Below are 139,628 nucleotides of genomic sequence, written 5' to 3' on the forward strand. Positions count from 1 at the left end.
AGCCTGGTTTTGTCTGCATTGCTTCACACTTAAATTCATTGCCTCTGATTCTTCCAGTGCTGTGGAGAGACGCCGTATGGCTCGGCACAACGTGGAGTTCTGTGTTGTAATAAGAGCTTGTACGAGGGCAGAGACGATGGAGAGGAATGTTCAGAGATGGGTATTCCTTACAACCCGGCTAAAGGGACCATGTGTTGTTCTCAGTTTCACAGCAGCCCAGGACAACACTGCTGTGGGACAGAAATTTACCAGCCTCATGCTGAGATCTGCTGCAATGGACACAGGTGTGTGTGTGTGTGTGTGTGTTCTTTTTAATGGTTTTAAACACTTGAATTTTTTTTTAAATCACATTCATATTCACTGGTATTATATTTGCTTTTTTTGTTTACTCTTAATATCGCACCCTCTACAGACAAAATTACAACATCATTATGATAAGAGGAGCACCTCAATGTCACCTGTATATATTTCATTTTGTTTAATGTACTGGGATATTTGTAATTAGAGCTATTTGTTATATTTTTGTAACTCCTTCACTTTTTTGCTTTATTTGGTTTAGTTAGTTAGTTACTGTTCTTACTGTCATGGAACAACTGTGCCCACATAATCTCCTCTGAGATTAATAAAGTAAATCATTTACGAGACAGGCAGAAATTCCAGACATACCGAAGGTCTTTCCCACCTATTTTTCCTTTCAATGCACTGAGTTACTAAAAGAATTTCTCTGCCTCATCACTCTGAGTCTCTGTCTGGGCTTGGTGCTTTATTGTTAAAACCTGTGCATGTGAATGCTTGTCATGATTCCAGTGTTCAATGAATGTACTTTCATATTCAGTAACTGCATTTATTGCAACATTCAATGTTTTGTATTGCCATATGGGCTGGAACCAGAGTTAATGTATGAATTATCACACAACTCAGTAGCTATTCATATCCAGGTCTCAGTTGCTGTTTTATGGTAGGCTTTGTAACAGCTGAACTTGCTGAATCTTGGCGGCTCGTAAGATGCAGTAACTATCAGAGCTTGTTTTCACGAACTTTGCTGCTAGTTGTGGCGATACCTAAATACCAAAAGAAGATCATATTTATGTTTATGTCTTTCTTTATTTGTTATGTGTCATATGTCAATGAGAGGAATGTTATAACAAAAAAAATAAAATAAGTTAATGAACATTGCTCATTGCTTTTTAAAACGTAATGCATTGTTTTTCCTTTTTTAATCCCTGGAGAAAATTATCTTATCAATATTTTGCATTACTTTCTAACGTGGCATTAGACCCATGATCATATAATTACTAGTTAAGAATACAAACCTTAAACTACAGAGCCATATAGACGCAGATCCAGCAACTCTGATGATGTTCTGTTTTTTCAGTGCACAAATGAAGACATTATCTTTTATGCTAACATCTAGCAATATACATATAGACTAATGTAATTCGCCCTCTTATGAACATATTTATCACTCTTCTTATTTGATATTAATTTGTCCCTCTGTTTCCCAACCAGGCATCTCAAATCAGAAAACATTTACTGCTGTGGGGTCAAAGCCTACAACATTAAAGACCCACAGATGAAGTGCTGTGCAGGAACACTGTACAATCTGACATCGTTAGACAAGCATGGAGGGGATGCACAATGCTGTGGATCCATTCTGCAAAGGCCACAGGTAAAGTCAGTGACACAAATGACAGCAACAAATCATTTTGTATTTTCTACTATTGTTATGCGCAATTCTGACAGGCTTCATCTTGCTCTTGTGGTCATTTTAAAAATGTTGTACAAAACATGATTTAGCTACTATAAAAGCTACTTTTGGCTACTCTCTTATTCACAAGCGATTATCACAGTGACTAGTAAACCTTGGCAGATTTTTATGCCTTTTTGTGTGAAAAAATATGAAGGATAATGTTTAAAGAAAGGAAACTTATAACTGATAGAAAATGATAGGGCAGGAGAAAAACCCTGAGGAAACCAGCAGGTCCATACCACTATGCAATTGAAGTATTATTTACTGAACAGAAGCTTTGTTTGAAGCTTTGTTTAACAGCATGTTAGAATGCATTTGGTCTCTGACTGTCTGTATTGTGCAGAGCTTAAAGACATAGGGAAGGCAAGGCAAGTTTATTTATATAGCACAATTCAACAACAAGGTGATGCTTTACAGAGACATTAAAAAACAAAAACAAATAAAAAGCATGATTTAAAATTGATAGAAAAAACAGTAGATAAAATCAGTAGTTAAAATGTAAGTTTTGAAATTTAAGCTTAAAAGTGTGGATTTGGTGTTTTATTCAAATGCAGCTGAGAATAGGTGAGTCTTCAACCTGGATTTAAATAAACTGACTGTTTCAGCTGATCTGAGGCTTTCTGGGAGTTTGTTCCAGATATAAGGAGCATAAAAGCTGAATGCAGCTTCTCTGTGTCTGGTTCTGACTCTGGGAACTGATAAAAAACAGGATCCAGATGACCTGAGGAATCTGTAAGGTTCATACTGGGTCAGGAGGTCACTGATGTATTTTGGTCCTAAACCATTCAGAGCTTTATAGACCAGCATCAGGACTTTAAAGTCTATCCTCTGACGGACAGGCAGCCAGTGTAAAGACTTCAGAGCTGGACTGATGTGGTCCACTTTTTTGGTCTTAGTGAGGACTCGAGCAGCAGAGTTCTGAGTGAGCTGTAGTTGTCTGACTGATTTTTTAGGTAGACCTGTAAAGATGCTGTTACAGTAATCAAGCCTACTAAAGATGAATGCATGGACTAGTTTTTCCAGGTCCTGTTGAGACATCAGATCTTTTATCCTTGAAATATTCTTGAGGTGATAGTAAGCTGACTTTGTTATTGTCTTAATGTGTTTTTCTAAGTTTAGGTCTGCATCCATCACTACACCCAAATTTCTCGCCTGGTTTGTGGTTTTTAGGTGTATAGATTGAAGTTCTCTGGTGACCTGTAATCGTTTTTCTTTGGCACCAAAAACTATTACCTCAGTTTTGTTTTTGTTTAGCTGGAGAAAATTGTGGCACAACCAGTCATTAATTTCCTCAAAGCATTTACCAAGAGCCTGTACAGGGCCTCGGTCTCCTGGTGACATTGTGATATATATTTGTGTGTCATCTGCATAGCTGTGGTAGTTTATTTTGTTGTTCTTTATAATGTCTGTATTTAGACATATGTCATTAAACACTTTGGTCAGAGCGGTTTCAGTGCTGTGGTTCTGTCTAAAACCTGACTGGAAGGCATCATAGCAGTTATTCTGTTTTAAGAAGTAATTGAGCTGTTGAGAAACTGCTTTTTCAATGATCTTACTTAAAAATGGGAGATTTGAGATCGGCCTGTAGTTGTTCATTTGTGTCTTGTCAAGATTGTCCTTTTTCAGTATAGGTTTAATTACAGCAGTTTTTAGTGGTTCTGGAAACACACCTGACATTAAAGAAAAGGTGACGATCTGTAACAGGTCTGACTCCAAAGTCTTTGAGACCTTTTTGAAAAAACTTGTTGGCAGGACATCTAAACAGCAAGAGGAGGAGTTCAGTTAACTTAAGATGTCCTCCAGGTCTTTGCTGTTAATAGGGTGAAACCGTTTGATGGTGTTTAAACAGTTTTTCGGTGGACACAGTACATAGTCTGGATCTGCTGTTGATGTACCAATTGCTTGTCTAATCTTTTGTATTTTTTCTGTGTAGAATTTGGCAAAGTCATTGCAGGCCATGGTCGAATGAAGTTCAGCTGCCACTGACACAGGAGGGTTTGTTAGCCTGTCAACTGTAGAAAATAAGACCCGAGCATTATGACTGTTTTTGGTGATGATGTCAGAGAAGTAGGACCTCCTTCCTCAGTTGTAAATTATAATTGTGAAGTTTCTCTTTATAGATGTCATAATGAACCTGGAGGTTTGTTTTTCTCCATCTGCGCTCAGCTTTCCTACACTCTTTTTTCATTTTTCACCAGTGTGGAGTTTCTCCAGGGAGACTTTTTCCTTCCAGAGATAACCTTCACCTTAATGGGAGCAATAGTGTCCATTACATTTAACATTTTAGCATTGAAGCTATTGACAAGCTCATTGATATACACAGGTGATTTTTTTTTAAAGAAAAGAAGGATCTCTAATTTAAATACAGCTTATGTTGCACCATAACTATTATTATTAGGTTTTAAGCAGGTATATACTATAACTCAAGTAAGTCAAGGAAGTTTTTTTTACCACCATGTGTAAAAATTTAGCTGACCTGTATCAACATCTTACCATGAATGTGAGATTGTGGACTGCCTGAATTAGCACAATGACTGCAAACGGTTGTGCTTTCATTAACCATAATTGATGATATATCTTCAAATCCAGGACATTTGCTGCTCAAGTGAGGACAAAGAGGTGCTGTACTCTGCCAAGACAGGGTTTAGCTGCTGTGGTCACCTCTACTATAACACCAGCCTGTGGTCATGCTGTGCTGGGAGGCTGAGATCGATCCATGAAGCAGGACAGGATCAGAGAAAGACGATAAAAGGTCTGTTTAGATGTTACACATTCTCTCTTACAAAGTAGGACTTAATTTTATGTCAATTTATCTTGATTGCACAACCTAGAGATCTCACTTTACCAATAATATGTCTATAATGTTCTTTTTTTTCAGAATCCAGAGTTCTATCTGTGAATAATTCTAATAAAGCTAATCTTTGCAGAGGTATTATAAAAACATATTGGTAAAAAAATGATATTTATGAATTGATATGAATTTGTAGTGTAATATATTTGTGTATCTTTCTCCTTAGTGTACATTGGGGCTGTGGAAAGTGTCTCTCTGCAGAGCGTTGTGTTCAGGAATGTTTTGAAGGTCTATGGGATGCAGGCCAAAGTGAAAGCTCTGCCTTTGCCCTACGTCCTGGAAACAAATGATCGCTGTAGCTATCCTAAACTGATTCCTGGGAAGACCTACTTCTTTAACAAAGACAATATTTTCACTGGTTTCATCGATGATTCTTTTCTGCAGCCACTCCATTTCATTATTTCCAAGTGTTCACCTAGGATCACCACTCACTGAAAATCAACCAATATGCCCTTTTGCATACTGAGCACTCACACTAAAGCTGAGTGTATGCTGACACCAGCCCAGCAGCTAGACCCTGAACTTCAAAATGTAACAAAGGCAATAATGAACAGATAGGCTGGTAGCATTATAACCTTCACTTCTAAATGTACATGTTTCTAAAACAGATATATTGTGGGGATTACTTTGTCTTTGAGCTGGTTTTTAATTTTGCTCTCTGTAGCTTAAGATTCAAATCTAATTTTCAATATAAGGACTGTTTTTAATACTTTATGGAATCCTTAAAATGTCAATCCTTTCAGGACTGTGTGAACTCTTTGGGACTTGTATATTGGACAATTGATAGGCATGCAGCTTTATGGCCAAATGAAGCCTGTTTCCTCATTGTTCCAAACAAAGCAGATAAATGATCTTGAGTTTATTCTATCTGTTGAATGTGGCTTTGATAGATTTACGGTGGAGCTCTCAATGTAAATCTATCAAACAGTGAACTTTCTTTTTAATATTCTGCTTTTTAAGCAGCCTTTAATTTATACACCACAGAATAACTGTGGTGCATAAAGTAGATATTTGAAGCAATATTGATGCAACAGAGTTCAGTGGGGAGTCAATCTTTCATTGTGTGAATTTATAGATGAAAATTATATCTGTAAAATGAAAATTAAACCGGCTTCATCTCAAAGAATAAATGAATTAACTTCCTATCGTGTTCACTATCTTCTATATATGTTACTGACTGTAGTCACTTCATGATATAACCACACTTTGACTAGTTGACACAGAAGATAAAGTTAACCTTTCCCAAGACCAGACATTGGCTATATCATATGACTCATTAAGTTAGGACATTATAAAGCATAACTATTAAAGGTGCCACTAAAAGTCAAAAGATAGCCATAAACAGGAGGATATAGCGGATCAGTATATTTATATGTAAAATTTATATGTAAAATGGTCAATTTAATAGTTGCTCAGCCAGTCCACTCTGATCTAAAGTGGTGAACTGGCTACTGAAAGACCAGCATTACTCTTAGTTACTTATAGCTTGATCCTGCATAGATAGCTTCAGACTAATTTGGCCTACGTCAGGCCCCTAAATTGTACCTAGTTATATTCCAAGTCCATTGGGAGTTGCTGTAACAGGTGTGGTGATTAGATACCTGGCCTGCAAGTATGCTCAGGCCCCAGTTTTTGCCAGAGTAGGTGGACATTCTTGGAGAGAGAGGTAGGACCAGGCAAGTCCTTTCATTCACTAGCTTAATCTGAACCCTGGATCGCCTGCTGGGTAATACTTGTAGATCAGAGATTAGGGCTTTTTAAACAGAGAGCTGATTCACACTTCCTGTATTGGGGTGCTGGTTCTGACAATCCACAAGATGATCTCCTATGGCAACTACTAAAACAAAGAGGATTAGCAACTACTTTCACATTTTAGTTAGAAATGCATGAAAAGGCAAATTCATTTTTAAACTTTTTGTAATGCAGTTTTCTGGATTTTTTTATTTATTTATTTATTTTTTTGTTATTGTTGTGTCATCTCTGTCAACCTACTATTGAAACGATAGAATGATCATTTCTTTGTTAGTGGGCAAACTTTCCCTGACTGTAAGATTTTACGTTCAAAATTACACAAAACCAGACGGAGGAAAAAAAGTCAAAAACATCAACATCCAAGCAAGAAAAAAAAAAAACACAGCTTAGTCAGTCTAAATCACAGGTGTCGAACTCCAGGCCTCGAGGGCTGGTGTCCTGCAGGTTTTAGATGTAACCTTGATACAAGACAGCTGATTTAAAGGCTAAATTACCTCCTCAACATGTCTTGAAGTTCTCCAGAGGCCTGGTAATGAACTAATGAACTAGGGGTTCGAGCCCCGGCTCGGACAGTCTCGGTCGTTGTGTCCTTGGGCAAGACACTTCACCCGTTGCCTGCTGGTGGTGGTCAGAAGGCCCGGTGGCGCCAGTGTCCGGCAGCCTCGCCTCTGTCAGTGCGCCCCAGGGCAGCTGTGGCTACAATGTAGCTTGCCATCACCAGTGTGTAAATGGGTGGGTGACTGATTGTGTAAAGCGCTTTGGGGTCCTTAGGGACTAGAAAAGCGCTATACAAATACGGCCATTTACCATTTAATCATTTGATTCAGGTGTGTTGACCCAGGGTGAGATCTAAAAACTGCAGGACACCGACACCAATAAGTATAAACTCTCAATAGAGTTCATTTATGTATTTCATTTTCTCAGTGTGGGGTTTTGCAGGCCTTAGTATACAAGACATCAAAGAATTAAAGCAGCGTAGAAGGGAGAGCCTTCAGTTTTCAGGCCCCTCTTCTGTGGAACCAGCTTCCAGTTTGGATTCAGGAGACAGACACTATCTCTACTTTTAAGATTAGGCTTAAAACTTGTGGCAGAAGACATGAAGCAAAGGGCCTTAAACTGAAATGAAATCCAGGTTGCTGCATTCAGCCTTGCAGCACATGGGTATTTGCACACTGTGTAATTTTTTTTTTTTCAATTTTAAACATATTCCTTTTGAGTTTTTTAACACACAGGTCCCAGCCACAGATGGCTCCTGTAGTCGATTGTCTCTGAGATATTTCATTTGATTTTTCTCCAAATCCGAAGCTAACTTTACTTGCTGGTACGTTATTTATAAATATGTATTTTCCAAGGAGAAATACACACAGAGCTGTTGTTAAATAAGTGCCAGATTCTTTCTTATCAAAAAAGAGCAGTTTACTACCTTGTTTTGGTTACAGAGCATCTATAGAGCATAATGCTGGAAATCATATTTATTTATATTCAAACTGTGCACATATCCCGTTGTTGTATTGAGAGCCACTATCTCAGGTGCCTAATCTGGGACCATCAGGAGTGTGTGGGAGGGCCATAAAAGGAGAAGGTCCAGATTTAATCTCTTAGGTTTTAGGGGACTCCCAAACTAAAACATTATAGTTAAACTTGTGTCTGTTCTCTTTTGAAATATGAAGTTTTTTTTTAGTGTGTGCTAAAATATGTTACTTTATGGAACAACTTGAACTTATCTTCTTTTCTAAAGTGCCAGATCCTCATTCATTTTGATGATAGAAATTTCCAGCTTTTATCTTTAATAGGTTTTTAGTTATCCGCGTAAAAACGTTGCCTTAGAAAAATGGCCTGAAAGTAGGTTGATGGGCCATTAAAAAGAAAAAAAAAACTGAAATCAAGTCCTTTTCACAGATGGGTTCAAAGTGGGGGTAGTTCCTGTTTGTAGTGCAATAGACAGGCTGACAGATTCCTCCTATTAGTATATGTGAGACAAACATGTGTGTATGAATGAGAGAGAGCAGGGTGCAATGGTGAAGATGTAAGGAGCCCTTTATTTATTCCCTTTGTAAAGAGAAACACGGACAGAGCCGACGACTCCAGTAAACGACCATCTCTAAGATATTTCATTTGATCCATGTCCAAGTTAGAGTTCTCACTTAGCTGGATTGTTTTTTTTCAAAGCTGGAAAGTTATTTGTAAATATGCATCTTCTAAGGAGAAGCACAGACAGCTGTTGTCAAATAAGTGCCAGATCCTTCCTTATCACAAAAGAGCAGCACAAATGCCCATCTCTCCTTGTTGTGGTTACAGAGAAAATCAAGCATAATGTACAGGAAGTCTTTTTTTTTTTTTGTTGAAATTGCGCTCATGTCCCTGCTGTTGTTTTGACAGCCACCATCTAAACTGTTTAATCTGGGACCATCAGAGGTGTGTGGGAGGCCCAGAAAAAGAGAAAGTCCAGATACAGTTCAGTAGCTATAAGTCAAGGTAACACATCTCTTTCTTTACCACAGCAGATCAATACACCAATCAGTTTGTCAGTCTCCCATTCCACTTTTCCCCCTGACTCATGAAAACCACCAAAATACTTGAACTACATATGCTGGGGCAGCAACACATTCCCAACACATTAGTAGGCACTCCACCCTTGTCCAGCTGACAACCTTAGAGTTGTTTTTGTTGTTGAGACTTATGTTCATTTTCCAGCTACTTCATACACTGTAGCAATGCCAGTTGGAAGCAACTGAAACGCACACACTACCCTGCTTGGCCTAGAATCTGTGACAAAAAACATCCAGAGAAGTCTAACATCAAAGAGAAATGAGTATAATTTGCTGGTGAAGTGTACTAAGCACACACTCCCTATGGTTGTACAAACATCCTGTAGCCAAACACACAAATCTCTCTTTCTCTCTTTCTGTCTTTCAGTGAATTTCTTAATTTGTTATTTCTAACAAAATCAGGACATGTTTAAAACCTGCAATCTCATGTATCCAGTCAACCAGGGGCCTGTTCCAGAAATGATTGCTTAGTGATCTGAGTCTGGCCCTAAACTTGGTTAGTGTTGACTGAATTACATCTGGTCACGTTTTCTGGAACTGAAAACCGTGTTTCCCTGAGTTAGGTCTGTGGGTTGAAACCTGATGACGTTCTGCACTTTCCATAAAAGCTCCTGTTTTGGTCATTAGCCTGCCTTCAGAGTTAATTTGAAGTTGCTGCTGTTGAGTAAAATATTTATTTACTAAAAGTAACTCAAAAATGAAACAGTTATGAAATTGAAAATTGAAATTAGTGCAGTGTTAGCATATCACCCACAAAACTTTGTGCAAATTTGCCTCATTTAGTAAATCTGACCAAGGCTTTGGCTGAGAGAGTGATCCCTGCTGTGTGGATTCACCACACCTTAAAGCAGTTTTAAGGAAGTGGGTTTCTGGTCATGGTGACTGTTATGACTTTAAGGCCACTGCACAGTATCCCTGTGCGCAACACCCTTTTACAAATATCTGAATAGCTGTTATACATATTAGGGTGTTTTTGAAGTCTTGCTCTTTGCTTCTAGGTACGTAGTATGAATGGTATGATCCATCCATTCAGAGAGAATGGACACACCCATTCAATCAGGTTGTGGTTTGCCAAGATGCATTAATACATGTGTTGATACTGGATGTACTTGAATGTGTTTCATAGAAAGAAGAAGGTCATCATTGTCCTTGACTGAAGCAGCCTGTGGTATAAGAGTACAATCTTGGAGTTCTTGCAGTTTTTATATCTACTTCTGCTCATCTACATTTTTCTGTAGAGGTTTTGGGGCCGTTTAGCAAGTTCAGTATAAGATATCATAGTTTCTGTTTTCTAAATAATGTTAATGACGTCTTTCCAAAAAAAAAAAAAAAAACACATCAAAGAGGTTGCTAGCAGATGCTGTACAAGAAAATTTTATTGAAGACATCAAAGGCAAAACATATCAGACAGACACATCTCTTCAAAGCAGAACTTCAGGTTGTGAGTTGAGATAATCTTTGGCTTGGCAATCACAGCATTACAAAGGTGCAAACAAGCACTGACTCATTTGGGAACTTAGATAACTTTCCTCCCAGATAAACATGATTACCAAATTTACAACCTCCCCTGCACCACTTTGCTCTGGCCTATAGGGCTAGGCTTTAAAATCAGCAGTAAGTTAGTCTGATAAACACAGTGGCCTGGGGGCTATGTAACTGCATTTTCCTGAGATATCAGAGAACATTTCATTTATATAGCTAGTGCATATAAATGAAAATAAGGAGGTGAGTATTAGAAGGAAAGCCAGGACAGCCCCAGGCAACGGTCAGCAGGTAGGTGGCCGTTGCTGACACACAATGGTGTGGGTAATGGGGGCCATATGGGCTAACTGTGAGGCATGATAACGGTAAGAGGTGTCTTTTACAGACAAATAATTTTCATTTGCTGCCAGTTTCAAGAAAACTTCACTGAAACATGTATCAAGCTGTTTGAAAAAAATAAAAATAAAAAATGGACTTTTATCAAACTCCAACAAACTCCAATTAGCAGCTTGAGGGCAACATCAAAGGAAAAATACGGAGCAGTACTATACAAAGATAAAAGTGTTCAGCCAACAAGAAGAAAGGAAAGCAAGGTTGCATTAAAAAACAAACAAAAAAAAAACCCAAAACCCTTTTGCGTCAGCAGGATCTAACTTTTGGAAATAGTTTTGTGACTATTTCCAAACGGTTTATACTTTGAACTCTGATGATCCAGTTTTAAATTCTTTAAGTTCCACCAGAGTGGACTAGTTAAAGGTGTGCTGGAAATTTGTACCTATAAAAGCCGCTTAATTACTGTATCCTCTAACACAATGTTTCCCAGCCACTGTCCCGCAGCATATAGGTGTGACGTTGAAGATTGTCTGGTTGCACCTGATTAGTACTCAAACGGCGTGAGTGAGGAGCGGAGCAATTACATTCTCTATGACTAGAGGGCAGTACAACTACCTCCTCTAATTAAATGGGTTGCCAACTGCCAGTAAAACAGAAGACGGTGAAGAATAAATTACATAGGCCTAATAGTCATCCTGTGAGTGAGAAAACGCAGTGCATAACAGCAATAGATACATATTTGAAAAGAAAAATTAGTCAATCTGACATGGATCCTGGAGAAAATTCCAACCCAGATGAAGACCCTAGCATGAGTAGTGGTCAGAAAAAACAAAAAAGGTATCGGTAGACAAACCGAGCCAGCAACCGCGCCACGTTCCTGGATAGAGCTGAGGAGAGCCCCAGACGTGGGACCACCCAGCAGCCACGGTGCAGACGCCACAGTGGGCTGCGGTGACGAGTCCACAGGCCCTGCCAATAGCAAGTCGCCAGAGCATCCGAGCCCCGGTCCCAAAGGCTCAAGGTCCGAGGGTACCCCTATCCCCTGGAGGGGGCCCTACCGAGCCACCGGTGCCAGGCCCCGCCATCACCTGGTCCCATATTTTCAGTGTGCCTTTGCTATTCCTTTCTTCTTTTGGGGGAGTTTAGAAACTCTCCTACTAATGTTGAGATGCAGCATTTTACAGTGATAATGCTGTAAAAAAGGAAAAGGACAATCTATTTGGCAGCATAGTTATGTGTGAAAGCGACTGATACTTTCATCTGAAAAGACCCAAAATCATTCTTTTTAAATTAAACTGTGTAGAAGTGCATCAACAATCATGTATACCCTGCGTAATTACTAAATAACTCATAGATTTAAAAGCAACTGCAATTTCCTTCAGCATTTAGGAAGCCTATATCAAGCTTAGTAACTCCCACTTTGGAGCTTAACTGAGAAGGCCTGCAGTGGGAGGTAATGCAATCTCCGGAAAGGCTTGTCATCAGTGAGTCACCATGTCTTCACCCACACTGTGCATATGTGAGGGTGTAGTCTCGTAACGTTGGCGGAAAAAACCCACACATACACTTGTTGGTCCAACGTCACAAACATTCGCCTAGTCAATAGAAAGAAAAGTAGAAAGAAATAGTGTACTCGTACAGGGGTGACTCATGGAAATTGGTGAGTACTTGGTGAATATTATAGTCACAGGAAGCACATTTTTTAGAGGAGGTGCATGTACAAAAAGTAATTAGACGTTTGTGTCAGTACAGATTATGGGTGCTAATGATGCTGTTCTCACTGAGTGTTATCACACATGTCCATCAGAGGTCAGTATTGCAGAGGATGAGTGAATATTTCAACTGTAAAATGTTTATATTTAAACATGATATGTGTACTGCAAGTCTATCTTCTTGTGGAAAGGAGCCTTACAATCCTGGAACTTGTTGTAAAATACATTATGAACACAGCATCACAGGTAATGAATTATTAAACTGGCTAATGAAAGAATAACAATAATTAGAATTAGAATTTTGACTTTATGCTTTTGCAAGAAACAGAGCACCTAAATGAGGTGAACATGGAATAACTTAATAATCGGTTTAGTTAATGGTATGAAAAGCCTAAAAATGTTTAAAGCAGTAATTTCAGTGCCTGGTTGTTCAAGTGTTTGGCTATTTTTGAGGCTGCAGTCTGTGGAGCAGTCGAATTGTCCTGCTATAGACTATTTAATACTGCAAGAAATAACTGGTAGCTGTATGTATATACATAGTGTATATACTATGTATAGTATATACCTGTTACACTGGTATAAATAATGGTAGCTACATAACTGCTAACAGAATTTCTAAGTGAGTAATGATTAGAAACAGCCAAACACAGAAGATAACAACAAAATATTTATTTGCTTGCTTTTTAAAGCATTTTTAAAATATGAATCATCCATCTACTAGCACTTAAACTAAGTTAGATGTTTCCATTTATTCAAAGCTATTGCAACAGTCCTTATTTTTAGTTCTATGAACATGTGCGGACCACTCACCATGACATTGTGCGCAGTAAGCAGATTGAGGCATTTTTGGAAAAGTGCCAGTGAGGAAATCAGAGATCCGTTTCTTCCAGTCTCCCACTTGTCCCTAGAGTTTATAATGCCAGCGTTGTCTGATGAAACCCTATGAAAGACCAGAGATTTACTGACTTTTTCTTTTCCTGCAGTTTTGCCTGAACCCATAATTTGTTCCAGACCTACAAGAAGATTGTTCCCTGCTGACTCACTGCCGCTTAACTATAAGGGAAACACACCAGGATACTTTTAGATTATGCTTCAGGCTTAATTTCCTAGTAGTTATGTAATGCACATACAACAAACTTACAACTGTTACACTATGGTGTTGGTATCTGTGTCTTGATTTTACAGTCAGTGTTACACAGGGTCTGAGTGAAAAAGTGTTGAGCTGCTGTGACTTGAAGGCCTACAATCCGGTCAACATAATATGCTGCCAGTCAATAGTGACACCTGAACCAAAGGCTGAATGGTAAATGGCCTTTATTTGTATAGCGCTTTATTAGTCCCTAAGGACCCCAAAGCGCTTTACACATCCAGTCATCCACCCATTCACACACACATTCACACACTGGTGATGGCAAGCTACATTGTAGCCACAGCCACCCTGGGGCGCACTGTCAAAAAACACAACCATCACTGAGATGAGTAACCTGCCATATTAGTGTGCATGTTTTAACTTGCAGTAGATGGATTAGTTTACAATATGATTACACCACTCTCAAATAAAGGTTAGTTTTAGTATTCAGTTTTTAATTCTTATTTTTTGAGTAACATTCTTTTGGTGTTCTTATGTAAGCTTTATTTAATCATAAATGCCTTTATGTAGCTTTAAACTTGACATACCAATGTGCAATAGCGCTCTGAATCTCATTGTATCCTATTCAAAATGACTAGCCCTTCATCTATTCTAGATACCAGCTACTGCGAGTGATACCTACACCTTGACTTTGCTTCTACAGCTCAATCATGTGGAACTAATACTTTCAACAAAGAAACACATCTATGCTGTCAGTTAACTGTTACTGCCAAACCTTCACCAAAGCGCAGATGTTGTGAAAGGGTAAGTAGAGCTAATCAAAAGAAGTATTACATAATAAAGAGCGATAGTTATGGGATTTACTGTATGAAGAATGTAAGAACCCAGGATCCCGCTTTAAAAAGCTCAACTTTCACTTGGATATGATTAAAGTATAGCATATCTGTTTTAGTTTTTAGTATTTGTTTTTGCTTTTTCTACAGGACCACATGATGTGAAAAAGGAGCCGTGTTGTGGTCTGATGAATGATAAGAAGATCCTGAAGAGGAACTCCACAGATCATGTGTGCTGTCATCATAGCCAGCAGCTAGACTGAGTGCTGCTGTTGGAAGAATGATGGTGCTGAGATACAGCTGAAGAATTCATCTTGCTGTGTAGAAGAATCAGCTGTACTTGAAGGTCAGAAGTGGCCAAATCCAGTTTCATACACATCTTAGAAATGTATTTAAAAGTAAACTCTGGGTATCCTCTGCTTTGAATGATAAGCCACCATTAATAAAAGAATGACTGCTGTGGCACCGGGCAGCACCGGCCCCACTACCGCTAAACAGGTGACAATAGATTTAAAAGCGACAGGACTTAGTACTGTTGAATCTTTGATTTTGTTTATTTTTTGCTTACTTTTACTTGCATCAATTTGAAAGAGTCCATGTATATGCAAAACATTATTTTATTTTACATGCTGGAATATGCAGAAAATAGGTTTAAATGTTAAACAATTTCTTCAAGTCAAAGACAGTTGCATATAAATTAATTTTTGCTTAATGCAATGTGCATAAAATTTAAAGATTAAAACTAATAAAACAATTTTTAAAAGAGACTTTCCATTTGATTCAATTTTATATGATGGATTATGCATAAAAAATAGAATTGGGCTGAAGGGTCTATTGCTTTACTACGTATTCAGGTTGTGTATCATGCTTTAAAAATGTAACTAAGTAACTAATTACTTTTGAAAATAAGTAATCAGTAAAGTAATATGATTACTTTTTGGAGAAGTAATCAGTAACTAAGTAATTAGTTAGTTAGTTAGTTTTCAATTAACTTGACCAACACTGCTGCACAGAGTGTGAAAATCTTCTGTTGAAAAGAACATGACACCAAAAATGAAACACTAGGAAGACGTTTTATTGCTGCTTGTGCTGTGTGACTCATTTTGGCTGTAAGTTCCAAGTTCACGAATTTAGCTAACTAATTTGTTGAGCATATCTGCAGGCTTTTATCAAATAATATAACAAAAATGGAGAACTGTCTCATTCTTTTAGCATGACTGAACTTTCAAATGTATTTATTACAAAACCCGGAAAGCATTAGCAAGTGCATTGGCCTAATGAAACAATTTGGTTCAATTCCTTCAGAGTGGGAAAACAATTCTTATCAGTAAAGTGCAAAGGATGGGAAAATATGCAGGCTCTCACTGGTTGATTACACACAGGCTATGGTGTTTTGGCAAAGGAATTTTTGCAGCTTCACCCTAACTGATGTGGGTGAGTCATGTTTTCTAGACATAATTCATCCTCATATGTTTAAACTAATAAATGTCTTGCTGTAACTCCTCTCTCCCACGGATTCCTTTCCTGTTCCTGCCTGTATGGCCCTCCGGTGTCTCCGTTCCTGAGCACGATGTGGTCCCAGGTTCTATGTACTGTCTGTGTGGGTTTGGATCCTTGTGTCATTGATCTATCGACTTAGTTTATAGACTTAGCTCTTCATCTCCACACGTCCTGGCTCCTGGCGTCCTGGTTGTTCTCTCCCACAAATTCCTTTCCTATTCCTGCCTGTACACCCCTCTGGTGTCTACGTTACTCCCTCAGCGAAAGTACATTCACCGAGGCTCCTGCATGTGGATTACTCCGGCCATCCGCTTACTAAAGACCTTTTATCCTGCCTTGGTAGCTTTAGTTTTAAACAACACATAAACTTCCCTGTTCACACCAAGGGCCATACTTTGGACCTAGTCTGCTGCTCCGGCCTTCCTCATTCAAACTGCACAGCCGACGAGCTACCAATCTTTGATTATCTGCTTCTCTCCTTTAATGTCCAAATGGCCTTCTCCATAATCAAAAACCCCGCACCATGTCTTTCAGGAATATCAAGAAAACAAATCTTGATATCCTTTCTTCTGCTTTTTCTAGTTGTCTCTCTCTCAGCAACCTGTCTACTCTACATGATCTGGTCTCTTATAATAATCATAGCCTTAGTAGTATTTTGAACTCTCTCGCTCTACTAAAAACTAGACCTGTATCCTTTTCTAACTCAGCACCTTGGTACACTTCTGAACTCTGACTTTTGAAAGCTAAAAGCCGACGACTTGAGTGTCTCCATAAGAAAACCGGCCTTACTATTCATAAGGAAATGTTTAATAATCATGTTCTGTTTTATATAGATTGTATTAGCCAAACTAAATCTGCCTGTTACTCCACCATTGTCTGTTCAAGCGAGGATTCTACTAAGACACTGTTCTCACTATTCAAGTATTTTCTCAGGCCGTCTGACTTTCTACCCGCTCATCTCTACTCGTCCAACTTCTGTGACTCTCTAAAGCTATTCTTCACTTTAAAAATTTATAAAATACACCAAGACCTGGCTCCTGATGTTCCATTTAGCTCCTCCATCTCAACCCCACCCCCATTATGTTGCCTTTCTGCCTTCCAACTTCCCTCTGTCACTGCTATCTCTGATCTCTTCTGCAAATCAAAGTCCTATACCTGTCACCTTGACCCCCTTCCTACAGTCCTAGTCAAGGCCTGTCTATCCTCTCTTCCTCTTTCAACGTTGCCGCTCGCCCCAGTTCTGAAAAAAAAACAAAAAAAAAAAACAGGTCTACAGCCCAGCAACCTTAATAACGTTCGTCCTATCTCCAATCTACCATTTCTCTCAAAAATTATTGAAAAAATGGTTGCTTCACAAGTTCACCTACGCCTTACCAACAATAACCTTTACAAACAGTTCCAGTCTGGTTTCCATCTTTCTCATAGCACCAAAACTGCTCTTATAAAAATAACAAATGATCTTCTTATGGCAGCTGGTCTCCTCTCCATCCTTATTATCCTCAATCTGAGTGCACCATTTGACACCATCTCTCACACCATCCTTCTCAGCAGATTAGCTTCTATCGGCCTTTCTCATACCCCACTAGACTGGTTCAAATCATACCTGTCTGACCGCACTCAGTTCATTCGATTAAAATCCTCCACCTCTCAGCCTTTTCCTTTGTCTTCTGGGGTGCCCCAGGGATCTGTCCTTGGGCCTTCCTTTTCATTATTTACCTCCTTCCACTTGGACACATTTTCTGTAAATATAATATTCAGTTCCGCTGTTATGCCAACGACACCCAGTTTTACCTGTCTACTCTTCCTCCACCCTCCGTCACCCTCTGCTTAGCCGAACTTGATTCATGGTTTTCCTCCAACTGTCTTAAACTCAACAGCAACAAATCAGAGCATCTCCTGGTTGGCTCCAAATCATTGCTATCCAGGACTAACACTTTTTCTGTTACTATCAATCACTTGTCAGTTTCTACCTCTCCATCTGTGAAAAATTTGGGTGTCATTCTTGACAGTACATTATCGTTTAACTCTCACATCAATAATATCACTAGCTCAGCATATTTCCAATTCCGTAACATCAATCACCTCCACCCCTTCCTCACTCCACATGCCACTGTTATTCTGGTCCGTAGTCTCGTTACCTCTCGGATTGACTACTGTAATTCACTCTTATTTGGCCTGCCACAAAAATCCATCAACAAGCTTCAACATGTCCAGAACTCTGCTGCCCGTATTATTACTAGGACTCCCTCTACTCACCACATCACCCCTATCCTGAAGCAGTGTCGCTGGCTCCCAGTTCAACTCCGCATTAATTTTAAAATAGCCCTTTACACATTTAAGGCTATTCATTCTCTCTCCCCATGAGTGTACATGGGTGTCTTGGTCTAAAGGTGTTTTACTAGACAAAACAAAAAAAAAGTCTGGATTTGTACATTGTCCTAAGTGGAGATTCTTTTCATGGCCATTGTATGATACATTAACTGAAATTAATACAGATTGTAAAATTACAACAGTCAAAAATTTTAACTAATTTTTTAGTAAAAGGTTGTCGTGAATATTACAGTACGTACTGTGCATCATCTGCAGGATACATGCTACTGAAGACCATAAAATGTTTTTTTTTTTTTTATGTGAAATATGTGCCATGGCTCCAAAAGTTTGGGAAACACTGTATTAAGGTTTACATGGCAGGCCCAAGAATATAAAGGGGAAACAATTTACTATGCACTATAAAACACTAGTGATAATTAATTCATCGAAACCAAGCCATGTTGATAATGCATCTGTCTGTGAGTGACAGCTAAAAAGCTACTTTGAGTAAAGTTTTGTCCAATCCTTTGAAGAGTATTATTAAGTTTATTTATCCAAAACAATGATTGTATCGTCAGGACCCTTTAAATAAGGGCTGCAATGGTTGTGATGGGAGAGTTGAAGTGTATTTTAAAGGAGTGAGAGAATAGCTGTTTTGGTCCATGTGACTATCTTTAATGTCTTTTATTGTGTATGATTCACATTTGTGTTCACTTGTCTTAATATTATTTTGTTGTAATTTCTCCTTTTTTTCCCTTTCAAATCCTTAACATTTAGGCATAAGCAAATGATTCACATTGTTTGTTTGTTAACCCTGCCCTCACTGGTTGGATGTAAGTGAAAAAAAGACCTATGTGAGCTGAGTAATAGTTTGTTTCATAAATACAGAAAAGGTTTACACTTAACAGGGACAGTCCAGAATACTGAATGTTTTATTGTCTTGGCTATAGATTTATAGATACATAGATATAGAATTAACATGTTTGACTTCTAGTAAAAGATCATTCTTAGTATCCTTGAATGAATTTTAAACTTAACAAAGTGCATCTACATTACTACTATAGTGGACAAAGAATGCTGTCCAAGCAGATGAAGGAGAGTATAGAATGAGACGGAAACAGAAAATCTGTTGTGATCTGTGATTCCACACAGCCACTTTTTCCTTTTTTCATCAGTTGGTATGTAACACCGTTTTGCATTTTGTCAGTCAGGTCTTTCATGGAATATCTTTATATGTCTATATACAGTGGGGCAAAAAAGTATTTAGTCAGCCACCGATTGTGCAAGTTCCCCCACCTAAAATGATGACAGAGGTCAGTAATTTGCACCAGAGGTACACTTCAACTGTGAGAGACAGAATGTGAAAGAAAAATCCATGAATCCACATGGTAGGATTTGTAAAGAATTTATTCGTAAATCAGGGTGGAAAATAAGTATTTGGTCACCTCAAACAAGGAAAATCTCTGGCTCTCACAGACCTGTAACATCTTCTGTAAGAAGCTTTTCTGTCCCCCACTCGTTACCTGTATGAATGGCACCTGTTTGAACTCATCATCTGTATAAAAGACACCTGTCCACAGCCTCAAACAGTTAGACTCCAAACTCCGCCATGGCCAAGACCAAAGAGCTTTCGAAGGACACCAGGAAAAGTATTGTAGACCTGCACCAGACTGGGAAGAGTGAATCTACAATAGGCAAGCAGCTTGGTGTGAAAAAATCAACTGTGGGAGCAATCATCAGAAAATGGAAGACATACAAGACCACTGATAATCTCCCTCGATCTGGGGCTCCATGCAAGATCTCATCCCGTGGGGTCAAAATGATCATGAGAACGGTGAGCAAAGATCCCAGAACCACACGGGGGGACCTGGTGAATGACCTGCAGAGAGCTGGGACCAAAGTAACAAAGGTCACCATCAGTAACACACTACAACGGCAGGGAATCAAATCCCGCAGTGCCAGACGTGTTCCGCTGCTGAAGCCAGTGCATGTCCAGGCCCGTCTGAAGTTTGCCAGAGAGCACATGGATGATACAGCAGAGGATTGGGAGAATGTCATGTGGTCAGATGAAACCAAAGTAGAACTTTTTGGTATAAACTCAACTCGTCGTGTTTGGAGGAAGAAGAATACTGAGTTGCATCCCAAGAACACCATACCTACTGTGAAGCATGGGGGTGGAAACATCATGCTATGGGGCTGTTTTTCTGCCAAGGGGACAGGACGACTGATCCGTGTTAAGGACAGAATGAATGGGGCCATGTATCGTGAGATTTTGAGCCAAAACCTCCTTCCATCAGTGAGAACTTTGAAGATGAAACGAGGCTGGGTCTTCCAACATGACAATGATCCAAAACACACCGCCCGGGCAACAAAGGAGTGGCTCCGTAAGAAGCATTTGAAAGTCCTGGAGTGGCCTAGCCAGTCTCCAGACCTCAACCCCATAGAAAATCTGTGGCGGGAGTTGAAAGTCTGTGTTGCTCGACGACAGCCCCAAAACATCACTGCTCTCGAGAAGATCTGCATGGAGGAATGGGCCAAAATACCAGCTACTGTGTGTGCAAACCTGGTAAAGACCTATAGTAAACGTTTGACCTCTGTTATTGCCAACAAAGGTTATGTTACAAAGTATTGAGTTGTATTTTTGTTATTGACCAAATACTTATTTTCCACCCTGATTTACGAATAAATTCTTTACAAATCCTACCATGTGGATTCATGGATTTTTTTTTTCACATTCTCTCTCTCACAGTTGAAGTGTACCTCTGGTGCAAATTACTGACCTCTGTCATCATTTTAGGTGGGGGAACTTGCACAATCGGTGGCTGACTAAATACTTTTTTGCCCCACTGTATTTCATGGAATGCACACGGTCTCTGCATCATGCATATTTTCCAGCTCTTGTTTTTTCTTGACTGCTCTCGTCAACCCTATTTGTACTTAGAGTAACTGTCAAAGTGTGGGGGGCAACAGCACTTCTGGGTGTGAATGTATTTTATGTAGACAGTAATGGAGAGCTGAAGCTGCTTTGGTGTTCTGCTTTCAGTGTAAAGACTTTGAAAACAATGGACTTTCACAAAACTAGAAAAACAGCAAACCCAGGAAAATACTTTTGATAGCACTAGGAGACTGTAGGCCAATCATAACACTTTAAACAGGATCAGTTATTTGTTGAGAATTAACACTGATTATAACTAGGGATGGGTATTGATAAGATTTTCACAATTCCGATTTCATTTTCAATTCTGTTTAACTATTCGATTCTTTATCGATTCTTTTTTTTAAAAAAGAGAACACTAAGGTCGATTAGCTTAGAACTTTGTTTTATATCTTCTCTTTGAACAAGATAGAAATTTAGGAGTAACATGGCCTTACAAACCCAACAGTGAGATCTTAAGACAGACCTTCCCAAAGAGCCATGGCAGGGGGGGCGCGGGATGAAAAGGGGGAATAAAAAACAAAATGCTTGGACACTGCTAGCACTGGCGCCTACAGAAACGCAAAGCAGGAGATGAAGCATCGCTGAATATGTTTCCAAACCAACTTCATTCTAAGCCAAAGACTAGAAAATATGGTGAAGCATATCTTCCCTTTGCTTCACCTGCACAAGTGCTGAGATGGGTCTCCACTGCAGAATTGGTTTTTCTTTCGTCGGAAGCACCGCTGGGCTGTTTAAATCACGGACAAACAGTATCCCACATTTGTGATTTTTAGTTCACAAACACTTCTTGTAATGACTAACTGCTCCTGACATTTTGGAGATATACATACTATACTTTATACAGTAACGTTACAGTGGGATACAAATAACATCAGGCTGATCCTGCCACGATTTGTTCCCCCGGTTCAAATCACAGACAAACAGTATCCCACAGCTGTTTATGTTTTTAAACCTATTTTGCACAGAGAGGCATTTTTTGAAAAATGTATTGATAGCGATGTTGAATATTATTACACAGGAAAAAAAACAACTACACGTAAAATAATCACATCGTGACGCCTCTGCCTTTGTAAATGGAGGGACCTTAACTGCTTGCGTATGTAAGCTTGTAAAACCTGAAGATAGTCAGATTAACAGTATTTTGTCTCTATCTGCCATTCTGCAATTCATCTCATGTAAACGTGGCGCACAACGTGACATGAAAAAAGGCACATACCTTTGATGTTGCGTGACGACACCTCATCCACACGTAAACGCAAAAAAGGAGTTTTTAAAAAATCTGTTTTCGGCGATTCCAAACGCTGTTTACGTGTGGACGAAACAGCTGCGTTTTCAAAAATACCCGTGTAGGTGCGGACGTAGCGTAAATTAGTTAGTAGTTTATTTTCTTACTACCTGTAATTTATTGCAGATTACTTGTATTTGCTTAACTGTTTACAAAATATTTCAGGTGTGAAATAAACCGCAATGGAGCAAAATATGGGTGTGTGTGGTTGGAGGATGTGTATGTGTGTGTGTGCGCGTGCGTGCACGCGAAGGGGGGTTAGAAAACTGACAATAATGTATTAATGAATTTATTTTAATTGTTAAATTTACGTTTTTATATTTTATGATTTTTCACTTTTTTGTTAAAGACTTGAAAGCAACTGTTCAATATTTTTGTAAAGGAAGACTTGATTGTTTGCATTTCATTGTTTTATGAATCACTGTGGTCAACAAGATATATATGTCAAATACAAAGTTACATTATAACTAAGCAATGCTGCACTTTGTACTTGTTTAAAGCTTATACACCTATCATTTTGTTAATGATTCTAGATGAATGCATTAGCAGTAATGTGCATCTCAAAATGCTCAATGTTTTGGAGGAAGGTTCAGAGGAGGTTGGAGATTGTTACCATCATGGGCTCATCCGGTCAGGATGAGAATGAACAGTCAGCAATCACTTGCATGTTTTTTCTTTTATTGAATAATGAGCAAAAGGAAAGATACACATGGACTGCTATCTCTCAGCTGCCGCCCCATGTGGGAGTGGGCTGTAGGTAAGTGCAGAACTTATATAACGGGTGACAGGTGTGACATTATTATACTGCCATATGTTACATTATACCTCTAATCAAAGAATTATTAATTCATGATACTGCTGTAGGCCACATTATACCTGATTAAAGATTGTGTAATCATTATATAGTTTTAAGTTGCTTTATACTCCTGAGTCAGAAGACGGTGAAAATCATTAGATTCATTACATTGATTTGTTTTACATTATACTGCTGATTTACTGTGAATGAGTTACACTGTTTTATGACATTTCATACTGCTGATCTATGCTGATTTATAAAGAGAACACTGTTTGCAGAGAATCATGGCCTTGCTTTTCTGATTGTAGAAAGAGCAGAGGATACTGCACGAGAGCTTCTCCCCTACCTTTGTCAGAAGCAGGAAAACAGGGAGCCAAGGCCGTAACTCAGGCTCACTGAGAGATAGAACGAATGTGAATGTTTAGGTTTTTATGACTAGGTGGGGGCCACCAGAGTTTGAGTAACGGTCCGACATTTTGAGATCCGCTCTGACCCTCTTTGTGTGCATCTCCCATCCGGATGACTGTATTGCTCATTGTGTTTGTATGGAATAATAAGAGTGTATTGATTGTTGATTGAGCATTTAAACGCCGAGTGTTGTTCTTCCTTCAGCCCGAAGATCAAAGAATTGGAGTATTTAACACAGGTGAGTGCAATTAAGGGCAATCACCACACCACACCCAATCAAAGGTGCGGAAAAGAAACAAGGTGTATCTGGTGAAGTGAGTGTGCTGAAAGGTGAGCCTTTACAACACTCAAAGTGGAATACCAGTTTCAGGGCTAATGGCCACCTCTGCCTCACCAGCTGATTAAAACCTCCAGTCCTAAAATATAAAATGACCTGCATAACTAGCTGAAATAACATTACAACAGCTTTAAGAAGAGGCCATTTTCTGGGCTCTGCACAAAAATAAACAAATGAATAACTCAATGTTTTAATCTATTGAGTGATAAACAGCAATATCTGACAGATCACTTGAGAGTGAGGGACTGAGAGGGCGAGAGACATGACTGGTAAATAAACATGAAGCCAAGACTGACTTAACAGGGAGACGATGAGGGAAGGACATAGGACACAACTGGGATGTAATATCACCTCTCAGGTGCAGCCACTTCTCTGACTCTCCACCAAATCTGCTGCTGAAAGTAAAGGGAAGCAGGAAGCATAGTGGGTGGATCATAATAGTCTTTTGGCCCTGGTAAATTTTACATAACATTTTTGTTTGTTTGAGCTGTAAGTTAAATAATGTCACATCATACCAGATGAATGTATTTTGTGTTAGATGTAGGGGTTTTCTTTCTGGGGTGATACAAAATATGAGGTTCAGTTCACCTAAAGCTGAAGAGTCCTAAAAAGGCATGAAGGATTCTAGAAAGGAGAAGTGTGCGATGTATTGTGTAATAGCAGTTAAGAAGGGGACTATGAAGAATTTAAAAATGTGCATGGAAAGCAGTTTCTCAGTGACTGTACTGTTAGAAATGACATACATTTTACATTACTTTGCTTGTCTCTCCACTACATTTCATGACTATTGTGGCTACAAGGTGTCCCCTAAATTAAAAATGCAGCTATATCATTAATTTGATTTAAATATGTTTTTTGGTGCAGTGGGGATTCGGGAGTCTTTTTAAATTGTAATAGTACCTTCATGTAACTACAGAAAGATTGTCTGAAATGCAATGAAAATTAAGAACAAAGACTTTTAATTGTAGTTAACAGAATTAATTAAAGTTACCAGAGAAAATACATCTTTGCATGTGTGCTGGCCTGCTGTGTGTTGTATTGTTTAGTAAAAAAAAAAAAAGATTTTCCTTTCATGGAGCTTGAAGCGTGCAGTGTTTCACGTTTCCTTGGCAATAGCAGGCAAGGATCATATCACAGTAGTGGTCATAGGCTTTTGTTGCTAACTCCGTTTGCACTCACAAAAAGTCAAACTTGAGGTATCATGTGACTTTCTTCTACACAAAATGGATCATCTGAGCATTACCTACTCTAATCAAAGATATTGTCTGATTACCTGACTTAAGAGGCCACTCACAGTCAATTATGCGCTCACGTGGTTTACTGCAGCCCAGGACCTGCGTTTAATGTGGTATGTTTAACTCCTTGGTTTAGTTTTCCAGTTAAGTGAAATGTATGAAAATTTCTAATGTATGCTGACACATCTTATTTTAACCAAAAAAAAAAAAAACAATCAAATTTTTTTTTTAGCTCCAAGACTTCCTGACTGGTCATGGGATGTTCGCAAAATAGGATATTTTAAACCCTGCTGGTCACAAGGGATTCATTTCCTCACTAGTACAACTGTAACTCCAGTCACAGCTCTGGACAGCTTGTAATGTTTGTAATGATTTTTAAAGCCAGGCACAAACTGACGGTAGTAGAACCGTCTCACTTTCTTTTTGGTCTCGGGACATGAGAAGAATGCAATTCTCCACCTGTGGATGCACCTGCCCGCCTCCCAAGTGGTCCCCAAATACTCCACCTTCACCAGTCCAACAGCACACTCCTTTAGGTTGGCCGTGAGCCTTCTTTGCCTCAGAGACTCCAGGTGTGACTGGGGTGGTGCAATTGTCAGTTTGTAATTTTTTGTTTCTTTTTTAATATTCAGCTCTGTCTATTTGTGTATGTTACGGTACACAGAGACAGGGAACAGTTTGCTTTCTTACATGTTCTAATGTTTTTTAGTGTTTCCTGAACAAGTTTGCTCTTAAAGTCTGCATTTTGTGAGAGTGAATCTTAAGGTGCTTCAGCTCACCTCTACTGAGAATCATTAACGTGATGGTTGGCACTTTCAATCATATGTACCTATTTTTAGTGATATCAACTTCAATAGCAGGCAAAGATCGTATCACAACAGTGGTCATAAGCTTTTGTTGCTAACTCCGTTTGCACTCACAAAAAGTCAAACTTGAGGTATCATGTGACTTTCTTCTGCACAAAATGGATCATCTGAGCATTACCTACTCTAATCAAAGATATTGTCTGATTACCTGACTTAAGAGGCCACTCACAGTCAATTATGCGCTCACGTGGTTTACTGCAGCCCAGGACCTGCGTTTAATGTGGTATGTTTAACTCCTTGGTTTAGTTTTCCAGTTAAGTGAAATGTATGAAAATTTCTAATGTATGCTGACACATCTTATTTTAACCAAAAAAAAAAAAAACAATCAAATTTTTTTTTTAGCTCCAAGACTTCCTGACTGGTCATGGGATGTTCGCAAAATAGGATATTTTAAACCCTGCTGGTCACAAGGGATTCATTTCCTCACTAGTACAACTGTAACTCCAGTCACAGCTCTGGGCAGCTTGTAATGTTTGTAATGATTTTTAAAGCCAGGCACAAACTGACGGTAGTAGAACCGTCTCACTTTCTTTTTGGTCTCGGGACATGAGAAGAATGCAATTCTCCACCTGTGGATGCACCTGCCCGCCTCCCAAGTGGTCCCCAAATACTCCACCTTCACCAGTCCAACAGCACACTCCTTTAGGTTGGCCGTGAGCCTTCTTTGCCTCAGAGACTCCAGGTGTGACTGGGGTGGTGCAATTGTCAGTTTGTAATTTTTTGTTTCTTTATTAATATTCAGCTCTGTCTATTTGTGTATGTTACGGTACACAGAGACAGGGAACAGTTTGCTTTCTTACATGTTCTAATGTTTTTTAGTGTTTCCTGAACAAGTTTGCTCTTAAAGTCTGCATTTTGTGAGAGTGAATCTTAAGGTGCTTCAGCTCACCTCTACTGAGAATCATTAGCGTGATGGTTGGCACTTTCAATCAATCAATCAATCAATCAATAAATAAGTCCATTTATTATTGATTTCAAAATCTTATTTGGTTTTCATATGTACCCATTTTTAGTGATATCAACTTCAATAGCAGGAAATTAACTGGGCATATTCTTTTGTTTATCTCTTTTTTGTTGCACACTTTGTTTTGTTTTATGGATCCAAATTGCAAAAAAAAATGTTGCGTTTCCAGCACACAGACTGTGAACAGAAGGGAACAGAGTAAATGAACACAACACCTCACTTCTAAGACCCACACAGACACTGCGTGTCTAATATTAATGGAAGTGGAAGCGGTGCGGTCACACTCTCATTGAATCGACAGAAGTTTGAGGATCACAGTATTTAACTTCTTATTATGTTAAGGGTCAATTTGACCCATTCTTCTTTGTGCGTTGACCAGTACTGGTCATCCTTTCATTTTCTTCATGAAAATTCATGACTTTTCCTGCGGTAAATGTCAGTGTCACAGGGTCAGCTTCCTGTTTCTACAGAAAACTGTGTCTGGTGAAATATGTGTAACATAACATTTGAAGCATAATCGAATAAAACAATAAAAACTCCCTAACAGTGTGTAAAATATGGACACTTTGATGTGTCCTGGAATGTCTTTGCAATGTTTGTATATAAAATTATGTTGCAGGTCATTTTGACCCACATACTTATACGTAAGTAAAAACATGTTCAGATCCAAAATAAACATTTCTCTTTGATGTACTTTGTTTTGATTGCCTCTGAAAATACATTCTGACCCAGGTGTGTATGCAAGAAACTTTCTCTCCCCTGCTCTTGTCATGTCATTTCAACACACCAAAAATGAGCTCCAGAAGGTTGACGGCTGAAAAAGCTTCATCACTGCTTTATAACTGGGATAGTGATGAAGAAAAAATGTTTCAGAGACAGAAGATCTTTCAGAGGCTGAGGACACTGTTGTTGATGATCCAGACTGCCAATTTTCCAAAGGACAGGAGGATTCTGAGGTGGAGTATGCTGCCATCTCTACATCAAATGAAAACCAAGGAATGCAGCAACCATCATCCACAGAGGATACATGGAAATCTAAAGATGATGGTAATATAAAATGGTCATTATCACCACACCAAGTCAAGGCAGGCTGTCATCTTCTAACGTCATCAAAATGACTCCTGGTCAAGATTTGCCGCCATACGAGTTGATGATATTCAATCAACATTTCAGCTCTTCATATCCCCTCCAATAGAGAGGATTAAACTGGACATGACTAACTTGGAGGGGAGGCGTGCATTTCAAGAGAAATGGAAGCCACTGGATCAGACTGACTTGCAGCAGTAGTAGGTGCATGGTCTAAGGAGCTTGGAAAGAAAAGCATCTGGACTTATTTAAGTTGCTTGAAGACGTTTCACCTCTCATCCGAGAAGCTTCTTCAGTTCTAGTACTAAGGAAGCTTCTTTTCAACATAATACAAGGGTTGTTTATGCTGCTGATGTTAAGGAAATTCAGCCGGCCAGGCCTGAGGTTTTCATTCGCCAACTTCCTGTTTGGCCCGCGTCTTTTAGCGCATGCGAGAAACAAACGTCAAAACATTATGCACACATATTATCGCTCCTCCAAATAGTCACAGCTTTATTGCAGCATCTAGATTTTTGTGTTTTCGTTTCTTTCTTTTTTTTTCTTGATGAAAAAAACGGATAGTAAACAAACAGATTGTACGCTTAAAACATGATCCCTCTATGTCGGTCACTGTGTGTCTCTTTTTAGATTTTTTTTTTTTTAAACAACAACTATTATTTAATCTTTAAACAACAAACAAACCGTTTAACAACTTCTACACACGGATGCTGAAGGCATAAATTGCACTATTTTATACAAAAAGCGTTTATTGACAATCATAACATTGAGAGCAAAGAAATGTAATATAATGGAGTCTTCTAAATGTCATTCCTTTTGGAATGGTCGTTTTCCCGTGTTTGTGCTATAGTGAAGTGCACGTGACTGCAGGATGTGCACTATCTGATATCCTCGTGTTGGTGTTGTTCCCACATCATCATAATTAAGGTTGCTCCAGATTCAACATTGCAAGTGACCAATCGCATTGTGGGACAACTGGGAGTTCTTGATGTTGATGTAGTGCACCACCTGTTAAATTGCTGCTCAGTATTCTGATGCTTTGCAAAAACTGCTTTTATATGGCTACACAATCCTTAAAATCCCAAGTGCTTTATTTTGGGAAATAAATGCCTGCGATCTCCCAAAATAAAATCTTATATGCTGTTTTGCAACAACGGCAAGCTGAACAAGATATTTATATTTTCAGTCACCATTCTACTTTGAGTACATTTAAAGTTGCAGTTATTAGACGTTGGGAAGCAGAAGAAACAATATAAGAATACTGTATTGCGTTGGGAAAGAAGACAACAGCTGTTGTATCATACCACTCTAACCCGTGCAGTCAAACTGAGTAGCTGCAATAACGGAGACAGGAAGGAGATTGGCTTGAGGTCCAGTTATTGTATGAGTAATCTTGACGGTGGGACTGTGGGAAAACATCCCGAGTATGACAATTTAGGACAAAATATCCAAACATAACGTTGTTCAGCCAGTCCATAAAACCTGAACCTAACATTATGAAAGGAAACAAGGAAGGCAAGAATGAGCTTAATGTTGTTATTATTATTATTATTATTATTAGTAGTAGTAGTAGTAGTAGTAGTAGTGTTGTGCATACGCCTTTTGCACGTCCGTCTTGTGTTCACACCAGCTTCACGGTTTGTTTATAAATGCCACTGATATTCTCACAAGGGAGGTGTGGCTAACGTAGTATTTAAACTCATCCCTTTGTCAGTTTGGATCTCACTTTCAGTGGGTAATCAGAGTTTAAAATGTTCGTGCTTTGGGCGCTACGATTTGGTAAGTTATTTGACATCATTTGCCGAAATCGTTTTTGATGCGTTATATGGTTTTTGTGCGCGCGTGTGTGTTTTAATTGAATAATAATGCTTTGTGCTAATTTTTCAGCTTGGGTGATTTTTGCTTGTGGTAAGTAGGGTTAAGCTTTATTTATTTGCACAACACTGCATGATACATATTTGATATTATTATTTTTTATTATTTTATTATTTTTTTCTTGATTTCTTTATTGTTCAAAAAAGAACATTATAAATGTTCTTTTTTGAACAACCAGAAACGACCAGAAACAGACGGTTATTCCTTAGGTGCGAAAACGTGTTATGTATGTCGATTCGGCAATTTACAGTAGTGCTGGTGAGAAATCACAGCTGGTAGCGTGACTCGTGGGCGGTAGACGGATTCTCATTTCCCAGATCACCAAGGACTTTTGTTTTTACCATTATAGGCTCCATTGTCGCAGTAGTCCATGTGTAACTCTCATCATGTAGAAAAAAATGTTGACAAATGAACTTATTTTAGCCTTAACTAAGAAGCGACTCACGTGACTGTGCTTGTTGACAAACTCTGCAGGAGGAACCGGCGCAGCCTCCAGAAACAACTGTTATCGGTGAGTCCTCCTCACTCACTGTCTGTACTATTTGTGTTTTGTAGTTCAATCACTTGACCCATCTTTACAGGTTAAGCTCTGCATTAGAAGCCATGTTTCACACAAGAACAGACGGGGAGACGTAATGGTTATGTAGACTGTAGCGATGCGGTGTTTTAAAGATGACACTATTATGATTTACATATCAGAATGTACCGAAAAGTGAGAGGAAAAAACTGGAAGGGCACAATCCATTTTGTTTTTAAACTTAAATCATGGGACCAGAACTGATCCTGTGTCTGTCACAAAAGTGCAAACATTGCGGAAGCTATTAGCGCATGAACCAAACAACCTCACAAAAACTTTAAATGTAAGCACAGAACGTCGGAAGCATCTTCTAGAGTCTCACTTTGAAATATTATATGTTCTACAGCAAAAGCTGTATTTACTGTTATTTATGTTATCTTTTATTTTTAGAAAAGACTGTAATGGAACATGGTATGACATCCAAGAGGCTACTTGCTGTGAAAACAAACTTTACCCTGGTGCAAGTCTCTCTTGTTGTGGAAATGAGCCTTACAATCCGGAAACAGCCACTTGTTGTAAAGTACAGCATGAGCATGACATCACAGGTAATGCATTTGTAAACTAAAATTGTAGTGGTGACATTAACTGTGCAAGAAACTGAATGTGATGGAAAAAATAATGCTTTAATAGAAATTACAGACAGGCAGTAACATTTTACACATTACTGTTTACATGAACAGACATCACATGTTCAGCAGTTACACTGTGGTTCTGGTATCCGTGTCTTGTTTTTACAGCCAGTGTTGACCAGGGTCTGAATGAAAAGGTATCCAAGTGCTGTGACCTGAAGGCGTACAACCCAGTCAATGAAATGTGTTGTCAGTCAACCATCACAGCAAAACCTGGACCAATGGCTGAATGTTGTGGTAAAGGTGAGCAATGCTGGACAAACTAGTGAAAAACATCACACCAAACATACATCATACAATTAAAACATAACATTACATCTAAACCATCACAAGATCTCAGGTGTCTGTGAATTTTTAACAATCTGATTTTCTTGAGTGTTAAACACTGAGGCTTAGCTAGTCAGGCTCTATTCCTCTTCAGTGCTTTTGAAGAAGCTCCTTATTTCAGTAAGGTGTAACAATTTTATTTTAGATTCCTCAAAGCAGCTTATTTTGTTTTTTTGCTTTATTTTTGTGAATTCTTGAGTTTGTTTTTTTCATTGTTTTTCTAGTGTTTAAATTTTGGATTCTCTTTTAATTTTAATGTTTGTTCTAAACATTTTGAGTTGTGTCTGAGTTGTAGCCACTGTTTAGCATTTATGTAGTTTTAGATTTCTCTCTACATTTCATTTTTCTAATACTGAGTTTGATTTCTTGTATTGTGTTTCTTTGACGTACTTTGATGTACTTTCTTTAAGTACAACACATCATCCAATAGTACGATGTGTTGTACTTAGGTTAGTTGCCTTTTCTCATATGTCAAAGGCAAATGTAAAAAAAAGAATTATTTGACGTGCTTGAAACTTTCAGTTGGGTTGTGCCAAAGTAAATAGTGTTATATACAGTAAACAGTCCTTTACAGCTACTGGTACAATCCAATCCAAGAACCACTTAACTAAAGAGAAACAAAGGAAACAATAAAACTGAGATTTTTGATTCCAGATGACATGTCTTTGTGAGAAACAAAGATGTTTAACAAATGGTGATGCTGAGTACAAGCATCATTGTTTTCAGTAGGACTATCAGCAAAATAAAGACTTAGTTATGGTTGAGTATGATTTTTTTTTTAAAAAACATGTTTTTTCCCCACAGAGGTTTTTGATAAGGATAAGCAGTTGTGTTGTGGTCCAACTGATAACAGGGTAATTTTGGTGAGGAATTCTAGCCACCACCGGTGCTGTGGCCACAACCAGTATGACACCAAGACTCAGTGCTGCTGTACAAATAAGGAAAACATTCTGGAGTTACAACCTAAAGATTCAGACTGCTGCATGGAGGACTCTCCAGCAGGTAAGCTCATGTAACTGCACATCACAACTATTTACATTTCAACTCTTAACACTGCAAACCACAACACAATAAAATATAGAACAAAAAAGTGAACACCCAGACCATTTAGAAATACTAAGTGCCTCAACTTTGAGAAGCTGATCCATTTTTTTCTGTCAGTAATTATCTGTCCTGTTTTGGAGAAGATCCTCTCAGAGGGGACTGTTGCCACAATGCACAGTCTCTGTGTCCAGGTTTTGCGTGTTTTCTTGGTGTAACTCATTTTCTTTACTATACCTTTCAAATTTGACGATGTTGACTCTTGTTGTTGCCCACACCTCTCTTTTCTCTCTCCATCCTGCTCTGTTTGTGTGCTACTGCTGCTGCGAGTGCTGCAAACACAAGGCAGAAACACATATTGACCAATCACGTGTTGTGTGAAGCGAAAAAAAGTGAGAGAGGGTGAAAGAAAAAAATAGAAACATGGCTACCAATAAGGAGCCAACTTTCCTTTCTTTAAAAAACTATAATTGATAGATTGATAACACTTTAATTATTCAGAGGGAAATTGTTTTAAAGGCTGCGGCGCCATCATGTGCACCCCTTCTGACCATACATAGAGTACACAAACATAACATTGGGAAGACAGGTCAGAGAGGTATGAAAAAAACACAATACATGAGAAAAGAGGAGGAGAAAAAAGAACTTCTCCCAGACTGAGCTCCAAGGGGAGAGCAGTTTAAGAACAGAAAAAAACACCTCAGCACAGAAAGCACCTAAATCTTCAGGTCTTACGACATAAAATCACATGACTTGCAAGGGGGGTGGCGAGGTTAGGTATTAACCCATGTAGACAGCACGGTGGGAGTAGAATACTCTCTCAAGTAGAACACAAGTTCTACTTGAGAGAGAGTGTCATTTAACCTGGTTAAGCAAAAGTCAACAGTGTCCAGCTGATGCATGTGACCTTAAAGGATAGGAGCAGATAGTCAAAACACAGTTATGTCATCAATGAGGATTGTTGTTCTGGCCAGTCTTGGCCTTGGGTAGCCACATGTAGGAGATGGTTATTTGGGTTTGAACGAACAACTGCATTCCAATTTCCAAGTTGGTCTGAATGTCCATCACTGGTCATCAGGTCTCTCAATTCCCATTGCAGAGCCATGAGCTTCTCCAAGATCTTATCAATATTGCGTTCAATAAAGACAGTCTGAGTACTCACTCATCTTCAATCGTGTCGGCCAGCCTTGTGGGGTTTTGAACAACTGTAACCACTTTCTTTGTTCTATGATAAACCAGGTCCAAGCCAGCTCCAATCAGCCAGAACTCTGTTATCATTGTGCCAAACACTAGACAAGGACATAGAAGCCAAACAGGAAAGATAAGGGAGGGAGAGGGAAATAGGATGCATCCGCCTCCGCCAAGAGCAGTAATAGATGATTATCAATATGACAACAGCTAACAACAATGTTGCTTATGCTAAACAGTAACAAATTTTGTATTTTCTATTTTCCTTTGATCATCTCTTATCTTCACGAAGTCCAAAACTAATCATACAGTAGTTAAAGGAAGGTTGTGTAAATTACTGTAGCTGATGCCTGTATGTTGACTTTGTCTTTGTCTCTGCAGTTCTTCCATGTGGAAATATAACCTTCAACAAACATACGCAACTATGCTGTCAGTTAAATGTTGTTCACAAATCTCCACAGAAGTACAAATGTTGTGATAAAAGTAAGTCGAGCTAATTATAGAATAAGCATTCCACTTAAACATAAGAACAGTATTTTGAAGCTATACTGCATGATAAAAAGGTAAACCCAGTGGTAGCATAACATGAACTTAGCTACGATTACGGTACACTGCATGTGTTTCAGTTTTTAAGATCTGGATCTTTTCCACAGGGGCATATGATGTGGAAAAGGAGCTGTGTTGTGGCCCAAGTAATAACAAAATAATTCTAATGAGGAATTCCAGTAATCACCAGTGCTGTGGTCACAACCATTATGACACTGACACTCAGTGTTGCTTTTTGAATAAGGAGGGTGTTCTTGAGATTCAACCTAAGGATCCATCTGGCTGTAAGTCAGCTTTATGTGAAAGTCAGAACTTGCCAAAGACAAACTCATACAGATATTAGAAATCTATTTTTAAAAAGTGTTTACTTTTAGTAGTTTAAAAGTTTTATACCTAACTTTATATTTAATTTAATTGCAATTCAAAATCTTGTAAAAAAACAATGTCAAGATTACACTTTGTTCCATCTGGCACCATTTTATAAATCAAATCCTATTATTTGTTTTATTTATTTGTTTATTTTCAGTCAAAAACCTTTATCCTTTATGTCCACAGGTGTGAGAGAAAAGGTAAGAAATACACTCCAATAAATGTAGGGTTTTTATTCTCTTTGTATTCATTCATACAGTGATCAGTAAAGAAACATTTTGGTCCTTTATTTGCCAATATGGGTGCATTAAAACATCCTTTTTATTTCTTTTTTTTTTTGTCAGATAGTTGAGCGCCAGTCTAAGTGGTAAGTTGACTAAAGGTTTTACTCTTAATATAACTTTATTCAAATGTCACAACATTCAGATTTCGTGGAAGTCAAAGTCCAAAGTGGTCCCAGTGGTAGGAACATTAGGAACTGTAATCCAAATACTGGAAGACTGGCTCAAGCAGATTCCAGGGACAACATCTGCAGTGTCATTGTTGTGCTGTATGAAAAGCAGAGGCAGGACACAATGCAGGACTCAGAGACAAAGGAATTAACTGAAGGAGGCAGCTTAATTCACTGTAACAAAATGCTTAAAAGTACAAGTATACAAAACTCAAAAACCAAGAGCTGGGGACTAAAACTAGGAAACTAGGAACTCAAAACTAGGGATAAAAAAGGGAACACGCAGGGAAATGCAGCAAACTGGGACGACGCGGCAATGAGCAGAGGGAGACTGAGGACTTAAATGCACAGGATAACAAGGGGATGGGCAACAGGTGGAAAAAATCAGACATAACAAGACAAGGGAATTAAAACTGAACACAATGCACTTGAGACATGGACTATCAAAATAAAACAGGAAACACAACACAGAGACAGAGAGCGAGGGACAGCAAGAGAGCGAGGACAGTGAGAGAGCAAGGGAGACATGACAGGCCGGGGAGAACACAGACGAGACCAAGACAACGAGAACATGAACTAAATAACTAACTAAAACTAAATAAACAAGTAACTAAGAACTATCAATACAAATGATTAAACCAGGAAGCACAAGGAAACTAAAAATGCCAAATAAAGACAAAAAAAAACATAGATCATCACAATAATAACAAGTTGATGTGGACTGTTTGTGTTTATTTTTGTCTTTGTACATCCACAGCACTGAACCAAAAACACATCTCTGTGGGTCGTTATGTTACAATCCAAAGGAACGTCGCTGCTGTGAGAGAAATCAAGAATCTCACTGGTTCTGTGCCTCAGGTAACACCGTCTCCATGTTTGTTTGTTTTGATATGTGGTTGCCTTATCTGTTAGTTACCATCTCATGGGACTTACCCATCACTCTGTGGTGCCAACACGGCTTCCAGCAAAGCAGTTAGCTCAGTTTTTTATCTTGTGTGAAAGAGAAAAACGTCTTTCAAAGAAACACTTTCAAACTAAATATCTTAAATCTGAAGTAACACTATGGCAGAATAGCACATTAAGAAACTGAGATATTGTACTTATTTTTGATGGATTTTTGCTAATTTGGAAGTCAAAAATCTCAAATGCAATTCCTTCTGGGAAAGGAACATCTGTACCTCTGTACTTCTTTTTTTGTATTTTTGATTTTGAAGTGCACTTTGTATTTTTTGAATGTTCTCAAGTCAATTCAGTTCCCTTCTACAGAGTCATGCTGTTATAAGCAATCATTTTACATCGTCTAACTTGCAGAACTGGCAGAAGTTCCTCCAAATCCTCTATTTATGTCAAAGCATTAATAGGAATTTCATGGTACAAGTTACTCAAGTCCTGCGCACTACTGAAAAGTGAATGGCTTGATGTTTTTTTGTTGGCATGTAGTGAAATGGGTGCATTTAAGCTGTCATCTTAAGAAAAAGACTGCTATAAGCCTGCCAAGAAAGTGTCCTTCCCACCAAAATTTACCAGAGAAACATTTTTTAGGAATTACCTTTACACAAAAAGAGCAGAAACAAGTTGTGTTAAATTCTAATCTTAGGTGTGTGAATACGTTTTTTGTTTACTATACTTTCTTGGGAATAAAGAACCAAAAGGACAAAAGCTGTTTTTGTCTGACTTTAGTCCCCCAGGTTGCTGAAATACATAAAACAGTGAACAATGTTTCTTCATACAAACTGAAAGATGTAGTACTTCGCAAAATTATGTCTTATATTTAATGACAGTGAAGAATGTCACGTCATACTTGCAGACAGTGAAGTACTATCTGTCTTCCATCAGGAAAGATGGAATGATGCGTATAAGAAAAGCAATGCAATGACGTCTGAAAAAGGTTGTAAACAAGCCTGCATGTATTGAACTGTTTTTATTTTCACTCTATGGATACAGACATCTAAATGTTTAGTAGCAACCTGTTTTAATGTAACATGTCTGTAGTGCCAATGTTGTCATTATGTGCAGCATTAGTGTAGGGCTGAAATGTGTCATAAAAATCTCCTGGCATTTTGGCCCACATGACAACCGTAACTTATCACATATCTTCTTCCATCATCCTATAAATCATTAAGCTTTGTAATAAAAAATAAATAAATAAAATAAAAATGGTAGAGCAGTGTTTCCCAATCTTTTGGAACCACGGCACATATTTCACATTAGTAAAATCACACAGCACACCACCATTGATCATTTTTTCTGGCGCACCATGCATAGCAGAATTGGCTTGGTTTGTCCCCAGTATACCTTTTTTGCTTTCTTCAGACCACTACTCATGCTAGGGCATTCATCTGGGTCAGAATTTTCTCCAGGATCCAGGTCAGATTGACTACTTATTCTTTTCAATATTTATTGCTTTTACACACTGAGTTGTCTCACTCAGCATGATAATTATGTAATTTCTCCTTGGTCTTCTTCTGTTTTACTGGCAGTTGGCAACCTATTTAATTAGAGGAGGTAGTTGTACTGCCCTCTAGTGGTAGATAATGTAATTGTTCTGCCCATTACTCACACCGTTCGCTTACAATACTAATCAGGTGGAACCACATAATCTTCCACGGTACACCTGATCATTTCTCACAGCACACCTATGAGCAGCAGGTGGGTAGGAAACACTAGTTTAGCTTGTGTTTGAGCATTTTGTCCTTGGGATTAACCAGAGTGTCTGGCTGGGTTCGAAGTGCGCTGAGATGTCATGCTGGTAGGGCAAACTCCTTACGACACCAACTGACTGTAACCTACAATCCAGTTTTGAGATTCCTTCCCAGGGGCCTTGACGCCCACTCACATCTTCACTCAGTCAGTTAACCTCAATAGGTCACATGATGGTTTCACCTGAAACCTCTGCTAATAATGACTCACATCCTTTTTCACAACTTGGCCCATTTGATGAGGTATGGGATCAATAGTGGGTCAATGACTCTCTTAAGGGACAAATCCCACTACGGTTTAAATATTTGGGACTCTCAGTCTCCACCATTTGTTTTGGACTGAAGAAGCTTGTCAGATACGAGGTGAAGCAAAGAAGTCTGGTCATTTTGTTTTTCCAGGCTCCTTGGATTACCATGACCTGGATGATTGAGACCTACGCTGACATTCTTTGATAAATCCTTTAAAAACTATAATGAGATTTGAGAATAATTAAAGAATAATCATTAGAGGCACTAAAAAGACTACTGACGTAACAATAAACTTCAAACAGCAGCTTGTTTGTTTTAAAAAACTGCCTGGAGCTCTGAATGGGTTCATGAACTTTGCAGTACCCCTGTAACTTGTTATGTTTATGACATGTTGTTGAACCAGAAAGTCAGCCAACTTTTAGTTTCTGCTTACGAGATGTTTTCCACTCTCTCCACTTTCCCACTGTTTCTCTTTCACTCTGATTTTCGCACATTTGGCTTCACATGCTTCAGTTTTTTTGTGGTTGGTAATTCCTCCACATCTGTCTAATGTTTTACCTTTCGGAGTTTTTCCCAAACGTTAAGGGTTTTAAAAGTGAATATGGGTTAAGCCCACACTAGGGTCTTTCCCTTCCTCTGAGGAGATTACATCACCTCTTGCTTATGTTTCGCAAGATATAAAACATCCAACTCTTGCTGATAAAAACAAAGCATGATTTGGCATTTTAGCATTTTTAACATGTGGATAAGCAATACATGGCAGAGGAGAGGGAAGGAAGATCAGATTGTTGATTGCTTCACAGACATGACTGAGCTGAAATCTCAATTTTATCATCAGTACAGTGCAAAGGATGGGAAAATAAGCAGGCTCTTACTTGTGAATATGAAAGAGGGTATTGTATTAGAAAATGCAGCTACAAGTAAACATGCTGAATGTGACCATGTATAATTTCTTCTCTCTCAGACCCTTTGAGTCATCTTTTGTGGACATTATTCATCTCAACATGTTTACTCTGATAAGTTTTTCACTGCACTCTCTCATCTTTCCACCCTTCTGACCATCACACCTCTCTATTTAGGTAAAAGGAAGACACCACCCACTGTGTACAACCCCCATACACAAGTCTGTTGTGATGGATGTGTATCAGGAAAGAAGCCTTGGATAGATCAAGTAATGTTTTCATTGTTCATTTTTTTTTCAACCCTGATCAACTAGATGAATTTTTCATTTCAGTGCAAGTCAACAATGTCTGTGGCAAAATCAACCCACTCTTTCCTTATGAAGCCAGAAGACCAAAGCACTGTTCCTTAAAAAAGAGAGAGAAAAATGTATTAAGGCCATACTAGTGAGATTTTGACTAAGTAAATGTTAGCATATACATTACAGTATTAAATTCAGTTAAAATAACTTAAAATGTATAGAGCTAGCAACAGGGTCCCAGTCATTCCAGAAATGCAAGTTCTTTGTATGCACCTTCCACGAGAAAGCATGGAGCTCCACCCCGCTCCTTTTATAAAGTAACTGGGTGTTTTTAATGTGGTGCGTAAAAGTCATCTAAAGGCATACTTACCACTGCTGCAAAAGGATACCAAGTCTGGTAAGACTAAAACAAGACACATTATGAAATTAGATGTACTTAATGTAAAATTGTAATCCTTTTTCTTTGCTTTTAATATTACTGATTTTCAATTTTTCATCTTTTTATTTTCCAAAACTAATACATTTTTGTGTTCACCTATGTGCAATAAAATTTTAAAGTTACAGAGACAGGTTGTGTCACAACGCTGCAATGTTACTGTATTATCTCTGATTCTTCCAGTGCTGTGGAGAGACACCGTATGGCTCGGCACAACGTGGAGTTCTGTGTTGTAATAAGAGCTTGTACGAGGGCAGAGACGATGGAGAGGAATGTTCAGAGATAGGTATTCCTTACAACCCGGCTAAAGGGACCATGTGTTGTTCTCACTTTCATGGCAGCCCAGGACAACACTGCTGTGGGACAGAAATTTACCAGCCTGATGTTGAGATTTGCTGCAATGGACACAGGTGATTGTGTGTGTGTGTGTGTGCGTGCGTGTGTGCGTGCGTGTGTGCGTGTGTGCGTGTGTGTGTGTGTGTGTGTGTGTGTGTGCGTGTGTGTGTGTGTGTGTGTGCGTGTGTGTGTGTGTGTGTGTGTGTGTGTGTGTGTGTGCTTCACATGGATTATTAAAGAATTTCTTCTTTTTGAGTCTCTGACAGTATTTGGCACAATTTGAGATCAAATTTATTGTGGAAAACTTTGTGTTTGCTTGCCACAATTCCAGTAATTTATCTATTTAGAAGAACTAAAATATTTAGGAATTTAATTTATTGTACCATTCAATATTTTGCATTGATAAATGGGTTGGAAACCGTTGTAATGTTATCAGAGTTATCACCCAAATCAGCAGCTATTTATATCTGGGTTTTAGTTCTTCATTTATGTTCAGTTTTGTATCAGTTGAACTGGTTGAGTCTTGGCTGCTCTCATAAGTCCGTTTCTACTTGTAGTAGCTGTGAAAGTGTGGTTGAGAATGGCTCTGGGTATAAATGCATTCTGTGTAGATCCTGACGGAGTGCTGAAGCTGCAGCTCCAATGTTTTTCTTTCACTGTGTAAACCCTGTGCTGAAGAAATGAAGATAATACCTTTCAGGCTGAAATCTATCAATATAGATAATGACTCATATAACTCAGGCTCCAATAAGCTTACATTTTTCATCTCACTCTCCATATTTGATATTAATTGATACCTCTGTTTTCCAACCAGACATCCCAGACTGAGAAACATCCACTGCTGTGGGGTCAAAGCCTACAACATTAAAGACCCACAGATGAAGTGCTGTGCAGGAACACTGTACAATCTGACATCATTAGATGAGCATGGAGGGGATGCGCAGTGCTGTGGATCCATTCTGCAAAAGCCACAGGTAGAGTCAGTGATATTGATGGCGTCAACAAAGTATTTTGTATTTCCTACCACTGCTTCATCCCCTTTAAACAGGCTTCTGCCTGTTGTAGGCACGAAACATGATTTAAAGTTACTTTTGGCTACAGTGGTTAGCATAACTGATGCTAACTTTTAATGCTAGATTTTTTTGTGAAGGAACATGAAGCGTATTTTTTGAAGAAAATTAATTGATATAGGTCTGGGGAAAAACTTAAGAAAGCAGCAGCTCCCTCCCACTACACCATTGAAAGTACTGTTTAGTAATGAATGCTATACAACTGGAAATCTTCTAAATAGCAAAGTTGAATATTGGGGTTGCACCCATAAAAAGCTTGCCAAATTTTCTCTGCTAATGTTACAATGTTTTTGTAACAAAGAGCTGATAAAATATTACAATGTTTTTGTAACAAAGAGCTGATAACTGAGGATGTAGCAAGATTATTGGCTTAACATGTAATGTGGCCTGACTGAATTAACACAATGCCTCAGTGACTGCAAACAATTATGTTTTTATTAACAATAACACATAATATCTTTTCAAAACCAGGAGATTTGCTGCTCAGGTGAGGACAAAGAGGTGCTTTACACTGTCAAGACAGGATTTGGATGCTGTGGTCACCTCTATTACAACACCACTTTGTGGTCGTGCTGCGCTGGGAGGCTTACATTAATCAATGAATCAGAACAGGATCAGAGAAAGATGATTAATGGTCAGTCGCATACATTTAGATGTCCTCTCACAAAGTAGAACTTAATTTTGTGTCATTTTAACATGATGGCACAGCCCAGATTCTGCATTTTACCAATAATATGTCTATACACTTTTTTTCAGAATACCGACATCTATCTGTGAATAATCTGAACAAAACTTCTCTTTGCAATAAAGGTATGAAATATATACACATATTGGAAGAAATGCCATTGAAAAATAATGTGTATTTGTAATGCAATGTTCTGCATCTCTGTTTAGTGCGCATTGGGATTGTGGAAAGTGTGTCTCTGCGTAGCATTGTTTTCAAGAGCATGCTAAAAGTCCATGGGAAGAAGGCCAAAGTCAAAGCTTTGTCTTTGCCGTACACCCTGAAAATAGTTGATCACTGCAGCTCCCCTAAACTGATTCCTGGGAAGATCTATATCTTTAACAACGTTAATATTTTCACTGATTTCAATCATCAGTCTGTTCTTCAATCACTGCATTTCATTTTTTCCAAGTGTTCACCTTAGACCAGTACTCACATTCTAGTTACAACTGTGTTCTTACTTGTGTTACAAAGGTCATCTCCTTGAAGACAGATTAGAAGAAGAGAAAATCATTAAAAGTGCCATATGGGCATTTCTTTCATTTTAGTGCATTGAAGGACAAGAACATGCAAGTACAAACTACTTCGAGCTTGAAAGTGACATGCACATTGATCCCAGCCAAGCAGCTAGAGTCCTCATGCTGTTTATTTGGGACTGTAGTCTAACTAGTGTGATGGTACACCTAAGGTCATGTTAGAGTAATGCAAAAAAAGATAAGATGAATAAAAATTATTTATTTATAAAACTATTTAAAATGTAAAGTAATTAAGGAAGTAATAACTACTTCAAAATCACCAAGAAATGTCAAACTTTAATTACTTTAGTTACAATTATGTCTTTACTTGTGTTACTTTTTAAAAAAAACAATGAGCAATGTGTAATTTCTTACTGTTTATGGGAACCATCCCATCTTTATGTAACAGTACAACATTCAACCTTACAGACCCACACAACAAAAAAAGAAGATATAAACGTGATCATCTTTAGGTATATCTTTAGGTATAGCCACAATTACCAGCAAAGTTAGTGGAAAAACAGCTCAAAATTTTCAAATAGCCAGTTCAGTAGAGTTCTCTGGAATTGACACAGTCATCTTAAGCAGCGGTCCCCAACCTTTTTTGCGCCACAGACCGGTTTATGCCCGACAATATTTTCATGGACGGACCTTTAACACACGTGAAAAGACCCAAGAAAACCGAGTTAACGATCAAAACGATAACAAAATAACGCTGAAAACTGATAAAAACCCTGAAAACCATACATTTCATACCTGAGCCTCTACTCTCGCAGCCCGGTACCAAACGACTCACGGACCGGTACCGGTCCGAGGCCCGGGGGTTGGGGACCGCTGATCTTAAGCACTGCTCAGGGTCTTAGGGTCCTTTTTCAGGTTCTTGACAAGAATTGAATCCTGTTTGCAGCAATGGATAGATACTTCTCACAGTGAAATCAATGTATTGCACTAATCTCAATTGCTCAATGTTGTACACCACTGTATTTTTTGTGTTTCTGCAAGGTGAGCCCACTTAATTGTTGCATTGTTGCATACACGAAAAAGCTAAAACTGTTTTTTTTAAGTCAAACCCACACTATTGAATGTATGCATGTATTATAAATCATATGTTTTATTTTACTAGCTAAAGCTAGAGAACAATAAGCACTTACTTCTGAATGCCATAGATGTTATAAGAATTGCTATTTCTTCTTAACTACCCAATTGTGTTCACCTTTGTGTAAGCTGTAGTTACTTTTTAACGAGAATGTGATTTACGTAATGTGATTAAAGAGAGTACTGTAACTGGCAGATGCAGAGTGGGTACTATGGATGAGCCCCAGGGGTCCAGGCTCACCCAATAAAGTTATAGTGCCTCCTGAGCTGAATTGTATGCTATACTATAACTAAGTTACACTAATTCACACAATTTGGTGATTAAAAAACCGCCAAACAAACCTTGGACCTATCCAGGTCAAACTTTGGGAAGTGCCTTTCTCTTTGAAACTAAAAAAAAAAAAAAAAAAAAAAGATTTGTCAGGTTGTGAAGCTAGTTTTAAATCATGACCCTATTCAAAGGTTTCAAAATAAATGGAAATCTGTTCAAGATATTTACTTAGGTTTATTGAGCCATTTCTGCACTTCTGTCTCTTTTCCTCTGCAATATAAGACAGATGCATTTTTTAAAATTTTTCTCTGTGAATGTTTGGTGCTATGCATGTATTTTTATTTAATTTTTCAATAGAATAGTAATGTGACTTGTGTTGAATGACTCCTGTCAAAGTTGGTTGTTCTTCCAGTTCATATGGTCTGCAATTGACCCAGGGTAAAGGTTTGCCATTTTTGTACTGTATATTGCTTTATTAGAAGTTGCTGACATCTGTCATTTTTTGAGTTGATTTATTAAAGAAAACAATATTGTACTCATAAATGCACATTTATTATTGTCTAATTCTGTCTTCCAACAAACCGATGTAGTTCAAGGGCTTAAAATGAATCCATTAAAATACATAAGACTGGGGCCAGTTTTTTGCACCACCATCTTAACTACAGTAGCCAAGATGAATATTGCCAATCCATCTAACTATGATTTATGTATGTGGCTATGTACTGGTCACATATGGACAACAGAACTCACTGACATTTGCATACTATGGAGACAAATTTTAAGACTTGAATTAGGAGAAGTAAGAAAGCAGAATTAAGTTGAAGGCAATCTACTAGTAATTGGTGGAACCACAAAGAGGAACACAACATAGATTTTCCAAAGAAGGTTTGACTGTTGTACTAAATTTTGTATATATTTAAGTTTATTTGAACCACTTTCTAATGCATTGAACTATAATCTTGAAGGCAGAGTGATCAAACGGTATTAAATGTCAAAATTATTCTATACATGAAAGATTAATTCGCCCAGTTCAACTGTGATCACTCTCTTGTCTTTGACCTGTTGTTCCCATGTACAATCTTTTATACAGAAAGTATATTATGTATACAGTGGTTCCTCGTTTATCGCGGGAGTTAGGTTCTAAAAATAACGCGTGATAGGTGGAATCCGCAAAGTAGCTAGCTTTATTTTTTACAATTATTATAGTTGTTTTAAGGCTGTATAACCCCTCACTACACACTTTATACACTTTTCTCAGACAGGCATGAACATTTTCACACTTTTCTCTCTTGTTTAAACTCTCTCAAAGTTCAAACCTTTGTAGAAAAATAAGTCCAATATTATAGAATGAATCCAAACCCTGTTTTCAGTTCCAGAACATGGGAATAGTGCAGCTGTAAGAGAATTTAACACTAATGAATCAATGGTACATAAGTGGAGGAAGCAAGAAGGATGATTTGCACCTCACAATGCAGTGTGCCTTATGGTCTGAAAAATAGGTAACTTCCCCCTTCCTTTAGCATGTCCAGAAGTCCAACTTTTTGTGCGGTGGTTAGCATCTTCCTCTGCCCTTTGGGTGCTACTGCAGGTGCCTATGAGGGTGGAAAACATTTCATCGACATTGTTGTGTTTGTTGGGGAGAAAACTTATAAACATACAGTACAGCAGTTCAGAGTCACACTGCTAGCGATCAAAGATTTATGTAAATTTGACAAACTGAACACATTCTGTACTGTACAGGAGACATGGCACGAGATTGATTGACAATGGCCTACAGCCAATCAGGACACAGAACATAATGCACTGTAAAAAAAAACCCCAAAAAGCATTCAAAATTGCACAAAAAAATCTGTGCATCAGTGAGCCTGCGAAAAGTGAACCGCGTTATAGCGAGGGACCACTGTACTCTAATTCCAACTGATGCATTGAGAAAGTAGAAAGTATAGTCCCTTAAGACCCAGCTGAATGCTTAAGTCAGGGTCAGTATGAAAGTTATAAATATTTTCCAGAACATTCTTTTTTTAGCTGCCTCTTTTAGAAATCACCAAAGTAACTCATCTGCCTCGATCTCGCCCTATCCGTAGTATCCTCCTCTGTCCTCTGATTTCAAGATTTCAAACCACAGGAAAATCACTGGGTTATAAGAAGCAGAAAAGCATGCACACATAGGACAAGTATGCTATTGCTATTCATTGCAGTTTAACCTGTCAAGGACAAAAACATGAAGTGCATAGCACTGTTGCCCTCATAGAGTTTGCATGTTCTTCACGTGTTTGCATGGGTGTTCTCCAGATACCCCTGCTTCCTCCCACAGACCGCAGACATGCAGTTAGTGGGGATAGGTTAATTGATCATTCTAAATTGCCCATAGGTGTGAGGGTGAATGGTTGTCTGTTTCTCTGTGTTAGACCTGCAATAGACTGGTGATCTATTCAGGGTGTACTCCACCTCTCCTCCAATGCCCCATGACATAGGCTCCTGCCTCCCTGAAACCCTGAAAAGGACAAGTGGAAGAGGATGGATGGAGCGACAGCTACGTGAATTTTGTTTAAAACTGATCAAAGTGCAGGAACAAAAAGATTTTTTTAATGTTAACCAGACTCTAGACTTTGTTGAACACTCCGAAAAATAATGCTTTAAATGAATTTAAAATAATCATGAAAAGGATTTCCACGTTAATAAATGGCTTTCTATTAGATGCAATAATTCTGTTCGACTAACATAATTTGCGTGGGTTGGATCAGCAGGATTAAATTAAGTTGGACTCAACTGCAGCAAATAAGTTTATTCAACATTAATCGATTAAGTTGGTCCAACTCAAGTACATTAAGTTGGAATAACAGCATTGCATGATGGTAAAATAAAGCTATTTAATCATGTAAATTTATTTAAATAGTTATTTTAAATAGTTATTTTGTGGTAGGTTATTTAATGTTAGTAGTTATTTTGAGTATAGTAATCGGAGCACTTGTGGCAGTGACCTCTTAACTGGGTGAGTAGCTCCAGCAAATCCCAGGATCAACATCTATCCAGAAGAGTGCAGTTCTAATGCAGGACGAGCAACGATACTGAGCTGCTAGAGGACCCAAGCTTGAAGGATATAGACCGCCCTCAGCGCAAGTGGGGAATCTATTTATTTATTAATTATTATAGTTTTAAACACCTTTGTAACAATTTCAAGCAAACTCTGTTCACTTTGTCATTATGAAGTATTGTGTGTCAAATTCTCAGGTGAAAAATTACTTACTACTTCAGTAACTACTGAAGTGCTGTGAATACTTTTTGGATGCACTGTAGAGTTTATTTTGTTTTTGTTTTTCAGCCTAACGATGGCTCCCTAAGTTGCATTGACATCTTACTCTCTTATTGCAAGTTCACTTCTTGGTTTTCAATTTAAAATCCGCTGTGGTAGAATATATTGGTTAGTTTATATTAGTTAATATATTAGTTTGTGGTTGGCTCATCTCCACTTTGAGTCTAGGGTCTATTTACGTCTGCATTTTGACTTCTGGATTCTGTTAAATGAAAAGTGAAATGGCATAATGTGTTGTTGATCTGAGGCTGCTAATGCCCCTGTTATCTTTAGACAGACATAGCACACAAGAGCATTGTGCAACATGTGGGTATCACGTACAATTTACCAACATCTACTAGGACATCATGGTGACCTTTTAAGAATAATTAGTCTAATGAGAAAAACATCTGAGATATTTCTATTTTTAGTGAACCTTCCCACAATATCACTTGCCTGAGGAAAATCGCAAGGAAGTTACAGAGAATGGGTGTTGTATAATGAGAAAAGGAATAGAAGCAGTTCCCTTCCATCATGCTGGTTCCTGTACTGGAACCAATTCAAAAAAAATTCTAATAGTTGCCAAGTTAGTAGTGGAACTATATATTTGATTATTATTATATGTTTTTTTGAATATAGTGTAATTTTGTACAGGTTTGCAGATTTTCAGATAGAAATGTTAAAACAGTTTCCACAGAAAGCATATATACCACTGTTTCATGATTACTGTGCAAAAAAAGAGAGGTGAGCAAAGTGTGGACAACTGATGCCCTGCTGTACCCCAGTCAGAAATACATTGAACAAATGGTTATCTGCTAAGGATACCTACATTACTAAATCATTTTACAGAAAACCTTTTTAACAATGGTGTTTATATGAGAGTACTTATTTAATTTCAAAACAATCCGGTCATTAACTTCAACAACTAACTTCAAAAACAAATAAAGGAAAGGAAATAGGAAGGACCGCCTTTACTGCTGAGTGGAGGCAAACACGTCAATTTCTGACACAAAGGTTGTTGTAGGAAATATTAAACTTTTTTTTTTTTCGTTCCGTGGCCTGCCCTCCTGCCCTGTAATGTCTCCCTTGGACCTCCCCCCCTCTGGACCTCCTGGAATTGGACCATCTCCTCTCACGTGCTCAACCCCCGGTGGCCACTTTTACAGTCACCCTCTCCTGTGCTAAACCTCTACCTTGCAAGTAAGCACACCCCACTGAAATACCTACTCACCTCTAGCCATTCTCTGAGGATCTTTGGCGTGCCCTAGTCAAAGTCCTGACCTAAATCTATTGAGATGCTGTTGCATGACCTTAAAGAGGCGGTGATCGAAAACCCTTGAATGTGGCCGAATTACAACAACTCTAAGATTCAAGATGAGTGGGCCAAAAGTCATTCACTGAGCTGTAAAAGACTCATTGCCATTTATTGCAAATGCTTGATTGCAGTTGTTGCTGCTAAGAGTGGCCCAACCAGTTATTAGGTTTAGGGGCGATCGCCTTTTTACAGAGAGCCATGAAGGTTTGGATTTTTTTCCCTTCACTTCATTTAGAAACTGCATTTTGTGTTTACTTGTGTTTGTATGTTTACCATATTGACAAACATACAAATAAATGGGAAATTAAGAATGGGGAAAACACTTTTTCATACCACTGTATTACAATTCTTAAGGCTGTAATTCCTAAAGAGTCAATACAGTTCTTAAAAAAATCCATTCAATTAAATGTAATGTGGTCTTCATGATGGAAGGGAACTGCTTCTTTTCGTTTTCTCATTATACAACACCCATTCTCTGTAACTTCCTTGTGGTTTCCCTCAAGCAAGTGATCTTGTGGGAAGGTTCACTAAAAATAGAAATATCTCAGATGTTTTTCTCGTTAGACTAATTATTCTTAAAAGGTCACCATGAAGTTCAATCATCATAGCAGCTGTTTGGAAAAAAAAAAAGTGTCATTCTTCAAATACTTTTGGACCTGGGAAACCAAAGGCACCTGTTCAAACTGTATTGAAGTAGCCTATATCATATGTTCAAATATGACTAAAATATCAAGCCATCATTTAAAGTGGCACTATCATAATGTAGTAAAAATGTTACAATCCAAGGGTCCATGATTCTGTTTAAGTAAATATTTATATAATATATAATATAAATATGTAAAAGTCATTAGAAATGCACTGATGTAACTGTTTATAGAAGTAAGAAGCAAAACAATTAAGAGTAATAAAAAAAGGGAGTAGTGGCTTTTTTTCATATGAGTACTCTTGTGAGGCCAAGTTGCCATGTCTACTGGGTACAATCGGATGTCATTTCAAAGCTCAACAACCTCATTTCAAAAGCTCACAATTCTTACCTTGTTGGATGTTGAAATTTATTTTATTTTATTTATCTGTTTGGTTTCAAATATTTAAGATGTATATTACATTTTAGTTATCTCAGAGGCGTCTTGTCAACAATTTGGCTGGCAGTCGTGTTTCAGCAAATATGTCACCAGCTCCAGGATCAGTCTGTGCTGTTACACTAGTTAAAGAGTAATGCAGTGAGTTCAAAAGAACTGATAGTTTATCCTATTTTCTTTTGCCCATGTCCCAAAATGAGTTAAAAAATGAATAGATAGCTCACTCATTACTGGAATGGCTGTTTAAGCGTGCTGCTAACTGAGTAAGTGAGAGGAGGGTTGTTATTGACCATTTTCTATAGGATGATATTTTAATGACTGAGTAGGTGCCCCATGAAAAGAATTTCATGGTGCATCCCATTTTTCAAGCAGTAATTCCATTCAGGTACTGTCATTTGTTTGGTGACTTACCTTCTTGCATTGAATGGGCAGATGTAACTAAAGCAGTTACATGTGTTATGTTTACAACTTACCAGTATGACAATGTCATAATCAAACAAACAATTTCCAAAGGGTTGTTTAAGGTGATATTTTTTCTTCTTCCAACTGCAACCCAAACCATGTGTTAGTGGTTCTGTAACCTCAGCTCATTGCTGCTGTTTCCAGCCTAGCAAAAACACAGCTTCCATTCCTGAAGTGTGTGGTTGACATGTGCATATCCGGTCGTTAAGTCTGACGTCACTAGCCGTGTCTGGGCCTAAACTCCGCTGTAGGTCCATATATCAAACGATCACTATGGCATTACCGAGAGTTGAAAAACTGTCTAAAGTCCATCCATCCATCCATCCATCCATCCTCATCCGCTTTATCCGAGGCTGGGTCGCGGGGGCAGCAGCCTAAGCAAAGAGGCCCAGACCTCCCTCTCCCCAGCCACCTCCTCCAGCTTATCCGGGGGAACACCAAGGCGTTCCCAGGCTAGCCGCGAGATATAATCTCTCCAGCGTGTCCTGGGTCTGCCCCGGGGCCTCCTCCCGGTGGGACATGCCTGGAACACCTCACCCAGGAGGCGCCCAGGGGGCATCCTTGTCAGATGCCCGAACCACCTCAGCTGGCTCCTTTCGATGTGGAGCAGCAGCGGCTCTACTCTGAGCCCCTCCCGGATGGCCGAACTTCTCACCCTATCTCTAAGGGAGAGGCCAGCCACCCTTCGGAGGAAGCTCATTTCTGCCGCTTGTATCCGCGATCTCGTTCTTTCGGTCACTACCCACAGCTCGTGGCCATAGGTGAGGGTAGGGACGTAGATCGACCGGTAAATTGAGAGCTTCGCTTTTACACTCAGCTCCCTCTTCACCACGATGGACCGGTGCAGCGTCTGCATTACTGCAGCCCCAATCCGTCTGTCGATGTCCGGCTCCCTTCTCCCATCACTCGCGAACAAGACCCCGAGATACTTGAACTCCTCCACTTGGGGCAGGAACTCATCCCCGACCTGGAGTGGGCACTCCACCCTTTTCCGGCTGAGAACCATGGCCTCAGATTTGGAGGTGCTGATCCTCATTATTGCTGCTTCACACTCGGCTGCAAACCGTTCCAGTGCGAGCTGGAGGCCCTCACCCGATGAAGCCAACAGAACCACATCATCAGCAAAAATCAGAGATGAGATTCTGAGGCCACCAAAGCGAAAGCCCTCCGCCACTTGGCTGCGCCTAGAAATCCTGTCCATAAAAATTATGAACAGAACCGGAGACAAAGGGCAGCCCTTGCGGAGCCCATCACCCACCGGGAACGAGTCCGACTTATTGCAATGCGAACCAAGCTCTTGCAACGGTTGTATAGGGATCGAATGGCCCGTAGCAATGGGCCAGACACCCCATACTCCCGCAACACCTCCCACAGGACACCCCGAGGGACACGGTCGAATGCCTTCTCCAAGTCCACAAAACACATGTAGACTGGTTGGGCAAACTCCCATGCACCCTCAAGTATCCTCGAGAGGATAAAGAGCTGGTCCAGTGTTCCGCGAGGAGAGTTGTTGTTTTGAGTGTGTGCATACATCAGTTAGTGAATAAGTGTTTTCATTTGCTCCACTTTTTTTATATACTGTAAAATATAAAGCCCCTTGAGGCAACTGTTGTTGTGATTTGGCTTTGATTACCTTTGAGCTCGACCTCATCTTACTCCCGTTCTTTGAATTCTCCTATTGAGCTTCTTTCCGTCTCACTCACAGCTTTCTTTGTCCCACTTGTCTAATCACCTCCACACACTTAACAGCTCCTTAAACTGACTTCCTACATCTCTGACTTTCTCATGTTTTACTTCTTCTTGTCTAAGCCATAATCACTTTTCTATTATTTTTTAAATACAAAGGCCCAACTTTTGATTTTTTCCTTATTGCATTTTTGATCCATGTGTTTTATTTTTAATTACCAGCTTTTAGTGGAACAAAGGCTATGTCATCCCCTCCAGACCCTGCTCTCATGCATCAACCCCCTGCACGATGCACACTGCTTATTTAGGGAGCCTTGTGTTTCTTACTGGCAGCACAGATTTATCTATATTTGCTTTTTTTTTATTTTTCTTGTAAGATTAAAACAAGATCATAGGGGTTTTATTATCATACTTCTATTTATGATTATAAGATGTTTTTCTCCTCAACTGTCCTGTAAAGTGACAAGATGCAGCTGTGGGATCAACCCTGTAACCATACTCAAAACCCTGATTCCTGAAATAATTGCCCCCAGAAGAATTGCCATAATACCTATTGAACTTGACAAATTAAAAGCAATAGTAATTTTGCATATGTAAGAGTTACCATATTGCATTTGCTAAAGACAGCATTTCGCAAATTAGTCCTTAAACATATAAAGTGCTATTTTTTTATTCTTTTACTTTCTTGGCCATTAAAAATCACTCTGATGTTTTGGGTCTCTTAAAACATAAATACTTCCTGATTCGAGCCTGACACTCGAGGCATTAAAGGGTTAAGGCCCTCTTATGTCACGTGCCTCTGAAGTGAATGTTATTTCTCTTATAGCTATAGAAGAAGGATTACACAGAGTCTGACCAGCATCAAGGCAAGTGTTTTAGATACCAAAGATCCCTTTATTAATCCTTTCCCTTCATACAATATCTAATCATGCTTTTTCTTTTTTGATCAGCATTTCTAATGATCCACAGCTGCAGGTTAACCAGCCATGCATCCTACAACTTTTGTTTCTGTTATTTCTTTTCCCAGACAGATATTCTTTTTCTTTAGATTTAAACTTCTTATTTTTCCTCTTAAGTGCTCAGGTGTAATCACTTTGCATTCATTCCCACTCTTCCTCTTACTTTACTATTACAGTTAATGGCATTATTTATTACATCCTTCTAATTACTGTTTTATTATTTATTAACATTACACTCTAATCAGTTATTATTATATTTAAGCTTTTTGTTTACTCACTGAATTATATTATTCTCAATTCTTTCCACTACTTCTCTACTGTTATGTCTTATGCCTTTCTCTCATTCACTTCTGTCCTACTTCCCCAGTACTTTGTTATATTTATTTTAATTTACCTGAGAACCCGTTTACTGACCTTATCATTTTCTGCCGAGGTGTTTCTTATAATATTTTATTCTTAAATTTAGAGCTTCTTTTTTCCTGTTCCTCACTCTAATGGGCACTATTCTTTTTTTACCTTTTTTTTTTGTTGTTTTTTCGTTTTTTGGTTCATAGTACTGTTCAATTCAATTCAAATTTTTTTTATATAGTGCCAAATCACAACAAAGTCGCCTCAAGGCGCTTTATATTGTACAGTAGATACTAGGAAAAACCTGGTTCCTGTAGAGCAAGCACTTTGGCGACAGTGGGAAGGAAAAACTCCCTTTTAACAGGAAGAAACCTCCGGCAGAACCAGGCTCAGGGAGGGGCAGCCATCTGCTGCGACCGGTTGGGGTTAGAGAAGGAAAACAGGATAAAGACACGCTGTGGAAGAGAGACAGAGATTAATAACATATGATTCAATGCAGAGAGGTCTATTAACACATAGTGAGTGAGAAAGGTGACTGGAAAGGAAAAACTCAACGTGTCATGGGAACCCCCGGCAGCCTACGTCTATTGCAGCATAACTAAGGGAGGATCCAGGATCATCCGGTCCAGCTCTAACTATATGCTTTAGCAGAAGGAACGTTTTAAGCCTAATCTTGAAAATAGAGATAGTGTCTGTCTCCTGAATCCAAACTGGAAGCTGGTTCCACAGAAGAGGGGCCTGAAAACTGAAGGCTCTCCCTCCCATCCTACAGGGTGGGCCATTTATATGGATACACCGTAATAACATGGGAATGGTTGGTGATATTAAAGTCCTGTTTGTAGCACATCAGTATATGTGAGGGGGCAAACTCCTCAAGATGGGTGGTGACCATGGTGGCGATTTAGAAGTCGGCCATCTTGGATACAACTTTTGTTTTTTCAATAGGAAGAGGGCCATGTGACACATCAAACTCAATGTCACAAGAAAAACAATGGTGTGTGTGATGGACCGAGTTGAAAAACAGGAGGAGCCCAGGAATTATTAGAAAAATATAGTTTCCATTTATTTAACCCCCAAAAATTATATTTACAAGACTAATAAATGTTGAGCTCATAAAAGAGGTCAAAGAAACAAAACTGAACTCAGGCAAAGACTGCAAACTTAACAAACCAAATGACTGCCCAAACATACATAATTGACCTAAACATGAAATGACATACAAGGGTATATATAATGGCTGATCAGACCATTGTGACACATGAGGGGTAACAAACAAAACACAATCATAAATCACAAACGATGCAGTACAATCTAGTTTGTTAATAAACTCAACCCTAAAGAAGAAAATCAAAACCCCATTAAACCCTAAACTCAAATATTTGATTAAATACAAATACTTTGTTTTTAAAGTAAAGAAAACACACATTCCCCCCTTCAGCAGGAAGTGGTGGTGTGGTCCAATTATCTTCCTTCATATTTAATGGTTTCAAACCCTGGCTACCATCTTTTGTCCAGCAACTCCCAGGGATGATGGCAGGTAAGAAATAAAAAGACAAAAGTTAGTCAGAAAGCAAAGAAATTAAGTAGTATGAATACATAAGTAAACTAAATGTGCGCGCTTACAAATAGAACAAATGTATCCAAACCAATCAATAAAGTTATTGGAAACTAAAATGTATTACTATGTTCAAATGAAGAATGAAAATACAAAAGTTACCGACTTTAGAGTGTGGCCACGGATTTGGCCATCACAGTGTGCTTGGTTTCAATGTAACCTTATTCTTTAATGAGTTATTTACAAGTTACTGACCACTTATAAAATGTGTTCAATGTGCTGCCCATTGTGTTGGATTGTCAATGCAACCCTCTTCTCCCACTCTTCACACACTGATAGCAACACCGCAGGAGAAATGCCAGCACAGGCATCCAGTATCCGTAGTTTCAGGTGCTGCACATCTCGTATCTTCACACCATAGACAATTGCCTTCAGATGACCCCAAAGATAAAAGTCTAAGAGGGTCAGATCAGGAGACCTTGGGGACCATTCAACTAGCCCACGACGACCAATCCACTTTCCAGGAACCTGTTCATCTAGGAATGCTCGGACCTGGCACCCATAATGTGGTGGTGCACCATCTTACTGGAAAAACTCAGGGAACGTGCCAGCTTCAGTGCATAAAGAGCAAAACACATCATCATGTAGCAATTTCAAATATCCAGTGGCCTTGAGGTTTCCATTGACAGTGCCTAATATTGACAGTACCTAATATTTGGAAACTTGTTGTCACTGTTCCAGCTGCCAAGGGCAGTTCCCCTAACATACTGAATGATTTTAGACCTGTGGCTCTGACTTCTTTAGTGATGAAGTCCTTTGAGAAGCTAATTAAAAAGGCGATTTTAATGCATGTTGAACATCATCTTGACCCCTTCCAGTTTGCCTATAGGGCAGGAATAGGTGTGGAGGATGCTGTATAAGCATCTTGAGGGCCCTAACACTTATTATTATTTCTTGACTGTTCATCTGCCTCTCACCCCTTCTGTTCATTCCCAATTCAGGGTCTGCAGCCTTAAAGTACGCAGCCTCAATGATCCTCAAGGGCCGCGTACTTAAAGACCGCTAAGGCCGGAAATACGAGGCTTGTGAAATGGGACGGTCTAGCCTCCGTTGCGCTGCCCAGGTTGCCTAGCAACCATGATACTAACAGCTGGAAACGTTTCATACAGCTTTGTTTGACAGAAATGAAGGAGAAAATCTTTTGTTCATTTGTTTGTTTGTTTCTACATGAGCTTTGATCATTCTCTGTAAGATTAAGCTCAGCTATTGAACGGTGTCTATTTTAAAGTAAAGGCTTTAAAACCAAGTTAGTACAAACGTCACTAATTTTACATAACTTTGCCGACATGTGGCCAACAGTAATGTTTTAATGTTCTTCATTATTAAACATTTGCACATAAATAAGTGACATAATATTCAGTACTTAAAGTTTACTCTTCAGGGCGCCCCTCATCCGCCGTTTTTTTCGGCAAAATTATCCTCCGCGCTATGCATTTTGGGATATGTTGGGCCACGAAGTCTACACTGCCACGTCCTTAAAATTCAGGGAAATGAAGGACGCATTTGAGGGCCGCATTTCGAGCAGCCTTCGAATTGGGACAGCCTTCAACGCAGGCAGAAACATGAGGGAATGAGGAACAGGTGGAACTAATTAGACAAGACAAGGAAGTAAAACAAAATACACTAACATGAGACAAGACCTTCAAAGTAAAACAGGAAACCCACAGACTGAACTTACCAACACAAACTCAGGGACACAAAACAGGGCACAGAGAGAGCACACAGACAGGGATAACTAGGCCTTAAACAAAGGAGGCACAGGAAGAAAACCTAAGAACTGGAAACCCTGAGAATGAAAATTACTGATTAATAAAGATAACCAAGAAGAATTTAAACATCAAATCAGAACAAGACTCAAAACACTGGGTCACAGACCCAGCACCATGACAGTGTAGTCATAGCTTTCTGTGTCTTCATAGTTTATCATAGTATTAGTTTCCCGGTTTAGTTAGAGTTTAGTGTTCGACACTGTGCTTCTGCCTTGTTTGAACTCAATGTTCTCAGCCATAATAACCATGGTCAGCCACTGCGGACCGTGACACACTCTTGAAGATACCTCACGGACCACAACCAGCCGGATGCCTTTTCCATTTCCAAGAAAATGATAACACATTCTCAGGCATCCTTGAGGGGAAAGAGCATGGTTAGCCGTTCAGAAAATATGCTTAAATGACAGTCTGGGAAGTTGTTTCCCACTGCCAAGATGAAATAATTCACTTCCTGTGTAGTCTTGGTCCACTGATAGTGAGTTCATTTAAATTTTTTAAAATGATCAGTTCTGCTGCTCTGCATTTGTATTTTGTCAATTAAAAGTTTTCGGGAATAATTTGAGATAGGGATACTGAGTAGAATAAACAAATAAAACAAACTTCATTGAACAAATAGAAAATACAGGGAAGCCCAAAAATCCAAGCAAACAGAGCTTAAATACACCAAGTTTACAGGGATATTCATTAAAGACTTTTAAAAGTTGTTTATTTATTATTGTTTTAATAGTTTCAAGAACAGCTGAAAGACAACTACATAACCACAAAAAGCTCTTTTAAAGTCCCACTTAAGATGAGCCCAGCTGAAAACATTAAAGGGTAAATTGCATTCAACTTTGATCCTGGAATTAAGGGGATTATAAGTAGCCTTTTCAACACAAATAAATATTACAACATTTTGCTGATGGTGGCAAAATAATCATCTGGTGTGCACAACAATGTACTGTTTGGATAAGTGCAGTGTGTGGGACCTATATCCTCCCTCAAGTGGCTTGGCCATGAATGCAAAGGTGAGACATCTAATGTCTCAGTACAGTAAAAAGATGACCAAATAAAGTTTAACACTGCTTATTTTGTTCAGTGAGAGATCGCGCCATATTGCTTAGTCTTTTATTTTTCCCCTCATTGGTGCTAAAGAAACTTGCAAAAATATGCTTAGGATTTTTCTCAATTCAGTAACACTTGAGCAGTAAGTTAAAGACATTGCACCAGCTAGGACCACATCCTCATTTAGGTTCAACAAGGTTTCTACTAGAAAATAGTGGAGAGCGTGAGCATGAATTTAGGCTGCATTCTGGAGAAGGCCTCAAATTGGAGTGGCAGTGGCTCCAGAAATTCAGATAAATTATCTCCAATCTAAAGTGTGGAAAGTTGTGTTTGAGTATTGAAAACTACTGCAGGGCTCGAATAGACCTTTCCTTTTAACCAGCCTAAAGTATTGATCACTATGTAAATGTAATGTTTTAAGAAGAACGGTTTATCACATTCAGAACTCAAATATTGGACGAAAAGATGATCACAGGGGAGAACTACATGCCAGAGTCCCACAAGGATTATCAAGATTCAGATGCAAGCATAACCTTTGGGTGTAGTCAGTTAGAAAGTGGACAGTCTTAAAACCACTAGTACCTGATCTTGGATCATCTTATTGGTTGGACACAAGCCCCATTGTGCCAAGCAAAACCAGTCAACAAATTCCATAACAGGCTCATCAAAATTGAAATTGAGCTTCACAAATAAAGAAAGAAAATTGAGAAATTTCAGAAATAGTGTTTAAGTTTTGGATAGGATGGGACCAATTGAAAGTAAAGAAAAACAGAAGACTAAAAGCAGTAAACAGTTTGTTCACTGTATACACTGTCAAGGGATGTACCTAGCATGGGGCTTTTACACATGCCCTTGCAACCCAAAAATTATTTGCATAAAGAACATGGAAAAATCAAAGTACTTTCATTATCAGCATATGTCAAGCGGCGTGTAGAAGCTTATCAGTTTCAAGATTTGGTTGCCTTATTGATATGAAAGACTTATATTAATTTATGTTAGCTAAGTAGTCACATACTTGATAACTCAGAGGAAAATAACAACACTAAAACTAAAAATGTAAGGGGATAACGTCTCTGCTGCCCCTGGCTGCAACAATGAGTTTTATGTTAAGAAACTGAGGATATACTTCACTTTCACTGTCTGTCTCTTTAGTAGCAAGTGGCTGTTCACTGATTGGCTTACTGCATTCAAAATCCAGCTGTTAGCCGTAGTGTTCAGGTTTGTATAGCACCTTAGAGAGGAGAACCAGTTTGAGTCACCAGACAGATAAGCTGGTTTCCAGCTTTTCCTCACCAGGCCAGGGTGAGGTGAAAATGTGCCATCAGCAGGCAAAGCAGATGTTGGCAAGATGCGATCAGCGCTATTTTATGTAATAAAATGTTCTCTCATTTCCCAAACACAACTAAAACGTTTACAGCATCACAGGTTACTACAAGCAGATCACATCCCTATCTCTTTAAGCAGGTCTGACATGCCTGAGGGCAGAGATGGGGTCGTTGCCATGGTGATGTGTGAAGTGGTGTCGCCAAATAAGGAGATGCCCAGAAAGCATCAGAAGAAGAAATGTAAGTATTGGATTCCAATCAAATAAGGAGTGGCTTTTCTCCAACTTTTGACCAATCACCTTAGTATCCTGTTTATCACATATAATAAAAAGCGTTTACTGGCTGGGTACAGCAGCCTTTTTGTCTGAGGCAGAGAGGAGGTCCATGGTGCCATGTAAAACTCATCTGAAATTCGAACTATTTTGATAATAAATTGGGAAAACTTATAATTTGAGCATATTTGTCTTGTCTCTCTTAAAAAACCCTACACTCTTCTTCCTGCAGACTTCCTGATGGTATTCCTGAGCGTGCTTCAGTAAGAAACTTAGTTCCGTTTGTGGTGTGATGTGCATGGAGTGGGCTGTTATGTTGTCTGAATGTGCTTGTGAAGGGAAAGATTATTTTATTGATTAAAATAGTGCTGATCGCATCAGCTAATTGCACTGCTGGGTACACAGGAGGAAAAATGTTTCTGTCAGTCTTTTGAGCTACCTGTCACCTGGCTCAAACAGGCTCTCCTCCAAACAGTCCTCATTTATAATGGGCTTTACAAACTGGAACATCATATGATCACATCATATGATTGCTCAGTTTTTCTCTGTATGTATTATTGTAAGGTCCACCTTACAATATACAGCACCTTGAGGTAACTGTTGTTGTGATTAGTTGCTGTATAAACAAAATTGAATTGAACTGAATTGAATGGTCCTCTTGTCAGGACTGTGCAGGACTTAAATCAACTTTTCATCACAGCTGTAGTAGCAGCAAAATGAAGACCTGCAATATCTGTGGTACAAAGATTGCCATGCAGACACAAAGTACACACATAAGGTGCAGACAGAAGAAAAACAGAATTCAGTTATTTCCAAATGTTATAAGCTCATATTTTCTTCACAATACAACATAGAAAATATTTTAAAACAAAAAAAAAAAGATCATTTTGATTTCTTTTGGGAGAGAAATGTTGAAGCATTCTTTTATGAAGACAGAAAAGGATCCAGGAGAACCAGACCATCTGCAACTCCTAAGGGTGCACATAACCACACATCTTGGTGACATCTGCCCAGAGGGTAGAGTCCCAGAGGACCAGTGGTGACAAGCAGCCAACCTCGCTAGAGGCCAGCCATGGAATGTCCTTGACTGAATTTAATGTAGGGCTTTGTATGGAGGGCTTGTTTTTTTCTACTGTGCTGCCACATGTCATGTTGGCTGATATATATTTTTATGGACAATGCTGGGCATCCTCTGCACACGGCCATAAACAACCAGAGGAGTCTGTTCAGTGACAGGTTGCTTCTCCCAAAGACAAGAACTAACAGACTTAAAAACTCCTTTGTCCCACACGCCATCAAACTGTTTAACTCCTCTCTGGAGGAGAGAGGGAGGGGAAACAGGAGGACAAAGGAGGGGGGAACAACTAAGCTGTAGTGCCTTTTCACTGTGCAATACTTGTTGTTAATAACCAACGGTGCAATAGACTTCAATACTTGAAATGTGCAATTCCCTTGTATTCTTATTCCTATTTATTCTATTTATCCCTTTTGTATACGCTTTATTTATATATGTCTCTGTATTTTTATATGTGTATATATGGTATTCTGCTCACATTCTGTAACTTCTATTGGTTCTGTGCTATTTGGAAACCGAATTTCCCAGAGGAACCCACCCGAGGGATTAATAAAGTTCTATCTTATCTTATCTTCTTATCTCTTTTTTTAAAATGCACATATTAATGTGATGATGTTATTATTTTCGGTGGTACCCAATCATCTTTAGTAACACGAGAACTCTTCAGGATATGGAATAAAGAGTGTTGTGTGTTCTTCAAAGCCAAAAAGCCCAGAGTAATTCATAATTACTAATTGCTAATATTACCATATATATAGCTGCTTTGGGAGGAAAATTTGGTAGGTTGATGGTTGCTCATGTCTGCCTGTTCAAGGGCCAGTGTCCTTGGAATCTGTGTGGCTTTTCTATCCTGTTGCTCTATGCACTATGCAGTCTTAATGCATGCTTCACTTCTGTACATGCTCTGTGACTCTTCTCCCTCTGACTGCCCTCACCTCCCATCTTTTATGTGTGAGTGTGTGAGCAATTGTGGAGAGTTGCTTTGATCAAGGTGTGGGAAGGAAGTAAAAAAAAAACAATAACTTCAAAATAAAAGCATGCAAACTATATACAAAGATCCATAAAACCAAACCAATGAAAGACAGCATAAAGCATTAAAACAAGTTATACCCTGTAACACATAAAGTAGCGCATTGTTTGTAGATCAACTGAATAACTTTACCCTCCCATTTAGCATTTTTGTGATTGCTGCCTCATGCAAATGTATCTAACTTACTACCACTTGGTAAATCTGGCTGTGAGAGCCGTACCTGCAGCTTGAATTCTCCGTGGTTCTGAATGTGTTTGCTGGTCAATGTGACAGATCATAACACGCCAAAACGACCCGCAAGCCACCGGGAAATTTCGGCGTACCCCCCCATGCCCAGTTTATCTCTGCAGACATCATTTCTGCTTATCCAGCTCGGATAATCATCATGAAAAATCGTTGTAACTCTTTAAATTTTATTTTACGCTATTGATAATGATATTGGGCGTTTTGAAGCCTCGTTCTTCATTGTGATAGATAGATAGATAGATAGATAGATAGATAGATAGATAGATAAAAAGTGCAAGAAACTCTATCTATGTGTTCTTCCACTTGTTTGCAATTTGCTATAGAGGTTTTTGAGGCTCTTTAACTAAGCACCCACGAAATAAGATATGGTAGTTTGATTTCTAAATGGTGTTAACGATGACGATATCTTCACCAGAAAACCACTTCAAAGTCCCATAAGTACTAGAAAATTTGCTTCACTAAAATTTTTAACAAACTAATTTTCAATTGTGCCCTGAGGACGAGCAAAACGAGAAAAGCACCAATCTGTCGACAAAGATATTAACTGAAACTGGACAATGTGGAATGGAGATTCTGTTTCTTTTAACGATTTGTTTATGCTGTTCGTTTGTTTTTAAGCTATTTAATATATTCTCTTAGGAGAGGCAGAGCGGTCGGAGGACTGCAGGTGGGAACAAGCTCTTGTCGGCAAAATATGGACCATATTTGTATGGCATGTTAACTATAAGAGATGTCCTTCACAAACACTTTCCAAAAAATGTCAAGCTAACTCCCACGGGTGTCTTAAGGGCAACATCAAGAATAATATATAAATAAATAACATATATCGGGGTGGCTGTAGCTCAGGTGGCAGAGCAGGTCAGCCACTAATCAGAGTCTGTGAAAAACATTGTCAACTATTTCAGGTAAGGGAAAAGTCAGTGCTGGAACCAGTTTTGAAATCTGGTGATCCAGTTTTAAATTCTTTTTAAGTTTCACCTGAGCAAAAATATTAAAGTCACGATGGCGTGTCTGTACACCTCTTGCTGACGAAGCGCTTGTTGGGTCTAAACGTGTTGGGCAAGCACGCTGATTGTGTCTTTATACATGTCATATTTTTAGACTATATCACGTGGGGGTGTGGCTTTAAAACAGCTTAAATTCTTCAGTTTTTTCCCTGCTTGAATTTCATTCTCATATTCAGGCACTCAGATTCTACTAAAAGGCTTCCAAATGTTTCCTCTTTGGGGTCTAGGATTTGGTAGGTTGAAATCGTTTACAAAATGACTTTAGGATTATTTGAGATAAAATCTTAATTTATTTGATTCTCTACTTACATATATATATATATATACTTTTAATAATGCTTATATGTCCATTTCAGCCTGGCTGATTTTTGGCTTAACCACTAATTCTGGTGAGTTTTTCTTTCTTTTTTTCTTGTTTTTCGTGTGTGTGTGTGTGTGTGTGTGTGTGTGTGTGTGTGTGTGTGTGTGTGTGAGAGAGAGAGAGAGAGAGAGAGAGTTTGATTGAAGGGTCACTTGATCACTATTTCCACACAGCTGATATAGATTCTTTTTTCTTTTTTTTTCAATTTCCGCGACTGCTTTGTTGTACGTCTGTGCATATATATGTTTGTGTTTAAGAGGCAGACGGTAGATGGAGTTATATAAGTACTGTATACGAGTTATAAGTTCTAAGGCTGCATGTATTTATACATAATGCGCCATGTCAATTTGGCATCATTGTTTTTAAGAGCAGATAAGTGGTTTTAAGTCTCATGTGCGTGATGACGCAATAAGCACTGTCACGTGCATGATACTTTTATCTACTAATTTATTGAAGAGCAACTCCAAGTTCGTGGAAACTGTGCCTTTGGTATTATTTTCTTCTCTTGCCTGAAACCCTCCTCCTAATGTCTCTGGTGTGCATTTTGCCCTGACGTAGAATTTTACAGTGATGATGCTTTGGGAAAGAAAAAGGGCAATCCGTTTGTTAGGGTGACATGTGGGTGGAGGCGCTTGGCTAATGCTCGCATTTGAAGAAACCCCAGCTCACTCTTGTGCTGTTCATTAAAGCACAGTGAATCATCTGTAACCAATGTAATTATTGAATGATTGATAGCTTTAGAAGCAACTGAACTATACAATATTTAAGCAATCCCAGTGTTACTTTCAGATTAACAAAATTACTATCAATCTAGATGATTGTTGAAATATGAAATATGATTGTTGAAATGTGAACAGAGTTTACTCTAATTATATTTACCAGTGACTCACACTTTTGATCTTGTGCTTGCTGACAGAGCCTGCAGTGGGAGCTAATGCAATCTCCAGAAGGGACTGTAATCGGTAGGTCACTCCCTCTTCACTCACTGTGTGTATTTGCAGAGGTGTTCTCCTTTTATAATGGGGAAAAAATGCCTGAGCCCCAAAGAAAAAAGGAACTTCCCATTGAAAGTGTTTTGGGATTTCCTGCCTTTTTGGAAATCCACCCAGACACACGGTATATCAATGGAAAGCCCAGGATGTCCTCTATTTAGTACAACAGGACTTAGTAGGGTAGCTCAAATAAGTCAAAAGACATTGACTAAAAACAAATGTCCATTACATAGGACATAAATGTATAGGCTGGTTCTCAATAAGATATTTTTTTCTTTTTTGGAATGCTCAATTCAGTTTCACTAGCCACACACAACCTGTTTAATGTCAGGCTTAAAGAAACTCAAGAACAGAGGCAAAATAAAGCAACTGAGTAGTCTATCAGTCTGGAGAGGGTTAAAAAGCAATTTCTCAGGTTTTGGGACTCCACCAAACTATGGTGAGAGCCATTATGAACAAAAGGATAAAACAGTGGTGTACCTTCCCAGGAGTGGATGGCCTACCAAAATGATATAGAGCATATCTGGTGGTCACAACAAATAAAAGACAACATTTAAAGACCCACAGGATTCACTTGACTCGCTTAAGTTTGGTGCTCATGATCCAACAATAAAAAAGAAATTGGGTGAAAAAGTGGCATCCATGGTGGAGCTCCAAAGACAAAACCGCTGCTCCAAATAAACCTGTAGTGGCAAATTTGTCTCCCAAGATTTGAAAAAATATTTCTTCCACTTGTTAATGTGATCTGTCCAGGTTTATTTCTGACTTGTACATACAACAAAGCTATCATATCGCAATGTCACGTGATTGCAAACTGTTTGCTGCTACAGTGCACATTTCCAATGATACAAATAGGTCCATATATATTTGGACATTGAAACAATTTTTTTTTTTTTTTTGCAAATATTTCTATTGAAAAATGAAAACAAGTACTGTACACAGTACTTGCAGTTACCGAAATACAATTGACCTTTCCTTGGCTGTGCAACCTCTCAACGTATATTTAATTTTTTCAAGTTTAAAAAAAAAACATGACATCTTTAAGCCACCGGGAAATAGTAGGATACTTAACAGACTTCCAATGCAACAATATTAGACGGCTATAATATCCTTTTGTGTAGAATCAAGTGTAAGTGAGCAATCAGGAATCCCGAATACAGCAATCAGAGGACAAGGATGAAGAGTTACCCCAAGAACAGTTGACATAATAGCAAAATACCCTGTCCAGAAACCTTCTAGCTCAGGACACAGAAAGAACATGTGGCTAAGGTGACAAGGAGAGCTGTGGCATTTATCACATTTATTTTCCACTTCTGGATACAATTCAGAAAGTCTAGACTTAGAGAAATGCACCCTGTGTATGACCTTAAATTGAATAAATCCAAGACGAGCACAGGAGGTGGAAGATCGTACCCTCGCTATAGCCTGTTCCCAAGACTCCTCATGTATTTGAATTCCTAGTTCTCCTTCCCATGTACACTTAAGCTTAACATTAGAGTGGTTACTAAAAGACAGGATAGTATCATAGAGTTTCGAAATGGTTCCTCTGTGATGAGGACCAAATGATAATGTAGTTTCCCACTGCTGTTCTGGAGGTAAAGAGGGGAAATTTGGGAAACACTTGGCAACAAAATTTCGAATTTGAAAATAGCGAAACAAATGGGTAATAGGGAAATCATAACGAGAAGACAAATTGGGAAAACTATCAAAAACACCATCCACATATAAATGTTTGAACTGTTTTATACCATTGTCACACCACACTGAGAATGTTGAGTCAAAAAGTGAAGGGGGAAACAAATGGTTGTCCCTTATAGGACCCGAGGAAGATGGCATTACAAAATTAAAGTGACGTCTAAACTGAAACCAGATTTTGAGTGTGTTAAGAACCACCTGATTATCAGTATACAGAGAGGGTTTTACGGGTAAAGAGGAATAGAGCAAAGCTGGTAAAGAAGAGCCCTTACATGATGATAGCTCCAATTTACACCACGAGGAACCAGAAGATTTTAGCCAGTAGCAAAGTTTATGGATGTGAGCGGCCCAGTAGTAGGCTAGAAAATTAGGTAATGCAAGTCCTCCACTAAATCTGCATCGCTGCAGCAAAGTTTTAGAAACCCTAGGTGGCTTCCCTCCCCAAATGAAAGAACAAATAATGTTTGTAACAAAAAATATAACAAAAAATGTTTTGGCAAAAATAAGGGAATTGACTGAAATAAAAAGAAACATTTTGGTAAGACGTTCATTTTAACAACATCTTAACATGCGTGTGTACAATCGCCAGTTACTCTTAGAAATCAAAGCATCGTATGACCTGGCTCTTAAGCAAACTGAGACAGGAGATGATTATGGGCCTCCTCCACCACTTTTTGAGCCCTGTATCCTGGTTTATCTGTGCCAACACTCCTACACCACTTCCTGGAAGAAGCGCCCGAGGAAACGAGGAAAGCGGGCTGGTACACTCATCAAAGTCCGATCTCTTCTCCGTGCTTCTCGTGGAACTACTGGACCAGCAGAGTACATCTTTAGATGGATCCTGCCTGTTGTCCCTGGAGCTCCCACGACACTTGATCCCCCGCTCTCAGCATTTTATTTCCCTAAGCGGCCTCGGACCGTGGATGTGGCGTGGACCACGGAAATCTTCGCACACTTAACCGAGCTGGAACATCTGATGTTAGGATCTACACACTCCAAATGGCTTTACTAAATGTAAGATCATTAGCAAACAAGATGTTTGTATTAAATGACTTCCTAAAGTCACAACAGTTGGACTTTCTGTTTCTGACAGAAACATGGCTTCAACCCGGTGAGTCTGTAGCTTTTTCGGAACTGGTCCCTCCTAATTTCTCATTCTTCAGCCTCCCTCGGTCCTCTGGTAGGGGGGGGGAGGCTTAGCCACCGTGTTCAACATTCGATTTCATTGCCATCAAACATTACAGCACGACTCATTTTCTATAGTTTTGAACTCCAGCTGTTTGAGTTACACCTGAATTCTGCTGCGCCTTTGCTGTGTGCCATCATACAGTGGGGCAAAAAAGTATTTAGTCAGCCACCGATTGTGCAAGTCCCCCCACTTAAAATGATGACAGAGGTCAGTAATTTGCACCAGAGGTACACTTCAACTGTGAGAGACAGAATGTGAAAAAAATATCCATGAATTCACATGGTAGGATTTGTAAAGAATTTATTCGTAAATTAGGGTAGAAAATAAGTATTTGGTCACCTCAAACAAGGAAAATCTCTGGCTCTCACAGACCTGTAACGTCTTCTGTAAGAAGCTTTTCTGTTCCCCACTCATTACCTGTATGAATGGCACCTGTTTGAACTCATCATCTGTATAAAAGACACCTGTCCACAGCCTCAAACAGTCAGACTCCAAACTCCGCCATGGCCAAGACCAAAGAGCTTTCGAAGGACACCAAGAAAAGTATTGTAGACCTGCACCAGACTGGGAAGAGTGAATCTACAATAGGCAAGCAGCTTGGTGTGAAAAAATCAACTGTGGGAGCAATCATCAGAAAATGGAAGACATACAAGACCACTGATAATCTCCCTCGATCTGGGGCTCCACGCAAGATCTCATCCCGTGGGGTCAAAATGATCATGAGAACGGTGAGCAAAGATCCCAGAACCACACGGGGGGACCTGGTGAATGACCTGCAGAGAGCTGGGACCAAAGTAACAAAGGTCACCATCAGTAACACACTACAACGGCAGGGAATCAAATCCCGCAGTGCCAGACGTGTTCCGCTGCTGAAGCCAGTGCATGTCCAGGCCCGTCTGAAGTTTGCCAGAGAGCACATGGATGATACAGCAGAGGATTGGGAGAATGTCATGTGGTCAGATGAAACCAAAGTAGAACTTTTTGGTATAAACTCAACTCGTCGTGTTTGGAGGAAGAAGAATACTGAGTTGCATCCCAAGAACACCATACCTACTGTGAAGCATGGGGGTGGAAACATCATGCTATGGGGCTGTTTTTCTGCCAAGGGGACAGGACGACTGATCCGTGTTAAGGACAGAATGAATGGGGCCATGTATCGTGAGATTTTGAGCCAAAACCTCCTTCCATCAGTGAGAACTTTGAAGATGAAACGAGGCTGGGTCTTCCAACATGACAATGATCCAAAACACACCGCCCGGGCAACAAAGGAGTGGCTCCGTAAGAAGCATTTGAAAGTCCTGGAGTGGCCTAGCCAGTCTCCAGACCTCAACCCCATAGAAAATCTGTGGCGGGAGTTGAAAGTCCGTGTTGCTCGGCGACAGCCCCAAAACATCACTGCTCTCGAGAAGATCTGCATGGAGGAATGGGCCAAAATACCAGCTACTGTGTGTGCAAACCTGGTAAAGACCTATAGTAAACGTTTGACCTCTGTTATTGCCAACAAAGGTTATGTTACAAAGTATTGAGTTGTATTTTTGTTATTGACCAAATACTTATTTTCCACCCTGATTTACGAATAAATTCTTTACAAATCCTACCATGTGGATTCATGGATTTTTTTTTTTCACATTCTGTCTCTCACAGTTGAAGTGTACCTCTGGTGCAAATTACTGACCTCTGTCATCATTTTAGGTGGGGGAACTTGCACAATCGGTGGCTGACTAAATACTTTTTTGCCCCACTGTATATCGCCCTCCCAAGTTTAACAAGGATTTTATCAAAGAGTTTTCAGGTTTTATGGCTGGAATCGTTCTTAAATTTGACAGTTTTTTAATCCTTGGTGATTTTAACATCCATGTCTGCTGTGACTCTAAACTTTTGGTCAAGGACTTTTTAAATATTATTGACTCTTTTAACTTGACCCAGTGGGTTACTGGTCCCACGCATGAAAAAGGTCACACACTGGACTTGGTGCTCTCCCACGGGTTGGAGGTGTGCATCACGGAAATATCCGAGTTGCGCATCTCATCATCTTCCTGTGTTGTTCACTCTAATCCTGCGCTGCTCGGTGGATAAGCCATACGTCCCAGCGCGCAAAAAGCAAGCGCTTAATGCACTAACAGCGCCCGCTTTTTCTGCTGCCTTTATGGACTCTGGAATAATGAACTCCAACTGTAAAAGTGTTGAGGACCTTTCGGACATTCTTCATTCTACCTGCACTGATATCTTGGACTCTATTGCTCCGCTCAGGACTGTGCGCGCTAAGCATTTATCAGAGCCGTGGTTGAATGAACATACGCGCTCCCTCAGACGTGACTACAGACGCGCAGAAAGGAGATGGAAAAAGGACAGATTGCATGTTTCCCTACAGATTTTAAGGACTCGTCTTTCTGCTTACCAAGAAGCTGTAAAAATTGCAAAGACACAGTTTGTCTCAAACTTAGTGTCAGTAAACAGTCACAGGCCTCAGGTACTTTTTAATGTTCTTAATCGCTTTCTTAGTTTATGTGATAATTCTGGAGTCACTTCTTCACCAAGTATGTGCGATGATTTTTTAGCATTTTTTAATGACAAGATCCTATAGATTAGGGCCCTTGTCTCGTTGTCTGCTGCCTCAGATCAGAGTCCTTCTCCTGTGTGCTCAGCTGTCTTAGAGCAGTTTGATCCCGTCTCCCTTAAGGACTTGACCGCGGTAGTTAGTAACCTAAGATCATCACACTGCCCCTCTGATTGTCTCCCCCCGAGCTTGCTTAAAAGCACTTTTAATACTGTTGGGCCTTTTATCCTGAGATTAATTAATACGTCCCTTGCTACAGGCTGCGTCCCATCATGCTTTAAACAAGCTGTAGTTCAGACTCTTCTTAAAAAACAAAACCTGGACCCAACTGTTCTGTCCAACTACAGTGTTTTCATATCAGTCCATCAGAGATCAGTATTGCATGGGACTATGAAGGAACGCATAGGTCTAGCTGTAAAATGTTTTTCATATTTATACGTAATTTCTGTACTTTTATGTCAGATGAATACAAATGAGTGTCAGGGATAATGTCCTGGATTTTGTCTTCTATGCTTTTCAGAAGAGACTGCAATGGAATACAGTATGACATCCAAGAGGCTGTTTGCTGTGAAAATAAGCTTCACCCTGGTGTAAGTCTATTTTGCTGTGGAAAGGAGCCTTACAATCCTGGAACAGCCACTTGTTGTAAAATACAACATGGACACAGCACCACAGGTAATCAACTTGTAAAACAACTAACAAAAGAATAATTAAAATTCAAAGTGGAAATTTGACTTTGTGATCTTGCAAGAAATTGGGCACCTTAACAAGGTGAAAATGAGAATTTAATAATGTAAGTATTAGTTAATGGTGTGATGAGCATAAAAAGGTTTAAAGCAGCAGCTTCACTTATGGGGCGATGTGGCTCAAGAGTTGGGAGTTCGCCTTGTAATCGGAAGGTTGCCAGTTGGAGCCCCGGCTTGGACAGTCTCAGTCGTTGTGTCCTTGTGTCCTTGAGCAAGACACTTCACCCGTTGCCTACTGGTGGTGGTCAGAGGGCCCGGTGGCGCCAGTGTCTGGCAGCCTCACCTCTGTCAGTGCACCCCCGGGCAGCTGTGGCTACAATGTAGCTTGCCATCACCAGTGTGTGAATGGGTGGATGACTGGGGTCTTTAGGGACTAGTAAAGCACTATACAAATACAGGCCATTTACCATTTATGGAACAAGATATTACTCCAATGTTGGAACTGCAGTTTGTGGAACATTTGAACTGTATTGGACTAGAAAACTTAATACTTAACTGAATAAACTGGAAACTTAAAAATTATTGCAGCTACTCTCCTTCTAACATAAATAAACCATGTGCAATGATCATGCTTTGAATTTCCTTGGGGTTACAAAGTGCCTCATGGAGATTAGAAACAGCCACATACAAAAGATTAAAACAAAACTTTAAAAAAGAACTTTTAAAAAGACCATGCTAATAAATATGATTCGTCCATGGATTCATCTGTTAGCACTTAAACTAAGTTAGGTATTTTCATTTATTCAAAGCTGCTGCAACAGTCCTTTTTTACTGCTCTGTGTACGTCACTCACAGAGACATTCTGCGCAGTAAGCAGATGACGGGCTTTTAAAAAATGTCAGTGAGGAAATTTTCTCTGAGTCATTCACTTCTCCCAAGAGTTAATGGCTCCAGTGCATGACTAAACACTGCGAAAAACACTGGTGCAAAACCACCACAGTCTTCATCAAAAACATGTTTTAAACCCTCAAGAGTTGTGGTTGTGTTTGTTGTGCTTGGTTTACGTAAAAGTGAAACACCCCTAGTTATTTTTAGATTGAGCTTTGGGACTCGTGGAACTTGTGAACCTTCTAGTACTGAGTTAATGCACTTACCATGACACACTTCCAGCTGTTACACAGGGTCTAAGTGAAAAGGTGTCCAAGTGCTGTGACCTGAAGGCGTACAACCCAGTCAATGAAATATGCTGTCAATCAACCATCGTAGCAAAACCTGGACCAATGGCTGAATGCTGTGGTAAAGGTGAGCAGAACTGAACACATTGATGAAAAACATCACATTATAACCCTATACCAAGGAAAGTTAACTGTCCAGTTAAAAGAAACCTATGAAAATATACAAATTGTTTTGGAGAAGCTTAAATATAATATATACTAAATGTGGTTTTATCACAGAATTTTCTGGAAAACAGCAGAAAATTTTTCTTTTAATGTAGTGCAATTGCTTATTCAGTAGAATAATTCAGTAGTACAACATTTGTAGGAGGTAGAAATATAATGAATCACCATGGTCTTTTCCACAGAGGCTTATGATAAGGACAAGCAGTTGTGCTGTGGTCCGAATGAGAGCAAGATGATTCTGATGAGGAATTCCAGTCACCACCAGTGCTGTGGTCACAACCAGTATGACACAGAGACTCAGTGCTGCTGTTCAAATGAGGAAAGCGTGGAGATACAATCGAAAGATTCATCGTGTTGTTTCAAGGACTTTGGTGTATCTGCAGGTCAGTTCAGGACTTAACTGCATGTAACACTGTGTGGGACCAATCTAATGAAAGTTGATGCAGTTTGAGTCACTGTACAAATCAGTCTTAAGGGGGGCAGTCTTTTGGGGGGGGGGGGTCCAGTGTTAATTTTGACAGCAAATCTTGACTTTGTTTTAATCAGTCTGTTGTCTTGTCATTTACATTTAGTTATAAGTTAGACTAAAAGTAAAAGAATTTGGAAGCCTATTTTTAGTCAACTAAACATCACGAGATTGTAGTAAACTATGACTAAAATACAAAGTGTAAAAGTTCGCTGTCACAATCCTGGGTCTTATGACCCAGTGTTTTGAGTTTTAGTTCTTTTGATGTTTATAGTGTATGTTTAAGCTTATTAGGTTTCCTATGTTCATTTGCTTATTAGTTCCCCCTTGTGTTTTCAACCCCTGTGAAGTCTCCCTTGCCCTTCGTGTGTTTCATGTCTGTGTGTCTTATGTTGTCATGTCTGCGTCTCATTATATTTCCTGTTTTATTTTGAAGGGGTCCTGTGTTCCTATATTCAATGTTTTTAGTGTTACTCTCTCCTTGTGACGTCGTTATGTTCATGTGTGTCAGCTGTTTGTCCATGTGTTCCCACTTCCCTCATTATCCTCCTGTGTGTATTTAAGTCCTCTGTTTTCAGTGTGTCATTGTCAGGTCGTCTGTTGTCCACGCCATGTTTCCTATGCCATGCCTTGCCTCCAAGTTTCTTGTCTAGGTTTTTCTTATTGTTTGTTTAGATTTCCCAGTTTAGGTTTGTGTTAATTTTGCTTCAGTTTGCCTTGCCCTTTGTTTGTACCTTTTTTACCAGCCACATTAAACGGCTCGCTTTTTGTTAACATTTCAAGTTCTGTTCCCTGTTCCTTGGAGTCTGCGTTTCGGGTCCTTTTGTCAACCCCTACAGTCTGCCCTCGCCAGACTGTGACATTCGCTGTGATTTTAACAGTGTTTAAAAAGTGTCCTTTGTTCTTTGTCATTAAATGCCAAATATGCATGTACTTACTCATCTCTCCCTCCAAAGCATTGACATTTCTTTCATGAGAAACAGGGAGCATGGGAGCAAATTATGGTATTTATTCCCTCAAATAAGTTGTACAGTTTCTTGGAGACAGATCAAATATGCACATTCCTCACATTCCACAGAAGAAATTTGTTTAAGTTTGGGGACTGAAATAGCTGTCTGAACTGAAATAGCATTTGTACAAGGAAATGGCTGATGACATCAGACTTAAGAGGCAGATAACAGCACAACAAAAGAATTCAGGTCACCTGACCCAGCCCTAATTATATGCTTCATTTAAAAGAAAAGTTTTTAACCAAATTTTTAGAGGGTCTGTGTTTTATTCTATTCGGACTCATTCGATTTAATTTTCAATTACGTTTTAAGGTGCTTAAATTGTTAGGTGAAACCCTAAAATAATTAAAAGAAAACAGAGAGAACCCTAACAGTCATATAACCCCCTATGAGCAAGTGCTTTGGCAACAGTGGGAAGGAAAAACTTTGCTTTAACAGGAAGAAACGTCCATCAGAGCCAGGTTCAGGGGAGGGTGGCCATCTGGCGTGACCATATGGGGTGAGGAGAGGAAGACAGGACAAAACACATGATGTGGAAAAGAGCCAAAGATTAATAATAACGAAAGCAGAGTAGAATATAAATACATTAGTGGAAAATGTGACTGAAGAAGAACTACTCAAGGCAAGATTCAAGGTCAACTGATCCAGCCCTAACTATATGCTTTATCAAAGAGGAAGTTTTCAACCTAATCTTTGAAAGCAGGGAGGGTGTCTGTCTCCCGAATCTGTCCCCCACATATGAGGGTCCTGAAAGCTGAAGGCTCTGCCTCCTATTGTTCTTCTTCTAAAGGAAATTTATGCTGGTTACTATGAATGATGTGTGTATTTTGACCTGGTCTTTGCCTCTACAGCTCCTTTATGTGGAAATACAACCTTCAACATACATACGCATTTATGTTGTCAGTCAACTGTTGTTGCCAAATCTTCACCACAACACAGATGTTGTGATAAAGGTAAGCAGAGCTAATCAAAATACAAGTATTTCACTATAAAAAAAAAACTATTTAAATGATCTGTTATATGAGGAACATATAAAACCCGTTTCCTTAAAAAAGTTTAACATTAACTTAATTATGCATAAAGTACACTATATGCATTTCATTTTCTAGTATCTGGTTCTTTTTCCACAGGGACATATGATGTGGAAAAGCAGCTGTGTTGTGGTCCAATTAATGATAAGAAGATCCTTGAAAGGAACTCTACAGATCACCAGTGCTGTTATCATGACCAGTTCAACACAAAGACCGAGTGCTGCTGTTGGAAAAAGGAAAGTGCTGAAGTACAATTGAAGAATTCATCTTGCTGTTCAGAGGAGTCAGCTGTGCTTGAAGGTCAGAACTTGTCTAATACAATTTCATGCACATCTTAGACATTACATTTGATATTCAACTGAATTTCAGTTGGCATTTTGTATCTTTGCAAAATTCTAGTTGGTGGAAAAAGGCTACATTTACTCCATGATATGGAGCTGTTGTTGTGATTTTGGGATGGCAGCATGGACTGCTAAATCCAATAATCAGAATCACAATACTTTATGACGGCTCGAGGAAATGATGTGGTCACAGTTGATCCAAGTCATTAACTAGTAACCAGAACAATAAAAAATCCTGAGCATTGTTCAGCAATTATTAACAGACTTCAGCCACCTCTGTCTCTTCCTGAAGAGTGCAGTGGTGTTTAGCCCAGTCTAGTTTATTGTCAATGTGTACTCTAAGGTATTTATACATACTATGTCCACATGGAGTCCCTGGATTGAAACAGGGGTCACAGGTTTCATAATCCTCCTAAAGTCCACAATCAATTCATTGGTCTTTGTAATGTTGAGCTCCAGATAATTCTGCTTGCACCACATAACAAAGGAGTCCATGTGTGGTCGAGTACCTGGTACTCTACGTCAATGTATCACCTTCACTGATGCATTCAACCACCGGAGACTCATCAGAAAACTTCTAAAGGTCTCTGTGCAGTGTCTCCCATCAGTGGTGTAGAGGGTGAATAGCCCCAGTGTTGTTGATCATCTCGTCAGACACAGTTTTGAAGACACACATGAACCTTCAGCCAGGTAATCAGCAATCCAGGACACAAGAGAGGCATCTACCTGCATTGCTGTCAGCTTCTCACACAGGATGGTCAGCCTGATGGTACTGAATGCACTGAGGAAGTAAAAAAAACATGACCTTCACAGTCCTTGCTGGCTGATTCAGATGGGCATAGACATGGTTGAGCAGGTAGATGACGGCGTTATCAGCTCCAAGACGGGGCTGGTAAGCGAATTGAAAAGAGGTTCAGATATGGAGCTGATCAAGGATGAGTCTTTCCAGGTTCTTGATGTGGTCACTGCCACCAGTCTACAATGACCAGAAAAATGGTTTGGTCATCAATTCAATTCAGTTTTCTATATAGCATCAATTCATATAAACCTTTGTTTCAAGGCATGTTATGTTTAACCCACCATCATGGCAAAATGTGACGTTGGGTCCACCATGTCCACTCGCGGTTTGCCTGTCCAATTGGTTGGGGTTATCAGGTTGCTATATTGCAAGGTAAAGAACCTATAATATTAGAAAGAAACCCCAACAATTACACATTATCCTATAAGCAAGCACTTGGCAACAGTGGTACTTTTACCAGGAAGAGCTCTCTAGCAGAGCCAGACTCATGAGAGGCACCCATCCGCCACAACTGGTTGGGGTGAGGGGATAGAGAAGAGAGAAAGCCAGAGTTTAATAATTATTAATGATTAAATGGTAGTAGTGTATTAAGGATTAAAATGGAAAATGAGAGATAAAGATGAATGGAGGGCAGTTAGTGAACCAGGGAATGCAGACTGGTAAGGAGGAAGTGAAGATAGCTATGAAGAGGATGAAGAAGGGGAGCTCAGGTAAAACAAAGGATGACAAGCAGATAGTCTGAAAAGGAACTGAAGGAAGCACACCCTAAATATACACACAAGGTAATGAGGGAAATGCACAACAGATAGGAGACACAGCTGAACCTAATTAGACGTGGTGAGACAGGGAGACTTAAGGAACTAGAAACACAGAAACTGAGAGACTAGCAATGATAAATCATGAGGAAATCAAAGATTAACAAGAATAATACAAAACACAGAACACTGGGCCATCATCCCAGAGCCATAACTCCTTTAGATGTATGGAGGTGTCTAGGGTAGAGGGCAGCGTTTTTTTTTTTTTTTAAACAGACTGACAGTATGATCCTAGAGAGTGATTGGAGGCCTGAGGAAAGGATAAGAAGTGGATAGGCACTAATTTTCAAGAACAAAGGTAAACCACAACCATTAAATAGCAACTACAGAAGGATAAAGTTGATGAGCTATATCATCTAGCTGTGGAAAAGAGGTTAAGAGGAGAGGTGATGATCAGTGAGCTGCAGTTATTGCTTCGTGCCAAAAAAAAGCAGGGATCCGCTCTTAGCTCCTTCTTGCTGGCCATGGTTATAGACAGGACAACAGGTCAGCCTGAGTTCAGGCAGTGCTGTGAAATATGTGCTCTGTAGTGAGAGAGTGAGGAAAAGAGGCTGGAGACTTGGAGTTATGTCCTGGAAAACAGATGTTAGGCAGGATGGAGTGGGTGTCATGTCAATGAAAGACATTCCTCACTTCATTTAAAACAAAAGTTGCATTCAGGAGAAAACAAAAAAATGTTACAAACCAGATGAGAAGGCATTTTACAAAGTTAAATCTTTGAAATCTGTTTTAGACCTAAAGCTAAATGGGCCTTGCATTTTAAAAACTTAAAAATTAGTTCTGTCAAAAAATTGTGCTTACTCAACTTTTTAGTAGCAAATGTAATGTTTGAAAAAACTGTTTGTTTTTTTTAATACATTCCTACCACCAGAGTGAATAAGGCTGAAGTCACTTAATGGTCCAAATACATTATCTCAGAAAATCTTATAGATCAATAGTCAAGATGGGAGTTAGAGTTGAAAAATTCAGCTTTATTTGTTTTCTTCTTGATAGCACAGGTGTTTTTTATATCGAGATAAGTTAATGAATTTACTGTGTAGTGCACCTCTTTCTTTTTCTGTTTATGAGAGTCAATATTGCTCATCCAAGAGTCTTTCTCTTTCCTTGTCATCTATGTGACAGTAATCATCCAAATAACAGCATTTATGTGATTTATTTGATTGTTTTATAGTCTTTATTACTATAGGCTTTACTGGGCCTCACAAACCACATAACAATAATATGGCATATACTGTTTTCTTAATTTATAAATGTGCATGTAGCCACTTAAATAGAAGCAGTAGCATTCCAACATTAACTTACAAGGCCCAGTCAAAATTTCTGGTACCCATCCAAAGGGTGTATAGTGTAAACTAGGGATGGGAAGTCACAGTGTTTTCTTGCTGGGTTTGGTTTCAGATTCATTTATACTGAATTCCTACATGCAGTGCACAAGAATGGCAAAGATGGATGTGTTTATTATGTTATTTTGGCAAAAACAAATTTAAAAACAGAACAAAAGACCGCAAATCCTCTGAGTCATCTTTTCCATAGATAATTCATCCCCAAATGTTCTCATCTACCCTTTCCACCCTCACACCCCTCCTTAGGTCAAAGCAATTCCAAGGTGGGAAACCAAGTCTGCTGTGATGGCTGTTCATCTGTGCAGAAGCCTTGGATCAGTCAAGTAATGCACTCAATACATTGTTTGCTTTTCCCAGGCCTGCCCAGCTGGCTGACTTTTTTCTATTAATGCAAGTCAAAATGCTTAATCTCTAGAAAAATCTAATTGTTTCCAGTGAAGGCTATGAGCTATAAACACTGTTTTCAGCTTTCAGCTCTTTTTCTTTTGCTTACAGAAAAAGGAAGAATATAATAAGTCCATTCTGGCAAGATTTTTAATGAGATAATTGATTAGAAAGAATTCTGGATAGCACAGGTCCAGAATTAAAGGTAAATTTGAGCAGGATTCAATTGCTGCAAAGAACAATACAATGTAGAGTTAACGGCAGTCGAACCCAGTGATCCCAGTGAAAAAAAAGAGCTGTTTTTGTACCACTTTGATGAGAAAGCTCGGAGCTCCACCCCGCTCCTTTTACATGGTTACTCAGGGTGTTTTCTATCTGATATATAGGATGTTTCTGCATTGCTGCACACATTACTGTTTTATTTCTGATTCTTCAAGTGCTGTGGGGATACACCGTTTGGCTCAGCACAACGTGGAGTTCTCTGTTGTAATAACACCTTGTACGAGAACAGAAATGATGGAGAGGAATGTTCAGAGACGGGTATTCCTTATGACCCAACTAAAGGGACCATATGTTGCTCTCAGTTTCATGGCAGCCCGGGACAACACTGCTGTGGGACAGAAATTTACCAGCCTGATGCTGAGATCTGCTGTAACGGACACAGGTGATTGTGTGTGTGTGTGTGTGTGTGTGTGTGTGTGTGTGTGTGTGTGTGTGTGTGTGTGTGTGTGTGTGTGTGTGTGTGTGTGTGTGTGTGTGTGTGTGTGTGTGTGTGTGTGTCCTGAGGGACAGCTCAAGTCAAGCATTTTTGAGGCAAAGTTAGAGAGGTGAGGCTGTTTAGGCATGTGCATAGGAGGGATTGTCGATATACTGGACAAAGAATGTTAAATCTGGAACTGCCAGGCAAGAGAAAGACATTACTCTCACATGAAGATTTATGTATGTACTAAAGAGGACATGCAAAGATTTGGTGCAAAAAAAAAAAGAGGATGGTAAGGAATATCCAGTGTGGGAACTTCTAAAGGGATCAGCTGAAAGAAGAAATCTGTTTCGAGTTGTATTGTATTGCTGATGAAATCTGGTGAAACAAACTTCTTTCTTTTTTTTAATTTAGTTGGTATGTATCGCTGGATTGCATTTTGTCTCTCAGGACAGCTGTGCTAAAGGGAACCACTTAATTTAATGTTTTCTGAGAGAGGGTGGAGGAAAACTCAGAAAGGAGAGGCATGGGAAAATTACTTTTCATGGAATGTATATGTGTCTGCGATACGCAAATGCTCCAGCTGTGCACAAACCCTATCCCCACTTTGTTTTCAGTGTGGTGACTTTAAAATGCACTGAGCTACTGTGCCAGAGAATTTCTGTCTCAGTCTGTGTAGTCTCTGACTGGGTTTGGCCCTGTTTTAGTTAAAGTTTATTGTTAAGGGCTATGTTCATGTGTGCATGTCTTTTCATAATTATGTTCTTTGGCTTTCTTTTTAGAGGTTATTATTTAAATTATCGCCCTACTCAGCAGCAAATAGCATTAAGATTTCAGTTTTTTTCTTTTTATACTTTGCTCTTTACAAGATGAACTGGTTGAATCTTGGCTGCTCTAATCAAGCTTATTTCCAGCTGGAGTAGCTGTCAAAGTGACAACACCTTTATGTTATTTTCTGGTTTTATGTTTTATTCTATTATCCATTAGATTGTTACATTGTTATGTCTGTTTTTTGTGTTTTATTATAAATTGATTTTCATCTGTAAAATTGCTTAATAAGTACATTTTACTTTTACTTACTAACAGCGGCAGCATTACACATAGCCATAGCCAGCAGCCACTACCTTAATTATAACTAAGCAAGCAGCTAATGTAGCTGCAGGGTAACTGCTAAGAGTTAAATGGCTGACATTAATATGATAACGCCATAGCATGTTAATGTTTATGAAACAGAAGCATTACTGATGTCACAAAATAAATTGATGTTCCATGATGTGAACATTATCAACAGTTTATGTTCAGCTGCTAATGAGGGGAGCATCTATGTAAGCCTATCTTTAGCAGTGCTGTCTGAAGTTGCACGTTCACTGGAGGAGGCACAGACAGCACTTTTGGTATCGATATTGTTGGAGATAAAATTATAATTCATTATTAATTTTCGGTATTTTCATCTGAGTTAAGTATAGATGAAAATCTTTTTTTTCCTGCCAACACTCTGTTGAAGAAGTTAAGAAGGTATCTTCCAGAGTGAGATCCAGTTAATACATAAGACAAGAGTCATCTAATTCAGAATCTTTTCGGCATACATCTTTATCACTGTCCTTATTGAATCATAACGGTTACCTCTGTTTTCCACCCAGACATTCCAGATTGGAAAATATTCACTGCTGTGGGATTAAAGCCTACAACATTAAAGACCCACAGATGAAGTGCTGTGCAGGAACACTGTACAATCTGACACTGTTAGATGAGCATGGACAGGACGCACAGTGTTGCGGATCCCTTCTGCAAAAGCAACAGGTAGAGTTAATATTACTAATGCTATCTCAAGATCTACTCTTTGTTTATGTAATCATGTCTTACACCTTATTAGGTCATAAGATCTTAGAGTAGAAGAGAATGGAATAGAATAGAATTCAACTTTATTGTCTCTCCTACAACATGCAATGATCCAAGCACACTCTGTGGGAGGAGGTATGCAAAATATGGAGAGGGGCTTCCAACCAGTGCAAATGTGCTCCCATGCAGTCCTCAACCCATCTATCTTCTTAGCTAAAAATGTAACTATTAACATCCTTGAAGGCGCGTGCCAATGCACAGCTGAGTCTTGTTCTGATGTACTGTCTTTCCTATGTTGTGACATGTGGACAACGGTCCAAGGACACTTTGGGGGAGGAAATGTGCAAAATACTTTCACAGGAGGCTTGGCTGCTCTGAGGAAGGAGAGGGAGAGATGAAAGGGTGGCTGCTGTTGCAGGTTTAAGCCTTGATTATAATATGTTACAAAGATGGACATGGATACCTGGAGACCTAATAGTGGTCATTCCTCTTACACTTCTTTGAAGTCCACTTGATGTCTCCCACCTGGGTATATGATGAGTCAGTACATTGTCTGCAGATGTTCCTAGTACACATGGACCATAATAAACCAAAGCTTTCAAACAAGAAGTTTCGTGGTGTCAGTGAGCTGGACCCATAAGCCCCTTTACCATTAGTACCTACTTTGATTGACTTGGCATGGTTTGTCACAGTTTCCAGGATTTTCCATTAGGTCCAGGTGCTTTTTTAGTAGCTGCTCGGCCCAGATTCCAAGCAATCCAAACAGGTATTAAAATATGACGTCGTCAAACTGGTTGCCACGAATTGGGTGGTAGGTAGCAACACTTGATGAGTCATGAGAGTATCTCGTTTGCGAAAATCCATAGTCTGCTTCGAAGCTCACCTAAGTCCACCTGTTGGAGCATTCGTGTCGCATATCAATTGCAATGCGCAATGCACAGATATGTTGCTATGACAACAAGCACACAAACAAGGAACTAGTGGGTTGTAATGGAAAACCAGTCAATCCGAGTCAAGTTGTTTCGATTCGTAGAGAGTTGATCCGAGTAGGTACTAATGGAAAAGGGGTTATCGAGTCACACGTAAAAAAAAAAATTGACTTCGCTCATTGGCCCACTCCAAACTGCTTTCAACTCCACTGCCGTTGGTTGGCTTTAAACCAGTGATAGTCTTTATGCCAACCAGACTTCCTTCCCTCACAAGAATTTCCTCCATAGTTTAGGGATAAAACATCCAAACAAAAGCTAAAAAATGTGCTGTGCATTACAGTGCTCAGATTGTTACATAGGAGAAACCTAAAAATCCCCCAGATGCATGGTACAGCACAGGAGAGCAAAGTCATCAGGATAAGACTCAGCTGTACATTTATAACTAAAGGAGAACAGACACTCATTTGAAAATCCCACCAGAAAAACAGTTGGTTTAAGAGAGGAGCAAAGCAGTCCAATGACGATCACTGAATAGAGGTGGTGGTCTATGACACCAACTATCAGACAGTCTTGAAATCCCTTCCCTGGTGTTTCAAACCACACTTGAAGCACATCTTGAACCATGTGATCTTAATAACTCACATGATTGCATGGTGGGGTAGTGTCTCATAAGAGATTCACACTTTGGCTTTAATTACCATAATGACACTGCTAGATTTGCACATATTTGCTGTTATTGAAGTCACTTAAGACTAACATGGACTGAATTGTGAATCTACACAGACATACAAAGCTGATTTTAGCTTATGTAGCAACATTACTGGGTGAACTTGACATTAACTAACACATTCCTCAAAAACTCCAAACAATTATGTTTATGTATAATTGTATAATTATGTATATAAAGAACACTATGTCTTTTTAAATCCAGGACATTTGCTGCTCAAGTGAGGACAGAGAAGTGCTATACTCTGCTAAGACGGGATTCAAATGCTGTGGTCACCTCTACTTCAACACCACCCTGTGGTCATGCTGTGCTGAGCGGCTGAGATCAATCCATGAACCAGGACAGGATCGGAGAAAGATGAACAATGGTCTGTCATCTCTACTTAAAAGTCCTCTCACAAAGTAGAACTAAATTTTGTGTCATCTGAACTTAATAGCACAGCTTAGATCATGTATTTCACCTGTTCTGTGTCTATAATGTTCTTTTACAGAATCCAGACTTCAATCAGTGAATAATATGAACAAAACTGATCTTTGCAAAAAAAGTAGGACATCAGTTTATATGTAAATTTAAAAAACAAAACATTGTAGCAAATGCTGTTTAGGAATTTATGGGGGTTTGTAATGCAATGTATTTGTGTGCGTCTCTGTTTAGTGCGCATCGGGACGGTGGAAAGTGTCTCTCTGCATAGCATTGTGTTCAAGAGCGTGCTGAAGATCCGTGGAAAGAAGGCCAAAGTGAAAGCGTTGCCTTTCCCTTATATCTTGAAAACAGATGATCGCTGCAGCTCACCCAAACTGATTCCTGGGAAGACCTACTTCTTTAACAAAGTTAATGTTTTCACCGATTCCAACCATGACACTGTTCTTCAGTCACTCCACTTCATTTTTTCTAAGTGTTCAGCTTAGATCACCAGTCGCTGATGGATACATATTACTTCTTACTCACACACTGATTTACATTTTTTCACAACAGCTATTACAGAGATGCGTTGTCACATAGGTCTGTTACCTCTAAAACAATCAACCGTAAAGGTACTCATCATCATAAAAAAATTAAACCTGACGTTTTACCAGCAATACCAGCAGCAAAGTTGGTGAAAACCAACCCAAAGAGATCTTTTCAGTTCATCATTGCTTTTCTTACTCATTCAGGCTCAAAATATGACCTGTTTGCTTGGATTAGCATGCACTCACCTTGAACATTGCTCTGGATCCCACGGATCTTCATGAGCTTTACTGATCTTTATTTTACCTTTTCAGATTTTTGAATAGGTTTGACTTTGCATTTGCAGCAGTGTTGCACTGCCAAAAATTTTAGGCCAGTCACTTTTTTTTCTACAAGGTGAGATCAGTTATTGTTGCACAAATAACAGTTGGAGGTTTTTTGTTTGTTTCTTTTAAAATTTTCTATTATACAGATTATGTAACTTGAGTAAAAATAAAAACAAAGCTAGTTTGCCAGTAGCAGGCAACCATTTACCTTAGTTAGAGACTATGATGCACAATATTACTGCAATACAGACAAATGTGATGTAAGTATACAATGCATTACTTTTTATATCACACCCACACTGCATACTTATTTCATTAAGAAAATCACATTGTGTTTCCAAAACAGCAGTATCAGTTAGTAGTGATATTAGTTATACATTGTTATCAATATATTATACATTGTTTTTCAAATATTGAAATATCTGAGCGCACGTAAAAAAAAATTGCAGGTGCAAGTGTTGCATTTTGAGGAGAAATTCATTTTGAGTGGAGAAAAGCTAAACTTGAGTGAACAAAATTCATTGCTGCATGCAAAAAATGCATTTCAGTGTTTGCTATTATAGCAGCCCCTCTCGCTCAGTTTTTGCATTTGCGCTTGCTCTCAATGTGTTGCTTGTGCTCTCAACATTTCTGCCCGTGCACATTCAACTCTTTCTGTACACCGTTATATTTGTGCCACAAAACCAGCCAATCACAGACTTGGATGCAAAGAAATCTGATTGGCTGTTTTGGTCTCCAATCAGCTTGAAATGACGAAATGCAATATCCCAGAATCCATTTCGTCCAAAACTCAAACGAGGCTGTGGCGGAGGAACACAGAGTGGCGGAGTTTGAAATATTACTATTTCTGGTCACAAAATAAACTTTTAAGATATTTTCATGCGAGAATGGTGCTGTGTAAACTTCAAATATCTGCTCGATTCATCAAGACATCACATATTTACAAAAGTGCTCTAATGTTTTTGGAGATGCCTGATAGCCACCAGCTGACCGCATAGCTGGACTGGGCATACCGGGCATTTGCCCGGTGGGCCGATGGTGATTTTTCATTTTTATGTTTGTTTGTTTTTTTAAAACGGTATAAACAATGAAAGGTGGTGGATTAGCCAATTGGTAACAGGCATCTCCGAAAACATTAGAGTATTAGAGTACATTGAGTAAGAACAATGTACTTCAAAGTGTAATATTTACTGAACTTCATATTGTAGTCAGTCACACAACTTAAAGTAATTACTGAGTGTAACACAGCCAATTGGTACACAGTGTTGTTGAAATCTAAATCTGTAATATATGCAATAATGGAATATGATCACCAACTGCCAAAGTCTGAAACAAAAAGAAAAAGCTAAAGAAGCAAACAGTATATCAAAGCTTGTGCGAGTCTGTGATCAGCAGTAGCTGACACCTTAGCAGTCATTATAGCAGGTAGCACACAAGAATAGCATACAGCTCTGTGCTCAAAGCAGCTATTAGCTAATATAGTTTATCTTTTTAAAAATTGGGGATTATTATTTTTATGCTCTTATTTTCTGATTCTTGCACTAAACTAAATTATAAATGGCGACTGTTTGCACATCATTAACCCATATAACTGAATGTATACATGTTCTATTAATGGCATTCTTTTATTTTTATTGATTAAGCTACTAGATGTACTCAACTTGCCATTTATCATGAAATATGCTTTAAGGACCCAAAAGACCACCCAGAGGTCACATTTAAATGTCTTGTGTTTGTTTACTTGTAACTACAAATTTTTGTTCTCCTTGGTTTAAGCTACATTTCTTTTATTTGGAATATGTTTGGCATGTATTTCACCGTATGTTTCTTCACAATATATAAGACACACCTTTAACCCAGAGAAACCCTGGAAACGTTGAAGGCACACAATTTTACATTTTGCATGTTTGAGTGAAATTGTAGGAGGTACTGTTCTTTTAAGGATAAAGCTTAATAATAAATAAATAAATATAACAGCATGTTGTGTTTTATCTTATTGAATTGATGGTCTTAAGGTTGGTCTTGCGATTATTCATGGATCAAAAGATAGTTCCAGCTGGAGATGAAATGAATACAGAAATATGCTACTTTTTCAAAGTTGTGACTCTTGTGCCAAAAATCCCCTGAAATATAGATTTCAAAGTATGTGAGCTTAAAAATCTAACACTGGATTTGTCGCCTCTCTGAATGACAGAGATGTGCTCACCCGCTATAACTGTGTTAATGCTCTTGTAAATCTTTGGCCTCTTGTCCCCAGGTAACAGCTGTCTGACAGAACATGCTGTATTCCCCTTGTTTCAGCTACTTGAGTGGACTCAGTGGATTGTTTAAGTTAGAGTCATTATAATACTGACAAGTCAAAGTTTATTGTATTTTTTAGTTCATGGGGAGGACGTGTTTCATCAAAACTTTGTTCCTAAATCTCTCATTTAAGGTGTTGCATGTTGTCCATGTTGTTTACGTTGACTTCTTAACAACAAATGACATTAATAGAGGATTAATCCTTCATTAGTGTTTCAGAAAGCAAAGAAGGGGATTTATTTAGGTTTTACAATACTTGTTTGTGAACAAATACATCTATTATCAAATAAGACCATCTCCCATTTCACCTAAGACATGAAAACTGTCACAGGCAATGTTTGGAGTGTGTAGTTGAAGGGAATTGAGAAAAAAACTAACAAAAACTTAAATTGGGGACAGCTAAACATAAGCATATGAGATAAACAGAAAGCACATTATAGAAACCTGAAACCCGGAGAAACACAAGAAGTACAGCAGTGGATGATGAACAAGAGAGGATACACACGTGATGAAGAGCAGAGGTACACAGATGAAGCATCTGGGATGACAAATGGACAATCTGACAAGGCGCAGAGGAAAGCACACACTATATATACACACACACACAAGGTAAGGAAATGCACAACAGGAGGGAGACACAGATGAACATAATAGACTTGACGAGACAGGGAGGAAGCAAAACAAAATGGATTAACGTAGGACACAGGTTGGCAAAGATAAACAGGATAACAGGATAAACAGGAACACATAACACAGGAACAGAAACTGAGAGACTAGAAATAATAAATGAACTCAAAGATATAATAATTCAAAATATTAAACACTGGGTCACCGACCCAGGACCTTGACAAAAACAAACAGCCATCCACCCATGTTCTTCCGCTTATTCAATAATTATTCACTAATATATCATAAAAAAAAATCCTCATCACTAAACTTTACTGTTATCAGTATTAATTATCAATAATAATTAAGACTCGAGGTACAAAATGTGCATCACCAATTACCTAACATGCACATGTTTTAACTGTCGGAAGAAGCCAACAGTCCTCAGTAGATGTACAAAATGTGCAGTAGCTACAACAGCATAACGGTTTAAATATTTTCATTTTTGTGCATTCAGGGTCACTTATGGAAAGGTTTTTAAATTAGAATTCAAAATATAAAGATAGATGTTGCTGGGTTTAAAAAAAGCATGCCTTGCAAGAACAAACAGACATGAAGTAATTACTAAAATAATATATTTTTTAAAAAGAATAAGATGAAAATTGCTCTCTCTTGTTGTATTCTGTTTGTTTGGGGGTGTTTTTCTGGTTATTGTTATTGGTGCAAGTAAGTGACTGTGTAGAAGAGAATTCAGGAAGGCTCCAAGCCAATGGTATGACTCTACCCTGGCGCCTTTTATGTTTAATTTTGGCACTCATGCTCATTTTGTTACATTCCAGTTAGTCCCAGATTTTCCAATGGAAAATGTTACAGTATTTACATGACATGGATTTTATACAAGAGGGAAAATACCAAACATATTACAGAAAAAATTGGCAGCTTTTAGGGACACAACTAAATACTTAACATTCCACTGAAGACTAGGCAAAGAGACCTGCTTCCTTCTTATTTCCTTCACATTACTCATGAGAAAGAGTAAAAGCCCTCAGGATGGATTTAAACCCAGATCTCTGCATTAGCCTTAGGCCCAGTGAATTAAACCAGCACCAATATGTTCAAAATCCATTTCACATCTTACATTAAAAAAAAAATTGTACCAACTGTATAATTGATTGATGCTGTAGAGCTGTTAGTCAGTGGGACAAAAGGTTAAAAGGACTCCAACATCGACATGTATTCTTTCCCTATGGGAGTACAGAAATTCCAATGCAGTCTCATCATTAAGTCATTAAAGGCAAACGAAAGGAAGGACAGAGGAAGGCCTGCCTATGCTGTGGCATTTCTTAATCAAGGTCGAGTTATAATTCAAGGAAGCATGAGTACAATGAGTGATAATACGCAACTAAAACATTGACTGGGTGCCTAATAATATTTACCACAAATGCACAGATTTTGTACAAATCGATATATAATTTGTTAGGGAAACGAGTAATGTTTGGCTAGCACACCACCAATTAATGTATAGCGGACGAGGTCTTGGTCTTATAAAGTTAAACTCCTGATAAATAATAACTAAAAAATAACTGGAGATTTTAAAACCACAGAAAAGTAAATCAAACAGTCTTCCACTACCATAATGTATTTTAAATTGAGCTATCAAGGTATGATTAAATTGTGGACTTGTAGCCTTGATTTTTAGAGTGTTGCATTGACTATTCAGGAGTCACAGATGCATTGATGTATTTTTAATGGCGCTAACCCACTTACATAAAAGCCTTTTATTACTTGTTCAAACCTTATATCATAAGATAGACCCTTAAAACTCCATTTTAACAGGAAGAAACCTCCAGCAGAACCAGGCTCAGGGAGGGGCAGTCATCTGCCATGACCACATGCTGTGGAAGAGAGACAGAGATTAATAACAAGTAAGAATCAATGCATAGAGGTCTATTAACACATAGTGAGTGAGAAATGTGAATGAAAAAGAAAGACACCCTGATAATAATGAATTACAGTAGTCCAGCCTAGAAGGACATATCCTGGTAAGAAAAAATGACTCCAGTACCTGTAATACCTACAGCATGTGCTCATCGCGCTAATATTACGGTCAACAGTAGGCTATTGAATGCTGTACTGAGATCTGGCAGGACAAGCACAGAGATGAGTCCACTGTCAGAGGCCATAAGAAGATAATTTGTAACCTTCACTAAAGCTGTTTCTGTGCTGTGATGAGCTCTAAAACCTGAGAGAAACTCTTTATATGTCACGGCGGGTGAGGAGAGCCGTGTGAAAATAATAAATGAGGATCCAATCGCAGGCAGTAGTGGAGAAGTGAAGGTGGTTTATTGAACACGAAATAAATATGGACAAACAGCAAATGGAGCACGAACTAAACTAGACTGGAAACAACTAAACTACAGAGCACAAACCTGGACAAGAATGAGACCAGGGCGGGCGGAGGGGGTCCAGGAAGGAGGGTCCGAAACAAAAAACAAGGAGCACAAGAGTCCAGATTAAACCGAAAACAGGACAACACAAAACAAGACTAGTCATGAGGCCACAGTAAAGTCTGGAGGTCGACCCGGAGGTCGACAACACAAGAGCCAAAACAGAACAGGGGGCCGACCGTGCACACGGCAACGGCAACGGCGGCGGTGCAGGCAAAACCAATCAGGAGGCCGACCACTTGGAAGGCAGTGGCGGCCACTGAGCAGGCCCGGAGGTCGGCCGCGATGCCAGCGTCAGCGACGAACTCTTTCTGGAGGCCGTCCCCGAAGGCCATGATGCCAACTTAGAGGCCTGGAAAACGGCCGGCAGAGGCGAAGCGGAACAGGTCGAGCTGGCTCTGACGGTGGTGTGGCAACCGCAGGACCAGACGAGGCTGGACCAGGCGAGGATGAAGACACGGAGGCTGGACCAGGCGTGGATGAAGACACGGCTGCGGAACCTGACGGCAGCGGGACGGCTGCGGAACCTGACGGCAGCGGGACGGCTGCGGAACCTGACAGTGGTGATGCTGCAGGAGGTGATGTGGATGCAGGCAACGGTGTAGAAGTCACAGGGGATGATTCAACAGGTGGTGGCTGAACAAACCTCCCCGGACCGTCAGCAGACATGAGGGTGTGCTTGCTGGGTCCTCCAGGACCACCAGCAGACGAGGCGTGGTGCTGGGTGGGCTCCTCGGACCCACCAGCTGACTTGGCTTGAAGCTGGACGGGCGACTCGGACCCACCAGCTGACTTGGCTTGAAGCTGGACGGGCGACTCGGGCCCTCCAGCTGACGAGGCAGGACACTGGCTGGGTTCACCCGAACCCCCAGCAGACGAAACGTGAGGCTGGCTGGGTTCTCCCGAACCCCCAGCAGACGAAACTTGAGGCTGGACGGGCTCCTCGGGCCCTCCAGCTAGAGCAGACAACTGAAGCAGCAGGTACGGAGACCTCTGTCAGTGTGGACACTGGCTGGGATTGAGCAGCACAGCGGCTAGACTCAGGCAGCAACAGTGGGATGCAGTCCTCAGAGGGCTGAAAGTGTTCCCCAATACACTCAGCAGAGGACGGAGGCGGACGGATGAACTCACTTGAACTCTCAGGGGGGACTGAGAGCTGAGACTGTTCTGGTGAGCTCTCCGGTGAGGCTGCTGGTGCTGGCGTCTTGACCTCTAGGGGTCCAGAGTTGGCTGGTGACTGACACCCAGCCTCTGGAGAGGCCCTAGAGGGAGCAACTGTCTCTGACATGGCCAGCTTAAGAGAACCAGCAGATGTTGTGATGAAGTGTGTTCCCTGCTTAGAATGAGACAGTGAGGATGGTGGCTGAATGAGTGAGTGGGTAGGCTGCTGAACTGGTGGCAACTGAGCTACAGGTAGCGAAGTTGTAACAGGTAGTGGAGTGGCTGGCTGAACTGAGGGCAGCTGGGCTGCTGGCTGAACTGAGGGCAGCTGGGCTGCTGGCTGAACTGAGGGCAGCTGGGCTGCTGGCTGAACTGCTAACTGTACTGCTAACTGTGTTACAGGCCCCACATTAACTTGTGGTGAAGGTGTGGATGGGAGAACATGGTCAGGAAGAACTGTTTCAGTGAGGTTTACAGCTTCCCCTGAATAGACCAGTGCAGATGAAAAATAGTCCCAAACGTTTTCATTCTCTGAATTCATAATGCCAGGCTCAGTAATTCCAGGCTTGGCAGCAGCAAAGCGGAAACAGTCATTAACACAGGACGTGGGCACGGGAAAGACAGTCTTAGAAGCAATAGCCATAGATGAAGCAGAAAAAACACTATTATCTTCGGTGGAAACGCAATAAATAGTCCCAGAATAAATAGTCCTTGTATCCGACAAAGCAGAAACAGTGTCCCTCTCACTCACCACTGCCGGTTGTTTACATGTCCCGACATCCGGCTGTGGGGTGCCACGCCGACAGTGCAAACGTCGCTTCTTTCTTGGAGACAGCTCCGACAGGCCGGGTAATCCCTCGTCCGGCGGTTCAGATGGCACGTCCTCTGTTGAAGCGAGCAGGCGAGCGGTAGCGGCGGGGGGGTGTAGGTGAAGCTCGTGAACAGTGTTGGGGAGTAACGGAATACATGTACCGCCGTTACGTATTTAAAATACAAAATATGAGTAACTGTATTGCGTTACAGTTACCGTTTAAAAAGGTGGTATTCAGAATACAGTCACTTTGTTGAAATAAATGGATTACACTGCGGTACTTTCCTGTTTCATATTGTCGCGGGTCAGGACTGTTTCGGTTTTGTTTGACAGCTACGTTCTTTTGTTCCAGGCGGCAGCGTTACGGTTGCCATGGTTACAGGGCGACGCTCTCTCTCTCTCTGCGACTGTGTGTTTCCTGGGTGAGAGAGCGCCTTTTCGTTGTTGTTGTTGTTGTGCTAAGCTAACAGGCAGAATGCTACAAGCATAGCTCTAAAGAATGTAGCATAATAGGCAGTGTAGTCCGTGTTGCAGGGAGAATGGACTGCCATACACGTTATGGGTCTGTGAGCGCGAGGAGGGAGAAAAAGGGGAGTGGAAAGGTACGAGTTGTCATCGAGCAAAAACGGGAGCGGGAAGCATGTAAATATAATAATAACCACTGCAGCCAAGAAGAGAGCCTGACGAGCCCAGTTGTAAGTAAGCTATTAAGACTCGACTGTACACCGTGTTCGTGTTTTCCTCCGAAAACAATAAGTTCCGTTGGAGCAGTCTTTCAACGCCTCTCTCTGTCTCTCGCAAGAAAGTTGACCCACACAACAAAGTAAAGCTATTTTTCGGCTACGAGCCGACAGGGACCCCGCTGTATTAGTCAGAGGTCCCTTTACTACAGTTCGGAGTCGCGGACTTTCAGTAATAGTAATAAATCACACAGCAATAGTACATTCACGTTGTTGTAAAAAGCATGATAATATATTAAGTAATCCAAAGTATTCAGAATACGTTACTGTCATTGAGTAACGTAACGGAATACGTTACAGAATACATTTTGGGGCATGTATTCTGTATTCTGTAATGGAATACATTTTAAAAGTAACCTTCCCAACACTGCTCGTGAAGAACAAAATTCTGTACAAGCGGATGCAGTGAGTCCAATAACCAGGGGTAACTGGAAATAAGGTGTTGTAGGTTGGCTTCCACAGTGTAAAGAGACGCTTCTCCCTCATGCTCTAACAGCTGGTAAATCAATTTAGAAGCAGAGTTGATAACGGCCTCCTGAAGCTCCCTAGGTGGGGTGACTGCCGCTGGATCCATATCTGGCTGGTCCGTACTGTCACGGCGGGTGAGGAGAACCGTGTGAAAATAATAAATGAGGATCCAATCGCAGGCAGTAGTGGAGAAGTGAAGGTGGTTTATTGAACACGAAATAAATATGGATGTGATGCCTCAAAGGCATTTATTTCATTTATCTTTAATGTTTGCTTAAAGTAATTCTTTTGTATGTATTTAAGTTAGAAAGAACAGTAAAAAGAGTTAAAAATGTTAAGAAGCTTTAATTTTGAAGGTGAACTTGCTAATAACCTCACTTCCTGGTGGGTTACCTGTATTGCTTCATTTCCTGTTTAATTCCTCTTCCTGGTTCTCTAAGAGGGAGAGTGACATGTGGTCTTGCTCTGAGGCTTATCCACAGCCATCCACTTGGGAACATTGTTCAGGCAACGCCGTAAGTGTATATATTTCACGATGAAGGTGTTAAAAAGGCATAAATAGTGGTATTTGTGAAAAATTATATTTTATTTGTGATTCATGGAGGTTGATTTGTACATGTTAAAAAAGGCAGTTTTGATGATGATCATTACTGTTGCTAAAGCTAACACGAAGGTGTAAGGTCACATTTTGAGTTATTTCGTGATGCAACATTTATGTAAACGATCATTTTTTCTATTCTGTATTTCCTTTCAACTACAGTTTTCACCGCTTGTCAAATGAAGATTCTGAGTAAAAGGTCAACTCTACTCGGACTTGTGTATTCATTGACAGAGGTTTAGCTTGGTGTTTGATCGGAGTTGTTACACTCTGCAACAGAACACTACAGTGAAAAGGCGGCACTCGATGGTCCTACGTGTTCGTGATGGCAGCAAGCAACAAGTCATCGGTATCAAATACCAGGAGCAACGTGACATCAGCATCATCTGTAAGTGCGGCTCGCGCCAGAGCTAAAGCAGAAGCTGCTAAGGTACGAGCATCATATGCTAGCCAGGAGGCTAAATTAAAATTGGAAAAGGCTGCTAGAGAAGCAGAAAGGAAAACTAGAGAAGCTCAAAATCAGTTGGAAGCCGCTAGAATTGATACAGAGCTGGAAGTGCTAACATTAAATCGTGAAGCAGACGCAGCCATTGCTGAAGCACAGGTGTTAGAAGATGTAGCAGAAATGCATGGAAATGTAGAAAATGTGAAATCTGAGTCAGAAGACAGGCTTAGATTGCAACGTACTAGTGAATATGTTTGCTCTCAAAATGATCAGAATCGGTCTACCTTTGCACCAGTATCTGTCCCACCTGTTAAATCTGTAGACCGTGCAGAATCACAAGACAGTTTCAGAACATGGCATCCACCTGTAAGCTTAGCGGAATTCCAACATAGCAATAGCAAGCCCAAGCCTGAAGTGGATAATGGGACGCATCCACCCACAACAAACCTGTCTAAACTGACCAGAGCTGAATCGAAGACCGACGTCGAAATAACAAACCCTCGCACGTATATAGGTGCTCAATCACAAACACCCCGGCATATGCTTCCAGTGAGCGTGTCACAACCACCAGACCCTCTGGCACAATATTTGGCGCGACGTGATCTCGTTACGTCAGGACTGTACCAATTTGATGATAAGCCAGAGAATTTCCGTGCATGGCGGTCCTCATTCACTAATGCTGTGGCTGAGGTTCAACTTACAGAAACACAAGAATTAGACCTCATGACCAAATGGTTAGGAAAAGAGTCTGGACAGCAAATAAGATGCATACGCTCAGTGCATGTGAATAATGCTGGTTTGGCTCTGCGCAAGGCATGGGAGAGGCTGAATGACTGCTATGGTGCCCCTGAGATGATCGAGCAGTCACTGTTTCAGAGACTTGACAGTTTTCCAAAAATTGCAGCCAAAGATCACATCAGATTACGTGAACTTGGGGATTTGCTTATGGAGATACAAGGCGCCAAGGAGGATGGATACCTCACTGGGCTGTCATATCTAGACACCTCCAGAGGTATTGGACCCATAGTAGACAAGCTCCCATATGGGCTCCAGGAGAAGTGGGTGTCATCTGGGTCGTGGTACAAAGAGGAGAATAACAGCTGCTTCCCTCCCTTTAGTTACTTTTGTAACTTTGTCTGTCATGAGGCAAAGAAGCGAAATGACCCCAGCTTTATTCGTCAAAGCAACGGCGCAAACCCCACAAAATCAGAAAGATTACCTATGAAGAGCTTTAACACCAACAAGTCTATCGCAGTTCACAAAACAGATGTCTCTACAATCAACAACGACCCTAACAAGAACTGCCCATTGCACAATAAACCTCACCCACTTAAAAAATGCAGGACATTCAGAAACAAGCCCATCAATGACAGGAAGGCCTTTCTAAAACAGAAAGGAATATGCTTCAAGTGTTGTTCTTCAACTTCACATGTTGCCAAAGACTGCAAATCTTCCGTGAAATGCTTAGAATGTGAAAGCATCTATCATGATGCAGCCATGCACCCTGGCCCACAACCTCAACTCACCAAGGCTCCTCCACCACCACAAGAGAACGGCGGGGAGGGAGAAGATGACTCTAATGTAACTGATGTTAGAACCAGCTGCACAGAGGTTTGTGGCCCCGGCCAGTGGGGTCATTCTTGCTCTAAGATCTGCCTTGCAAAGGTCTACCCCAAACATTCAAAACACAAAGCCATTAAAGCTTATGTAATTCTGGACGACCAGAGCAATCGCTCATTAGCCAGGCCAGAGTTCTTTGAGCTGTTTGGTGTGGAGAACGAACCACTCTTATACCATCTCAGAACATGCTCCGGTGTCATCGAAACGTATGGCAGAAAGGCAGAAGGATTCCAGATAGAGTCGTTGAACGGCAACGTGCTCATACCTCTTCCACCACTCCTTGAGTGCCCTGAAATCCCTAACAATCGAGCTGAAATCCCAACACCAGGTGCTGTTTTGCATCATCCTCATCTCCACCATATAGCCAAACACATCCCCGATCTAGACCCAGAAGCAGAGATACTCCTGCTGCTCGGGAGAGACGTGCTTAGAGCACACAAGGTCAGGCAGCAAGTTAACGGGCCACACAACGCTCCCTTTGCACAACGTCTCGATCTAGGCTGGGTGGTGATAGGGGAGGTGTGCCTAGGTAATGTGCATAAGCCAACGGTGGACACATTCAAGACCCATGTGGTAGACAGCGGTCGCCATTCCATATTTCAGCCCTGTGCAAGTTTCATGCATGTCAAAGAAACACAGCCAAGCTTCAGCAAGTCTAACAAAATGCCAGAGAGGATGCTAGGACACACAGTGTTTAACCAATCTGAACATGATAACAAACCTGCTCCATCAATAGAAGACATCCTCTTCCTAGAGATCATGGATACAAATGTCCACAGAGATGACACTGGTAGTTGGGTTGCTCCATTGCCGTTCAAGGAGCCACGGCAACGTTTGCCAAATAATAAAGAGCATGCGGTTAAGAGGTTTGAATCCTTGCAACGCCAATTCAGGAAGAAACCTGAGATGCAGAAGCAATATGGAGAAGATCATTGCCAACGGTCACGCAGAGGTGGCACCACCCTTGAGGGAAGATGAAGAGTGCTGGTTTCTTCCATCATTCGGGGTATACCACCCACAAAAGCCCAACCAAATCAGGGTGGTTTTTGATTCCAGCGCTCAGTACTGCGGGGTCTCCCTCAATGACGTGCTTCTGACTGGTCCTGACCTCAACAATTCTCTCTTGGGCGTCCTTCTACGCTTTCGAAGGGAGAGGGTAGCTATCCTCGCCGACATCCAACAAATGTTTCACTGCTTTTTGGTCCATGAAAGGCACCGCAACTTCCTCCGGTTTTTGTGGTATGAGGACAACGACCTCACCAAGGCAGTTATCGACTATCGCATGAGGGTTCATGTCTTTGGTAACTCACCATCTCCGGCTGTGGCCATCTATGGTCTGCGAAGAGCCATTGCTGAAGGTGCCCAGAAGTACGGTGCCGACACAGTGAAATTTGTGGAAAGGCACTTTTACGTGGATGATGGCTTGGTGTCTCTCCCATCTGAAGCATAAGCAATCAACCTTCTCCAACAGACTCAGGCTTCACTTGCTAAATCAAACCTCCGCTTGCACAAGTTTGTGTCGAACAGTCCAGCAGTCACTGGAGCTTTCCCGCCAGAAGATTGTGTCCCGCTCATCAAGGATCTGGATTTGAGTGGGGAGACAGCACCCCTGCAGCGCAGCCTGGGTTTGCTTTGGGAGATCAGAAAAGACACATTTACATTCTCTGCATCAACTATTATCAAACCTTTCACTCGACGTGGAGTCCTCTCCACCGTCAATAGTGTTTTTGATCCGATGGGTATGCTGGCACCTGTCACAATCCAGGGACGAGCTCTTCTTAGGGAACTTAGTTCGGAACTGACTGACTGGGATGCACCTCTCCCAGAAGACAAGCTGAAGAAATGGGAAACCTGGAGAGATTCTCTTCAAGTCCTAAAGGAGCTTCATGTGCCACGTGCATACACATCAACCTCGCTCACCAAAGCTGTGCGCACAGAGTTGTTTGTATTCTCAGATGCCTCAACTATGGCCATTGGGGCTATCGCTTACTTGAGAGCCATCCAGGAGGATGGAAAAGTGGAAGTAGGATTTGTTATGGGCAAAGCCAAATTAGCACCCCAGTCTGAACCAACAATCCCGAGGCTCGAACTCTGCGCTGCTGTCCTTGCAGTAGAAATGGCGGATCTCATCCGGGAGGAGCTGGATCTGAAATTGGATGCTGTCAGGTTCTACACGGACAGTAAGGTGGTACTCGGGTACATTTGTAATACGACAAAACGCTTCTACACATATGTCCATAACAGAGTCCAACATATCCGACAATCTACCAGACCAGAACAATGGCATTATGTGTGCACGGAAGAAAACCCTGCGGACCATGCATCCAGATCTCTGCCTGCATCCCATCTGACCCAGAGTTCTTGGTTCACCGGACCTTCATTCCTGCATCAGTTATCTGCAGAAACAACACAAACCAGTGAGACGTTTGAGCTCATCGACCCGGGAAATGACTCAGAGATTCGACCGCAGGTACGCACCTACACTACTCATCTGAAGGAACCTGTACTTACCCCTGATCGCTTTCGCCGTTTCTCCACCTTTACCTCTCTACTGCGAGCAGTGGCTTTCCTTATCCATGTGGCAAGATCTCACAAACATTCAAACCAAAACAGCAGGTGTACGGGATGGCACACATGTCGCTTACCTCGTACTGTGGATGAAATAGCTCAAGCAAAACATGTCATTCTGCAAGCAGCACAAATGCCAGCCTTTGCCAAGGAACTGTCAGCCCTCCAAGCAAACAAAGTGGTGCCCACAAACAGCCCGTTGCATAAACTCAGTCCAACTTTGGAGAGTAGTCTTATCTGCGTTGGAGGCAGACTGAAACATTCTCAACTAACGTGTGAAGAAAAGAACCCAGTAATCCTACCCAAGGACAGCTACGTTTCCTTACTGCTCGTACGACATCACCATGAGCAGGTGAGACATCAGGGTCGACATCTCACAGAAGGTGCAGTAAGGGCAGCTGGACTGTGGATTTTGGGTGGGAAGCGACTAATCAATTCAGTCCTACACAAATGCGTAATCTGCCGGAAGCTGCGTGGGAGACCGGAAGAACAACGTATGGCCGACTTACCGCCGGAACGTCTCAAAGTTTGCCCTCCCTTCACATACGTGGGGCTTGACGTCTTTGGACCTTGGTCTGTTGTAACCAGACGCACCAGAGGAGGACAGGCAGAGAGCAAACGGTGGGCCATGATGTTTAGTTGTTTGAGTTCAAGGGCCGTCCACATTGAGCTGATTGAGTCTATGGACGCATCTAGCTGTATAAATGCTCTCAGGCGGTTCTTCGCTCTCAGAGGCCCTGCAAAAGAACTTCAGTCTGATTGTGGGACCAACTTCATTGGAGCTAGCAAGGAGTTGGAGATGGATAATACTGTACAGGGGTACCTCAGCAAGCAAGGATGTAGCTGGAACTTCAGACCTCCACATGCTTCCCACATGGGAGGCTCATGGGAACGGATGATTGGTGTTGCCAGGAGAATCCTTGATTCAATGCTCTTGCAGCAAAAGAGTCACCTGACCCATGAAGTGCTGTCAACACTAATGGCAGAAATTACAGCTATCATCAATGCACGTCCACTCCTACCTGTGTCTACAGACCCAAACCAACCTTTCATTCTTTCACCAGCCATGCTCCTCACACAGAAAGCAGGAGTTCCACCTCCTCCAGGAGATTTCACAGACAAGGACCTCTTCACAAAACAATGGAGGCAAGTTCAAGGGCTCGCAAACCAGTTTTGGGCCCGTTGGAGCAAAGAATACTTACCATCCTTACAACAAAGACAAAAATGGACAGTGACACGCAGAAACCTTCAAGTTGGGGATCTGGTCCTCCTCAGGGACAAGCAGACCATCCGCAACTACTGGCCCATGGCCATAGTCACAGCAACCTTTCCTGGGAAGGATGGACATGTGAGAAAGGTTGAAGTAAAAACGACCGACCAAGGTGACACAAGAACCTTCCTTAGGCCAGTTGCAGAAGTAGTTCTTCTTCTGCCTAAGGACTGATTTAAGGACTGTTGTTTGGACTCATTCAAGTTCATAGTGGCCTCACACAGGCCAGGCGGGGAGTGTGATGCCTCAAAGGCATTTATTTCATTTATCTTTAATGTTTGCTTAAAGTAATTCTTTTGTATGTATTTAAGTTAGAAAGAACAGTAAAAAGAGTTAAAAATGTTAAGAAGCTTTAATTTTGAAGGTGAACTTGCTAATAACCTCACTTCCTGGTGGGTTACCTGTATTGCTTCATTTCCTGTTTAATTCCTCTTCCTGGTTCTCTAAGAGGGAGAGTGACATGTGGTCTTGCTCTGAGGCTTATCCACAGCCATCCATTTGGGAACATTGTTCAGGCAACGCCGTAAGTGTATATATTTCACGATGAAGGTGTTAAAAAGGCATAAATAGTGGTATTTGTGAAAAATTATATTTTATTTGTGATTCATGGAGGTTGATTTGTACATGTTAAAAAAGGCAGTTTTGATGATGATCATTACTGTTGCTAAAGCTAACACGAAGGTGTAAGGTCACATTTTGAGTTATTTCGTGATGCAACATTTATGTAAACGATCATTTTTTCTATTCTGTATTTCCTTTCAACTACAGTTTTCACCGCTTGTCAAATGAAGATTCTGAGTAAAAGGTCAACTCTACTCGGACTCGTGTATTCATTGACAGAGGTTTAGCTTGGTGTTTGATCGGAGTTGCTACACTCTGCAACAGAACACTACAATGGACAAACAGCAAATGGAGCACGAACTAAACTAGACTGGAAACAACTAAACTACAGAGCACAAACCTGGACAAGAATGAGAACGAGCAGAGGAGATGGACAGCAGGGAAACCACACGGGTGAGACATGGTGGATACACAGACGGACCAGCAACTACAAACACAGAAGACACGACTTAAATACACTCAGAGAATCACAGGGAGATTACACACAGGTGGGAGACACAGCTTGGAATCATTAACGAGACGAGAGGTAAAACTGAACACACTCACATGAGACGCAGACCTTCACAATAAAACAGGAACAAGAAACCATCACACTAAGACGCAGACTCTACATTGACAGACAGAAAATGACACATGGAACTAGACATATACTAAGCAGACACAACCGAAGAACAAATCCTAAACACAAACAGAAACATGAAACTCTAATAATAATCATCATAATCATCATCATTAACACAACAAGAGAACAAGAAAACAATCCCTGATTCAAAATTAAACCAAAACATAATAAACTCAAAATACTGGGTGGAAACTGACCCAGAACCGTGACATTATATAAGCCATTCCTCTGTAGATGATCTGTTAGCTGTTTTACAACTACTCTTTCAAAAACTTTTGAGATGAAAGGAAGGTTGGCCTATAATTAGCTAAGACCGCTAGGTCAAGAGTTTACCTACTGCCAGCTTGAAGGTCTGTGGTACATAGCCAATTATTAGAGACAGGTTGATCATATTTAAGACTGAAGCAGTAATTAATGGTAGGACTTCCTCGAGGAGTCTTGTGGGAATGGGGTCTAAAATAATATATAATTACTTATAATTATATATTATACACAATTATATAATAAATAATTACTGAAGTCAGCTGGAGAAAAAGACTCAAAATAAATATCAATGGTACTGAAAGTAGCTGTAGATAATGTTACTATGTTGTTATCTGTAAGATGATTATGTGAAAAAACAGAAAGTACACTCTTTGTTAATAGCAGTGTTACTAGCAGGCAAGTTACTTTGAAAAAGTAATTAATTATAGTTACTAGTTACTTCTTCAAAAAAGTAACTGAGTTACAAGATTCTAAAAGTAACTAATTATTTGAAAAGTAACTATTGAGTTACCTTGAAAAAAATGTTTAGCCCTCTAGGGTAGAAAAAGTTATATTTGTATAAGTTTACATATTTATAAACTTATATAAATGACCGCATTGCATTTTCTTGTTAGTAACGGTAATGGTGTTGAAACAATAGAAATAGTAATTAGTTAGATTACTCGTTACTGAAAAAAGTAACGCCGTTAACAACGCCGTTACTTGTAACACCATTATTCCCATCACTGGTTAATAGTGTTGAAGATTTTTATCTACGTGCAAGCAGAAATGTTTGGAAAAATATTCTAAAATCACAGGTATAACTACTCAGAGCAAAATGAACAATACCACTGTTTCACTATTGCATATTACATATTTTAATATCAACTCATATTACTTACACAAAGTAATGAGAAGGAACTGACAGGCTCTTAACTGATCAAGGCAGCTAAATGATCTGATGCAAATGTGATTCAACATTTTAAGAGTGGGTAATATGTCCCACTCTGTAAATGTTGTTAATCTTTACTTTATTTAAGGGAGCTCATTGTCACATTGGCAAGGCACAGAGGCCCATAGCTAATACTATTTTGAAGTGACTTGAGCAAGGTCAAGTGGCTCGTAAGTAACACGTAACTACATGCATTGGGTGTATATAGTACCCCCATAAAGCGAATTGTGGGCTCAGGGGTCTAGTTCAGATGCTAACCCTAGCATGAGTTTACAACTATTCACAGATGAAAGACAAAAATGTGGTCCTACATGGCATTTGCATTAGACAATGCTTAAGTGTCCAATCAGTAAAAATAAATATTTAACTTTCCACCATAAAATCCTAACCTGACTATGGCCCAAGACATATTTCATTTACTAAGTCATGTGTCATAAGTAAACTGTATGACAAATGATATATAACAGTCGGGTCTAAATTGACTTTATACTATGCAAAACCACAATTTACATTTTCAAGTGTGAATCTTTTTACCCTTTACATGCTTTAAATTCAGAGGATGAACACTGATTGCTGAAATTGCAATTGCCAAAACAAACTGTACCCTAAAAGAAACTGTATTTTGTTTGTTTGTTTGTTTTTTAACAGTCATCATTCAACAGAATAACATTAGACTTAACATTATTCTACCGTAATTTGGAAAAACAGCATGCTACTGCTAGAATTCTGCCATCAATTTACAGGAATTTCTAGGAGTGTATATGATTGGAGCAGAATTAGTTGACAACATAGGCATCTAAAGACTATAAAAAACTTGAGATTTTAAGATATATTCTTGCAGTTTGTGACTTTGCAACAATTTATGGCACCGCTTTGACGTTGTAGGGTGTCAAAATGAAAAAATGAAAAGTGTTTTATATAATACTTCATATGGTTTCTTGACATTTTTTTTCGAGGTCAACTTTGACCTTGGGTCTATGAAGATCAATGTCATATGTTTAGGCAACATACTTACTCATGTCCACGAAAAGCCTGTAATATTATTTTGTATTTTAAGGACGATACATAAAAGTTGTGTTTTTACAGATCATCATGGGTTATATAAAATGTTAACGATTTTAAGATTTGGTGTTACCTTGACCTTCATCCAATTTTTTTACCTAAATTAAATCAGCTTGAGTTGCTATATACTGATAACAATCACCAAGGGCGTAGATTTGGTTTTGGCATTGGTGGGGACGGATGATTCAACCACTGAACCCTGCCCTGTTTCTTCTTTTTTTCCTTTTTGTCTCTGCTTCTTAATAAAATGAGGAGAAATACACTTGCCTACATATCCTATTCTGCATGCTTTTAAACCATTTAAAATTACAATTCATAATTTTATATGTGAATTACATAATGTTAAATTACTTTTAAACAAATGACTAAGTATTTTAGACTTTAGTTTACTTCAGCCATATTCCATATAAATCAGGTATCATACAAAAATAAAACTAGCTTCAAATACAGTCATGACAATAAAAGAATATGACTTTAAGGACTTAACAACATTAGTTCAGTTACTTATACAAAACTACTCATCTAAGATCACCACAAAGTAAAAGATTAGCAAAATTATGCAACATTTTAGGCACACTATTGCCCCTATCAAGTCAGTGAGCTGGGACTTTTTATTCTAAACATGAACTACTGTTACAGCAAAAGACATGTACTACTGGTGCCCCACACAACAACTCAATGTCCACTATGTGAAGGATCCAAACACATGCCTTCTCCTCTCGTTAGCTGAGATGAACTGCTGGCATATTTGTTTTACATCTATACTGTCCAGTCTCTCCTGGTGGATATGGCATCACGTTACATGGTTACATACAATGGTGGACATGGTTACATACAATTTTAGACTGATGTGGGCCAAGCCTAGCACATACTTGCCAACATTGAGACCTCAAAATTCAAAAGGGCTGTTGGGGGTTGGGGGGTGGGAGTCGTATACATATACATATATATATATGTACAAAAATTTTAATCTTACAATGTTTATTTATCGGATAAAATAAGTAAAATGTCACCGTTATTATTGTCCGGCCGGAAACAGGCCGGGGGTGTCCAAATTCAGAAGCTGCGTCCACCTGAGGACCCAGCCTTCGCGGTCTAAGTGGGCCGGGTCCTCCGAAAGCCGGGTAGGCCAGAAGTGAGCGACTGCGATGATCCAGCCTTCAGAATTACATCACGAGCTCTCTCAGTGGAGTGACCCTCTGCCGTCTGCTCCTTGCTATCTAAAATATAACAGGACACTGGCGTAAATTCTCGACCATCTCACACTTCTGTTTAATCAGTTTTCTGTTTGACGTTTATTCAGCTGTGTGAAAACCGCTGGACAAACCCTCCCGAGGGATTAATAAAGTTTTATTTAATCTAATCTAATAACTTTAATCTCAGCCAAACCCATGTACTCACGAACAAATGAAACACTGAAAAAGGCCAAACAATAACATGTTTAAGTTATTTAAGTAACTTTAGCGAAAGACCGCGGGGGTTTGAAAACGATGTGCCAGGAGTTTGCTGTTCTCGTCGGCTCAGATATTTGAAGTTTACACAGCTACATTCTCGCTTGAAAATACGTTAAGTTTATTTTGCGACCAAGAAAGAGTAATAAGAGTAATATTAAAACTAAGTAGCTGTAGTAATAGTAGCCATTGTTGGAAACTGGAAATGGCTGGGCCAGTCTGGGATATGGTTTTTCAATTTTGTTGACCAGGTGGGAAATCGGGGGAAATTGGGGCGAATGGTGGCTCTGGGAGATTTTCGGGAGGGGCACTGAAATTGGGGATTCTCCCGGAAAAATCAGGAGTGTTGACATGTATGGTCTAGCATGGCCTGTAACATGACGGACACATTTTATGAATGAACTTGACTTTAAGTGACTTACAGGTTTCTTTGAAAACGACTTTCTTATATCCAGGTTCTTCCTTTTTGCTGCCATCGTCCTCTCCTACTTGCAGGTCCTCGCAGCGCAGGCTTGCCGCTGCTAAAACTAAACAGAGCTCCCTGAAAGGCACAGCCAATCACATTGGCCATATTTGTCACATGAGGTAGAACTCCAGTAGAGGACGTAATTTAACTCTTTCTGCACCGCTGGGTGAATGAGACACAGATCGTTTTTCTTTTTTCTTTCTATCGGGTTTGTCTTTCTTTACTCAAAGAGATCAAATTATTGGTGGGGACAATTCAATAATCGCTGGATATTGGTGGGGACATGTCCCTTCCGTCCATGCCAAATTTCCGCCCTTGACAATCACCACACAAAATTTGAAAATGAGATCTTGAAAACTGTGGACACTAGACGGGTAACAAACAGACCAACAAACAAACAGAGCCAATTACATACTCCCTTCCTTCATTAGGAGAACAACAAAGTTTACATGTGTGAATATGGTAATTTGAATTCAATTGTTATTGTCAATAGGGCTGAAACAACAATAGTCACATTGGTGATTCAATCAATAAATTAAACAATTTATTTATGAGGCTATCCTCATATTCCAAAACGTGCTTCGTATCTTTGCTATTACTGTTGCCTGGCATAATTTGCAGATGATACTGCTTGAAGCCACTGCTATGCTTTAGACCAAAACAGGCGCAGCTTGATGATATCATCAACATGCGGTAGAGCACTATAGTCAAAATCTCTACCGTTGTCCAAATTCATATTGTCTCTATATACCGTTTATACCGCCCACCCCTACTCAGACTGTCTTTATTGAACGCAATATTGATAAGATCTTGGCGAAGCTCAACGGCTCTGCAACGGGAACTGAGAGACCCGATGACCAGTGACGGACATTTAGACCAACTGCGAAATTGGAATGCAGTTGTTCAGTCCAACCCGAATAACCATGTCCTTCATGCGGCTACCCAAGGCCAAGACTGGCCAGAACAACAATTCTCATTGATAACAGCACTGTGTCTTAACTATCTGCTCCTGTCCTTCAAGGTCACCCTGCATCAGCTGGAGGACTGTTAACTGTTGCTTAACCGGATGAAATGACACTTTCTCTCAAGTTATACACATGATACACACACACACTCAAATCTCTCATGTACACTGACACAGACGTACACTCACCCCCTCCCAACACCTCCAAATGCTTATGCGCCTAAGTTGGCAGGCGGATCTGTCCAGCGCCGGAGGACTGGCAGCAGGACCGGGCTGCTGTCTACGTGGGTTAACTCCTGACTCTCCTCGTCCGCCCCGTTGCAAGTCATGTGCTTTTACATTGTGAGATGTGAAGTGCACCATCCGCTCCGAGCTCCCTGACCTGCACTCAATCTACAGCAGGCGGTGCTGGACCAAGGCCAGGAAGATCGTGAAGGACCTCAGCCATCCCAACAACAGACTGTTCTCTCTGTTGAGGTCAGGAAAGCGATTCCGCTCCCTGAAGACCAACACAGAGAGACTGAGGAGGAGCTTCTTCCCGCAGGCGATACGGTCTCTCAATCACACCACCACACAGTACTGACCCACACATATGGTTCTTACACACACACTGAACATTCTGGACATTGTTTTCACTTCATCACTTAAATCACTTTAAGCATATTTGCACTGCACAAGACACTTACAAATGTGGATTGCACAACACTGGACATTATATTTCTTCATTTCCATTTAATACTTGTACAGCGGCTGTTATTGTGTATATATATATTTATAAGAAATATATTTATTTCTTCTTACATTCTTATATATTTCTATACTGTGTATTGTGTATTTTGTTGTACAGTTATTTTATTTTCAACTTTAATTTATATATTTTATCTTATTCTTTTCCAGATAAATTTACCCTTCATTCTAATTTGTGTTGTACAGTTATTTCATTTTTAACTTTAATTTTTATATTTTATTTTATTTTATTTTATTCCTTCCTAGTTAAATTTACCCTTTTTAATTTTCATATTTATTTCCTATCTTATTCATAGCCTTTTCTTTTTTTCTTTAGGTCACAAGCAGTTGTGTAAGCATTTCACTGCATATCGTACTGTGTATGACTGTGTATGTGACAAATAAAATTTGAATTTGAATTTGAAGATTTATGTGCTTTCTGTGCTGAGGTGTTTTTTTTTTCTGTTCTCAAACTGCTCTCCCCTAGGAGCTCAGTCTGGGAGGACTTCTTTTTTTTCTCCTCCTCTTTCCTCAAGTATTGTGTATTTCCATTGTTTTTTCGTACCTCTCTGACCTGTCTTCCCAATGTTATGTTTGTGTACTCTATGTATGGTTGGAAGGGGTGCTTATGATGGTGCCAGATCGTCTGGCAGCCTTTAAAACAATTTCCCTCAGGATAAATAAAGTAGTATCAATCAATCAATCAATCAATCAATCAAACAACAATAGCCACATTGGTGATAAAATATGGTGGCTGTAGCTCAGGTGGCAGAGCAGGTCAGCCACTCATGAATGGGTGAATGACTGAATGTAGTGTAAAGCGCGTTGGGGTCCTTAGGGACTAATTAAAGCGCTATACAAATGCAGGCCATTTACCATTAAATAATTGATACACTGTTCTATATTTAGGCAATAAAGCACTACAGATCAGTGAAACTGGCTGTTTTTGAACTTCTGTTTGTTATTTATGACCTGTATGTCTCATTGATCAGAGCTTATACACCTAGAAGTCAAGTTCTAATTCAAATTAATTTCTGGATTAATTTGACAATAAGAAATAATGAGGTGATCCATAGTATACTGTTTATCAGATACTACTTTGGGTGAAAGTTACCAAGAACGTTTGTTTTGAAACCACTTAAAATGTTTATACAGTGAAATGAAGTAACACCTCTTGTGTCACTTTTGACGAGGAATATTTTACTTTTACTTTTAGGAATGTTTTACTTTTTTAAGTTGGTTTCTCTCCTCCTCGCCAACAGTAACATCGAGGGTGTACGAATGTTGAATAAAACACACACGCAATTGTGTTAAAATTAATACAATTTATTTTGTGTGTTGAAATCCTCTTTGTAGATAAAATCATGGAATCTTGGGTCAGTCTAGTCAAATGCGCAACATTTTTCAGACATAAAACTTTTACATTGGTCAAATTTGATGGGAGGGTGTTACAGCTTTACATCTTAACAGGTGTTACAGGTGCTTTAAATGTACAGTCAACCTTCTCAGTATGTGCTCATGAACTACACAACAGATATAACAGCATGGTTGCAAGTGTAAAAGGTTGCCTGTCTCTGTGTCTTGTCGCTGTGATATACTGATGACCTGAACCTAGTATCCGGCACCATTTTAACTGAATAAACGGTTAAGAAAATAAATGGCTATTTTAACAGCAACAACAAAAAAATTCAAAGAACAGGAAAAGTAAATGCTCAGGAGAATAACAAAGTTAAAAGCTTTATTTAACAAATGCCATAAATGTAACAAATGTAAAAGTAACCTCAAACTAAAATTTCAAAGAAAATCAAAGGTCAGGCAAAAAATTAAAATTGTGGCCAGCAGAAGTGACCCCTTAGAAAACCAAGGGCTTTTCTCCGTTCTCTAATTTGTACCTCCTCTGCGCCCGCATTGGATATACAAACCATGATGGGATGACTCTTCAAAAAACTATTCCTTAGTATCTGTCAGGGCTCTGTGTGCGGGCAGGCGGAGAGGAGGATCCAAACGCAGGACTCAGACACTAACGTGAAACTCAAAAACCTCAGCTTTATTGCTGGTACGAAAACAAAACATGAAGTGACCACTGAATCCGGAGAACAGGAACACACAGGCATAATCTGAGGGTATGACACAACACCGAGCATGGGAAAACACAGGGCTTATATACACAGGGTAGTAACGGGGGAATCGGCAACAGGAGGGAGACACAGCTGGGAGAGATCAGGGCTAACGAGACATGGGGAACAAAGCTGCACACACTAACATAAGACAAAGACTTTCACAATAAAACAGGAAACATGAATCACAACTCAGAGACACGGACTCAACACAGAGAGACAGAAAATGACACCTGGAACTGAACTATACATGAAACCACAATTCCTAAAACATGGATAACAGAAACATGAAACTCAAATAATAATCATCACAACCACAACAAGAGAACAAGAAAATAATCCATGATGCAAAATTAAACCAAAACATAATAAACTCAAAATACTGGGTCCAACGGATCCAGAACCGTGACAGTATTCACAGGTTCTTTCATTTAAGATGGCAATGTCTTAACTTTCTGCTTTTTACTGTTTGTGTGTGTTTATTGGTTTGCGGCAAGAAGGTCCTGGGCTTAGATAGGCTGGGGCCTATCTGTGTGAAGTTTTCATGTTCACCCTCTGATTTACTGTTTCTCATGCATTATTCCTGCGAGGCTCCAAAGAATAAAATTGTCCCGGGGTGGTTGTGTGGAAGCAGAAAGATCGTCCCACGTGCAGGCTGACATGACCTCCAACACAGCTTTATTGCTGAAATTCATCAACTTAAGAACAAAATACAAAACTATGAAGGAGCATGGCCAGGATCAGGACCTATGACTAAAAACAAGTCGAGGCACCATGAACACAGAGCACATAACCTCGGGGAATGAATTATGTTGATGTGACAAAGAACGGAGGGATACCCAGACAATATGTACACAGCAGGGAATCAGGAAAGCAAGGACACACCTAGAGAACACAGCTAAACAGAATCTAACTGACAAGACACAGGAAGCAAAACTAAACATAATGCACCTGAGACAAGGGGTATCACAATAAAACAGGAAACTAACACTGAGACAGAGATTGAGACACACAAACAGACCGACAAGAGAACATGACTGGTGAGACAGAAGGTAAACAAATATGGAGACAAGACTGATTTCCACAGGAGATGGTGGGGGCAAGAACCAGAGATGAAACTAGGGCAGACTGGAGATGAAAGGGTACTAAAATAATCAGACAGGAAACCTGGTGGATTATACAGGGTGGGCCATTTATATGGATACACCGTTATAACATGGGAATGGTTGGTGATATTAAAGTCCTGTTTGTGGCACATTAATATATGTGAGGGGGCAAACGCCTCAAGATGGGTGGTGACCATGGTGGCCATTTAGAAGTCGGCCATCTTGGATACAACTTTTGTTTTTTCAATAGTAAGAGGGCCATGTGACATCAAACTTATTGGTAATGTCACAAGAAAAACAATGGTGTGCTTGGTTTCAACGTAACTTTATTCTTTCATGAGTTATTTACAAGTTTCCATTGACATGTCGAAGAGGTTAAAATCGAAATTGTGATATCTGACGAACGCAGTAACTGGGTCATTGCAGTAGATTTCAATGCAAGACACCCTACGAGACCACCCATCTCCCATGCTACAGTTAGCAAACTGCTTGCTAAGTTTCGTGAAACTGGTTCAGTGTTGGATTTGCCAAAATGTGGACGCAAGAAAACTGTCACTAATGAAGAAACATCAGTGGCTGTCCTAGCTTCATTCAGCAAGAGCCCACAGCGTAGCACTCGCCGCATGTCACTGGAGAGTGGCATTAGTCGAACATCCCTTCGGCGGATATTAGCTACTCACAAATGGCACCCTTACAAACTCCAGCTACTGCAGCATCTCAACGAGAATGACCCAGATCGGTGCACAGAATTTGCAGAATGGGCAAAACAAAAATTGGAACAGGACCCTCAGTTCACGCATATGATTTTGTTCAGTGATGAGGCAAACTTTTATGGGAATGGTGAAGTTAATAAACAAAACCACCGCTATTGGTCTGACACTAACCCACATTGGATGGATCCCTCCAAGACTGTTGGAACAACAAAAGTGATGGTTTGGTGTGGTATATAAACCTCAAGGCCACTGGATATTTGAAATTGCTACATGATGATGTGTTTCCCTCTTTGTGCACTGAAGCTGGCACGTTCCCTGAGTTTTTCCAGCAAGATGGTGCACCACCACATTATGGGTGCCAGGTCCAAGCATTCCTAGATGAACAGTTTCCTGGAAAGTGGATTGGTGGTCGTGGGCCAGTTGAATGGCCCCCAAGGTCTCCCGATCTGACCCCCTTGGACTTTTATCTTTGGGGTCATCTGAAGGCAATTGTCTATGGTGTGAAGATACGAGATGTGCAGCACCTGAAACTACGGATACTGGATGCCTGTGCTGGCATTTCTCCTGCAGTGTTGCTATCAGTGTGTGAAGAGTGGGAGAAGAGGGTTGCATTGACAATCCAACACAATGGGCAGCACATTGAACACATTTTATAAGTGGTCAGAAACTTGTAAATAACTCATGAATGAATAAAGTTACGTTGAAACCAAGCACACCATTGTTTTTCTTGTGACATTACCAATAAGTTTGATGTGTCACATGGCCCTCTTACTATTGAAAAAACAAAAGTTGTATCCAAGATGGCCGACTTCTAAATGGCCACCATGGTCACCACCCATCTTGAGGCGTTTGCCCCCTCACATATACTAATGTGACACAAACAGGACTTTAATATCACCGACCATTCCCATGTTATTACGGTGTATCCATATAAATGGCCCACCCTGTAGATTAGCTCTGCTGACCATCTGATGCAAACCTTATGTCACTTGGAGCCAAGCATACTTTTTCAAACTGATGGGCATAAAAACCAAAGACGAAGAATGTCTTTACCCCAATGCTGTGTTAATAGTATTAGTTAATAATTAATTTTGTGTGCCCTCTTAGACGGTATGACCAATAATCACCATCCAATGTTCTCATGAACTTGGGAGAACCAACCTGATTAATGCAATTAACAATACAAAACAGAGGTTGGAAGAGATAACAAAAAAAGAAAAAAGAATCTGTCTTGGTAGACCACATCCTCCACCAGCGGTAGGAAATGAAACCTCACCACTTCCCCTGCATACCTTACCATTTTCCACTGACTCAGCTTCTCTCTTCTTTGCGCACTGAAAATGTATTTCTTTCCCCAGTTTCGCATTTCCTGTTCCTGTCTTTCCTTGGATTAGACAACACCAACTGCACAAGAGGCTCAATGTCCATCACAGTGGTGACCTCCTGCTGCTAAGGTGAATTGAACTTGATACTGCTGGTTTTTGATAACTATTGGTGAGGATTAGTGTCTAAGCATGGTGGTGACCTCTGGTCCTGAGATTTAATAACCTCCAACAATTCTAATGTCCAATAAATGCTGCTGCTTCGATCATGTTAATCTCCGATTACCCCTGAGGTGTAATAACATAAGTCAAAGTCAAAAGTCAAAGTCAACTTTATTGTCAATTCTGCCACATGTACAGGACATACAGAGAATAGAAACTTCGTTACTCTCAATCCCTAGATAAAAATAGAAAATGAACTTTAAATATAAGAGTGATTAAAAATGCAGTAAAATATTTTAAAGTAAAAAAAATTAAATAAAATTAAATAATATAATACAATTTTACATATAACAAGAAAGCTATACAATATACAATATAAGGGTAAAGGACATAGCATAGCAGTGATCTCTGATTGTTTTTTGTATTTGATGCATCCACTTTGATGAGTTTAGTTTTGCCAACTATAGTTTTCACAAACTAGCACACAATAAAGATGAAATGAATGTGTAAAAATGATTACAATCTCTCTTCTTATAGACTCTACTGCAACATCATCCATAGCATCACTAACAAAATCCACTTTCCCATTGCTTTAGCATCAATCTGGTTCTGCTTTTGTAATTATCTGCAAGTAAAAATAAAAATAAAGAAATGCCCAGCCAGAGTTTTTAGTCCCAGTTGTACTTATTGTGGTAGTTAGTATTTTTTTTTCCCCCTCTGGTTCTGGGAAAAAACCCCTTTGGTGGTACAGTCTGCGGCTTGAATCGTCCATTTCATTGACGCTGGGATCTGGAGAGAGTGTGGGTGGTGACAGTTGGAAAGTCACCACCTGCAAACTCAGCCAAACACTAAGGAAAAACAAAACAATTCTCACTACAGCTGTCTGTGTCCTGGGTCCTTACTGTTTACAGCCAGTAAGTCTAAAAGGATATTCCCTTGATCTGGCCTGGTATGTGAAAAGAGAAACTTAAGAAATAGACCACATCAAGTTGCTGCCACCCAAGGAGTCTATGGACTATAACTGTAGTGCTAGCATGTTAACTTAAAAAAGTTTGAAGAGTTCCTGGCAGCAGAAGATACAAATCCCTTTAGTGGTTTGTCAGGAAAGGCATTTGGTGTTAAAAAGAAAATTCTGATAAATCATATATGTGGTGCTGTCTGCTGTGGTTACTCCTTGTGAATAAGGTAGAAGCTTCCTAATTCTAATGTGCTCCCTTTGCTAAACTTGCTATGTGTGCATTTGCTATACTAAAACAACAAGTAGTGAAAATAATAATTGTAAAGTGAATATGTTTTTGTTTTGCTTTTTAATCAAATTCTCTTATTCTGTCAGCTTTTATTTTCTGTGACAAAAATTACTGAAGGGTAAACAAAGCCCCAAACTGAAAACTAAAAACAAGGAACTCAGAACTGGGAGACAAGGAAACAGGAACTAGAAGCCAACTAGGAAACAAGTAGCATGGAGGAAACACACAGCAACATAGGACGACATGACAACGAGCACAGGGAGACAAAGAGCTTAAATACACAGAGGGTTAATGGGGAATGCAGAAACACAGAACACAGCTGGGAGAGATCAAACATTATGACAAGGGAGGAAGGATGTGAAACTGTCAAAGTAAAACAGGAAACATAAGACACACATGAAGACATGGACTAACCGAACAAGGGGAGCAGATGGAGCAAGAGAAATGACTGGCAGACAAATGAATAACCAGGGAGAACTTCACGTGTAGCCTGTCTTGTCTTGTTGAGGCACACAAAGGGAAACAGACTAAATGAAACAAGAAACTCAGAACTAGAAATACAACTGTCTAAACTAGAAAAAACAAGGAAACTGAACCATAAATAATATTAAAGTATAAATTAAACCAGAAAAACACAAACACTAGATCACAGACCTTTGACATGACATTTGGCATGCTTTACAAATATTAGTTTTTTAGGTTTAAGGGGGTTTTAACAGATGTTTTTAAACAAAAACTTGTTAAAAATGGAACCTGTGAGATTTATAGGGCCAGTAAAGGGGTCTAGCAATATTGCACAAATAAAATATTATTTTCTCATTGTATGCTTTTATGCTCTGCTAAATTTAGAGCTGATGCAAGCTACAGATGACGTTACATTTTAATCCAGATTACTTTGATATACAAAGGAGTTCATGGTTGACGAAATGACTGCAAGGTGCCCTGGTCCTGTGCAAAACGTGCCCAAACATCACCCTTCTACCACCATGCTTGACAGCTGGTATGAGGTGTTTGTGCTGATATGCTGTGTTTTGTTTCTGCTAAATATAGCGCTGTGCATCTTACCCAAACATCTCCATTTTAGTCTTGTCTAGCTAAAGGACACTGTTTCGGAAGTCACTACAAAAGTCATACTGAGAAGAGGCTTTATCCTGATAACCCTTCCAAACAAGCCATACATGTTCAGCCTTTTTCTTTCAATTTCTCTGAGTTTTGTAGGGTCTTCTGGAAAGACACATCTACCTGAATGCTCCAGACAGGGAAACCGTGGAAAAATGAGTGTGTGTTTAGATTTGTATAGGATTCTATGTAGTCCTCTTAACATCCTCGCAGTCATCTGTCTGCAAGAGGCAAAAAGAAAATCAAATACAAATGCTCACAGTGCACAATAACAGTAGGACACTCTTTGCGATGTGTTTGAGATTGTTTTTTGGTTTATCTTTGTATTCTTTTATGAATTACCTAGTGTGCTCTTTTTTATCAGCTATGTGAACATCGGGGATATGCAGCGCATGCACAAGAATCGTTATGGATCAGTAAGTATGTGTCAGGGGGCCGGGTCTGTGACCCAGCATTTTGAATTATTTTGTATTTTTTGATTACTTATGAGATAATGTTAAGGTTTGGGGTTATTATTAGTTCGTCTTAGTTGAAGTTTAGTCTAGTTTACGTTATCGTCCATGTCTCCTTGTTTATGAGTCTTTTTCTGTGCGTCATGTTTTATCACCTTGTCTATGTAGGTTCCCCTTGTGTCTCTCCCCTTTCTGTTCCTTTTCCTCTCTCGCTCCCTCTCTCTGTCTCTTGTGTCAAGCTTGCTTGTCCCAGTTCATGTTGCTTCATGTGTCCTGTTTTATTTTGAAAGTCTTGTTTCCCTGTTCAGTGTGTTCACTTTTGCTTCCCCTGTGGCATCATGTTCATTTGTGTCAGCTGTACCCCCCCCCCCACACACACACACACACCACCACCACTTCCCTCATTATCCTCCTGTGTATTTAAGTCCTACGTCTCCCTCTGTTCAGTGTTGGGTCATCTGTTTGTATTGCTTCATGTCACGTCAGGTTTGTGTTCATGTTTTTTTTTGACTCAAGTCTTGTTTTTTTTCATGGTTCTGCTCAGATTCATGTTCTCGTTCTCATGTCATATTTTTCACAGTTAGTCTTAGATATTCCCAGTTTAATTTCTAGTTTAGTTTTGCCCCAGTTCGCCTTGCCTTTGTTTTTTCTTTTTCTTTTTCCTTATCAGCCAAATAAACGTCTCGCTTTTTGTTATGCCCTAGTTTTCTCTCTACCGTGTCTGCTTTTGATTTTGCTCCGCAAACACACTGGCCATCCCGGCCGTTACAATATGTCAAAGCAAATGGCAGTTGTGGTTTATGATACTTGACTAACCTGTTACAGGAAAATTAAACTTCATTAGCATGCCAATACTATAAAATTCTGTGCTACAAAAGCTTAGTTCTTTCATATACTTAAGGCTTTTATTCATACAAACATATATGAGTAGAGACTGAGGTCCTTTTTTTAATGCAATGGCTAAAACAATGTCTGTAGTTGTTTTGCTTATGATGCTGTCATGCGAAATAAAGGGTTATTAGATTTTCTGGTTGATGTAAAAGCATGAAAAAACACAAGCTGAAGATAATGAGTGGCATTCTGAATTTTTTTGTGTGTTAAACTGTACTTGTTTGGTCTTATAGTTAAGCTACTTCATGATTGTTCACAGTCTTTCACAGTTTTAATGCCCAAAAGGAGACTATTTATTTTTGCTGAGATTGCAGAGTTCTCACGGCAGCTGTGTGACTCACGGTTCCGCCAGTACTTATGTAATTATTTACAAGAAAACACTAAATATCCAAGTGATTTCTTTAGGTGAGACTGATGTTGTTTTGCAGTACCTTGCCACTTTACTGACTGCATTTTGAGAATCTTCAAATGCTTCTAAACAATTATTCACTCGATTGTGTGATTACAAAATAGGGCTGTGCGATATGACCAAAATCTCATATCCCAATATAAGACATTTCTCATTCTTATAATCATATATATCACAAAATAGTGCATTTTCTGTAAATTCTGTGAATCTCAGGCAACTCAACTTGTGTTGAGTGTCTTCAGCTGAGTGTCGTGTACCTGAAGTGGGATCTTTTACATTTTGAGAGAAGCCAATTGAGTCTAATAACAGATTAAATGCAGTGCTTTTTAGCATCTACATGGATGTTAAAATCACCCAAAATAACTATTTGTCACGGTCACGATTATAATGAAATAAGAAGATATCTAAAAGTTTTTAATTAATGCAGATAAGCTACACTAAAACACCACTGTGTGTTGGAACAGGAAGTGATACTCTACCGCAGAGAGACCGAACACCAAGTGACAACTGGAGAGGTGGCGACAGCTAAAGATTCAAAGGAAATACTTTTTGGTTCTATAGAAAGAGGAATGGTGCTTGTATAGGACTTTTCTTAATATTATTGGACTTTGATTGTTCAGGAAGAGCTCCCAAAACAACTTGCTACATTTTCCTTTTCACACAAGCACTTTGATCTATTCTATTCTTCTGTGTAAGTACTTTCTATCTGACACTCACACCCACCGATCCATCCAACATGGGGTTAGTATCTTGCCTAGGGATATTTGACATACAGACTGGAACAGCCAGGGATAGAACCACCAACCTTCCTATTTGTAAATGACATTGTGTGTTCTTTCCTGAAGTTCCCACTACCTTACTTTTCGCCCCACTGCTCCTGAGTCTGCTACAGCTGACTCAGAATGTCATTATACTGCTGATCACAAGATGCTCAGTGAGTTAGTTCTTGGCAGGAAGAAACCTCTGGCACAATCAGGCTCCAGAGCAGGCAGCAAATGAGTGGGTGGAGGGGCAAAAGAAAACATTACACTTTTGGGGACTGTATAGCATCAAATGGCCAAACACATGCATTTTAAATAGGCACTTTCTACTTATGTTTAGGACAAATTCTTGTTAAAACGGTTCCAGATCCCTTATTTATCACAAAAATGCTGTGTACTGTAAACATCCAGCTATCCTTTATTAATGTGCCACCCAATGTGTGGGAGGCACAGTATCTTGCTGACCAGCAACAGGAAATGACTTAAACAGCTGTGAGAAATAAAATCTTTCCCAGTGGAAATTTTATTATGCAGCTAGGGGAATGGCAGAAAGGAGATGCAGTCTACTAATTGTAATCAGTCCATTGAAAGTTTGTCAAACAGTGATTATTTGCACTTTGACAAAAAAATAAATAAAAACCCAGTAATGATTTAAAAGAGGGTTATAGGCCAGGCTTTCAGCCGTATAAAGTTCATGGGGTATTGTTGTTCCCTGCTGGATGGACCGGTGATGTGGATACTCAAATTTGTGAATGTGATAACTCAAGAATGAAGCGAGAACTGGAAAGTGCAGTAAATTATATATTTCAGTGCTGTCAATAGACTAAAAAATTAACTAGTTAATCTCACAATTTTCTGTAATTAATCGCAATTAGTTGATCAATAATCTTGGCTGTAATTACATTTTTTCATTAGTGCTGTCAAACAATTAAAACGTTTAATCCGATTCATCACAGGGTTACTGTGGATTAATTCTGATTAATCACGATTAAATATCAATTATTTTTATTCTATATTAATCGCATTTCATTTTGCATGAGCGAACGAACTCGAGAAAAAAAGAAAAATATACGCCCTTAACATGTTTGTTGAACATCTTGAACATTCATGTTAACAAAAAACTCTGTAAACATTTATACAGTCTCTCTCTGTCACACTTGGGGAGGCACTTCAAGTCCTTGAAACGAGGAACCGAAGCTATGTAAAGCGCATGTTCTCAACGAAATTAAGTAGTTTGTAGTTTGTTGCAATCCACTTGGCAATTGTGTCAGTCAATATGTCCGATGTAGACTTACTGAGTCCCTGATGCTCCGTGAGTGGTTTGTCGCAAGCTGGGTGACGCGTTAGCCAAATTGCTAGCAGCATCCCCGACTAACGTATGCTTCGCGTCAGTGTGATATTTTAAGCTAGAAGTGCTTCGGTGAAAAGAAAATTCTTTCTTGCACAATGTGCAATACTTTATGTCAGTTGATTGTTCTGTCTTATTATTTTTTTAATACTCAAATTTCCCATCGAGAGGGCCAGTGCGTTTATCATCTTCCGTACTGAGTTGATTTGTTCAGCTGCCTGTCGCTTTCAGATCAACTGTCCATTTGCATGTGCGAAGTTAACTCTACTTGGACAAACTGCCCAAAATGCGTTGACAGAACTCCAGATGCGTTAAAAATTTTAATCGCATTCACCGTGATGGCGGATTCATTTGCGTTAAAGCGCTAATTTTGATAGCACTAATATATTTATGTAATTTTAATTATGCTATTGGTAATCAAAAGACTAAGGATATAGTCGAAAATACAAGATATGAACGGGAAAACAATAATTATATCAGTATTTCTTTTTAGTTAACACACAACTTAAGAAATGAATAGTTGTTTTGAAAATGTAAGTATTTAATCAACTTAATAAAAGAAGTGATAAAGAAGTCTTGAAGTTTATTTTTCCTCATTCAGTGCGAAAACTAAAGTCTGTTTTGGGCTTCAACAAGTGCACTGATTTATCTGGACATATTAACACTTCAGAATCCACGTAGCACTGTTTAATAAACTTTCCATCAGAAGATGGTTCAATTCCTCTTTTAAGATTTTGTGGGATATGACATAACTTGCCAGCTGCAAACCTGGATGTGTGTAGTTTTGTAAAAATAAATTCCTTGTTGGTTTTGCAGTTAAGCTAGCAAAGCATCCGACTCCTTGAGCGGCTATTCAAAAGACAAGTTCTTGTATTTTTCTGCAAGTCTGGTCACTGAGTGATTTAAATTATATCAGAATCAGAATCAGAAAGACTTTATTTATCCCCAAGGGGCAATTAAGATACAACACAGCAGCATGACGTTGAAGATAAGGACAGGGTATAAACAGGCAATAAGAGTGAGATAATAAATACACAGAATATACAGTATATACACAGTTTTAAAATTACACAGTTTTAAAATTAAATTGAGTGAAAGGTTAATAAATAACTGTAAGTGAGTAAAGTGTTGGCAGTATAAAAAGAGTGTTTACGTTTATGGGTGTGTGAGATGGTCTTATTGGCTGGAGTTAAAAAGGCTTTCGGGAAAAGGTGGCTTTGCTTCTCTCAGTCCTGCAGGAAATACAGCGGAGGCGGAGGCCAGAGGGGAGCCATTGAAATGTGAGAGGGGTCTTTGATGTTTTTGGCTGCCTTTTGTCAGGCGTTGTGTGGAGGCGAGGAGGAAGGAACCCAAACGCAGGACTCGCAGGTAGGTGAAGACTGGTGAAGGTTTATTATAAGGAGTGGATGAACAGAACAGAGGTAGAAAATGGCTGGCTGACTGAACTGAACTGAACTGAACGACATCATCAATGACACGACAGTGAATGGGTAGAAACAGAGGGCTTAAATACACAGACTGGTGATAATGATAATGAGAGACCGGTGAGTACACAGCTGAACATAATGAACTAATGGGAAGAGGACCTGAACATAATGCACACAGACCAAGGCTAACACAATAAAACAGGAAGTGGAACAGGCAGTAGATAAACAGTGAACGAGAACTGAAAATACTGGGTCACCGACCCAGGAACCCTGACAGTACCCCCCCCCCCCCCGTCAAAGGCCGCGACGGCCAAAAGAAAAAAAAAAACAGAACAGGGCGGGCGGAGGAGGCCCAGGACGGAGGGACGGAGTCCACACAGAGACAGTTCAGGTGGGCGGCCACGTGGCCCGCGGCCGAGACGAGACAGTTCAGGGGGCCGACCGTGCGGACGGCAACGGCGGCGACGTGGACACAGTTCGGGAGGCCGGCCGTGCGGAAGGCAACGGCGGCGACGTGGACACAGTTCGGGGGGCCGGCCGTGCGGAAGGCAACGGCGGCCACTCAGGCGAAGGCGGTCCGGGGGCCGGCCGTGCGGAAGGCAACGGCGGCCACTCAGGCGAAGGCGGTCCGGTGGTCGACCACGCCGGCGACGAGGAGAAGGCGGCCGAGGAGCAGCTGCAGGAGGCAGCACGGGAGCCGGCGGAGACTGAGAAGCAGCTGTAGGACCAGGCGAAGCAGAAGCCGAGTCTGAGGCCGGACCAGGCGAAGCAGAGGCCGAGTCTGAGGCCGGACCAGGCGAGGCAGAGGCAGAGTCTGAGGCCGGACCAGGCGAGGCAGAGGCCGAGGCAGAGTCTGAGGCCGGACCAGGCGAAGCAGAAGCAGAGGCCGAGGCAGAGTCTGAGGCCGGACCAGGCGAAGCAGAGCTAGGTGACAGCGAGGCAGCCGCAGGTGGTGGCTGGACGGGCTCCTCGGGCCCTCCAGCTGACGTGGCAGGAGGCTGAACGGGCCCCTCGGGCCCTCCAGCTGACGAGGACGGTTGCCGGACGGGCTCCTCGGGCCCTCCAGCTGATGAGGCATGAGGCTGGTGCGGTTCTCCTGAACCCCCAGCTGACGAGGAAGGTTGCCGGACGGGCTCCTCGGGCCTTCCAGCTGACGAGGCATGAGGCTGGTGCGGTTCTCCTGAACCCCCAGCTGACGAGGAAGGTTGCCGGACGGGCTCCTCGGGCCCTCCAGCTGACGAGGCATGAGGCTGGTGTGGTTCTCCTGAACCCCCAGCTGACGAGGAAGGTTGCCGGACCGGCTCCTCGGGCCCTCCAGCGAAAACGGTCTCAGAACCAGCGGGCACCGGAGCCCCTGGCACACACAGGACAGGGCCAGCGGGTGCGGAAACCCCTGGCTGAGCAGCAGGGTAGCTCACAGCAGGCTCTGGGTACTGAACAGGATGGTGGACGGGCGACTGGACTACTGACTGGAGGACCGGAGGCGACTGGACTACAGGGCACTGGGCGGCAGACTGGACAGGCTGGAGGACGGGCGACTGGGGGACGGGAGCAGACTGAGCTACAGGTGAGTGAACTGATTGGGCTGGAAGCTGAACAGCAGGTGAGGGAACTGACTGAATTGGAAGGATGCTAAAGGAGGAACAGAGGTAGGCGAGGCTGACGACGGAGCCGAGGTTGGTGTGGCTGATGGCTGAGCTAATGACGGAGATAAAATTACGGCTTGGGCTAGTAAGGCTGGTGCCTGGGCAGGGGACAGTTCAGCTAATCTAACGAGGGATAGTGCGAGGGCGTGAAAGGCTGGGTCAGGAGGTGGATGAAGTGGTGACGTAGCAGGTGAACCGGTTAGCTCTTCCTCGCCTCTAGGGGGGTCAGGCTGGGTTCTGGCTGCCCTCTGCCTGGGCGCTGGGACAGGCACGGGAGGTGGCTGGACACCAGTCACCCCCACCCGAGAAACAGAAGCGGGTGTGGAGGTAGACTGGGTCACAGCTGCCCTCGTCCTGGGAGCTGGCACAGGTTTGGGTGTAGGCTGACGGATAGGGGTGGAAATAACGACTGGGTGGGTGAATTTGCCAGGTTTTTCAGGGATTATGCTGGTCCTACTGCCACCACTATTTACAGTCTTTGGGGGAGCGGAGCAGAACAAATCTTCCCAGTCCACAGAATCCTCCAGGAGGGAAACATCCCATGAATGAGAGATGGGTTTATTATTGGGTTTACGTGGAGAGTCAACTGAGGGTGGAAAACAGTCACTGGAACTCACTACCGGGAATTGCTGGAAATAGTCCATTTTATGGCGGCGTGTGCGCCGATTTCTCCGGGAGGAGGAAGCAGGCGGGGTACACGTCCGAGCCTCCGGCACGGGAGCCTCTGTTGAGCCGAGGTGGAAGGCGGAGCCGCTGTGCCGTGGCGAGGTTGAAGGTCCGGTGAATGAGGCAGGTGATGTGTGAGCGTGGAGCGGAGTGGCGAGAGAGGGAGCGGCCGAAGCGCGGCGTGAAACGTCCACTCCCCGCGGCAGATGCTCCGGTGCAGGTGAGGCAGCAGGTGGGGGAACGCGGCGTCTCCGAGGTCCGCCCAGAGCCAAGCGAGTGCCCTCGAAGACGTGCTCTCGCTCCGCGAAGAGCCGCTGTCTCTCCTTGAGCTTTTCCGCCCACAAGGAGAGCGCTACCTCCTGCTGCTCATAGAGGTCCGAGTCCGCTGGGTTCCAAACGTGTCTTCGTGGCACGGGTCGTGTCATTCTGTCAGGCGTTGTGTGGAGGCGAGGAGGAAGGAACCCAAACGCAGGACTCGCAGGTAGGTGAAGACTGGTGAAGGTTTATTATAAGGAGTGGATGAACAGAACAGAGGTAGAAAATGGCTGGCTGACTGAACTGAACTGAACGACATCATCAATGACACGACAGTGAATGGGTAGAAACAGAGGGCTTAAATACACAGACTGGTGATAATGATAATGAGAGACCGGTGAGTACACAGCTGAACATAATGAACTAATGGGAAGAGGACTGAACATAATGCACACAGACCAAGGCTAACACAATAAAACAGGAAGTGGAACAGGCAGTAGATAAACAGTGAACAAGAACTGAAAATACTGGGTCACCGACCCAGGAACCCTGACACCTTTCTAAGGGCCTGTAGACTGAAAACCTGTGCCAGAGTTCTGACAGGCAGGCCAATGATTTTAGAGCACACTGATGCAGTCTGTTGCAGTCTTTAACATCATGGAAAAGCATGAGTGATAAAGCTTAGATTTAGCCGGCAGCACCTGGAAGCAGACAGATGTGAGACCATAATTCTTCCTTATTGAACTTACACATAAAGTAACCCCAAATTGCTCTCCGATGCATCCATCGGAGTATGAATGTGTGTGAATGTCAGTTAGAAAGCACCTAGGAAAACGTGATTGTGCGAATGGGTGTGAATGGGTGAATGCTCAAGTTGTATAGAGCGCTTTGAGTGCTCAGAAGAGTAGAAAAGCGCTATATAAGAACCAGTCCATTTACCATTTACCAAATGTCTCAGTGTGTCAGAAACAGGTAAGCCTGCACCTGGATGAACCTCCTCCACGAGCACAGAGAGGAGCGCAGAGCCATCAAAATGATCAAGCCTACATCCGAGGACAGATTAGGATAAATATTACACATCTTCACCCACACCCTACTGTGACCCTGAAAAAAAACACCCAACCTCCCCCAGCCGACACTTCCAGAGCAACTGCATCGACATTAATATGAAAGCATGAAAGCACTGGGACCTGATTATAAACATATGCACACAAACACTGTGTGCAATTGGACTTGGAAAGATTGTCTGAGTTTGAGATTTTCCACCCATTGAGTTTAAATTGTAAAGTGAGAAAACAAAAAAACTGAATCAAAACTGCCCACATCACAGCAGAGAATTTACAAAAACAAACTACTGCAGGATGTGGGAAAGGTAGAGCAGCATATAAGAAGAGGGAGAAGAGAGCATGAAAGGAGAATAAATGAAGGCTGCTTTTTGTGTGGGATCAAAGAATGTTGTGATGCAAATGTTTAAATATGACATGACGCAGATCTGGTGCTGTATGCGTATGAATGGAGACAGACTGCTCCGTTTCCATTTTGTGATGAATTGGTCAAGCATCTTATTACATGGAAACTAACTCACTACATGTAACAGCAAATGTCTGAGGGAGCTGATGAGCAGTTTGGAAAAAAAATGGTAGAGAGAGATAAAGGAGACAGGGGGTAATTCCCAGAAGTGGACACCTCTAGGGAAGGATCTGGCTGTTTCTGGTGGTCCTCTGCTTGGGCTATCAGAGAATTACTCCCTAATAGAGTGGGCTGAATAAGACTTTAATCAAAGCCCATGATTTCTAAGTTAATTCGTGAGGATGAACACAATTCATCCTCTAGACCATCTGTTGTTTGCAGTGTGGGAGGTGCCCCAGGCCTCCACTGGATTTTTCCCCGCTTTGAGTTGTTGTTTGGCAGGAAGCCGCAGGGGGTGTTAGACTTAATTACTAGGGGTGCAACGATACACAAAATTCACGGTTCGGTTCGGTTCGATACTTTGGTGTCACGGTTCGATATTTTTTCGATACAAAAAAATGTTCATGCATTTTTAATTTGTCATTTATTAAAATTATAAATATATATTTTAACTCAAAAGTACAGTTTTTAAATTTAACCCTAACCCTTGTGCATGTTTTTTATTTTGACAGCGAATGCGCACCTGCGGACCACTTATGTGCAGCCCTGGTTATTTAGCTCATCATATTGCAGCCACAGAAATTCTTTTGTCCATGAAACCATAAAGCTGCACTTTCTTTTTGCCTTATAGTCTGATTTGTCATAACTTCTCCGTTTTGTGGTAAGCTTTTCTTTGGCTGTCACTTCTTCACCCTGACCTGTCTTATTTGGCTCAGCAGAACTGAAATGCTTTTACACGCTCACTCACATAAGCTCAGCGATTCTCTGCGCGATCAACCTCTCACATGTTTAAGCTTGCTGCGGGAGATTTCACTTGTCATGTTTGCATAGTAAGCTAACGATTAATAAGACGATGTCAGAGGAATTGGTGCACAAATTATCATCACTCACAGATCAGTGCTGTCGCTCTCTATACACAGTTCAGCACGATTGCAAAGTGAAAGCAAAAAAACAAGCGCAAATTCAAACGCGACTTCAATATGTCACATATTGACAGTGGCTCACCGATGCCAATGACATAATTACCCAGCTACATTTCTGAAAGAATGCAAAAGCATTGACATATATTTTTCCTACAATAGCCCGACAGGCAGGGAAGAGATAGATTTTGGTAGCCCGACTGAAAAAATCGCTAGCTCCGGGACGTCGGGCTAGCGATATTGCAAGCCCTGTATCTGATTGAGGAATCACTCATCTTTGGAAAAGAGAGTTTATTACAGAGAAATGGCTCTTTCCAAAATAAAAGCTATACTATCCGCTTCTTCTGGGCTATATTCTCAGCAGCATAAGGAGAATCATGTGCTAACAGCTGTCTAAATGACTCGGCTAAAGTTAGTAGCATGCTTGCTTTTTTTTTTTCTGCTTCCACTTGTCTTTGCACTAGGATGATGTCGGCGTAAATGTGCAGTCATATTCGTTGTGTTCCCACTAGTGCTTTCAGGTTAATCTCGTTGAAATGACCTTAACGCCACAACACGGCAAATCTCCGTTAACGAGCTACCGCCGATCGCTCCGTGCATGGGGCTAGACGGCAAACACGTTAACGAGCTAACTGCGCTAACACACTAGTTCACACCAATGTAATTGAGCATTGCATGGCACATCCAACATACTGTTTTACTTTAGTCCATGACTCGCTTACCTTCAGGGTCATACGTCACATGAAAACCAAAATAATTCCAAACGCCAGATCTGAATGAGGTTCAATTTGCCTGTTGCAAGTAGAGCTTAACTTCTGTCTCGCTAGCTTGCCCTGCGCTCTTCCTTCTGACTATGCTGTCTGTGTTGAGCGCTCAGTGGATCTGCGCTCGACAGTGCAGCCTAGGCGGAGTAGTCGAACACAGATTCACTGAGCGCTCAACACAGACATCATCGTCAGAAGGAAAATTGATAAAATAAATTACAAATGTTGTATTGTTCGATACATATGCGTACCGAACCGAAAGCACTGTATCGAACGGTTCAATATCGATACGAATATCGTTGCACCCCTATTAATTACAAAAAAAAAAAAAAAAAAACTAGGAGGAAGGTCCAAGCCCATAAGTAAAAATGAAATTCAAAAGACCTGAGAGCAAAGCTACAAATATTGGGGAGGTTATGATGGGAGAATTTGCTCCAGGCCCAGGAACGTCAGCAGTACCCGTAAAACAGTGCTTGGCTATCCGGTGGGTGTTGGCTCCCTTCACTATTACCTCCTCTGCCGATTTTGAACCTGCTGTTTAGATCACACCCTGCTACAATGACTCCATCGTATGAAGAATGCCAGTGCAGGCTGAGACGTTCTGAAAAGGTGTAGCACAAAACAGATGTGAAAGACTTCTGTGTGTCAAGTGCAATGGCAAAATAATTATTATCCAAACTGGAAGAGCTTAACAAACTGGCACTCCAAACTTCGTTCTTTGCTTGGCAGTTCTTTATGCATATTTTAAGGTTTCAGTTTTGTTTTCAGTTGAGAATGTTTCATTACCACAATTGTTAAAAAGCAATAATATAAAAGTAATTGGAATCATTACAGTGTAGCTCAGTTTTTCAGTGTTGTCAGGGTCCTTATATTTCAACTGTATTTGTTTGCAGTGCCCATCCTGAGTGCAGATGCCTGGGCCAACATGATTGTTACTATCTCCTAAAACAGGGGTCGCCAACCTTTAACACCCAAAGAGCCATTTGGACCCGGTTTCCACGAAAAAAGCCCAAAAAACCCCACTGGGAGTAGCAAACACTTTTTGACATCTAAAATGAAGATAACACTATATATTGTTTTGTTTTTTTTACCTTTACACTTTGTATAAACAACTATAGTGTGTTGCTTATGAAATCCATGAAGTGCTACAGAGAAAATTGAATTTTATTTATGAAATAAACACATTTTGAACATTTTGTACTTTCAATAAATAATAACAAAAAAGAAAAACAATTAAAAAGCTATACTTAAATGATTCATGTAGCAAACAAAAGCTGTTGTGAGCCATCATCCTTATATCGCCTTTGGGCTTTTGCAGTATGTAGGGGAGCAATGACCTGAATTTTAAAAATGAACTGGAAAAAGGCACTATGCCACTAAACAATGAAGAATAAATATTTGCAGAATATCGGCATAAATATATATTCTACCTGGTTAATGTTACGTCTGCTCCTGAACCTCTGCACACAGCGTCTGCAAATCAGGGCTGTACGAAGTCACTTTCATCTTTCCGCAGGACTGTAAGCCGTCATCTGAGAGGCGTGAGCGATGTTTGTTTTTAACATAGTTCATGGTGGAGAATAGCTGCTCGCATACATACTTGGATCAGAAGATCGACATGACTCCAAATGCATATTTCTTCCTGTTTATGTGTCGGGGATGGCATTCCATGTTTCAAATACGAGTTTGTCCGGTCTTGGGTTCTCAATACCCCTCCAATTGTGATTCTGAACGACAGTGGCCTTCTGATGTAAAGTGTGACACTTATTTTGAGCTACAAAAAATAATAAAATATAATTTTATTTTAATATTTCTAGATCACAGTAATCTCCCAATTTAAAACTACAATTTTCATAAAAGAACAAACACAAATCAATACACTTTAATTAAATACTTGTAATATATTTTCCCAAGCCACCCGGAGCCTTAGTATAAGGTTGAAAGAGCCGCACGCAGGTTGCCAACGCCTGCTCAAAAAGGTCCAGGGGATGAGGGGAAAGTAACAAAAGATGTCCAGGTTGAAAAAGGAGATAGGGAGGCAAAATGGTTTAATTAAAGGGTTTTATTAATGTTTCTATTACTAACTAAACTAAAAGAGACAGACAAACCACTGCCACCTTTTAGAGAAGGAAAACAACAAACCCAGGCATTAGTCAATAAACTGAAAAGTAAGTCAAAAAAGGGTTAGTCACTAAAACACTCCTCTCCATAGAGCACAGAGCTCCATACACACACACACACACACACACACACACACACACACACACACACACACACACACACACACACAACTCACTACATGCAAAGCTCTCTGGCACTAGCAGAGATGACAATAAAGTTTACTTTGAGTTTAACCTTTCTCTGGCCTTAAGTACCCTTAAAAAGGAGAGTTGTTATGATCACAGCAATAAGCAACAAGAAAGACATAAAGAAGCAAAGTAGCACGTCAAAGCACTGCGTCTAGCTATACTGCAATTTGGTTAAAAAAATACTGAAGGTCAGTGTGCGGCACACTGAAATATGCATTCTTCTTCTGATTCACAGTTGTCAATGATCCTGTCATCTGCCAGTAGACAGCACTCATTGTGCAACTTCTTAAAGCAGGGATAGGCAACCTTTCTGATGATGAGTGCCATTTAACATTTCCTCAGAGGTCAGTGTGCCATATGATTGCATTAGCAATAAATTTAATAACGCTCTATATTAACAGTTACACACTATATAAAACCACTTTATAGAATTATATTTGTTTGCAGATGTTGGCAGCTATCAGTGAATAGTTATCAGCTATTTTGAAACAAAAAAAAGACACTCTGGTCTCCCACTCAGAGACACAGGTCTCCGAGTGTCCAGCATTCAGACGGCTACCTGAGGACACTCTTCATGTGAGAGAAAATCTCCTCACACAGATATGTAGAGCCAAATACTGTCAATAAGGCCTCTGCAATGTTCTGAAGACAGTTAAACTTGTCAGGTAGTGATGTCCAGCAGGTGAAAATGCAAGCTCACGCACAGCTGTGGATTCCAGCTGCTTCGATGTCGCATTAACTGGCATTAACTCAGCCAGTTAATGCGAGACAAATCTAGCTGCTCATTAAAGATTTCTGGTTTGATCAGAAAATAAAACATTGGTCCATACACCTGAAAGTCCCAAAAACGCATTGTGCATTCTATCTCGAGCCTACGGATGTATCCGTGTATTTCCATGGTTCTGATGCTGCGCTGAGCAGACAGCTCCTGAAGCATTTGAAGTGTTGGAATGTGGAAATTTCAACATTGCTTGAAAAATTGCTAGAAACATCCCTCTCACCAGTAGGATAAGTTATTTTTAGCCAATTACAAGTTGAATCTGGTAGTTGGGGTTGTTAGCTAAGATACCATCATTAAGATGAGGCACAACTAATGTGTCTATGCGAGCTGATTTGCGATGTGCACCGCTGACCATTTATTTTTTGATGCACCTTCTCAGATTAATTCACTGCGTGTCGTGCCCAGGGCTGGACTGGGACAAAAAATCAGCCCGGGCATTTTGACTAAAGACCGGCCCACCAGGTATTACAGCCATAAAGCCTTTGAATGAAAATGCTGTTGTGACAGTGACGTACGCTGTCTTGTTGGTATATGTATGATTTCTATACATTTTACGTCAGATAAAAACTTTGGTTGTAAGCTTCAGATAATTATTTAATAACAGCCAGACATTTTAAATGAGAATAAGAAAGAGAAGTATTTCTTTGTGCCCCCCTTTCCCTGTTAATGTCCTTCATGGCCCCTTGGCAAAACTTTGCTAGACCTGCCCCTGCACAGTTCCCAGCTGTCAGCTGGTAACTGGTGTTAACTGGATCCTGGTGTTATTTGTCTCTCAGAAACAGTTCATAACTTCCCTTCAACTCATTCATGTCACCTAGGGTTGCCAACTCCCTGAAAATAAATAAGGGACACCTCGTGGCCAGGGCAGGGCAACCCAGTTCACCCTTCCCAGTGTGGTAGCTCTTTTTTTTGTGTGTGAAATTATTTTTTAACCATTTGACTTGAATTTGATTTAAGCAGATGCATATTCTTTGTGATATGACCATATGGGAAACAAATGATCATTTAGCCATTTATTTTTAGCTCAAAATTACAACATTAACACAGTAAAACAGATCTCTTTCTTAAACAGAAGCCTGTCATGCTTAACTTTTGAGAATATAAGTAAATCTTTCTTTAAAAGAACTCTGTCCTGCCTAACTTAAAATTACAGTATATAAATTAATAGAAAACAATAGAACGAAAAATATTCTTGTAACAGTGCACATATAGTGCATTTAGTACAATTGGCTTCAGTTGAGGTATTATTTCAGCTTTTCTAATGCTAATCAGCTGCTCCTGTTTGTAAACCCACTTGTTCCCTTAATTACGCATCATAACTCATCATCATTATTAACCTATGTATTACTTTTATGTATTAGTCATCTATTTGTTGTAATCATCTATCCTTGCAGTTGTTTATTACACAAAATAAATTATATTATCACACTTCTGGCCACATAGCGCTGATATTCACTGCACATGCCCATATTAACCTTAACCAGAGGGTTTAAAAAAAACAAACCAGTGTTTACTACATACCATATCTGCTTCTGCCGTGGCCTGGTGGACAAAAAATTGGTTAAGGGTTCCCCGAGCTTTCACGCCCCTCATGTTCTTCATGTGCCCACCATTAGAAGCATGCCTATGGAAAAAGTGCGCCGGCACACAGTGCAGTGCGCTTTATAGGTGTTACCGTGCATTTTCCCAGCCAGGTGTTTTCCTTTTCCCATTCCTCCCTGTACTTTTGCAGCCTTTTTTTTCTTTCTCTGAGCGAACAAACATTGCTGCTCTAATGCTGGGCTTACACTGTGCAATTCTTGGCCCATTTTGAGCCGATTTTTGAGTCGTGCGACCGATTTGGTGATCGGCCCGAGTTTGGCCTTCATCGTGCATCGTGTAGTATACGTGGGGTAACGAGAAGCGATTAACACCTCACGACCAGCTCCCGATCATCAATCGCTCGTGAGGGTGTCACCACAGCCGCTCACACTGCTCACGCGCAAACATGTAAACGTCTGTGAAAAAGATGGAGCAGCATGGCTGTGCAGCGTGTGATCTGGACACAAGCGATGGAGGCACAACTTGTAGAACTTTGGAAAGCTCATCCGAGCCTTTTCGATGTGGCATCACAAAATTATCACGACCACAACAACCGTGAAAATAGTTGGATCTACACTGCTGCTCAATCACAGCTGCCTGATCAATGTTTTTCATTAGCAATTTAGCAAAGTTGATGGTGGTGGTGTGCGTGTGTGAGTGAAAGACAGAGAGGGAGAGCGAGCGACAGAATTTCTGTTATAACCTTCATTTTATGGAGGCACAGTGTGCGCACTCAGGTCGCATCAGAGCATCGGGCGGTATAGTGTGAGACCCTGCATCGTGACCTACCAACTTCTAACCCCTGCGAGTCAATCGTGCAGTTTGAGCAGGAGCTGAATAACGTGACTGAAAAAATCGCACAGTGTTTGCCCTGTCGTCCGAGACTTGCACCGCAGTGTCTGCGTTTGTTTCCCTGTTGGCCATGCTTCTTGTTGTGGTCATCTGTTGTCTTCCGGTATTTTCTCCGTAAGTGACCTTTCCTCGACCAATGAGATGAGCGGTAATCTGAATTGTCATAAGTGTGCTGTCAGCTCATTGGTCACAAAGCGGGAGAGGGGCTGGGAATTATGTTTTCAAACAATGCGTTAATTCCATAAACATTTATAGACTACTTTTGATTCTCACTGTATTACAGGACAAAGTGCGTCCCTTATTAGCTCAATACGGGACGTGAACTTTTGTTTCTAAATACGGGACGATTCCGTTTTTTAAGGGACGGTTGGCAACCCTAATGTCACCTAAGGTACAGGTAAACCTGTTTCTCCATCACCTGTTCAGTAAGGACATCTCCTGGTTTAATCTTCATGTTTCCCTCTCACCAGATAACCAAACAGACATCATGACCAGCAGCTTTTACAGCTGTGGCTCCAGCAAACATCAGCTGACACTAGAAAGTAATATTAAATACATGCTAACAACAGCTGATCAAGCTTAAACATGCTGCTGTTGTTTAGCGCGGACGGTTGGCAACTCTACTAACTAACCTTATGAATAAAATAAAGTTCACTATCAGTAACATCATAGCACCCACCCAGCTGTATAGAAACTCCGTCATGCTATCTAGCTAGTTATTGTAACTGACTGTAAAAAGTCAGCACAACGAAAATAAACTACACCTAAACTTGGTTTATATATGACCCAGATAGACTGCAGGTTATAACTTCTTACCTGAAGTTCAGTTCACCTGACACTCGGACCGGTGACTGCCTTGGGTCTCTCCTCCTCCTGCCTCCCCTCTCCCTCATCCACCTGCTGGCCCCCATCACTTGCTAATGTCACTGAATCTGTGGAAGCTACGCCATAGCCACCACCAAACAACTAAGTTATTTTTACACACCGACCAGCATCTGGCCAATCCACCACCTTTCATTGTTTATACCGTTGCACACAAAAACAACAAAAAAAAAAAAAAACATCGGGCCATCGAGCAAATGCCGGGTATGCCCGATGGCCAGTCCAGCTATAGTCGTGCCATCAGTTAACCCTTCACATGCCAACTGTGACACGCGTGCCTAGGGTTGCCAACCCCTGGCTTGAAGGTTATTTAAAATGTATTACAAGTCACAGGTTTGCTATCATTGCAGCTTAGTTTTGTTCATATCCTGATTTTATGTAATCTGCAAAGAAAATTAAAAGTATACAATAAAAGTGTATATACAGTGTCAAAAGTATATGCAGACTTCCACTAATATCTGGTTAAATGTCTTTTAGCAAACTGTACTTTGACCAGATGGTTTTGTTAGTCAGCAGCAAGTTTCTGGGAACTGGAATTTATTCACATTAGCTGGTTTCCCGACACAGTTCAAGCTTAAGCTTAGTCTACAAATTTGTATTATGCTGAGCAAGGGCATTCCTGAAGCTTTGTATGTTCCAGAAATAGTTTTGAAAAAACTAAAAAAAATAAGAAAGAAAAAAGTTATATTAAAAAAGTAGTTGTGTAGTCCTATGAAAGTGTAAAATTGAAGTTATTCAGTAAGTCACTATGCTATCCTGTACAATTTTCTTAAGATAAGATAAGATATGATAACCTTTATTATTCCCACACGTGGGAAATTTGTTGTGTCACAGCAGAAAATGGACAGTGCAAAGTTATAGTAGCAAAAATTAATACAAATACTGGCATAGAATAAGATATTAAGAATAAGATGCTATATGCAATAGAATAAAATACTACATTATCAGGAAAAAGAGAATTGCACTTAGTGTTATTGCACATTTGTGGATGTGTGTGTTTGGTCATCTGTAAAGTCTTTGTTGTGGAGTCTGACAGCAGTAGGAAGGAAAGACCTGCGGAATCTCTCCGCCAGTCTTGCAGTCTTCGTTCAGTATATGCACAAGGACTTGGTGATCCATGCTTGTGTGGTATGTATAAAATTACTATGGAAGCTTATGTTTACTCCTTTGCACAAAAGCTAAGGTAGACACTGAACTCAGCAGACATTCAATTGATGTCAACACATAAAATTATAACTTGCCTGCACATTTCTAGGACAAAAAAAATTACTGCTTTCATTTTCATGCAGTGACTCTTTGTAGTGATCACAACACCATCACAACCCAAATTACTGACGCTCATGCCTAGTCAATTACCTTGTAGTCATGTTCTGGTGTGTATGTAAGGCCAAGGATAATAGAAACAAACAAAATTGTGGGATTTTTTTCACTGCTGGATTCCCACTCTTTGTGGTCATTTTTTTCTTTATCTTCCCTGAAACAAAAAGATATTTGTGATGTGAGGGAATGCACGAAGAAATTAAAAAAGTTTTTTTCAATTATTGTGCACATCCCCTCTCATCCTTTCTAATTTGAAAGCTGAAGACTGAAAAGACAAACAAAGTATGAACAAATTACTTAATCTGTAACATAATAAAATATAAAGAAACGTAACTGAGTATTTGCCTTAATTTGCAGAATGTTTGATTTGCCGGCAACAGAATGCTTACACAAACAAACCCGGGATAGTGAGTGAAGCAATGTTACTTGACAAATAGCAAATCATAGCAAATAAATAGAAACAGAATAATGTGTATAATGTGCAAAAAAGGTCAACACATATGGGACAAATGGAGAGCATTGCAACTGCTCATCCACTTTGTCACACCACTTGCTTCGCCATGTAGGTCACTTTCAGTCACATTGTCTGTGTCATCTGAGCTGAAAAGAGTCTTCCTGGGGCTGCCTCATTGCGGCATGAAGCCCTGCCTCTGCCATGGAGACTTCATGTTTTGGAGTCGTTTGTACAGATTGGTGTAATAATTATCTAACTAAACTTTAGATATTGTAGTGGGAAAAGAATGAATAATGTATGGCATTTGTTTTGTTTAGGATAAAAAATTTGGTGTTTCAGTTTTTACCAACTAGTACTACAAAAACAACCAGCACTGTGGAAATATTGCTGGTGGATCTTTACCTGAAGCACAGTAACCTCAGGTTGTTGACAGCCTGGTCACAGTAAGTGTTAAACTACCTAAATAAAATGTAGTGTGATTTCTAATCACCAATTTAGCCATGTCTAACGCCTCGTATTTGGTCCTGTACAGAGATGGGCACCAATCCTTTCACCATCTCTGTAGAGGTGAATGGACTACGCCATTCACCTCTAGATGGCTCAATGACTCCCATGTCAAGCATGTCTTCCACCTCTTGTTTTAATGCTGGCATCAGCTTTGCAAGAACCCGTGAGGTCGTGTCCCTAATAGGTTTTTGATTGGGACAGTGGAGTCGTATTTCATGTTGGATGAGATTGGTGCCCACCTGGTTTGGTGCTAAAAAGATCAGCAGGCATAATTGCTTTCAACTCTTTCTGTTGTTTGGAAGTAAGATGACTCACATCAGGACCTGGCTGTTGACCTGCTGTAGAAGGAAAGAACAGCTCCCGTGGTTCCTCCTCTTCAACCGTGGCATGGGCCCAAAACTCTAGCGAAGATGCTGGCTGATCAAACCATTCTTTCAACAAATTTACATGAAATATTTGATACTTCTTGCGACGCTCAGGCATGTACAGTTCATAGGTAAATGGACCCACTTTCCTACTGATCGCATATGGTCCCTGCCACTTGGCAAGGAGACTGTTCTGGGATGATGGAAGAAGCAGCAAAACCTTTTGTCCCTCATGAAAAATCCTCCTACGAGCTGCCTTGTCATAACTCTGCTTCTGACGTTGTTGGACACCAACCAGATGAGTATTGGCCAGCTCTTGGAGCTCCTCAAGCTTATCTCTCATTTTCAGTACGTATTAAAGAACATTGCATTGTTTTCTGGGATTTGGGGCCTCCCAAGCCTCTTTCAACACATTGAGGACCCGGCCTTCGCGGTCTAAAGAAAGCCGGGTAGTACGTCACGAGCTCCCTAGGTGGAGTGAAACTTGCCGTCTGCTCCTTGCTATCTAAAATATAACAGGGCGCTGGCGTAAGCTCTCGACCGTCTCACACTTTCTTTAATTAGTTTTCTGTTTTACGTTTATTCAGCTGTGTGAAAACCCTGGAGGAACCCACCCGGGGGATTATTAAAGTTACATTTAATTTAATCTAATCTAATTACTTTAATCTCAGCCAAACCGATTTACTCACAACAAATAAAACACTGAAAAAGCCAAACAATAACATTTTAAGTTATCAATGTGATTATATATCATGTTTAACCTGAGTAGTGAAAGACCGTGGGGGTTTGAAGACGATGTGTCGGTCGGCTCAGATATTTGAAGTTTACACAGCTACATCCTCACCTGAAAATATGTTAAAGGTTTTTTTGCAAACCAGAAAGAGAAATAAGAGTATTAACTAAGTAGCTGCCGTCATTGTTGTAAACTGGAATTGGCTGGGCCATGCTATGAATTCTGCGATATGGTTTTTTCAATTTTGTTGTCCGGGTGGAAATTCGGGAGAATGGTGGCTCCGGGATTCTCCCGGAAAAATCGGGAGGGTTTGCATGTATGGTTGTGGCAACATCACTAACCTTGTCAAACACCTCAGAGTAAATCATATCACAGAATATGAGGCGCGTATGTTGAGACGAAGAGGAGGACAGGGACAGGTGCTGCTAGGGTGAGACAGACGTCTCTCATGGAGTCCTTTAGTGCTGCAGGCAGGCAAGGTGTTCAAATAGCGCACAACTTCAGTTTTTTTTATTTATATATGATGAACCCTGCATTATTAAGTGATAAGAACAAGTAATCTGATGTCCTGTAATCATTATGACGCTATAATTTGAGATACAATAAATAAAATAAGTTTTTGTACAAAGTATCGGTATCGGATCAGTATCGTCGATACCACCCTGAATATTACTTGGTATTGGATCAGAAACGAAATCAGTGGTATCGCACATCACTACTGTTTGCGTTTTTCCCCTCCCTCGTCCAGAGTGGTTTTGCTGCGTCTGTCTACGTCTCCCTGCATCTCCATTTGTGTCTCTAGGTTTCTGGTTTGTTTTCTATTCTTAGTTTTCCCAGTTTAGGTTTACTCAGTTCTGTTTTTCGCCACCCTCGCCTTTGTTACTTGAACACGCTTCTTCAATAAAGCTTCCTCACCTCAGTTGTGCTGCATCTTGGGTCCTTCAATAATTTACACACGTCTTGTCCCGCAAACCGTGACACTATGTACATTTCATTTATCCACCATCATACAATAAGCCAAAAAGAGGTCAGACCAGATAATGCAAAGCATTAAATAATCAATATTCATCTGAAGAAAGCTTACCAGTTAGAAAAAACGGTGGTATAGTGGTTAGCACTGTCGCTTAGCTAGAAGGACTCAGGTTTGATTCCAGGGGTCAACCGGGTGCCTTTCTGTGTGGAGTTTGCATGTTCTCCATGTGTATGCGTGGGTTTCCTCTGGGTACTGTGGTTTTCTCCCACAATCCAAAGACATACATATCTGTATGATGTACTGGCGACCTGTCCAGGGTTCCCCACCTCTCACTGTCTCAAAGACAGCTGGGATACGCTCCAGGACCCCTGCGACCGTTACGGGGATAAAGCAGCTTGGAAAATGAATGAATGAAAAAAAAAAAGGTTTTTGATGTCACAGAATAAATCAGTGTAATGTGGGTTTTGTTTTGTTTTAACAGATCATGGCTCAGCAGTGGACTGTTGGAGAAGTATCTCTTTGGCTTGAGGAAAATGAATTGGCAGATTTTCAACAGGTCTTTGTAGGTGAGCATTTCTGTGGATGTGCCATATCAGTGTCCATGGTGCCCCACAAGAAAACCAACAAATGAAAATAGCTGAAATATCAACAGATATATTATGAAAGTAAATAGGGATTCTTCATTGCCTGCGGACTAAAAGACTGTCCCAGAAAATTCTTGTCTGTGAAATCTTTGAAAAATCACATAAGGAAGAAAACAATAATATATTAGAGTCTGCCCCAGACTGTGAGACTGTGACCCTGTCATCCAGGAAACTGTTGAATCTCCCGGATCATCTGAACTAGCTCTGAGTGAACTTATAGAGAACTTTACAGAGACTGTGAGAAACCAATTGGCATTGTTTTCTTTGAATCTTCAAGAGAAAAGCATTGTAAATAGAAAAGTTCAAACATTTGTTCTTAATGAAGTAGAGTCACTTTTCAAGTATTTTATTGAAAACTATAGGGAGATATTTACTCAATGTTTGCAGACTCTTAATTTTGATATATCAAGTCTTCATTATATTGATGGCAGTAGTTTGGTAGAACATTGCTTCAGTGTAGTCAGGAATACATTAACTAGACAGATACCGTGTTGAGAAATGAAACTTGATTGAACCCGTTGAATGTATCCTGGGGATAGATCCTTTTTACTGGGAAACAGGACACTTTTAAGTATATTCCACTTCTAAAAGTTTTAAAAACAAATATTTAAGCCAGATCCCTGTGCTCCTGAAACCTTAACAGATTTTAGTGAAATTTTAGTGAAATTTACAAAGAACATGAGTTTTTTAACACAGGCAACCTACAAACTACAGATGACCGTGGCCTTCAGCGGATTGTCAGACAGAAGATTCAAGAATCTGGCAGATTGGAATGAGCCAATGTCGGAAGCAACTCAACTGAACCAAGGAGAAGATGGACTGGACTGTTGGCCAGTGGTCAAACGTCCTGTTTTCCGATAAAAGTAAAGTGTGCCTTTCATTCAGGAATCAAGGTCCAAGGGTTTGGAGGAAGATGGGTGAGGAACAGAACCCAAGCTGCTCGAGGTCCAGTGTGAAATATCGACAGTCAGTCATGATTTGGGGTGCAGTGTCCGGTGCAGGTGTTGATAAACTCTGTTTTCTTAATCCAAGGTCACCGCAACAGTCTACCAGAATGTTTTAGAGGATTTCATGATTCCTCCTGCTGAGGATCTGTATGGAGATGCAGATTTACATCTATACACAATACTAGAACAATGGCTGCAGCCTACAGCCTTTAAATTCATCATTAAAATGATGTCTGTAAACACATCAGTCCAGATGTATGTTACCCCATTACTTTATGATACTCAGAGTTAAAGAACCGAGACAGAGTGATTAAAATAATAGCTGTCAGTTCTCTCATTCAGTATATTATTGCCCTCTAACAAGACGGGAGATGACACTACTCATTTCAATTAATCTATTTTAATACACGAATGTACACATTCATTTTCAGCTGGACAAAAATTATGATGATCAAGAACCATGTGCAGTTTTTTATGCCTGTCTTTATTAATGCATTTTGAAAATGAATACACGAAAGCTAGATGTTTTATAAATTAATCAAATCCCTGCATCTAACACAGTATGCTTAATATGAGCATTGAATGTCCACTATATTTCAATGAGTATAATTTAAGCATCTACAGCATCTGTACCTGGTCAAATGTGTGGTAAAGATACAGATAATCAAAAACAATGAAAAACGTTGAAATTGATTCCGTTCACCACTTTTCTCTCTATGCTCTGTCATTATAGAGGCCCTGAATGTTGTGCTATATACAATAAATGATGTGAAAATCATTTTCACAGAGGTCATAAAGTTACTAAATCACTGCTGATATTTTGGTTGATGCTTAGATCAGTAACTTTCCAGTAGAGATGGTCCCCTGTTATCTACTTTTTCCCAGACAAGCATGAGCGAGAATCTACAGCTTTCTACTTCCCAAGGACACGTAGTCTAATGCCTTTATTTTTCAGGGCTGTGTTCACTTAATACTATACTATATAACTTTATAACACTTATTAATAAAAAGCATAGCATTATTCAGGCACTTCAAATTATTTTTTCTCAACACCTGTTGAAAATCATGCAAGCATCACACCACATATGGCAAATATAGTTCCATTTTATAAAGTACACTGTTGAAATTATAAACTTATCAGTAATTTTTTAGTAAATGGATGTCACTGATAATCAGTGGTGATTCACCGGCAATTGTTTAACAAACTTTGTTTTTTGTTGAATTCATCAGCAGCTGTGGAGGGATGCATTCGAATATCTTCTGTTCCACTTTTTCAGCTTTCAGGTGGTGAAAAAGCTAAAAAATTGTGCTGAAAAGAGCAGAAGAGGCTGAAAATTGTGCTAAAAAGAGGTGAAAAGGCTGAAAATTGTGCTAAAAAGAGGTGAAAAAGCAGAACTTTGTGCTGAAAAAAGGTGAATTAGCAGATTTTCTGCTGAAAAGAGGTAAAGAAGCTGAAGTTTGTGCTGAAAACAGCTGAAGAAGCTGGAATTTGTGCTGAAAAGTAGTGAAAAACTACTCACGGCATTCACGCAATAAAGAATAAAGAGAAATAGGAATGCATTCACACAATGAGTTTGGGTGTTGGGAGGATGATCTGTAATTGGTTAGGGAACTAACACTCATGGAGGGGGTCAGTTTCATCTATGTTGCAAGGACCTTCACTTTCCCTCAGCTTTAGTGAGCATTTCAGCATCTAACAGTTCTCTTAACTTTAAAAAGGTTGATTGAATTCAACTAGACACAATGCTTTTCAGTGGGAGAATCATTTCATCCCTCATCCATTAGTTGTGTGCGATACTGCATATTTTGATATTGATCTGATACCAAGTAAATACGGGCCAGTACCGCCGATACCAATACCGATACTTTTTCAATAAAGGTGGATGCATCACTGAATTGCTAAATCTCAATTAATTTTCATGACCTGAAGTGTTTTTTGTGATGATTCCTTTTTTATTCTTAAGTAGTAAAAACCCAGGACATAATTAGGACAAAGTTTATAATTAAATTAAAAAATGCTTTATTATTGTGGCGGGGCATGGTCTGCAATGCAGCTGCCTCGCTGGTTTAAAATCTGTGCTCTGCTTGTGCTGTCGTTGTTGTTGGTGGTGATGTGTACGGCTGGCTTCGGAAGAGCTGCAGCCGTTGAATGTACTGTTACAGCAACCGTGTGATTATTGTAAGGGTGGACGGTGCGCAACTCGGGATGAGCCGGAGGCTGGCAAGCCAGCAGGACAGACATCATTTTAATCATGAGTTAAAAGGCTGTATTCTGTGCATAAATATAACAGGGCTCAGTGCTGGTTCTTGGTCTGAGCTACTTGAAGATTTTTTTGTGAAGAGCACATTAGTTTACACAAATAGTAGCTAGCTTGTACTGTTGGAAAGTAATATTAACATAAGCTAACGTGATCTTAAAAGAATGGGGGTACATGGGGTCATGCAAGCGTTAGCTATGTTAGCATGTTACTCCAACTGGTCTCCAGGCTGTCCACAGGTGCACACTCTGATGTTCAGCCTTCCATTTCATTGCAGAGACCCTTCATTCTTCATATATCTGTGTTGGGCAGAGTGTAAATCCCGAGGCTGTATGGCCTTTTGTACAAGCACGTGTACACTTCATAGCAGTGCAAAGCTATTGGCACAAACAGCAGTGTAGCAAAATCCATTCAAACAGCTTGCTTCAGTCTTACAAATCAGAGTGCTCATTACATCGCATAATTTGCATTGCTTCTGGATTTTGGAAACGAGAACCAAAATCCAAAAGTTAATCTGTTAGCTAATCCAGTAGTTAACCCAAAGCTAATACATTTGCTAATATAATACCTAATCCATGAGCTAACAGTAAAGTAAATCCAGTGAGGAAATTGGTTTTCAAATCAGAATCGCTATTTTCAGTCACAAATAAACATTTGATTTTTTAATACATTTACTTTTTTCCCTTTTTAAATTGTATTTTTTAAAATAAATTCATTCGTTTTTGTGAAATGAATTGTTGATTTGAAATATTTGTTAATGGATTCATCATTTGTTTTTGAAATATTAATTTATAAATAGTGTTTTTATGTTAAACTATTAAATAATAAATTACTTCAGTAATGTTGAAATAAGATGAGATAAGATAACTCTTTATTGTCATACCTGATACAATAGCACAACAAAATGGAAACTGTCCCATGTGGCCACTAAACACAACAAAACACAACCACCCATTTGGAAAAGAAATATTAAAAACTTATAAAAGACTTGCAGATGTGGCCTACTTCATATAGTGAATCATATAAGGCTTATATGATTTACTCATGAAAGTGGCCACTTTCTCATTACTTATATTGTTTTAGTAAGTATCCAAAACATAGAAGTTTCATTTATATAATTTTTTCAAGGTATCTTATATCTGTTTTCACTCTTGTATGCTTTTCATACAAGTTTCACACAAGACAGATACA

At 40.1% G+C, this 139,628-nt stretch overlaps 4 protein-coding genes and 1 long non-coding RNA gene across 6 annotated transcripts in view; all 5 read left to right on the forward strand.

Moving 5' to 3' along the window:
• The window catches only part of LOC120720035, a 15,762-nt gene extending 9,036 nt beyond the window's left edge, over nt 1-6,726 (forward strand). Inside the window, exons 11-15 of the mRNA XM_040009634.1 lie at nt 58-284; nt 1,510-1,669; nt 4,340-4,502; nt 4,629-4,679; nt 4,768-6,726. Coding sequence (XP_039865568.1) covers nt 58-284; nt 1,510-1,669; nt 4,340-4,502; nt 4,629-4,679; nt 4,768-5,036 — 870 coding nt within the window. The 3' untranslated portion in view covers nt 5,037-6,726. The remainder of the gene's footprint in view (nt 1-57; nt 285-1,509; nt 1,670-4,339; nt 4,503-4,628; nt 4,680-4,767) is intronic.
• A 5,348-nt stretch (nt 6,727-12,074) lies between these two features.
• On the forward strand, nt 12,075-15,036 carry LOC120720032. Its single transcript, XR_005692777.1, has 3 exons — nt 12,075-13,732; nt 14,223-14,323; nt 14,503-15,036. It is a non-coding gene; the product is annotated as an uncharacterized LOC120720032 (long non-coding RNA).
• Nucleotides 15,037-29,679: 14,643 nt separating this feature from the next.
• On the forward strand, nt 29,680-42,988 carry LOC120719944. Its single transcript, XM_040009504.1, has 17 exons — nt 29,680-29,853; nt 29,962-29,982; nt 30,424-30,460; nt 30,917-31,071; nt 31,264-31,398; nt 32,287-32,484; nt 34,093-34,194; nt 34,365-34,541; nt 34,813-34,826; nt 34,971-34,993; nt 35,835-35,935; nt 39,105-39,196; nt 39,846-40,072; nt 40,813-40,972; nt 41,540-41,702; nt 41,825-41,878; nt 41,963-42,988. Exons 1-17 carry the CDS (start codon nt 29,826-29,828, stop codon nt 42,214-42,216), a joined length of 1,941 nt encoding a protein of 646 aa, XP_039865438.1. The 5' UTR covers nt 29,680-29,825; the 3' UTR covers nt 42,217-42,988.
• A 19,387-nt stretch (nt 42,989-62,375) lies between these two features.
• Nucleotides 62,376-83,450, forward strand: LOC120719872. 2 transcript variants are annotated; one of them, XM_040009410.1, is made up of 14 exons: nt 62,376-62,430; nt 62,554-62,586; nt 63,475-63,520; nt 69,512-69,666; nt 70,848-70,979; nt 71,260-71,460; nt 73,405-73,506; nt 73,684-73,884; nt 77,129-77,205; nt 77,704-77,930; nt 79,607-79,766; nt 81,666-81,828; nt 81,952-82,005; nt 82,116-83,450. In XM_040009410.1, the coding sequence occupies exons 1-14, from the start codon at nt 62,403-62,405 to the stop codon at nt 82,367-82,369; spliced, it is 1,833 nt and encodes a 610-aa protein (XP_039865344.1). In that variant the 5' UTR covers nt 62,376-62,402; the 3' UTR covers nt 82,370-83,450. The 2 variants fall into 2 exon arrangements, with proteins under 2 accessions (XP_039865344.1, XP_039865345.1); XM_040009411.1 differs by having other exon boundaries at nt 77,851-77,930.
• An 8,055-nt stretch (nt 83,451-91,505) lies between these two features.
• LOC120719960 lies at nt 91,506-99,153 on the forward strand. Its single transcript, XM_040009519.1, has 5 exons — nt 91,506-91,784; nt 92,030-94,722; nt 94,826-95,316; nt 95,404-98,293; nt 98,539-99,153. Exons 2-4 carry the CDS (start codon nt 92,193-92,195, stop codon nt 97,942-97,944), a joined length of 5,562 nt encoding a protein of 1,853 aa, XP_039865453.1. The 5' UTR covers nt 91,506-91,784; nt 92,030-92,192; the 3' UTR covers nt 97,945-98,293; nt 98,539-99,153.
• Nucleotides 99,154-139,628: the final 40,475 nt, after the last annotated feature.

The sequence above is a fragment of the Simochromis diagramma genome, unplaced genomic scaffold, assembly GCF_900408965.1.
Source record: "Simochromis diagramma unplaced genomic scaffold, fSimDia1.1 OVJJ01000344.1, whole genome shotgun sequence".
Lineage (NCBI taxonomy): Eukaryota > Metazoa > Chordata > Actinopteri > Cichliformes > Cichlidae > Simochromis > Simochromis diagramma.

Coding starts and splice junctions, on each gene's coding strand:
- LOC120719944 (XM_040009504.1), top strand. CDS start 29,826: ATGTTCGTGCTTTGGGCGCTACGATTTG. Junction 29,854..29,961: donor GCTTTGGGCGCTACGATTTG/GTAAGTTATTTG, acceptor CTAATTTTTCAG/CTTGGGTGATTTTTGCTTGT. Junction 35,936..39,104: donor TCACTGGTTCTGTGCCTCAG/GTAACACCGTCT, acceptor CTCTCTATTTAG/GTAAAAGGAAGACACCACCC.
- LOC120719960 (XM_040009519.1), top strand. CDS start 92,193: ATGGCAGCAAGCAACAAGTCATCGGTATCAAATACCAGGAGCAACGTG. Junction 94,723..94,825: donor TGTCCACAGAGATGACACTG/GTAGTTGGGTTG, acceptor ACGCCAATTCAG/GAAGAAACCTGAGATGCAGA. Junction 95,317..95,403: donor AGAAGTACGGTGCCGACACA/GTGAAATTTGTG, acceptor CTTCTCCAACAG/ACTCAGGCTTCACTTGCTAA.
- LOC120719872 (XM_040009410.1), top strand. CDS start 62,403: ATGTTTCCTCTTTGGGGTCTAGGATTTG. Junction 73,507..73,683: donor ACACAGATGTTGTGATAAAG/GTAAGCAGAGCT, acceptor CTTTTTCCACAG/GGACATATGATGTGGAAAAG. Junction 73,885..77,128: donor GGAGTCAGCTGTGCTTGAAG/GTCAGAACTTGT, acceptor ACCCCTCCTTAG/GTCAAAGCAATTCCAAGGTG.